The following is a 141902-nucleotide window of genomic DNA, read 5'->3' as shown; positions in this document are numbered from 1 at the left end:
AGGTTCGAGCCCAGCCCCCACCACACTAGAGGATGCTTCAGTGCTATGGTCTCCCTCTGTCTGTCTCTCTGTCTGAAAAAGCCAGCCAAAGCAGTGAAGCCCCAGTAACAGCAGCAACAACAACAACAAAAAAAAAAGCTGGCCTCCTGTTTGACTTGATACGCTGTATAGAAGACTCATTTCCCAGCTGCTGCGCGTCACAGGGGCATTGATTCTGGGAAAGAGCAGACTGCTTTTTTTTTTTTTTATATGAAATCATCTATTAAAAAAGAAGAAGAAAGAGAAAAGCACGGCAGGGGGAGGGTGCTTTCCGGCTACAGCAAAGCAAATGACCGCTTCCAGCTGACTGTCAAGCAAAGGCTTGAGTTAATGGTCACACGCAGTGTCTCCCGAAGCCTGCCGAGACTCCCGGCATGCAGGGCACGGATTGCTCCCACAGTGGGGCACAGAGCCCCAGTCTACTAATGAGCTTCCTGCTTAGGGGTGACCAGGGAGCCCACTGGCACACTGTAGAGGGATGCTGGAAGGCAGGAGTGAGGAAGCAGTGCAGGAAAGAGAAGCAAGTGGGAAGGGGGAAACTCAGGCTCAGCAGCCCCTCCAGACCCTCCCACTCCGTCTGTTTCTGGAAGGATGTTTGCCCTTCACGCCCACCGGAGCAGACTGTGCACTGGCACCCCTCTCCTGGGGACGGCAGTAGTAGCAGACGCCCTGCAGCAGGATCCATTCGTTCGTTCGTTCATTCATTCATTCATTTTGCTACCAGGGTTACTGCTGAGGGTTTGGGTGGCTGCAAGATGAATTTAACCACTCCTGGCAGCCTTTTATAAATTGTGATCGAGACAGAAATAGGGACAGAGAAGGGGAGAGAGGGAGCCTTCTCTGCTACTCATGAAGCTTCCCCACTGCAGGTAGGGTTGGGGGAGTGGCACCACAGTCCTTGCACATGGGAACTTGTTGCCTCAGTATTATTTAAAGTACTCTATTTTATGACTATCCTTTTTTTATGCCTCCAGGGCTATCACTGAGGCTCTGCGCAGGCACTACGAATCCATTGCTCTGGAGGCCGTTTTTCCCATTATTATTTTTTTATATTTATTTATTTATTTTCCCTTTTGTTGCCCTTGTTTTTTATTGTTTTTGTTATTTATGTCATTGTTAGATAGGACAGAGAGAAATGGAGAGAGGAGGGGGAGAAAAAGACAGACACCTGCAGACCTGCTTCACCGCCTGTGAATCGACCCCCCTGCAGGTGGGGAGCCAGGGGCTCGACACTTTTTCCATTTTATTGGAGAGAAATTGAGAGAGGCAGGGGAGATAGAGAGGGACACGACAGACACCTGCAGACCTGCTTCACAGCTTATGAAGTGTCCCCCCTGCTGGTAGGGACCTGGGGGCTCGAACCCGGATCTTTGCTCGGGTCCTTGTGCCACCACCTAGCTTTCATATTTGATAGAACAGAGAAAAATTGAAAAGGGGAAAGGGAGACTAAGGGGAGGGAGGGAGGGAGGCAGAGAGAGAGAGAGAGAGAGAGAGAGAGGAGAGAGAGCTGTAGCACTGCTTCACCACTTGTGGGGACCGGGTACTTAGACCCCAGTCCTTAAGCATGGCAATAAGTGCACTAAACCAAGAATGCCCCTGCCCGGCCGGCCCTTTGCCTCTGCGTTTGTTCTTAAGGCCTAGGCGGGCTGCTCGCTGCTGGTTGTCCCTTCTCTGAGTCCCTGTCTGTACTCTTGCGTGGACCGCTTCATGTTCTTTTACATCCTGACTGTCTCCAAAGGCACCTAAGCTGTGCGAGGGCTAGAGCCTTGCAGCACAGGCAAGCTTTTCTTTGGAGGTCGCTGTGGTCAGAATTCCAAATATTTGGGTGTCAGGCGGTAGCACAGCGGGTTAAGCGCACATGGCACAAAGCCCAAGGACCGGCGTGAGGATCCCGGTTCGAGCCCCCGGCTCCCCACCTGCAGGAGAGTCGCTTCACAAGCGATGAAACAGGTCTGCAGGTGTCTGTCTTTCTCCCCCCCTCTCTGTCTTCCCCTCCTCTCTCTATTTATCTCTGTTCTGCCCAACAATAATGACAACAAGGGCAACAAAATGGGAAAAATGGCCTCCAGGAGTAGCGGATTCATAGTGCAGGCACCGAACCCCAGCAGAAACCCTGGAGGCAAAAAAAAAAAAAAAAACCAAAAACCTCCAAATATTTGCATTGTGTTGTCTCTGTGACTGAGTATAAGGATCATCTTCAAAAAGATGAAAATGAGGGGCAGGCAGTGGCGCACCTAGTTAAGCACTCACACTACAGTGCGTAAACACCCAGGTTCAAGCCCCTTGTCCCCACCTGCAGGGGCAAAGCTTCATAGGTAGTAAAGCAGGGCTACAAGTGTCTCTCTGTCTCTCCCCTCTGTTTCCCCCCCTCCACTCTCAATTTCTCTGTCTCTCTGCAATAATAAATACTTAAGAGTTTTTTTTTTAAAAAAAGATGAAAATGATTACTAGCTTTTTTCTTTTTTAAAAAAATTTTTATATTCATTTCCCTTTTTGTTGTTTTATTGTTGTAGTTATTATTGTTGTTATTGGATAGGACAAAAATGAAAATATAAAAAGAAACTTTTCCCCTGCAGATGGGGGGGTTATACACCATAATCTTACAATCTTGTAACCTACTATCGATCACAAAGTCAGGCTTCTGTGAGAGGCCACCCAACTTGAGGGTTTGGGGTCTGCTGCCACTCTGAGGAGATCCTAGTAAAGGGGTTAGGCATAGATGGGGGGGGTGGATCTGGTGATCTGGTTGTGTCTGCATGCCTGTCTGGAGCTGTGAGCTGTGTGGTACTGAGTCACTTACCCTCTCTGAGCTCCCCGGGGGGGGGGAGGTTATAGCTAGGCCATGGACTATTCTAAGGATGAAAAGAATGCCGTCTAGAAAGTTGTTAGCCTAGTGCCTGGCTTAGGATGCGCTCAAGAAACTAGAGCAGTTTTTGTTGACATCGTTCATCTTTGTTTATTTGTTTTAACCAGAAGTGGCACTGTTCCGCTCTGGCTTATGGTAGTGTGGGGGATTGAACCTGGGACTCTGGAGCCTCAGGCATGAGTGTCTCTCTGCATAACCATTATGCTATCTACTCCTGCCCAACATAATCATCCTCACAGTTGTCTTTTAAGTTAAGGGGCACCTGCCAATTAGCCATTTCAAGAGAAGGACAAAGCTTCCAGAAGCCCAAATGAAGCAAAAAGCACGCCACACCTACTGACAACAGCTGACGCCTAGGTGTTTCTACATCTAAGAAGTACATCTTTCTGTTCAGACTTTCCCTCCGTGACTGTTAAGATGTGTGCAGCCTTGCTGAGCACACACAGGGCTGAAGCCCAAGACATTAGAAATCACTGTGGCTGGGACTGACATAGCTAATTATAGTTGATTGAATTGTTAAAGCCGGCATTAGGAATTCAGAGAGGTTCTCTTTCTGCCCGTTTGTATCTTTCAGAGGACTCTGCAGATTGGGAGAAAGAGCTGCAGCAAGAGCTCCAAGAATATGAAGTGGTGGGAGAATCAGAGAAGCGAGATGAAAATTGGGACAAGGAAATAGAGAAAATGCTTCAAGAGGAGAATTAACTGCTCCGTGCAAGAAAAGAATGCTCCTTAACATTCTGTGACTGACATTAACTAGATGTAGACTCTCAGTAAATCAGAGCACAGAGTACAACTTTTTGAAATTCTTGTTTCCAAGCAAAACTTGCCTCTTGTACTTTATGTATACAAAACAGTTCTTCTAACAATCAAGGGGGGTTGTTTTACATAATATTTCTTCAATCTGGTTTCGAGATGGTCTTATAGTCGATGTGGATAACTCTGCCACAGGAACCAAGTAATGTTTGAAAGTTCTGTTTTCTGTGAAGTCAGAAATATAATTTATTCTTCAATTGTGGGTTTCTAAGCATTTGTACTTACTGCATTTTGTTGATACACACGAGTTAAAGTACTTAATGGATTGATAGCGGGCAAACGCTAGAAGAAGAAGAAGAATGGATTGATAGCTATTAAAATGACCAAATTGTACCAAAGAACTTAAGAGGAAGCACTTTCAGGATGATTTTCCTGATAGGTATTTTCTAAAATTCTACCTGGAGGTCAAAAGATGCAATGATTTGGTTGATGTGAATGGGAGAAATGTCACACGACGTGACATTGCGAATTACTTTGCGAAAAGGTGTTTTCTTGCTTCTTTTTACATACAGCACATGTTACAAGCTGCTTTCTAAATCCCACTTTATGGTTTTGTACAATGCAAGAGCTTTCCGCCTTTTTGCATTAATCAACTTCAGAAGCCTTTAAAGTGTCTTTTGGCATTATTTGAATCATCGCCACATAGCAATGTTTTCACTGTTTCTTAATTAAACTGTCAGTCGTTATTATAAGATTGCGTTCTTGTGAGTGTGGCCTATAACCTCACCGACCGATCCTACTTGCGTCCTGCTATGTCCACAGGCTTGTGTTCATAGAGTAGGGTTGGGTTTTTTTTAAATATTTATTTATTGATTTCCTTTTGATGTAGTCCTTGTTGGATAGGGCAGAGAGAAATGGAAAGAGGGGGAGAGAAAGACAGACACCTGCAGACCTGCTTCACCACCTGTGAAGCCACTCCCCTGCAGGTGGGAAGCGGGGGGGGGGGGGCTCAAACCAGGATCCTTCTGCTAGTCCTTGCGCTTTGCCCTACGTGTGCTTAACCCGCTGCACTACTGCCTGACTCCCAACAGTTCTTTATAAGAGAAATACATTTTTGTCATTACCCCCCTAAAAAAATTGATCTACAGCCCTGTAGCAAAACTATAGTCAACAAGAGAACTAGATATGGGGCTAAGCAAACCCCGTTCCTAGTTTGGGATCCACAGGTGTAACTGAGGCAGACTTGCTCAGCAAGGATCCCTTCAGTTGCAGCAATACTTACATGTATTCTGTGAAATCACTAACTCCATTATCCAGATATTTACACTTGTGCCACGTTTACTGATGGCTGAATTCCAGCTTCTGGGGGTGACCCCACAGAAGAGAAACGATTTTTTATTGTATTTATTTATTTTCCCCTTTTTTGTTGCCCTTGTAGTTATTATTGTTGTTGTTCTTGATGTCGTTGTTGGATAGGACAGAGAGAAATGGAGAGAGGAGGGGGAGAGAAAGACACCTGCAGACCTGCTTCACTGCCTGTGAAGCGACTCCCCTCAGGTGGGGAGCCGAGGGCTTGAACTGGGATCCTTACCAGTCCTTGTGCTTCGCGCCACATGCGCTTAACCCACTGCACTACCTCCCGACTCCCAAGAGAAACATTTCTTTTTTATTTTTAGATGAGAGTCTGCTGGAGGAAAAGAGGTAAGTTCATTGTTTTAGGTAGCCAAAAACCATAGATGTGAGCAGATTAGAACATGGCAGTGTGAGGATGGGGATAGACAGCATAATGGTTATGCAAAGAGATTCTCGTGCCTGAGGCTCCAAAGTCCCAGGTTCAATTCCCCCTACCATCATAAGCATAGTAGTGCTCTGGTTTGAAAAAAAAAGCAACGCGCAACGACCGGCATAAGGATCCCGGTTCAAGCCCCCGGCTCCCCACCTGCAGGGGAGTCGCTTCACAAGCAGTGAAACAGGTCTGCAGGTGTCTGTCTTTCTCTCCCCTCCTCTCTCCATTTCTCTCTGTCCTATCCAACAACAACAATAATAACTACAATAAAACAACAAGGGCAACAAAAGGGAATAAATAAATACTAAAAAAGAAAAAAGACTAACATGGCAATGCTTGGCTTTTGGTATATGCACTAAAATTCACATTGAAAAATAAAGATTAAATGCAAAGAATTGAAAGTTGCAGAGAAACTAAAATCTACAATGGCAGCAGAAGTATATGGTATAGTTGCTGTCGGTTTCCTGATACTCCTGTGTTTTAAAGCAATCTAACTGTGCATTGCGCCATGTAAATTAAAGGATAAAATAAGATTTTACGTATATTTTAAAGGTACAGCTATGCTACATTTATATGATTTCATCGAGGAGTAAAATGCTCAGCTTTTGTAAATTTTTTAGTGTGTTGATTTTTTTATATTTATTTATTTTCCCTTTTGTTGCCCTTGTTTTTCATTGTTGTAGTTATTATTGTTGTTATTGATGTTGTCATTGTTAGGACAGAGAGAAAGAGAGAGAGGAGGGAAAGACAGAGGGGGAGAAAAAGACAGACCTGCAGACCTGCTTCACCGCTTATGAAGAGACTCCCCTGCATGTGGGGAGCCGGGGTCTTGAACTGGGATCCTGACACCGGTCCTTGCACTTTGTGCCACCTGTGCTTAACCCGCTGTGCTACCACTGGACTCCCTGCTTTTGTAAATTTTACCAGGAACTGAAGTGTTACTCTTTGTATTTCTTTCTTTTCTTCTTTTCCCTTTTGTCAGCTCTGGCTGACATTTTTTTAAATAGAAAGGGTCAGAGAGATGGGGTTGGGGTAGAGGTGGGAGAACCAGCAGCATCACAGTTTCCCTCAAAGTTTTGGGGACTGGCCTGTGTTATTCATTTGTTAATATTTGGGGGGAGGATAGCATAATAGCTATGGAAAAAAGAAAGGTACTCATGCCTCAGGCGCCAGGGTCCCACGTTCAGTTCCCTGCACTGCCATAAGCAAGAGCTGAGCAGTGAGTGCTCTGACAGAACAAATAAAACCACCACGTGCAGTGATGCTAGGAATTGAACACGGGACCTCGGGCTCTTAGATTCCGAATTTTAGCCCCTCTGTCACCTGGACTGCCTATGTTATTCTTCTAAAGGGCAAAATCATGTATAACCTTATTGGGTTTTTTTTTCATTTTTTTATTATCTTTATTTATTGGATAGAGACAGCCAGAAATTGAGAAGGAAGGGGGGGAGAAAGAGAGGGAGAGAGACTGTATAACCATATTTGATGAAAAACAAAACTTCTAAAATATTTACCACAGGGCCTGAGGGTTATATTACAAACTATACTGAGCATAAAACACATGATCTTAAAGTCCAGGTGGTGGTGTGGCTGGTTGAGCACACATGTTACAGTGTGCAAGGACCTGGGTTCAAGCTCCCAATTTCCACCTGAAGTGAAGCAGTACTGCAGGTGTGTCTCTTTCTCACTCCCTATCTCCACCTCCACCCATACCCTCTCAATTTCTCTGCCTTTAGCCAATAAATATCTTTAAAACACACACGGAGGCCAGGCATTAGCACAGCCGGTTAAGCGCACATGGTGCCAAGCACAAGGACCAGCGTAAGGATCACGGTTCCAGCCCCCAGCTCCCCACCTACAAGGGGGGTCCTTCACAAGCGGTGAAGCAGGTCTACAGGTGTCTGTCTTTCTCTCCCCCTCTCTGCCTTCCCCTCCTCTCTCCATTTCTGTCCTATACAACAACAAAGACAGACAACAATAACTACAACAATAAAACAAAGGCAACAAAAAAGGGAATAAATAAATGAATATAAAAAAATTCAAATCCTAGTGATAGGGAAGGTGGCTTATCAGGTAGAGTGTTGGACTTAAGTACATGAGATCCTGACTCAGATCCTCAGCACTGCAAAGGCCAGAGTCCGGAGTCAGGTGGTAGCACAGTGGGTTAAGTGCATGTGGCACGAAGCGCAAGGACGGTGTAAGGATCCCCATTCAAGCCCCCGGCTCCCCACCTGCAGGGGAGTCCCTTCACAGGCAGTAAAGCAGGTCTACAGGTGTCTTATCTTTCTTTCCCCCTCTCTGTCTTCCCTTCCTCTCTCCATTTCTCTCTGTCCTATCCAACAACGACGACACCAATAGTAATAACCACAACAATGATAAAACAAGGGGAAAAAGTGGTCTCCAGGAGCAGTGGATTCGTGGTGGAGGCACTTTCTTCTAGCGTTTGCCCTTCTTCCGTAGCCAGTCAACAGCGTCAGGTTGAAAGCTGTCAGGAGCTGCTTGTTGCTGGCTTTGAAAGTGACTGGGATCCATGTGGATTCAGTCAGCTAGGGAGGATCATCAGTTTCCCCAATAAATGGGTACTCACGGGATGCACCACGAGAAGGTCGATCCAATGCATCCCTATTGCACTGAGCCCCGGCAATAACCCTGGAGGCAAAAAAAAAAAAAAAAAAAAGGCCAGTCATGCCCTCATCTCTGGTTAAAAAAAATTAGGGGGTGGGGTCAGGCGGTAGCACACCAGGTTAAGTGCACATGGCACAAAGTGCAAGGACCAGTGTAAGGATCCCAGTTCAAACCCCTGGCTCCTCACCTGCAGGGGAGCCGCCTCGCAAGCTGTGAAGCAGGTCTGCAGGTGTCTGTCTTTCTCTCCCCCTGTATGTTTTCCCCTCCTCTCTCCATTTCTCTATGTCCTATTCAACAACAACAGCAGCAATAACAGTAGCAAGGGCAACAAAAGAGAAAAGATAGCCTTCAGGAGCAGTGGGATTTGTAGTGCAGGCATTGAGCCCCAGCAATAACCCAAAGGGCAAAAAAAAATTAGGGAGTCTTATGGTGATTCACCATGTAGAGCACACATGTTGCTATGGTCAAGGACCTGGGTTCAAGCCCCCAGCCACCACATGCAGGTACCTGCTGGGTGAAAGCTTCATGCAAGGGAGCACTGTCTCTCCTCTCTCCACCTCTGTATCTATGTCTGTCTCTAATCCTCTTATCTAGAGGAAAGAAAAATGGCTACTGGGAGCAGTGGAGCTGTATGCAAGCACCAAAACACAACCTTAACCCTGATGGCAATAAATATATTAATAAGCGTGGCCCAGGAGGTGGCGCAACAAATAAGGCATTAGACTCTCAAGCATGAGGTCCTGAGTTCAGTCCTGGACAGCACATAGTAACAGAGTGATGTCTGGTTCTTTCTCTGTCTCTGTCTCTCTCTATCTCTCCTATCTTTCTCATTAATAAATAAAGGAAGTCTTTAAAAATAAACAAATAGGGAGTAGGGCAGTAGAACAGCAGGTTAAGTGCAGGTAGCCCGCAGGCAGCCCAAAGCACAAGGACCAGCGTAAAGATCCTGGTTTGAGCCCCCGGCTCCCCAGCTGCAGGGGAGTCGCTTCACAGGCGTTGAAGCAGGTCTGCAAGTGTCTGTCTTTCTCTCCCCCTCTCTGTCTTCCCCTCCTCTCTCCATTTCTCTCTGTCCTATCCAACAATGATGACATCAATAACAACAATAATAATAATTACAAAAAAATAAATAAATAAATGCAGGTGTCAGATGGTGGCGTACCTGGTTAAGCACGGGGACCTGGTTCAAACCCCTGGTCCCCACTTGCAGAGGGGAAGCTTCATGAGTGGTAAAGCAGGGCTGCAGGTGTCTCTCTGTCTCTCTCCCTCTCTATCACCCCTTTCCCTCTTGATTTCTGGCTGTCCCTGTCAAATAAACAACGATAATAAATTTAAAATTATTTTAAAAACAAACAAAAAGACTCTCCATTTGTCATTTTTGAACGGTTATGCTAGAGAAGTTTATCTTTTAGGAGGCAAAACAGCAAGTGTGCTTAGTCTCAAGAGTTCTTTCAGATGCCCAGCTGTATCCAAGAAGGTTTTGCAAAATCAAAATAGTCTTACAAATAGGACATTGTTAAAGCTATACCCAGAGAAAACATGAAGGAGGACTGGGGGGGGGAGGCTGAGGGGCTGGGAGACTGGGTGGTGGCGCACCCAGTTAAGTGCACATAGTACTAAGCTGAAGGATCCGAGTTCGAGCCCACGACTCCCCACCTGCAGGGGAGACACCTCACAAGATGAGAAGCAAGTCTGCAGGTGTTTCTCTTTGTCCTTCTCTATCTTCTCCTCCGCTCTCAATTTCTCTGTGTCCTATCCAGTAAAATGGAAAAAATGGTCAACGGGAACAGTGGATTCGGCACGCGGTAACCCTGAAGACAAAAGAGAGAGAGAGAGACCACTTCCAACTTGCAAAATTTGCCTCCTTGATTCCTTTTAGTATGAAAACCAGGACTTTGGAGATATTATAATTTGATATGGCTGCTCTTATAATAGTGAGATGTTCTGTGAGTGTGTGTTTCGGGCATGCAACCCAGGGCCTTATACATGTGAAATGTGTTCTGCCACTGAGCTGCATACTTTAACACATCCCTCCACTTTTACTTATTTCTATTTTTTAATATTCATGTATTTATTCCCTTTTGTTGCCCTTGTTTTATTATTATAGTTACTATAGTTGTTGTTACTGATGTCGTTGTTGGATAGGGCAAAGAGAAATGGGGGCTCGAACTGGGAACTTTCCCCCGGTCCTTGCGCTTTGTGCCACCTGCACTTAACCCACTGTGCTATCACCCAACTCCCTACTTATTTATTTACTTATTTTCCTCTAGGGTTATCGCTGGAGCTCAGTGCCCGCACTCCACTGCCTGGCGGCCATCTTTTTTTCCATTTTATTGGCTAGAACAGTGAGGAATTGAGAGACGAAGGGGCGACAGAGAGGGAGAGAGACAGCGAGACACCTGCAGACTTGCTTCACCACGTGTGAGGCGACCCCCTGCAGGTGGCGAGCAGGGGCTCAAGCCTGGATTCTTGCGCTTGTTAATATGTGCATTTACCTGGGTGCTTCTCTGCCTGGCCCCCACATTCCTCCAATCTTTAAGATATAGTTTGTTATGTATAAAAAGGAATTTCAGAAGCCGGGCAGAAGCGCAGCGGGTTCAGCACACATAGTGTAAAGCACAAGGACCCGCACAAGGATCCCAGCTCGAGACCCTGGCTCCCCACCTGCAGGGGAGTCGCTTCACAAGTGGTGAAGCAGGTCTGCAGGTGTCTATCTTTCTCTCCCCCTCTGTCTTCCCCTCCTCTCTCCATTTCTTTCTGTTCTATCCAACAACAGCAATAATAACCACAAGGGCAACAAAAACTGGCATAAAAAAAGGCCTCCAGGAGCAGTGGATTCGTAGTACAGGCACCGAGCCCCAGCGATAACCCTGGAGGCAAAAAAGAAAAAGAAAAAAATATAAACATTTTTCTACTATGAAAATTTGGTTCATTGTGGGCTGGGAGGTGGCACAGCAAATAAAGCATTGGACCCTCAAGCAGGAGGTCCCAAGTTCAATCCCTAGCAGCACATACACCAGAGTGATGCCTGGTTCTCTCTCTCTCTCTCTCCTGCTATCTTTCTCATTAGTAAATAGATAAACTCTTTTTAAAAATTGGTTCATTTACTTTTAGCAAATTTATCTTTTGGATAGGGACATAGTATAATGGTTATGCAAAATGACTCATGACTGAGGCTTGAAATGCATATTCAACCCCCTGAACAACCATAAACCAAAGCTGAGCAGTGCTTGGGTGGGGGTGGGGGGACTAGAGTCCAAGAGATGGCGCAGTAGATAAAGCCTTCAACTCTCAAGCACTGAGGTCCAGAGTTCAACCCATGGCATTCTATGTGCCAGAATGGATGCTCTGATTTGTCCTCTCTCTCTCTCTCTCTCTCTCTCTCTCTCTCGAACAAATACATTTTTTAATAAACTAACCGTTAAAAATATAAGCAGTAGACATTTTAGATCATCATTTGTATTGGGAGAAGACAGGTCATTTTAATGAATTATCACATAGACTGAAAAGAAAATTACAAAATGCATGTTACAGAGCCTTAAAAAGGATGATGCTTAGATCACTAACAAGTCATGGCAGATAAATTTATATTCATGAGTTTTAGTCTGTTGTACATGTCTCAGAGATCATCAAATTGTTTATCTGATCTTCACACTAAGGGGGTTGTTTAGAGAAAGGAATTTGCAATTTCAGAGGTTCAGGCACAATTTAAATCATTTATTCAGTGCATCCTAGTTTTCTTCTGATCTGAAGAACAATATTCTATTTTGCTTTCATTTTTTAAATATTATTTATTTGCCTCCAAGGTTATTGCTGGGGCTCAGTGCCTGCACCATGAATCCACTGCACCTAGAGGCCATTTTTCCACCCTTTTGTTGCCCTTGTTGTTATAACCTTGTTGTGGTCATTATTGTTGTTGTTGATGTCGTTCATTGTTGGGTAGGACACAGAGAAATGGAGAGAGAGGGGAAAACAGAGAGGGAGAGAGAAAGATAGACACCTGCAGACCTGCTTCACCGCCTGTGAAGCGACTCCCCTGCAGGTGGGGAGCCAGGGGCTCCAACCGGGATCCTTATGCCGGTCCTTGTGCTTTGCACCACATGTACTTGACCCGCTGTGCTACCGCCCGACCCCCAAATATTATTTATATATTATTGAGTAGAAACAGAGAAAAATTAAGAGGTAGGAGAAGATAGAGAGGAAGACAGAGAGACACCTGCAGCTCTACTTCACCACTCATGAAGCTTTTCCCCGAAGGTGGAGACCAGGAGCTTGAACCCAGGTCCTTGCACACTGTGTGTGTTTAACCAGGTGCACCACTGCCTGGCCCCAGTATTCCATTTTGTTGTCAATAAATACACCTCATTTTTTTAAATGATTTTCTTTCTTTTTTAAATATTTATTTATTTTCCCTTTTGTTGCCCTGTTTTTTTATTGTTGTTGTAGTTATCATTGTTGTTGTTATTGATGTCGTTGTTGTTGGATAGGACAGAGAGAAATGGAGAGAGGAGGGGAAGACAGAGAAGGGGAGAGATAGACAGACACCTGCAGACCTGCTTCACCGCCTGTGAAGCGACTCCCCTGCAGGTGTGGAGCCGGGGGCTCGAACCAGGATCTTTATACCAGTCCTTGCGCTTTGCGCCACGTGCGCTTAACCCGCTGCGCTACAGCCCAGCTCCCTGTACACCTCATTTTTAGTGGTAACTATTTTCTTGAATGACTAAAAATGCTAGTCTGGTGAAGAGGACCTAGGGCTTTTTCAAAGTTTCCTGGTCTGTAAGTTCCTGTTAGAATGAAAGCCGCATTGACATGGCATTGAGTTTGTTGGTTTTGTTTGTTTGTTTTTCCAGAGTACTGCTCACCTCTGCTCTGGCTTAGGATGGTGCTGGGAATTGAACCCCCTTTCGTGTCTAAGGCACAAAAGTCTTTTTACACAACCATTATGTAGCACCAGGTGGTGTTGCACTTGGTAGGGTGCACATCTTACCATGTGCTAGGACCCAGGTTCAAGCCCCTGGCCCCCACATGCAGGGAGGAAGCTTCACTAGAGACGAAGAAGGTCTACAGATATCTCTTTCTCCCTCTCTTTCAATTCCTCTCTCTGCCTGTCCCTATCCAATAAATAAATAACCATTATGCTAACTCCTCAGCCCAGAACTGAGGGTTGTTTTTTTTTTTAATTTTATTTATTTATTATTGGAGGGACAGAGAGAAATTGAGATGGGGAGAGGGAGATTGAGTGAGTGAAAGAGAGCCACCTACAGACCTGCTTCACCACTCATGAAGCTTCCCTACATAGGTGGGGACCCCGGGCTTGAACCCAGATCCTTGAGCATGGTAACATGTACCAGCATGTGGTCCCAAAAACAAACTCTTTTATTTTCCTTTTTTTTTGAAATTTTTTATATTTATTTTCCCTTTTGTTGCCTCTGTTGTTTTTTTATTGTTGTTGTGGTTATTATTGTTGTTGTTACTGATATCGTTGTTGTTGGATAGGACAGAGAGATATGGAGAGAGGAGGGGAAGACAGAGAGGGGGAGAGAAAGAGAGACACCTGCAGACCTGCTTCATCGCTTGTGAGGCGATGCCCCTGCAAGTGGGGAGCCGGGGGCTCGAACCGGGGTCCTTACGCCAGTCCTTGCGCTTCATGTCACACACGCTTAACCCGCTGTGCTACCGCCCGACTCCCAGAAAGATTCTTTTTTATTTTTTAAATATTTTTGAAAATTTTTATTATCTTTATTTTGTTTAATGGAAACAGCCAGAAATCTAGAGGGAAGGGGGTGAAAGGGAGAGAGACAGAGAGACACCTGCAACACCACTTGCAAAGCTTTCCCCCTGCAGGTGGGGACTGGGGGCTTGAATCCAGGTCCATGAGCATTGTAACATGTGCACTCAGCCAGGTGAGCCACCACCCAACCCCCTTTTTACTTTTTTTTTTTGTTGTTACCAGGCTTATGGCTGGGGCTTGGTGTCGGCACTACGAATCCACCACTCCCTGGCAACCTTTTTTTTTTTTCCTTTCTATTTTGTTTGGTAGCACTGAAATTGAGAGGGGAGGGGACTGAGGAGAGGGAGAGAGAAAGAGAGCCATCTGCTGGCCTGCTTCACTGCTTATGAAGCTTCCCCCTGCAGGTGGGGAATGAGAGCTCTCGAACCTGGGTCCTTGTACATGCTAATGTGTGCACTCAACCAGGTGCATCACCACCCAGCCCCCAGCAATGATTCTCTTTATGATTATTATTTTCGCTTCCAGCCTTATCGCGGGAGGCTGGGTGCCTGCACTACAAATCCACTGCTCCTGGAGGCCATTTATTTTCATTGTTGTTGCACAGGACAGAGAGAAATGAAGAGAGGAGGGAGGGGGAGACAGAGAGGAGGAGAGAAAGACAGACACCTGCAGACCTGCTTCACCACTCATGAAGCAACGCTTCTGCAGGTGGGGAGCCGGGGGCTCGAACCGGGATCCAGACTCCTGGTCCTTGCGCTTTGTGCCACCTGCACTTAACTCGCTGCGCTACCGCCCGACTTCCAAGATTTTTTTTTTTAAGGTTTACTGACAATGCTCATTCTTCATTACAGTTTTTATTCTCCTGTTTAGAATAGGACAGAAAAATTGAGAGTTATGGGGTAGATAGCGAGGGAGAGAGAAATAAAGACAGACACCTGGGGGGGCTGGTGTGGTCAGTGGCACACCCAGGTAAGCGCACATAGTACGAAGTGTAAGGACCCACGCAGGGAGCCGGATTCGAGCCCTGCCTGCAGTGGGACGCTTCACAAGTTGTGAAGCAGGCCTGTAGGTATCTCCCTTTCTCCCTATGTCCCCCCTTCTCTCTCAATTTCTCTCTGTCCTATCTAATAAAAAGGGGGAAAATGGCAACCAGGAACTGTGGATTTGTAGTGCCGACACCGAGTCCGAACGATAACCCTGGAGGCAAAAAAATAAAAAAATAAAAAGAAAGACACCTACAGACCTGTTTCACTACTCATGACGTGTCCCCACTGCAGGTGGACTCAAACCCTGTGTGGGCTCAAACCCTGGCCTTGCACATAGTACTATGTGCGCTTAACTGGGTGCTCATTGCCCAATCCTCGGCAAAGATTCTTAAAGGTTATTCTACCCCAGTGAGTAGGCCTTGTACTCTAAAGCAGTCGTGAAAATGTTCCCCTTTCAAGCCTGAGGAGCTAGCATAATGTCTATGCAAAATTACTTTTTTTTGGGGGGGTGGCAGGCGGTGGCGCACCTGATAAGCGCACATAGCACTAAGCTCAAGCACCCACCATGTATCTCGGTTGGAGTCCCCGGCTCCCCGCCTGCAGGGGGGACACTTCACAGGCAATGAAACAGGTCTGCAGGTGTTTCTCTACCTCTCCTACTCTATCTCCCCCTCCTCTCTCGATTTCTTTCTGTCCTATGGAATAAAATAGGAAAAAATGGCCTCCAGGAGCAGTGATTTGCAATGCCGGCACCGAGCCCCAGCGATAATCCTGGAGGCAATACATACGTATGTCCGTACATAAATGGGCCAGGTGGTGGCGCACCTGATTGAGTGCACATGATAGAGGCACAAGGGCTCACGTTTGAGCCCCTGGTCCCCACCTGCAGGGGGAAAGCGGCAAAGTAGTGCTGCGGGTGTCTCCGTTTCTCGTTCTAACTCCCTCTACCCTCTCAATTTCTGACTGTATCTAATAAATAAGTAAAGGTGATTTTTTTTAAAGTTTTTTAAAGGGTGGGGGTAGATAGCATAATGGTTACGCAAACAGACTCTCATGCTTGAGGCTTCGTCAAGTTCCAGGTTTAATCCCCCACACCATCATACGCCAGAGCTGAGTAGTGCTCTGGAAAAAAAAAAAAAAAGTCTTTTAGGGAGCGAGTTTAGCGCAGCTGGCACAAAGCACAAGAACTGATGTAAGGATCCCGGTTCGAGCCCCCGGCTCCCCCCCACCTGCAGAATAGTCGCTTCACAAGCGGTGAAGCAGGTCTGCAGGTGTCTTTCTCTCCCCCTCTCTGTCTTCCCCTCCTCTCTCCATTTCTCTCTGTCCTATCCAACAACAACGATAACAACAACAGTAATAACTACAACAATAAAACAACAAGGGCAACAAAGGGAAAAATAAATTAATAAAATTTAACATACAAAAGTCACTGCATTCCTTTATGCAAACACTACGTTAAAAGGACATGAAATCCAGAAATCAATTCCTTTTACTATAGCAACAAAAATAATAAAATATCTAGGAATAAACTTAACCAAAGACGTGAAAAACTTGTATACTGAAAATTATGAGTCACTACTCAAGGAAATTGAAAAAGATACAAAGGTATTCCATGGTTGGAAGAATTAACATCATTAAAATGAATATACAACCCAGTGGCATATACAAACTTAATGCAATCGCATCAAGATCCCAACCACATTTTTTAGGAGAATAGAACAAAAGCTACAAATGTTTATCTGGAATCAGAAAAGACCTAGAATTGCCAAAACTATCTTGAGAAGAAAGAACAGAACCGGAGGCATCACACTCCCAGATCTCAAATTGAATTATAGGGCCATTGTCATCAAAACTGCTTGGTACTGGAACATGAATAGACACACTGACCAGTGGAATAGAATTGAGAGCCCAGAAGTAAGCCCCCATACCTATGGACATCTCATCTTGACAAAGGTGCCCAGACTATTAAATGGGGGAATGGGAGTCTCTTCAACAAATGGTGTTGGAAACAAATGGGTGGAAACATGCAAAAGACTGATACTGAACCACTATATTTCACCAAACACAAAAGTAAATTCTAGGGCAGGGGTAGATAGCATAATGGTTATGCAAAGAGACTCTCATGCCTGAGACTCCAAAGTCCCAGGTTCAATCCCCTGCACCACCATAAGCGAGAGCTGAGCAGTGATCTGGTAAAAAAAAAAAAAAAGTAAATTCCAGGTGGATCAAGGACTTGGATGTTAAACCAAAAACTATCACATACTTAGAGGAAAATATTGGCAGAACTCTTTTCTGCATAAATTTTTAAAATTTATTTTCCCTTTTTAGATAGACACCTGCAGACCTGCTTCATCACTTGTGAAGTGACACCCCTGAAGGTGGGGAGCAGGGGGCTGGAAGCGGGATCCTTGTGCTGGTCCTTGTGCTTTGCGCCATGTGTGCTTAACCAACTGCGCTACTGCCCAGCCCCCAAAAAAAATTAAATAAAAAATATTATAATACTTTTATTTATTTATTTTAAATATTATAATACTTTTAAAGCCAGGGGGATAAACATAACAGTCTGCAAAAGATTTTCATGCTTAAGACTCTGAGGTCCCAGTTTCAATACCTGGCACTGCCACAAACCAGAGCCGAGCAGTGCTCTCATTTAAAAAATAAATGCAAAATAAAATAAATAAATAAATGCTCCCGGGGCCAGATGCTGGCACACCTGGTTGGGCGAACATATTACAATGTGCAAGGACCTAGGTTTGAGTCCCCAGTCCCCACCTGCAGGGGGGAAGCTTTGTGAGTGGTGAAGCAGGGCTGCAGGTATCTCTTTTTTAATTTTATTTATTTATTTTCCCTTTTGTTGCCCTTGTTGTTTTTGTTGTTGTAGTTATTATTGTTGTCGTCATTGCTAGATAGGACAGAGAGAAATGGAGAGAGGAGGGGAAGACAGAGAGGGGGAGAGAAGACAGACACCTGCAGACCTGCTTCACTGCCTGTGAAGCGACTCCCCTGCAGGTGGGAAGCTGGGGGCTCGAACTGGGATTATTACTCTGGTCCTTGGGCTTTGCGCCACGTGCGCTTAACCAGCTGCGCTGCTGCCCAACTCCCTGCAGGTGTCTCTTTGTCTCTCTCCCTCTCTATCAGCCACTTCCATCTCAATTTCTGGCTGTTTCTATCTAATAAAGATAATAAGGGCAACAAAAGGGAATTAAAAAAAGATAATAAAAATATTTTAAAATAAATAAATGCTCCCCCTTCACAGTGGTGATCATTGCTACTCATCCATCTTACTCTTTCCTGATAGCCAGCGTGAGCTGTGATTAAGTTTCCTGCTTGCCAGAGCTAAAACTCAGCAAGGCTGGCCAGCTCCTGTGGCAAGGAAGCCTGTTCTCAGTGAAGCCTGCAGTCTAATAGAGATAACAGATCACTTGGTGATCACTGGAGGATTTTGTTGACGACTGCGAAAGTGCTCACATCCTAAGCACGCAGATAAGCCATTAAGCAAAATCTCAGCCATTACAGATACAGCAAAATGGCCACCTCACTCAACAACCAAAGACTCTTTCTTCATGCGGACTTACTGCAACATATAAAGACAAGAGCTGGGCCGTATCCTATGCCTCTGTCTGTGGCACAAGAATAGGACAGAAATGCTGCTGGCAAAATCAGTGTAGCATGCTCTTTGTTAATCGAATTAGCACGACTCAGACTTGTGAAATCAAGGCATGAAAAGAGACAGTATCCAAAAAGCTCCACAACACACAGAAGTAATTTCATAACAATTTCATAATTGGTCTGCGGTGTAACCCTGGGCATAGAATTCTTTTTTTCAGCTCCCTGAGTCATTCTCCTGAGCAGCCAGGATTGCAAAGCAAGGAGCCCAGGGAAAAGAGGCCTGAGGGAAAAGGCAGATTGCTTGGGCAAGATACTCAAGCAGAGGGCACTCAGCTGCTTCCTTAGAAAAACACAAGTGTGGGATTGCATATCCTTTAAGGTCCACCCCGTGTCCTGAACGCTATGCTATTTTGAGAGGCCTCTGTAAAACAGGTGCTATTTTAATTCTGTTTTCCAAGTCATCTTTTAATTTCCTGAATTGAACATGATCTTGGGCTTTCACATTTGAACAGGGCAAATTAAATATAGACATTTCTCTGCACTCCATCTACAAGCCCCACTAAGACAGTAAAGGAATCAAAAGAAAAGATACAGATTGAGGGCAGAGGAGACAGCATAATGGTTATGCAAAAAAAAAAAAAAAAAAAACTTTCATGCCTGAGGTACCAGAGGTCCCAGCTTCAACCACCCAGCACTACCATAAGCCAGAGTTGATCAGTGCTCTAGTAAAATAAATAAATAAGGGAGTCAGGTGGTAGCAGCAGCAGGTTAACCGCACATAGCAGCAAAGCTCCCCACTCCCCACCTGCAGGGGGGACACTTCACAAGCGGTGAAGCAGGTCTGCAGGTGTCTATCTTTCTCGCCTCCTCTCTGTCTCCCCTCCTCTCTCTCGATTTCTGTCTGTCCTATCCAACAACGACATCAACAACAATAACCACAACAACGGTAAAAAAAAAAAAAAAAAAAAAAAAACAAGAGCAACAAAAGGGAAAAAAGTAGCCTCCGAGAGAGCAGTGTATTCGTAGTGCTGGCATCGAGCCCCAGCAATAACCCTGGAGGCAATTAATTAATTAAATAATTAATTCAACATTTATTTCAGTAAGAAAAGCCAGCGCTCCACTTGCTGAGCCACGTCCCTGTCCTGAAAGTCCTGATTGGTTTATTTATTGCTGCTGGGACTTCATGCCTGCATGACCCCCGTCCCACTGCCCGAGATTGTTGATTTGAGCAAGTGCTGGTTCATTTGTACAATGGCACTGCTTGGCATGCACACTGATTTTATGGACTGGAAAAAGAGCTCACGTGGATTAGCGCGCCTGCGTCGCCGCCCTGTGCATGTGGAGGAAACTTCAGTGCTGCCGGGGATTGAACTCAGGACCTCATGCTTGAGAGTCCAATGCTATATCCACTCCGCCACCTCCCGGTCCTTTGTTTGTTTGTTTGTTTTGCCTTCTAAGGTTATTGCCGGGGTTCGGTGCCCGCTCTTACTAGGTGCCCGCGCTACAAATCCACTCCACTGCTCCTGGCCGCCATCCCCCCCATATTATCCGATAGGACAGAGAGAAATTAAGACAGGAGGGGGAGAGAGAGACACTGCAGACCTGCTTCCCAGCTTGTGAAGTGGCCCACCCTGCAGGTGGGGAGCCGAGCGGAGCCGAGCGGGGGAGGGGGGGTGTCGAATGAGGATCCTTGCGCAGGTCCAGAAATAAATAGGCAGAAAAAGAGTGAAAGTGAGCCATTCTACTTGACCATGTATGAGACCCAGGTTCGAGCGTGGCCTCCACTGCATTAAAGGAAACTTCAGTGCTATGGTCTCTTTCTTCCTCCCTTCCTTTCTCATAAAGGGGGGTGGAGGTGGGGCACACAGTGGTGCACCTGGTTCGGCTCACACATTTCCATGTGTAGGGAGCCAGGTTCAAGCCCCCCTCCTTCACCTGCAGTGGGGAAGCTTCACTAGCGTGAAGTAGTGTTGCAGGTGTCTGTCTTTCTCCCTCTCTGTTTCCCTCTTCCCTCTCAATTTCTCTCTGTCTTACCAAAATAAATAAATAAAAATAAATACATAAACCTTTAAAAAAAAAACTTGACACCCACCAGATGGACAAAAAAAAAATTAAGTCTGTAGGAGGCTTACCCAATAATGCACACAAATCATCACGTCCAAAGACCTGGGTGGTGCAATGGCTTAAGCGCACATAGTAGAAGCGCCAGGACCGGCGTAAGGATCCCAGTTTGAGCCCCCGGCTCCCCACCTGCAGGGGAGTCGCTTCACAAGGGGTGAAGCAGGTCTGCAGGTGTCTGTCTTTCTTTCCCCCTCTCTGTCTTCCCCTCCTCTCTCCATTTCTCTCTGTCCTATCCAAAATAAAATAAAATAAAATGGCCTCCAAGAGTAGTGGATTCATAGTGCAGGCACTGAGTCCCAGCGATAACCCTGGAGGCAAAAAAAAAAAAAGTCCAAGTAGTTGGGCGGTAGCGCAGCGGGTTAAGTGCAGGTGGTGCAAAGCACAAGGACCGGCGTAAGGATCCTGGCTCGAGCCCCCGGCTCCCCACCTGCAGGGGAGTCGCTTCACAGGCGGTGAAGCAGGTCTGCAGGTGTCTGTCTTTCTCTCCCCCTCTCTGTCTTCCCCTCCTCTCTCCATTTCCCTCTGTCCTATCCAACAACGAACGACATCAATAAATAATAACTACAACAACAATAAAGAACCAAGGGCAACAAAAGGGAAGATAAATAAATATAAAATAATGATAAACTACATGATCATCTGAAAAAATCCCTTCAATTCCAGTTGCGAACTGCTAAACAGGACGGTGAGGGCGAGTGTCTACAATCCAGCGCAGGCCTATGAATGCTAAAGCGGTGGTGAGGTTAGGTTAGGTTAGGTTAGGTCTCAAAGGTGCCCTGCAGCACGCTCTAGCACATCAGCTGTGGGCCTTTACTTGGTTTCTGAAATAGTATATATAATTTAATTTGCCTTTATAACTTAAAGTGATATAGCGAACCTTTTCTCTGGCCAACTGCACAACTCCTCTATTACTGTCTTTTTTTTTATTTTTTATTTTCCCTTTTTGTTGCCCTTGTTTTTTTTATTGTTGTTGTAGCTACTGTTGTTGGTATTGATGTCGTTTTGGATAGGACAGAGAGAAATGGAGAGAGGAGGGGAAGACAGAGGAAGAGAAAGACAGACTCCTGCAGACCCGCTTCACCGCCCGTGAAGCGACTCTCCTCCGGGTGGGGAGCCGGGGGCTCGAACCGGGATCCTTACGCCGGTCCCTGCGCTTTGCGCCATGTGTGCTTAACCCACTGCGCTTAACCCGCTTTGCTACTGCCCAACTCCTCTCTATTACTTTCTTATAGGGGCAATGAAATCTTTGATCCCAATGAAATCACCCTCAGAGCCTCAACCAATCCAACCAATGAGGTTCCGGTAACCTAGACTCCCCTACCCAACTGGCTTCCGGTTTCCCAGGAGATGGGGAGCCTCACTCTGAACCTCAGGGACCAAGATTCCATCTTATTTGCATAATCACAGTGCATAGCATCCCCCCAAATTTTCAAGTTCATAGCCCAATTTTTCCTTGAATTCTTTATTTCGCGGACTGAAGTTTGCTTGCTCAGTTGACTAAAATGATTATTTCAAGCCTTTGACTGGTGGTGAACTTCACACCATTACTGAACTAGGAGTCTTTGGTCCCTTGGTTCTCGGCTCAGGAGTGCACCATCATTGATCCTTTTTTCTCCCCTGTAACGTTTTTTCCTTACAGGCTTTCCACTGGTGAGGGAACCTTGGGTCTTATACATAATTTTTTGAGGACCTTGCCAAAGGACCTATGCAAGGTCCACTAATCTGTTGAAAAATAGAACTCGAATATAAATACTTCTATCTGCACTTTCATGTCTAATGGAGTCTAACTCCATCTTGTTAGGCCTCCATTTTGCTGCTCTTCACAATATAGTTGTGTGGGTGCATTGTGGGCCTATTTCTTATTGGTCAATAAGCTGTGCCTAGAGCTGTCTGTTGATGCAAATTGCACGTCTAACTTCTAACTTCTCACTATTTTAACCTTCAGTCTTTGCTTTTAACCCCTAGAATATTGAGTTGTACAATCTCACTAGCAACTCGACAGATCTTATTTTCTTGCCGCCAGGGTCATCTTTATCTGCGTGTTGTACCTGTTCTCAGCGGCCATTTTCTTCTCTTTTTTTTTTTTTTTCCTTTACTTTTTGATAGAGTGCGAGAGAAAGGGAGATCCGGGAACCTGGGAACCTGGGAACCTGGGAACCGGAGCCTGGGAACCGGAGCCTGGCACCACATGGGGTCGCCACAACGCATGGAAGCTCCATGTCGGTGGAGTGGTGCTGTGGTGACTCTTCTCTGCGTGGCTGTTCATCTCTTTCTATCTGAAATTATACAGTAATAATAACAACAACCACCAAGGTGGTGAGGCAGTGGGTTGAGTGCCATTCTTGCAAGCATGAGGTCCTAATTGGTTTTCCAGCATTGTTTGTGCCAGAGTAATGCTGGTTCTCTCTCTCTCTCTCTCTCTCTCCCCCCTCTCTCTTGCTCCCCCACCCCCTTCTCTCTCGTTGAAATGTGTTACTTAGGTCATTTTATTTTTAAAGATTTCATTTAGGGGGCCCAGACGGTGGCACACCTGATTAAGTGCACACATTACCAAACGCAGGGACGGGTTCAAGCTCCTGTTCCCCGCCTGCAGGGGGTCCACCTCACCAGTGGTGAAGCAGGTCTGCAGGTGTTTATCTTTCTCTCTCTGTCTTCCCCATCCTCTCACAAGTTCTCTCTGTCCTATCTAATAAAATGAAAAAGAAAGAAAGAAAGAAAGAAAGAGAAAGAAAGAAAGAGAACCGCAGCCAGGAATGGTAGATTAGTGATGTAATGCCGACATTGAGTCCCAGCCATAACTCTGGAGGGGGAAAAAAAAAAGAAGGAAAAAAATATTTAAAAGATTTTATTTAGGGGCTGAGCGCTGGCGCACATGGTTGAGTGAACATATTACCAAGCGTAAGGATCCCGGTTCGAGCCCCCGCTCCCTACCTGCAGAGGCGACACTTCTCGAGTGGTGAAGCGGGTCTGCATGTGTTTATCTCCTCTCTCCCTATTTCTTCCTCCCTTCTCAAATTCTCTCTGCCCTACCCAATAAACTAGAGGGGGAAAAAAAAGAGGAAAAGAAAAATGGCCGCCAGCAGCGATGAATTCGTAGTACTTGCACCAAGCCCCAGTGATAACTGTAGTGGAAAATTTTTAAATAATAGATAAATAAACAAATAAATAGAAACATTTAAAAAATATCTGGGGGGGGGGCCGGGCGGTAGCGCAGCGGGTTAAGCGCACTTGGCGCGAAGCGCAAGGACCGGCGTAAGGATCCTGGTTCGAGCCCCCGGCTCCCCACCTGCAGGGGAGTCGCTTCACGGGCGGTGAAGCGGGTCTGCAGGTGTCTGTCTTTCTCTCCCCCTCTCTGTCTTCCCCTCTTCTCTCCATTTCTCCATCCTATCCAACAACAACAATAAGTACAACAATAAAAAACAACAAGGGCAACAGAAGGGAATAAATAAATATTTTTAAAAATAAATTAATAAAATTTTTTAAAAAATTTAAAAAGGGCGGAGGGTAGATAGCATAATGGTTATGCAAACAGACTCTCATGCCTGAGGCTCCAAAGTCCCAGGTTCAGTCCCCTGCCCCACCATAAGCCAGAGCTGAACAGTGCTCTGGTTTAAAAAAAAAAAATAGAGGAGTCTGGCGGTAGTGCAGCAGGTTAAGTGCATGTGGTGCGAAGCGCAAGGGCTGGTTTAAGGATCCCGGTTCAAGCTTCCAGTTCCCCACCTGCAGGGGAGTTGCTTCCCAGGCAGTGAAGCAGGTCTGCAGGTGTCTATCTTTCTCACCTCCTCTCTGTCTTCCCCTCCTCTCTCCATTTCTCTCTGTGTCCTGTCTAGCAACGATGGCATCAATAACAACAACAATAATAACTACAACAACAGTAAAATAAACAACAAGGGCAACAAAAGGGAAAATAAATAAAAATAAATATAAAACATAAAAAAAGGGGAGTCGGGCTGTAGCGCAGCGGGTTAAGCGCAGGTGGCGCAAAGCACAAGGACTGGCATAAGAATCCTGGTTCGAACCCGGGCTCCCCACCTGCAGGGGAGTCGCTTCACAGGCGGTGAAGCAGGTCTGCAGGTGTCTATCTTTCTCTCCTCCTCTCTGTCTTCCCCTCCTCTCTCCATTTCTCTCTGTCCTATCCAACAACGACAACAACAATAATAACTACAACAATAAAACAACAAGGGCAACAAAAGGGAATAAATACATAAAATAAATATTAAAAAAAACAAAAAAAAAGAAACATGAGATTCCCAAGTTCAGTCCCCAGCAGCACATGTACCAGAGTGATATCTGGTTCTTTTTCTCTCCTCCTATCCCTCTCATAAATGAATGAATAAATAAATAAACAAATTAATTAATTAAAATATCTTTAAAAATAAAAAAGTGGGGGGAGCTTCATTAGTAATGCAGTGTTACTATAGTCTGTCTGTCATTCTGTGTCACTCCCTCTCCATCTGTTTCTAAAATTAAAAAAGGAAAAATGAGTTTGGTGGGAGTGGTGAAACTGTGTAGACCTTATGCCCCAGAACCAAAAATTTTTTTTCTGAAGAAAAACCTCTGATTTTCTACCCCCCAAAATCATTGTGTGTGTGTGTGTGTGTGTGTGTGTGTGTGTGTTAACAGTTTACAATACAGTTTTTAACACATGGGTATAATTTTTTACCTCATGACTGTGTCTGCAAAATACTTTCATGCCCAACTTAGGCCCTTTCCTTCCATCATGCACCAAAAAGGAATTGTGATTTTTGATGAGTCTACCCGCAGGAGGATGATGATGATTGATTAGAGACAGAGAGAAATTGAGAGGAGAAGAGGAGATAGGGGCCGGGTGGTGGTGCACCTAGTTGAGAGCATATGTTACAATGCACAAGAACCAAGGTTCGAGCTCCTAGTCCCCACCTGCAGTGGAAAGTTTCAAGGGGTGACGGAGTATTTCAAGTGTCTCTCTGTCTCTCTTCCACACTATATTTCCCATCTCTCTTGATTTCCCTCTGTCTCTATACAATAAATAAATAAATAATAATATGGGACCGGACGGCAGTGCAACAGGTTAAGTGTGCATGGTGTTAAGCTCAAGGACTAGCTCAAGGATCCTGGTTCAAGCTCCCGGCTCCCCACCTGCAGGGAGGTTGCTTCACGGGTGGTGAAGCAGGTCTGCAGTTGTCTGTCTTTCTCTCCCCCTCTCTTCCCCTCCTCTCTCCATTTCTCTCTGTCCTATCCAAGAACAACAACAGCAGCAATGGCAACAGTAACAATAACAACAACAACAGGGGAAACAAAAATGGGGAAAAATAGCCTCCAGGAGCACTGGATTGGTAGCGCAGGCACTGAGCCCCAGAGATAATCCTGGAGGCAAAAATAAATAAATAAATAAATAAATAAACAAATTATATATATATATATATATATATATAGAGAGAGAGAGAGAGAGAGAGAGAGAATGAAAGATACAGACACCTGCAACCCTGCTTTGCCCTGCATGTAGGGAACAGGGGCTTGAACTGGGGTCCTTGCACACTATAATATGTGTGCTTAACCAGGTGTGCCACCACCTGCCCCCCCTAGGATGTTTTTTTTAAGTGACTATTTAATTTTTATTTTGTTGGATAAAGCCAGAAATTGAGAGAGACCTGCAGCATTGCTTCACCATTTATGAAGTTTCTTCCGCAGGTGGGATCTGACAGCTTGAACCCAGCTCCTGACACATAGTAATATGTACACTCTACCAGGTCCGTGTTTTCAGTGCTGTCTCCCCAGTCTTCAGTCCCTCATCTCTGGCTTATTGTAGTGCCAGGGATCGAACCTGGGGCCTCACGCATGAAAAGTCTTTTGCTTAACAATAGTGATAAGACAAAATGCATGAAGACCAATCGTTTCAAATAAGCAAATACGTGTTGGGATTTTTGAGATGTATGCCTTCTCTCCCAATATTCTGTACTAGAGTCGAGACATCCTCTTCCTGCTGCAATGGTGACTGTAGCATGTGCTAACCTCATAGTACACGGCACAGCTGGCCACCAATATGCCTGTGCAGTCTCGGGCTAAAGTCCAATAGTTTTCTAGATCTTTCAGTGTCTGCCAGAAATATGGAAGTGTATGGTGAATACTGTGCTTGGCCAAACTCCTGTAAGGACTGAAATCAGTGTTCGCTCTAAGGAGAGGATTGGGCAATTGAGCACACAACAACCTCTTTGTTTTAGGAGAAGGCAAAGGTTCCTTTTCACCACCTACAGTGTCAAATAGGGTGTACCAGACGGGAAATCCCACCCTTTTGAGGAGCGAGTCCGCTTGGCAGCTCCAATGATTAGTGGGAGCTCTGCCTTCTCTGAAAATACCCCCATAGCGGTTAAATCAGACCAGCTTCTTAATTGAACTCTTGTTGCAGTGTCCTTCAATACATGATTCAGCTGCCACCTGGAACCTTCCATAGGCTCCCCCACATCCCTGCCCTGCCCCAGTAAAAACAGCCCTCCGGAGGCTCCACTGCAGTCCCTCTGTCTCTGGAATGATGTTTTTGTTGTGCATGCCACTGCCGGGCTTGACCCCTGGAGCTCCACGTCCCAGGCCCAAGATGTGAGGTGTGCTTGGCTGTGAAGAAAACGCTTGGAATGCAGTTGGTTTTCAGTAAATGTTTAATCTGTGCCTGCAAACTTGGTCTTGCCATCAAGTTGATCCCAGGGTGACTTTTAAAAACTGTTTTATAGCTGATTGCAACCTAATCAACGCGAGTGCCACCCCAGCATGCTGCACTTCAGACTGTGTCCGGAGACTTCAGGTGTGGAACGTCGACCCTTCAGCTTCATCACTCGGGTGAGACCTTTCCTTTCATAGTATTCTCTAATTCCATCCCAGGTGGTTCACTTCCTAACAAAGTCCCAAAACCTAGATATAGACCAGGTTCCAGGAGAGAGAGCATATGTTCACACGTATCCATAAACTAGGGCAAATATATACCTGAAAGCAGAAGTACACTAGAGTTTGCAGTGAGTACCCCCCAACACTTCATCTCCACTATTCCAACCTTTGGGTCCATGATTCTTCAACAATTTGTTTGGCTTTGTATGTTAACTCTCTTTTCAGCCACCAGGTTCCAGACGCCATCAGGATGCCGGCCAGGCTTCCCTGGACTGAAGACCCCACCAATGTGTCCTGGAGCTCCACTTCCCCAGAAATCCACCCCACTAGGGAAAGAGAGAGGCAGACTGGGAGTATGGACCGACCAGTCAACGCCCATGTTCAGCAGGGAAGCAATTACAGAAGCCAGACCTTCTACCTTCTGCAACCCTCAATGACCCTGGGTCCATGCTCCCAGAGGGATAGAGAATGGGAAAGCTATCAGGGGAGGGGATGGGATACGGAGATTGGGTGGTGGGAATTGTGTGGAGTTGCACACCCCCCATCCTATGATTTTGTTAATGTCTTCTTTCTTAAATAAAAAAATAAAAATAAAAACTGTTTTATAAATCTATTGGATAGAAACAGAGAGAAATCAAGAGGAACAAGGGCAACAAAGGGGGAAAAATAGCCTCCAGGAGCAGTGGATTCTTAGTGCAGGCACCCAGCCCCAGAGATAACCCTGGAGGCAAAACAAAAGATATATAGAGAGAAAGACAGACACCTGTAGTACTGCTTCACTACTTGTGAACTACACCTCCACAGGTAGGGGCTGAAGACTTGAATCCCAGTCCTTGTGCATGGTAACATGCACTCTTCCAGCTGTGCCACTACCTGGCTCTCCCATGGTGATCTTGATACCCAGGTTGCCTGTGTTGTGGACAGATGTCAGTCCCCACCCCCTCCCCCAAGAGACTTTGCAAGAGTCACGTGAAGGGGTGGGTATTACAGCTGGCTGGCGATGGAGGGTCAGGCATTGGGGCGGGGCATTTTGGGAGAAGAGGTCAGAAGACATTCTCCAGGGGTTCCTTTACAGAGTCAGAACTGTCCCTTTGCTAACATCAAGCAATGGACCATCTCACAGAGTGGAAATGTACTTCTCTCCCTCTCTCTTTTGTTTCTGTGTGTGTGTGTGTGTGTGTGTGTGTGTGTGTGCGCGCTTGCTTGCTTGCTTGCTTGCTTGCTTGCAGGCAGAACCATGGAGGGAGCCAAATTGATGGGCAGGTTGTCCGGTAAGAAATGAACACTTCTCCATGTTCAGAGGCATGGGATTAGGATGACACATCCTCTGAGCCCACACTGTGAACAGCCTTGCGAATTGGGCCATTATTTTTGAATCCCTCCCCCTCTCCCTCTCCCTCTCCCTCTCCTTTCTCCCTCCTCCTCTCCTTTCTCCCACCCTCTCTCCTCTTTCAAGCAAGCCTTTCCCTCCCAAACATTTGTTAGGATGGGCCCCAGCAGCCTCGTCTTTGCCAGCTAGCTCAGCCTTTTCTAGGTCCCCACTCTTCTGATGGACACACCACATCTTTACGTTTGTCGCTGCTTCGCGTCTCATTACAAGGCAGGCGATTTCCTTTCAGCAAACACAGCTCAGGAGCCAGCAGTGTCTGTGCAAGTGCGCATGCGTGTCAGACCTCACCCACTAGGAGGGCGGCCAGCTGCATCTGTCAGGGCTCCCAGGCTCCCTGTTCTTGCCACTACACATGCTTCTGTTAGCTATTGCTCCGCCAGCGCCAAAGACTTTGCCTAGTAGCCAAAGGAAGATTAGAAATGTTGTTGGGTTCTCTCTCTCTCTCTCATTAGTGAAAGGGCTTGTTAGTCGAGCAGAACAGGTGTCAGCAAAGGGCTCACATTAGTTGAAATCAGTGACAGCCAAGTTAGGTGTGCTATTTACAACATATGAGCCTCGTGGCTAGGGAGACAGCATAATAGTTCTGCAAAAGCCTTTACTGCCAGGAGTCGGGCGGTGGTGCAGCGGGTTAGGCGCACATGGCGCAAAGCGCAAGGACTGGCGTAAGGATCCCTGTTCGAGCCCCCTGCTCCCCACCTGCAGGGGGGGGTCCCTTCACAGGCGGTGAAGCAGGTCTGCAGGTGTCTGTCTTTCTCTCCCCCTCTCTGTCTTCCCCTCCTCTCTCCATTTCTCTCTGTCCTATCCAACGACGACTACATCAATCTTCTTCTTCTAGCGTTTGCCCTTCTTCCGTAGCCAGTCATCAGCGTCAGGTTGAGCCTGATGTAAAGTTTCGAGACCTCCTTTGAATCTGGAGAGGTGGCAGTCGTTGATAACAGCAATAAAATAACAAGGGCAACAAAGGGAATATATATATTAAAAAAGCCTTTAATGCTTGAGGCTCCGAGGCACCAGGTTCAATCCTTGGCACCACCATGAACCAGAGCTCATCAGTGTTCTGGCAGAGAGAAGGGAGAAACTTATAGTCTTCTCCTCACCTTTATATTAACAGGGTATAAGAGGGGTGGGGGAGGGGCACACCTGGTTGAGTCCACATGTTATGATGCGCAAGGACCTGGGTTCAAGCCCTCAGTCCCCACCTGTAGGGGGAAGCTTTGCAAGTGGTGAAGCAGTGCTGCAGGTGTCTCTCTGTCTCTCTTCTCTATACCCCCCTCCTCTCGATTTCTGGTTGTCGCTATCCAATAAAAGCAAATAAAGATAATTAAAAAATTTAAAAAGAGAGGTGGGGAGATAGCATAGTGGTTATACAAAAAGACTTTCATGCTTGAGGCTCCAAAGTCCCAGATTCAATCCAAGCACCACCAATAAGCCAAAGTTGAGCGGTGTTCTGATAAAAAAATAAATAAACAGTAGTCTGGGAGGTGGCGCATTGGATAAAGTGTTGGACTCTCAAGCATGTGGTCTTGAGTTCAGTCCTCGGCAGCACATGTACCAGAGTGATATCTGATTCTTTCTCTCCTCCTATTTCTCTCATACATACATACATAAATATATAAATAAATATTTGAAAAATGTGTATTTACATAAAAATAAATCTAGGAAATCTGAATGCCTCTAGATTTTTCTGTAGCTTGCTCTGAGCTCAGAGGGTTCCAGTTCCCTGGTACTAGCTAGTGCCCACTGCTTAATCTGGATGGTATCTGGTCCATCTCACAGAATGCCTTGCTTGCAAAGATGATCCTCCGACCCTGACTTCTGATAGCCTGAAAGGATGAAGAGCTGGGACACTACTAAGCTGAGTTTACTGTTGCTCAGGTCTGCCCTGTACTTTTTTGCTCATGACTATTTACTAAGTGTCAGAATGAATGGGCCCATATTCAGGTTATAGCCATAGTCCTTTGTGAGCCTAGTGGCTAGACCCCCCCCCCCACATCAGGAGGGACTTTTTTTCTTGTGACCTTCATCTTTTTTTAAATACTTATTTATTCCCTTTTGTTGCCCTTGTTCTTTTATTGTTGTAGTTATTATTGTTGTTGTTGAATAGGACAGAGAGAAATGGAGAGAGGAGGGGAAGACAGAGAGGGGGAGAGAAAGACAGACACCTGCAGACCTGTCTCACCGCTTGTGAAGCGACCCTGTAGCAAGTGGGGAGGGGGGGCTCCAACCGGGATCCTTGTGCTGGTCCTTGCGCTTTGTGCCATGTGCGCTTAACCCGCTGCTATACCGCCCGACACCCAGCCTTCATCTTTTTGGTAGGCATCTGCTAAGTGCTAATTTCTGGAGCAAATGTGAACATTATTAATGCAGATAAAACAGGGAGTGCCCCAAGACCTGGAAATAAAGGAAGGGTAACCCCAATAATGGAGGCCAGCAGAGATAAGCAAAGTGCTTTCCCCAGCCCGGGGCTAAGGTTGACAGTAACCTTTCTGAAGGTATTTCAGATAAAGATCCAAACAAATAATAGGTCTAGCAAAAAAGAGGTTAGTTTGGTCGAAGGAAGACCTGGAGAGGGAGAGCCAGGCTGAGCTGTTCTTTCCCCAGCTTTGCAAGTTCCAAGTCCTAAGTTCTTCTTCACTCCTTAGAAACCAATCAGGCTCTTGGGTGAGGGAGGTGCTGCTGAACTCCAGCTTTTGAAGGGAAGGGCATCAAAGGTTTGTGGACAGATTTTAAATCCCAGTCACTCACACTGAAGGTATGATGAGAAGGAGCCCTGTAAAATCCCTGTTTTGTGCAGGAGTGGCAATAACTAGGTCTCTCTTAAGCAACAAAAAGAACAGAATTAAAAGTTGATGTCCGGGAGTCAGGTGGTAGTGCAGCGGGTTAAGTGCAGCGCAAAAACCAGTCTAAGGATCCCGGTTCAAGCCCCGGCTTCCCACCTGTAAGATAGTCCCTTCACAGGCGGTGAAGCAGGTCTGCAGGTGTCTGTCTTTCTCTCCTCCTCTCTGTCTTCCCCTCCTCTCTCCATTACTCTCTATCCTGTACAATAACAACAACAATAATAATAACTACAACAACAATGAGAAACAAGGTCAACAAAAGGGAAAATAAATAAATATAAAAAAATTTCAAAAAAAAGTTGATGTCCAAGATATAAGGCATATTTCTATGTACCTGTGACTCCTTTTTTTTTTTTTTTTTGCCTCCAGGGTTATCGCTGGGGCTAAGTGCCTGCACGAGGAATCCACTGCTCCTGGAGGCCATTTTTTCCATTTTGTTGCGCTTGTTGTAGTTGTTATTGTTGTTATAGCTGTTGTTGGATAGGACAGAGAGAAATCGAGAGAGGAGGGGAAGACAGAGAGGAGGAGAGAAAGATAGACACCTGCAGACCTGCTTCACCGCTTGCGAAGAGACTCGCCGCCCCCCCGCAGGCTACCACCGAGTCTGTTTTTTTTAGAAGGAACTCCCCTTTAATTTTATTTCTATTAACTTAAATTTAATTTAATTTTTAAATAAACTTTAAAATATTTATTTATTCCCTTTTGTTGCCCTTGTTTTATTGTTGTAGTTATTATTATTGTTGTTATTGATGTCGTCATTGTTGAATAGGACAGAGAGAAATGGAGAGAGGAGGGGAAGACAGAGAGGGGGAGAGAAAGAGAGACACCTGCAGACCTGCTTCATTGATGGTGAAGCGACTCTCCTGCAGGTGGGGAGCCGGGGCTCGAAGCAGGATCCTTATGCTGGTTCTTGAGCTTTGCGCCACATGCACTTAACCCGATGCGCTACCGACGGACTCCCAATTTAATGTAATTTTTTTTTTTGCCTCCAGGGTTATTGCCGGGGCTTGGTGCCTGCACCATGAATCCACTACTCCTGGAGATAAGTTTCCCCCTTTTGTTGCCCTTGTTGTTTTATCATTGTAGTGGTTGTTATTATTATTGCTATTGTTGTTGCTGTCATTGGCAAGGACAGAGAGAAATCGAGAGGATGGGAAGACAGAGACGAGGAGAGAGAGACACCTGCAGACCTGCTTCACCACCTGTGTAGTGACTCTCCTGCAGTTGGGGAGCCGGGGGCTCGAACCGGAATCTTTATGTCGGTCCTTGCGCTTTGCACCACGTGAACTTAACCCGCTATGCTATTAATTTTATTTTTAAAGATTTCATTTATTCATGAAGAAGATAGGCACAGAGAGAGAGAGAGAGAGAGAGAGAGAGAGAGAGAGAGAAAGAACCAGATATCACTCTGATACATGTGGTGCCGACGATTGAACTCGACCTCATGGCTGAGAGTCCAATGCTTTATCCACTGTGCCACCTCCCAGACCACTTGATTTTTATTTCTTAGAGATACAGAACCAGGTTGGGAGGGGGGCGTGGGCTGTAGCGCAGCGGAATAAGCACACATGGCATGAAGAAGCGCAAGGACCAGCTTATGAATCCTGGTTCCAGCCGCTGGCTTCCCCTGCTCCCCACCTGAATCGGTGAGCCCACCTGGCTTCCCCACCTGAAGCAGGTCTGCAGGTGTCTAGCTTTCTCTCCCCCATCTGTCTTCCCCTCCTCTCTCGATTTCTCTTTGTCCTATCCAACAATGACATCAATGACAGCAACAATAATAAAAACAACAATGATAAACAACAAGGGCAACAAAAGGGGGGAAAATAGAAAAATAGCCTCCTGGAGACAAAAAAGAAGAAAAAGAAGGAGGAGGAGGAGGAGGAGGAGGAGGAGGAGGAGGAGGAGGAGGAGGGAAGAAGAACCAGGGCCTGGTGGTGGCGCACCGTGTTGAGCGCATATGTTACAACGTGCAAGGACCCAGGTGGGTTTGAGCTCCCTGTCCCCACCCGCAGGGGGAAAGCTTTGCAAGTAGTGAAGCATGGCTGCAGGTGTCTCTCTGTCTCTTTCCCTCTCTATCCCCCCTTCCCTCTCAATTTCTGGCTGTTTGTATCCAATAAATAAAAAAATAAAGTATATAAAAAATTAAATACATTAAAAAAAGAGATAGACCACAGCACCAAAGCTTCCTTTTATGCAGTGCGGGCTGGAGTCAAACCCAGGTTTTACACATGACAAAGCAACACATTATCCAAATGAGCTCTTTTTGCCAGACCTTTTCTTCACTTAAAAAAAAAAAAGTATGCATGGGGTCAGGCGGCGGTGCACCTGGTTAAGTGCACACATTATAACGGACAAGGACCTGGGTTCAAGCCCCTGGTCCGCACCTGCAGGGGGAAAGCTTTGTGAGTGATGAAGCAGGGCTGCAGGTGTCTCCCTATCTCTCACTCTCCCCTCTCAATCTCTGTCTCTATCCAATCATAAATAAATAAAAGACAAAAAACTAAAACAAAATTTAAAATAATTTATGTATTTATTATGAAAGAGTAGTTGAAGAGGTGGTAGAGAGTGATTTTTTGTTTCTCTCTTCTACCCGCTCTCATATATATATATATATATATATATATATATATATATATATATATAAATTTTTTTCTCCGAGAGCAACTGCTCAGCCCTGGCTAATGATGGTGCTGGGGATTGAACCTCAGACCTCGTAGCCTTAAGTATGAGAGTCTCTTTGAGTAAATGAATATTAAGAAAAAAAAGAAAGAAAGTCAGTATTCTAACAGGCTGAGCTATCACTCCAGTTCACATAATCACCAATTTAGGGGGGTAGCAACATAGCTCACATAGTTAGGGCACCTGCTTTGTAGCCGTGCATGCAATCCATTTCAAGCCTGGCCCCCACCACACTGGAGGAAGCTTCAGTGCTACAGTATCTTTTTTTTAAAAAAAAAATATTTATTTATTCATGAGAAAAATAGAAGAGAGATAACCAGACATCACTCTGGTACATGTGCTGCCGGGGATTGAACTTGGGACATCGCACTTGAGGGTCCAGTGCTTTATCAACTGTGCCACCTCCCGGACCACAGTGCATATAGTGTATTTACTGCTTTGTCTCTCTCTGAAACAGTTGGCCTGGGGTGGTGAAAACCTGACAACATCACATACACACACACACACACACACACACACACACAGATATCTACTGATTTTTGTGCTGTATAATACGTGTATTCAAACAGTAAATTATGAAATAAAAAATGCTTCCAAATATCATTTTGGTTAATATCCTTCTAAATATTTCATTAACTTTCGGATTATTGAAGGAAGGAGAGTGTGAGGGAACTGGGAAGGTCCCCTCCAACCTTCATTCTTTTTTTTTAATAATAATCTTTTTATATATATTTATTTATTTCCCCTTTTGTTGCCCTTGTTGTTTTTGTTGTGAGATAGGACAGAGAGAAATGGAGAGAGGAGAGAGGAGGGGGAGAGAAAGATAGACACCTGAATACCTGCTTTACCGCCTGTGAAGCGACTCCCCTGCAGGTGGGGAGCCGGGGGCTCAAACCGGGATCCTTGAGCTGGTCCTTGTGCTTTGTGCCACCTGCGCTTAACCCGCTGCGCTACCGCCAGCTCCAGTCCAAGCTTCATTCTGAGAGTCTTTGTACTCAACTTGGAAGAATCACAAGAGGCAGTCATATTTAGGGAATTGAGTATTTATTGAGACAGAGAAAGAACATGAGTAGAAAAGTAGAAGACACAGGCACCAGGTGGTGGCGCGGTGGGTTAAGCGCACATGGCCAGAAGGCAAGGACTGGAGTTAGGATCCGGGTTTGAGCCCCCGGCTCCCCACCTGCAGGGGTGTCTCTTCATGGGCGGTGAAGCGGGTCTGCAGGTGTCTCTCTTTCTCTCCCCCTCTCTGTCTTCCCCTCTTCTCTTGATTTTTCTCTGTCCTATCGAACAATGACATCAATAACAACAATAATACTAACAACAACAACAATAATAATAACAGCAACGATAAACAACAAGGACAACAAACGGGAAAAAATAGCCTCCAGGAGCAGTGGATTCATAATGCAGGGACCGAGCCCCAGTGATAACCCTGGAGGCAAAAAAAAAAAAAAGTAAAAAACACATTCCATATGCCAGAGGGGCATATGGACCAGAGACGGGGAGTGGAGGGAGGAGAGAGGGGTGGCTAAAGGGGTCCTGAACCTGATCTTCAGTCTTTACAGTCTTTGTCTTCAGGTACTCACTTTTGCATCTATCTGCATTTTATAGCCTTGCATCAGGCAGGCAGGAAGTACTTGGTGTAGGGGCGCCTCTGGCGTTTTTTTTTTTTGTTTGTTTGTTTGTTTTTGATTTTGTATTTTTGGCCAGCTGCAGGGTGCCGGGGAAGGGGTTGTCTTCCCTAAGCAGACCCCCTAACAAGGTGACTGTAGAATTTGAATCTGAGAGCAACCCCACAGTACTGCTCAACTCTGTAGGGGACCAAACTCGGGGTCTCTGGCACTAAAAAAAAAAAATTGGGGGAGTCAGGTAGTGGTGCACCTGGTTGAGTACACACACTACAGTGCATAATGACCCTGGTTCAAGTCCCTGGTTCCCACCTACAAAGGAGAAGTTTCATAAGTGAATCAGTGTTGCAGGTTTCATCTCTCTATCTTTCCCTTACTACTCAACGTCTGTCTCTAGCCGAAATAAATAAAAAATATTTTTAAACAAGGGTAACAAAAGGAAATAAATAAATAAATACTTAATAAATAAATAAGAAATGAAAAAAATTAAATATTATTTATTATTTATTTTCCCTTTGTTGTTTTTTTTATGGTTGTAGTCATTATTGTTGTTGTTATTGATGCTTTGTTGTTGGATAGGACAGAGAGAAATGGAGAGAGGAGGGGGAGACAGGGAGAGAGAAAGCTAGACACCTGCAGACCTGCTTCACCGCTTGTGAAGCGACTCCCCTGCAGGTGGGGAGCCGGGGGCTCGAACCGAGACCCTTATGCCGGTCCTTGCGCTTTGCGCCACCTGCGCTTAACTGCTGCGCTACCGCCCGACTCCCAAGATTTTTTTCTTTTTAAAATTTTCAAATATTTATTTCTTTATTTCCTTTTGTTGCCCTTGTTTTATTGTTGTAGTTATTACTGTTGTTATTGATGTTGTCGTTGTTGGCTAGGACAGAAAGAAATGGAGAGAGGAGGAGAAGACAGAGAGGGGGAGAGAAAGCCTCCTGCAGATCTGCTTCACCTCCTGTGAAGCGACTCCCCTGCAGGTGGGGAACCGGGAGCTGAATCCTTATGCAGGTACTTGTGCTTCGCGCCACATGCGATTAACCCACCGCGCTACTGCGGGACTCCCTTTATAAAAAGATTTATTGGGGGCCAGGCATTAGCGCAGCGGGTTAAGCGCACATGGCGCAAAGTGCAAGGACCGGCTTAAGGATCCCGGTTCCATCCCCTGGCTCCCCACGTGCAGGGGGGTCGCTTCATAAGTGGTGAAGCAGGTCTGCAGGTGTTTTTCTCTCCCTTCTCATCCTCTCTCGATTTCTCTCTGTCCTATCCAACAGCAATAACGTCAACAACAATAACAACAACAACAACGATAAACAACAAGGGTAACAAAAGGGAAAAATTAACCTCCAGGAGCAGTGGATTCGTAGTGCAGGCACCGAGCCCCAGCAATAACCCTGGAGACAAAAAAAAAAAAAATTATTGATAGCAAGGAGATGTGTGTGTGTGTGTGTGTGTGTGTGTGTGTGTGTGTGAGAGAGAGAGAGAGAGAGAGAGAGAGAGAGAATGAGAACCAGAGCATTATTCTGGCACATGCAATGCCAGGGATTGAACTCAGGATCTCATACTAGGGAGTCCAACACCTCATCCACTCTACCACCTTGAAGGCTACTGGCATTAAAAAAAATTTTTCTTATACTCTGGTTTCTCTTCAGATCGCACAAATCTTTCGCCTTTTACTAAAAAAAAAAGTTCTTCTTGTTCCCTTCACTCAAAGATTTAATACTTTGTCTTCCTTATGGTACTTCTTTTTTTTGTCTCCTTTCTGAATTATTCATATTTCTGTTATGTTATGAAAACTTAACTGCATAAAATATTATATATATTTTATTAATAGTGAAAAACGTTCTCTATGATGTGTATATTTTCAGGGTTTATTTCTTTATTGTCATCTCCAAGGCTTCACCCTCTTAGTATGACTTTTTCAGCAAGAGAGAGAGACTACAGAGAGGCAATGCAAGGTGAGGGGCCATTTGGCTTCCACACATGGCAAAGCAGTGCACTGTCCAAGTGACATATTTTGCTGGCCCTTCCGGGTCAATCTCAAACATGCTTATCCGCTTAATGGTCAACTGCATACTTGCATGTATGAAGCGTAGGTCAGAGTCCCAGCACCACAAAAAAGGTGTAGGTTGAACTGAAAGGAAAACCCATGATTATCATTTTTAGGAGCTGCAAGGTGTTGTGTTGTATCATAATATAACTAACGTGCATTTTGACCTCAGTTCCCTGTGTGAATTAGGAGAAGCCTGACCCATAGATTCACTCTGTATGTTGCTGAGACAGCGAGTGAGACACGGTGGCTGAGATCATCTGTTTTATATCGTCTGGGCGTGGGCTCACTACTGCTTTAGTTGTTTTGTTTTGACACCTGCAGACCTGCTTCACCGCCTGTGAAGTGACGCCCCTGCAGCGGGGACCCGGGGGCTCGAACCAGGGTCCTTATGCCGGTCCTTGGTCCTTGCGCTTTGCACCACATGCGCTTAACCGCTGCGCTACTGCCCAACTCCCACTGCTTTAGTTTTGAAACCTCAAGGTTGGACTGAGGTGTTCTGCCCATCCAATTAAACAATGGTACTTTCCTCCAAATCCATGTAAATAGTAAGAATTAAAAGACGGAATTTCCCCAATATTGAACATTTCTCTTCAGCATATCATTGTATTATTGCCTCCTGCCACCACTCAACTCTGAAAAGTGACAGAGGATTCACACATCATTTCATAATAAGTTATTGAAAGGAGCATGTCCTGATTTCATGATGAGCTGTGACTTCCAGAAGCTGGAGGTCCGATTTCATCAGATGGAAAATTTCCTCCCTTCACCTCGCCCTGCCCCGATCATGTCAAGGGAAAAAAAAAAAATCAATTGAGCAAAGTGACTCTGTTACATAAAAAAGAATTTTTAAGGAACCGAACGACGAGCAGAGAAAGCAAGATACATTCACCACGTATTGAGCGCCAACTTGGTGCCAAGAAGCATGCCAGGAGCCAGGGTGGTTCAGCCAAGGTGACGGGGACGCAGCCTTTCCGCCACGGGCGCTGGGGACCGGTGGACCGTGCAGGCTGGTGGAGGCGCCGCTGTCCCAGCCGGACACTTCAAATCCTGCAACACATCACAGGCACCAAGTGCTTAGCACCTTTCCCTTCCTCCCCCAAATCATCCAGACTCAAGTCAGAAGAACGGCAACACAAACACAACTACGCCAACTAGTCCTCGCTCCCTCCCCAATCCCGGAAAATCTGGTCAAGTGTTCCTGCAAGGCTAATAAAGAATACTGTCTGGTCGCGGTAGAGCGACCCCCGCCCCTTATCAAACTACAACTCCCAGAAGGCCGCAAGCGCAGCCCTGTGGGAACTTTCGGAATACCGCATCACGCTCCAATCCTGATCCGGGCCTGCCCGCCTCGGCCCCGCCACCTGCTGGGACTTGTAGTAGGCTCCGGGGTCCCCGGGCGCAGTCGGCGCAGACTCGCGCGGCCTCTGTCCGCCCTTCGGCCCTGCAGAAGCCCTTCCCAGGTTTCGGCGCTCCCCACCCCCACCCCGCTCCAGCCCCCCGGGGGCCAACCTCCTCCGGTCACGTGGGCCTGCGAGGCCGCGGTGATTGGCTGCTGGGCTTGAGGGGCGGGGCGCGAGCCCCTACGAGGTTCCGTGCCCCGAGTCGGGCCGCTTGTTTGGCTGCTGCCGTCACCTCATGGCGACGCGGGTAGAGGAGGCAGCGCGGGGAAGAGGAGGCGGAGGCGCCGAGGAGGCGACTGAGGCGGGACGGGGCGGACGGCGACGCAGCCCGCGGCAGAAGGTCGGTTGGGGAGGCGTCCACAGGGTTGCCGAGCGCGCGTGGGGATGCTCGGACTGCCTTTTTCGGGGTTCACCTCTGCGATCACCCTGGTTACCTTCAGCTCCAGGACGGACATCCGGCCTTCTTCCCTGCTGGGGGTGACGACAGCGGGGGCAGGTGGAGGGCAGGGCGGCAGGAAGGCTTAGGGAGGGAGGGGGCGGCCGTTGGGGTTGGGGGCGCGCGGTGGCGGGAGGCAGAGCCCGGCCAGGGGCGCCGCCGGGGGCGAGGGGGCCGGGGTGCGAGGCTGGGGTGCGCCAGGTGTGACAGCCACGTGCGGCTCTGCCTGTCCCCGCGCCCCTCTACCATGCGGCCGTCGGGGCAGCCGGGGGCTCCGGGCCGGCCGTCTGGGAGGCAGAGCAGGTGCGCACGGTGCCCTGCGGGGAGCGCCCGGGCGGCGCGGCTGAGGCTGTTGCGCAGTAAGATAACCGGAGGGGAGCCGGGGCTGCGGGCGCCCCCCTCTCCCCGCCTCTGCGCTGCGCGGGCGGAAGACAGCCGTGGCCCCGAGGGGCTCTCGGCACCCCCTGGGAGGCCCCGATGGGGGGAGGGGCTCTGCCCCGGGGTGCCCTGCCTCGGGCTACACGTGGGGCTGGCAGTGAAGGGGTGATGCTGGGGGGACCTGGCTTCCAGAGTCAAGAGTGGCATCTTGTGAGAGCCAGCTTTCTCTATCCAGCGCCCCCTCCTTTTGCTCTTTCTCCGCTCCCCCCTCCCCTGTTTTTCTTTTCTTTTTTCTTTCTTTTTTTTTTTTCTGGCCTTTGGTCTCTTAATCTGGGAGACAGGCTGGACAGATCCCCCTTGCCTTACCTGACTCCGTCAAGGAGTTTTCTGTGTCTCCCGGGATACAGGGAAATCAAGACCTTCGGAATGGGAGAATTCCACTTGTTCTCCAGTCAGTGGGTGGAGTTCAACCAAGATTGCACAACTGGAGGGGGTACCGAGTTTCCAGGGCCCAGGACCTGAGCACTTCTGGGAAAGAGGCTGGGAAGGTGGAAACCCTGTCTCAACTTCCTTGCGATGGAACATACTGAACCGTTCAACTTGTTGGACATCCTGCCCGGTCACTCTGAGCTATTTAATGTTACTTATTACGCCCTGGAATAGACTGAGAAATCACTCCTTACGACACCACAAAAGAACAGTTTTCTCCTGTAATCCGTGAACTTACATTAAAAAAAAAAAGTAGAACAAAGGTTCAGTTTGCGTGGGTCAGAGCAGTGTCAAGAATTAGCTCTGGGTGAGGGGAGGGCTGTTGCTAAGGTCAGGTATTTGCGTGTCTCTGCACCGGGGTTACCACTTCTCAGTTACCTCTCTTTCTCCTACTCTTTGTACTCTGAAAGGCCGACCCAGTGCTTGCAGGACTGAAAAGGAAGCTGTGGACCCAACGGACTCAGGGGATTCCACACTGTCACTTTGGACACTTCACTCAGTCCCCCAGGGTGGGGAGCCAAATCTCAGGGTTTGATTTCATAGGTCCCCCAGGGGAGGACTCTGATACAAAGCCGCTGCAGTTGAGGACATAAGTCCCCTTTTCTACTACTGGGCTAAGGACCAAAAGTCTGAATTCCAAACTGAGGTTTAAATCAGCTAGCTTTTAGAGGTGCTGACCTGCTAAGACGACTGGATATGTCTGAGTTTTGTTTACTTACCTCATGCACTCCTTTCTTTTCTTTGTTTTAAAATAAATTTTATAAATTAAAAAATTATTATCTTTATTTATTTATTTATTTATTAGATAGCAGCAGCCAGAAATTGAGAGAAATGGGATGGTAGAGGAAGAGAGAGAGAGAGAGAGAGAGAGAGAGAGACCCCTGCAGACCTGCTTCACCGCTCGCAAAGCTTACCCCCTGCAGATGGGGACTGGGGGCTTGAACCTGGGTCCTTGCACATTATAACATGTGCACTCAACCAGGTGCGCCACCACCCAAGTCCTATAAATTAGTTTTAAGTGGTCTGGGAGGTGTCGCAGTGGATAAAGCACTGGACTGTCAAGCATGAGGTCCTGAGTTCAATCCCCGGCAGCACATGTACCAGAGTGATATCTGGTTCTTGCTCTCTCTCCGATCTTTCTCATTAATAAGTAAATAAAACCTTTAAAATTATTTTTTAAATGATTTTGATAGGACAGAGAAAATGACACACACACACAGACACAGACACACACACACACACACATCCCATAATGGTTATGCAAAGAGACTGTCATGCCTGAGTTTCAAGTCCCAGGTTCAATCTCCCCACCACCATAAATCAGAGCTGATCAGTGCTGTGGTGAAAAGAGAGAGGAAGAGGGGCTGGGAAAACATCTCAATGGCAGAGCACCAGACTCTCATGCCTGAGGCTCCTGGTTCAGTTCCCCAGCACCACATCTACTAGGCTGGTGCTCTAGTTCCTCATTCTGCCTTTTTTTCTGCCTCCTGTGAAATTCTCATCAATAGAATAAATAAAAATAAATATTAAAAAAAGAGAGAGAGACACACATACACACACCAAGACCTGCAGCACTGCTTCCCCACTTGTGAAGCTTTCCCCTGAAGGTAGAGAGACTGGGGACTTGAACCTAGGGTCCATACACATGTGGTTATGTTGCCACCCAGACTTGCCTTTCTTCTTTACTCTTTTATTTATTCATTTTTATTTATGTATTTATGTATTTATTTATTTATTTATTTTTTGAACCAAAGCACTGTTCAGCTCTGGCTTATGGTGGTACGGGGGATTGAACCTGGGACCTTGGAGCCTCCGGCATGAGAGTCTGTTTGCATAACCATTATGCTATCTACCCTCTGCTCCTTTATTCTTTTTCTGTCTCCTTTTAATTTTTAATTGTCATGGAATTGAAATAGATGATTACACATTAATTTTTGAATTTTTAACTTAAATAATTTTTTGGATCTTTGAAAATCACTTTGAAGGTTGAGGAGACAGCATAATGGTTATGAAAAAAGACTTTTAGGCAGGGGTAGATAGCATGATGGTTGTGCAAAGAGCTTCTCATGCCTGAGGCTCTGAAGTCCCAGGTTCAAAACCCCCCCCCCCCATAAGCCAGAGCTGAGCAGTGTTCTGGTGAAAAGGAAAAAAAGAAAGACTTCCATGCTGCCCCAGCACCACCATAAGCTAGAGCTCTGGTCTTTCTGTGTCCTCTCTGTAACACATATACACCTCCCCCACTTCATGCATGCTAAAATAAAATATTAAAAATCACCTTTAATTATTTTGCCTTCCTTTGGCTCCCATGTTGAAAAAGAAATCCTAATTCTGACTTAACTTCTGGCCTATTTTTCAGGAAGCAGCAATTACACTTGGAAGATACTGAAGGAATTAAAAGAAAAGTGACTATTTTGTCTCTATTAGGTTATATTATAGGATTTAAAGTGAGGGACAATTGAAGATTATTTTAACCATCTTTTTAGTCACTTTTGACCTACTCAACTAATTGTGGCATTGTTTCATAACTACGTTCATTTCAATGGTCTTTTAAGGTACCTTTATTCTTCTAAAGTTAATATTATAATACCTTTTTGGTTTTTTTTTTTTTTTTTTTTTTAAAGAGAAGTATAGTCAGTAGCCACATGTGACCACTAAATGAAATTCAAAATCCCATTCTTCAAGCCTTTTAGCCACATTTGCCAGTGATTTAGAATATACCCATCTAAAGTTCTGGTGGCCAACATTGGCTTAAAAGGATGGGATATGCACTGTCAAGCATTCTAGCCATGTAACTTTTTTCCTCCAGAGAGGTGAACCTCTGGCTTCTAGTGAGAGAGGGGTTTGAATCTGAAGCCCTTCTGCCTCACAGGCTATGTGCAGAGCCACTACACTAGGTAAGCACTCTGTAAAATTTTTCTTATGTATTTAAAAGACAGAGAGAAGAGAACCAGAGCCTATCACACAAGTGATGCTGGAAATTGAACTCAGGACCTTATGTAACACTTTATCCACTGGTCAACCCCTGGGTCACACCAGGCATTTTTAGTATTTTATTTTAATGATTTATTTTTATATAATGTTTTAATTTTTTAATATTGATTTATTCCCTTTTGTTGCCCTTGTTGTTTTATTGCAGTTATTATTGTTGTTGTCGTTGTTGAATAGGACAGAGAGAAATGAGAGAGGAGGGGAAGACAGGGGGAGAGAAAGATAGACACCTGCAGACCTGCTTCACCATCCCTGAAGTGACTCCCCTGCAAGTGGGGGAGCCAAGGGCTTGCACCGGGATCCTTATGCTGGTCCTTGCGCTTTGTGCCACATGCGCTTAACCCGCTGCGCTACCGACTGACTATTTATTTATTAAAAAAATTTTTTTTACTATATTTATTAGATAGAGACAGCCAGAAATTGAGAGAGTAGGGATAGAGAGGGAGAGAGAAAGAGAGACACTTGCAGCACTGCTTCACCACTTGCAAAGCTTTCCCCCTGCAGGTGGGGACTGGGGGCTCAAAACCTGGTCCTTGTGCATTGTAACGTGTGTGCTCAACCAGGTGTGCCACCACCCGGCCCCTATTTATTTATTTTTTAATGAGACACACAGAGAGGGGAGAGAGAGACCAGAGTACTGCTCAGCTCTGCTTTAGGGTGGTGCTGGGGATTGAAGCTAGGACTTTGGAGCCTCAGGCATGACAATCTGTTTGCATAACCATTATGCTGTTTCCCCAGTACCATGCCAGGCTTTTTTTTTAAAATTTTTTTTTTTAAGCCTACAGCACCCGGTATTCCCAGGCGGTCTCCCATCCAAGTACTAACCAGGCCCGACCCTGCTTAGCTTCCGAGATCAGACGAGATCGGGCATGTTCAGGGTGGTATGGCCATAGAATTTTTTTTTAATTTTTAAAATTAAAAAATATATATATTTATTTTCTCTTTTGTTGCCCTTTTTAAAAAATTTTTGTAGTTATTGTTGTTACTGATGTTGTCGTTGTTAGATAGGACAGAGAGAAATGGAGAGAGGAGGGGAAGACAGAGAGAGGGAGAGAAAGAGAGACACCTGCAGACCTGCTTCACCGCCTGTGAAGCGACCCCCCTGCAGGTGGATATCCAGGGGTCCGAACGAGGGTCTTTATGCTGGTCCCTGCGCTTTGCACCATGTGAACTTAACCCGCTGTGCTACCGTCTGACTCCCTACACCAGGCATTTTTTATGAACACCAAGTGTTCCTAAATCCTTAGGAGAATTTGTTCAGAATGTTGGGCTTTTATTTTTTTAAGGGGGTAGTAAATTTACTAGGGCTTAGCCAAATGAGAAGTGAAATGCACAGGTCAGAGAGAAATTTTGGTCACCAGCATGGTATCAGAATCAGCAAATTTGGGACTAGAAATCAAGAATAGAGAGAAGGATCAAAAGGGATAGGTTCAAAATACCAGTCACCATCCAAAAATGGTGGCATGGCTGTAGGAGTCAGCAAGATTTATTGTATTTTTTAAAAAGATTTTATTTATTTATTTATTAATGAGAAACATAGGAGAAGAGAGAAAGCCGGGGATTGAACTCAGTACCTCGTGCTTGAGAGTCCGAGGCTTTATCCACTGTGCCACCTCCCAGACCATGATTTATTGTATTTTTAAAGAGTTATTTGTGGTTGGGGGTAGATAGCATAGTGGTTCTGCAAAGAGTCTCTCATGTCTGAGGCTCCAAAGTCCTAGGTTCAATCTCCTGCAGCACCATAATCCAGAGCTGATCAGTGCTTTGGTTTAAAAAAAAAAAAAAAAAAGAAGTTTGTGGGGCTGGGCAGTGGCACAGCCGGTTAAACACATGTGGTGTGAAGCCCAAGGACCTGCGTAAGGATCCTGGTTCCAGTCCCCAGCTCCCCACCTGCAGGGGAGTCACTTCAAGGCGGTGAAGCAGGTCTGCAGGTGTCTATCTTTCTCTCCCCCTCTCTGTCTTTCCCTCCTCTCTCCATTTCTTTCTGTCCTATCCAACGACAACATCATCAACAACAACAGTAATAACTGTAACAACAATAAAACAAGGATAATAAAAGGTAAAAAAAAAATTTAAAGTTCATTTATCTTTGTTCTAGGGTTATTGCTGGGGCTTGGTGCCGGACACTATGAATCCACTGCTCCTGATGACCATTTTTTCCATTTTTTTTGGACAGGTCAGAGAAATTGAGGGGAGGGGAAGAGAGAGAAAGACACCTGCAGACCTGCTTTGTTGCTTTTGAAACCTGCCTGCAGATGGGGAATTGGGAGCTTGAACCTGGATCCTTGTGGGGATCCTTGCGCTTAGTACTATGTGCAGTTAACCGGATGTGTCAGTGAACGACCCCCTAGAGTTATTCCTTGTTTATTTTTTAACTACTTATTTAGTTATTCCCTTTTGTTGCCCTTGTTTTATTGTTGTAGTTAGTATTGATGTCGTCGTCGTTGGATAGGACAGAGAAATGGAGAAGACAGAGGGGGAGAGAAAGACCTGCAGACCTGCGTCACCGCTTGTGAAACGATCTCCCTGCAGGTGGGGAGCCGGGGCCTCGAACCAAGATGCTTACGCTGGTCCTTGTGCTTTGCACCACATACGCTTAACCCGCTGTGCTACCACCTGACTCCCTAAAGAGTTATTTCTTACCAGAGAGAGGACCAGAGCACCGCTCAGCTTTGGTATAAGGTGGTACTAGGGATTGAACCTGGGGTCTCTGATACCCCAGGCATGCTAGTTCTGCCCTCTAACAGGTTGAGCTAAATAGACAGGTTTTTTTTTGACTCCAGGATTATTACTGAGGCTTAGTGCCACTGCTCTTGGAGGCCATTTTTTCCCTTTTGTTGCCCTTGTTGTTTATCTTTGTTGTTGTTGTTATTGTTGTTGTTGGATAGGACAGAGAGAAATGGAGAGAGGAGGGGAAGACAGAGAGGGGGAGAGAAAGACAGACACCTGCAGACCTGCTTCACCGCCTGTGAAGTGACTCCCCTGCAGGTGGGGAGCCGGGGGCTCCATCCGGGATCCTTGCGCAGGCCCTTGTGCTTTGCGCCACCTGTGCTTGACCCGCTGCGCCACCGCTTGGCCCTCTAAATAGACATTTTTAATGCTGTTGTATGTTTACAGAAAACTTAGCATAAGTGATAACATTTACGAGGCTGGGTGGTGGTGCACAGGGTAAGCACAAGTTAAAGTAGGCGTGGACCCAATTCAAGCCCCTTTCCCGACCTGCAGGGAAAAGCGTTGCCAGTGGTGAACCAGTGTTGCACTGGTCTCTCCCTCTCTGTCACCCCCTTCCCTCTTGATTTCTGGCTGTCTCTATTCAATAAATAAATGAAGATAATTAAAAAATATTTGTGAAATGATAGGAGTTCCAGTGCCTCTTTCTCTTGTTAATATCTTGTAACATCTTGCATTTGTTTCATGTGGTCAGACAGTATGGAGACAGTATTAGTTGAAATCTGTGATTTACATCAGCGTTCATTTTTGGTGCTATGCACCACAGTACTATACAGAATAGTTTAGAATAGTTTCAGTGCCATAGAAGCTACCCTTCTTATTCCCCCCTCCCTCCAAACCGCTGGTAGAATGTCTCAGGCAGGGCTTATTATTATTATTTTAATGTATTTATCTATAAAGTGGAAACACTGACAAAAACCATAGGCTAAGAGGGGTATTTCCCACCACCAGAATTTTGTATTCCCCTCCCCTGATAGCTTTCCTATTCTTTTTTTTCCCATTTATTTATTCATTCCCTTTTCTTGCTCTTGTTTTTTTGTTTTAATTATTTTATTTTTTAAATTAAATTTATTTATAAAATAAAAATAGAAAGTATCAATAAAACCATAGAATAAGAGGGGTGAAATTCCACACATTTCCCACCACCAGAGTTCCATATCCCTTCCCCTCCATTGGAAGCTTTCCTATTTTTTATCTCTCTGGGAGCGTGGGCCCAGGGTCACTATGTGGTGCAGAGGGTGGGAGGTCTGGCTTCTGTAATTGCTTCTTCAATGGACATGGGCATTGACAGGTTGATCCATACTTGTTTTTTAATTTTTTTATTGTTATTGATGATGTTGTTGGATAGGACAGAGAAATAGAGAGAGGAGGGGAAGACAGAGAGGGGGAGAGAAAGACAGACACCTGCAGACCTGCTTCACCGCTTGTGAAGCGACTCCCCTGCAGGTGGGGAGCTGGGGGCTCAAACCAGATCATCATGCCAGTCCTAGTGTTTTTCGCCACCTGCGCTTAACCCGCTGTGCTACTGCCCGACTCCCAGCTTTCCTGTTTTTTATCCCTCTGGGAGCATGGACCCAGGGTCATTATGGGGTACAGAAGGTGGAAAGTCTGGCTTCTGTCATTGCTTCCCCGCTGCACATGGGCGTTGGCAGATCGATCCATACTCCCAGCTCAGGCAGGTTGTGTGTACGAGAATGACACCAAAGCACTGTTTCACCATTTACGATGTGTTTGTTTCTTGTTTTCTCGTTCTGCAGTGCAGTGGGTGAACCCAGGGCCTCAGGTGTTGAAGGCATGTATTTTGCTGCTCAGCTACCTCTACCCCCATTTTTTTTTCTCCCTCACTAGATATTTGCTTGGGAATGTTAAAAATTGTTTAACTGCTGTTGAGCTCATATTAGGTCAATAAACCAGCTGGAAGGATTTAAAAAGTGGAAGCTTGGCTCGCTTGAACAAAACCGTACATTTACACAGTGCCCCATATTTGCAGTGTATGTTTGCACACACTTGAACTCTTCAGGCTCAGCGGGATGACACAGGAGGCCGGGCAGCTGTGCTCGCCCTCCTTTACAGAGGACAAACTGCTCGGCAAGGTCAAGTGCTTTGCCCAAGGGCTGAAGCTGAGTCTGGAGCCCGATTCCCTTTCATCTGCACTTCAGTAATAAGTAGTGTAGCAAGTGGGTAAATGCAATGGATTTTGGAGTCCAGACTCTTGGCTCTCTGCCACTTAGCAGCTGCACAACCCCATGCCCGTTTCTCAGTCTGAGACTCGGTTGCATCATCTGTGAAATGGGGCTGATGCCGACGCCGGATTCTTGTGAAGGAGGAGAGCATTGGTACCCTGTGTGTGGAGCTGGACTGGTGTTGGGAGGAGAAGGTCCATTTCTCTTGCTTTTAGACTGCTTTTACTTTTGTAAGTCCTCTTCCAACCTTAGCCATGCCGCTTCCTTTTTATTTATTTATTTTTTTGTGTTATCTTTATTTATTGGATAGCGACAGCAGAAATCAAGGGGGAAGGGCTTGGTAGAAAGGGAGACATGACACCTACAGCCTGGCTCTACCACTCACAAAGCTTTCCCCCTGCAGGTGAGGACCAGGGGCTTGAACCCAGGCCCTTGCGTGCCATTACATGTGCGCTCAACCAGGTGTGCCGTCCCCCTGGTCCCTTTAAAATTTTTTCATATTATTTTTACTGGATAGAGACAGCCAGAAATCAAGAAGGTAGAGGGAGACAGGGAGAGAGACAGACACCTGCAGCACTGCTGCACCTCTCGCAAAGCTTTGCCTGCAGGTGGGGACTGGGGCTTGAAGCCAGGTCCTTGCACATTGTAACATGTGCGCTCAACCAGGTGCGCCACACCCGGCCTCGGCCTTCCTTCCCTGTTCCTAGAACCTCTCTGTGATAGACACCCTGTGGGGTGAGGATACGGGACCAGAAGAAGCCATTGCCCCGTTTCCCTTCTCTGCAGACTTGAGTTTCCATTCTGCCAGCGCAGAAATAAAGTAGTAATAAGCAAGGTGCTCTTCTGTTTTACTTATTTATTTATCTGTCTTTTTAAATATTTTATTTATTTTCCTTTTTTTGTTGCCCTTGTTTTTATCATTGTTGTGGTTATTTTTATTGTTGTTATTGATGTTGTTGTTGCATAGGACAGAGAGAAATGGAGAGAGGAGGGGAAGACGGGGAGAGACAGACAGACACCTCGGACCGCTTCACCGCTTGTGAAGTGACACCCCTGCAGGCGGGGAGCCGGGGGCTCGAACTGGGATCCTTACGCCGGTCCTCGAGTTTTGCGCCATGTGCGCTTAAAACCCACCGCACTATAACCTGACTCCGTATTTCTTTATTTTTTATATAGAGGCAGAGGAGGGAGAGAGAGGAAAGGAGACTAGAGCAGAGAAGCTTTCTTCAGTGGTGGAGGCTGGGCTCGGGCGGTGCACATGGCAGAGCTGTGCCCTCTCCAAGTGAGCTGTTTTCGCCAGCCTGGCCATCTTCCACTTAAAACACAGTCATCTGTGTTCGCAGCCTTGGTAGACTTCAGTCCCCTGTTTGGGGCACCCAGCAGGTAAAGAAGCAGTGATGTGAGCAGACCAGATGAAGCACATTCCTGTAGTAGTACCAGGCTTTTAGATCACAACATGCCACGTTTTATTGGGCGACAGGGAGGCATTATCTGTATTTTGTGTGTCATTTGTGCGGCTCTCGACCAGAGAAGTTTCATCTAGGGGTGTGTATGTGTCTAGTCCAGATGCCGTATGTGGTTGTCTTCTTTGGAAGGACTCTTGAGGAAGACTGACTCACTGTAGCAGGCAACTTTCTACCAGATACGCTGTTCAGATTCTACGCTTTTCTCAGACAAGTACCTGTGTTTCAGATGACAGAATTTAGAGCTCACTGCTCCGCACCTGAAGCGTGTTTGTATTCTCTTGCTGCTTGTCCCCTGCAGAGTAGCTAGCATTCCAGGTGTAGAGATGAGGCCTCTGAGGCTCAGCAGAACACAAAACCAAACCTGCTTACATAACGTGTAGAGTTGGCGCCCAGCTGTGTCCCTCCCTCCTGTGTGCTGGCTGTACTCTACTGTGTGGATGGTTTCCGCTAGCCCAGTGAGCTCTCTGCGTGCCCGTCTTACTTACCCGTTTTGGTGGCCATATGCATTTGTAATTTTCAGAAGGAAACGGGTTATATGGGCAAAGCTTTCTTTCTTTTTTTTTTAATTTTTTTATTATCTTTTTTGTTTCTTTTTTAATATTTATTTAATTTATTCCCTTTTTGTTGCCTTTGTTATTTTTTATTTTTATAGTTATCGTTGTCATTGTTGTTGGATAGGACAGAGAGAAATGGAGAGAGGAGGGGAAGACAGAGGGGGGAGAGAAAGATACACACCTGCAGACCTGCTTCACCGCCTGTGAAGCGACTCCCCTGCAGGTGGGGAGCCGGGGTTCGAACCGGGATCCTTATGGCGGTCCTTGTGCTTTGCGCCACCTGCGCTTAACCCGCTGCACTACAGCCCGACTGCCAGCTTTCTTTTTTTTTTAAATTTTTTTATTATCTTTTTTGTTTCTTTTTTAATATTTATTTAATTTATTCCCTTTTTGTTGCCTTTGTTATTTTTTATTTTTATAGTTATCGTTGTCATTGTTGTTGGATAGGACAGAGAGAAATGGAGAGAGGAGGGAAAGACAGAGGGGGGAGAGAAAGACAGACACCTGCAGACCTGCTTCACTGCCTGTGAAGCGACTCCCCTGCAGGTGGGGAGCCGGGATCCTTACACTGGTCTTTGCGTTTGGTGCCACATACGCTTAACCCGCTGTGCTACTGCCTTACTCTGTTTCTTTTTTTTATTATCTTTATTTTCTTTATTTTAGATAGAGACAGCCAGAAATTGAGAGGGTAGGGGGTGATGAAGAGAGAGAGACACCTGCAGCACTGCTTCACTTGCAGAGCATTCCCCCAGCAGGGGGCTTGAACCTGGGCTCTTGTGCACCGTCACATGTGCGCTCAACCAGGTGTGCCACCACCCAGCCCCTGGACAAAGCTTTCTTTTTTTAAAATTTTTAAAAAGCTTTATTTATTGGATAGACACAGCTAGAAATTGAGAGGGAAGGGGGTGATAGGGAGAGAGAGAGAGAGACACCTGCAGTACTGCCTCATCACTCATGAAGCTTTGCCTCTGCAGGTGGGGACCGGGGACTCAAACCTGGGTCCTTGTACACTGTAACATGTGCGCTCAACCAGGTGTGCCACCACCCCGCCCCTTGGACAAAGCTTTCAATACAATGAAAAGCAGTATTATTTTGTATGTCAACAAAATAGACATTTGTACCCCAAAATGTGATGAAATTTACCATAACTATCTTTTAAAAAAGATTTTATTTATTTATGAGAAAGATAGGAGGAGAAAGAACCGGACATCACTCTGGCACATGTGCTGCTGGGGATCAAACTTGGGACTTCCTGCTTGAGAGTCCAAAGCCTTATCCACTGCGCCACCTCCCGGACCACAACCTTAACTATTAAGACTTTTCTTCGGTACCTAATTATAGACATAGGTGTGGAGATTACCATCAAAGTCCATCAACTACAGAGAGGACTTGGGTTTTATTTGGATTTTACGAGGATCTGTTTGGAGTCGTCATTTTAGCAAAGTTGCCTCCTAATCTCTACCCCTTTCTGGCTCTCTACTGAGACCTAATCAGTGTTAATCGCACTACTACCCCAAAGAAATTCCTTTGCTGGGAGTCTGGCGGTAGCACAGCAGGTTAAGTGCACGTGGTGCAAAGCACAAGGACCAGCGTAAGGATCCCGGTTCGAGCCCCCGGCTCTCCACCTGCAGGGGAGTCGCTTCACAGGCGGTGAAGCAGGTCTGCAGGTGTCTGTCTTTCTCTCCCCCTCTGTCTTCCCCATCTCTCTCCATTTCTCTCTGTCCTATCCAACAAGGACGACATCAATAGCAACTATAACAATGACGGAGTCAGACTGTAGCGCAGCGGGTTAAGCGCAGGTGGCGCAAAGCGCAGGGACCGGCATAAGGATCCCGGTTTGAGCCCCCGGCTCCCCACCTGCAGGGGAGTCGCTTCCCAGGCGGTGAAGCAGGTCTGCAGGTGTCTGTCCCTCTCTCCCCCTCCTCTGTCTTCCCCTCCTCTCTCCATTTCTCTCTGTTCTATCCAACAACAATAATAACTACAACAATAAAACAACAAGGGCAACAAAAGGGAATAAATAAATTAAATAAATATTTATAAAAAAATGAAAAACAAGTGCACCAAAAGGAAATAAATAAATAAATATTTTAAAAATTCCTTTGCTTCTTCCTCTCCCCTAACCCCCTAGTTCCTTTGTGTTTAGTGTGGTTATTAGTAACATTTAGTTAATATCAGAGATATATTATTTAAAGCATCTCTGATAGCATACAAATTTAATATTCGTCAACATTGAAAATTATATTTTTCCCACGTGAGGCATTTTTTTTTTACGGTGGTACTAGGCATTGAACCTGGGGGCTCAGAGCCTCACAGACATGAAAGTCATTTGCATAACCATTATACTGTCCCAGCCCCCAAGGGAGGCATTTATTTCTACAAGAGGATAAAAATAGGTCAGAAGTCATCCTTTAAGAGTTGAACCTTGAGAATATATTTTTGTGACTCACTTTATTTCCTAGCTGAAATTCTCTTAAGTTTTGTTACTTGAAAGAAAAGGTACATAAACGAGCAGTGCTGTCCTGTGTTATCCGAGTAAGTATTAGCATGCATTGCCCATAGCGGGTGTTGATTTGCCCTCCAAGTTACATTTCTGAAATGGCCCCTATACCACCTTCTTCTCACCACAAGTGATATTGCTAAACCACATGTTTTTTCTTTCCCTACTATTAAAAAGGTCAAGGTAAAATGATTAGGCAAAGAAGATATGCTAGTAGCTTAGAAGCATGTATTAATTTTTTTATTGCCACCAGGGTTCTCATTGTGGCTCAGTGCCAGCACTACGAATCCACTGCTCCTGGCAGTCATGTCTTTCTCTCTATTTTGTTGGATGGCACAGAAAAATTGAGAGGGAGAGAGGAAAAAAGTCACCTGCGAACATGCTTTACCATTCGTGAAGCATCCTCCCTGCAGGTGGGGAACGGGGTCTTGAACCTGGGTCCTTGGTGCATGGTAACGATTACTGTCAACCCTTGCCGCCTAGGATCCCAATCCACTCACTAGAAGTACATTTCTTCTTTTTTTTTATTTTAAACTTTATTTATTTGATTTGATAAGACAAATTTAGAGGGGAGGGGTATAGAGAATGAGTGGCAGAGACACCCGCAGCACTGCTTCTCTGTTTGTGAGGTGTCTGACCCTCCTGCAGGTGGGAGGCTGGGGGCTCGAACCTAGATCTTTGAGAGAGTCCTTGAGCTTAGTACTATGTGCGCTTAAATGGGTGCACCACCGTCAGGCCCCCAGAAGCACATTTAGGGATCTTTTGGATTGAGGGGTGGACCATATTAAATGTGAGTATATATTTTTTGCACATTTTGCAAATACATCCTCATTCAAACATTATAACAGATTTTGCATAGCAGGAATTTATATTAATCTATCTAATCTACTTAAAAGTTTGTAATTAGTGGTAGTATACATCCTTAGTTTCTTTTTTAATATTTATTTATTCCCTTTTGTGGCCCTTGTTGTTTTATTCTTGCTATTGATGTCCTCATTGTTGGATAGGACAGAGAGAAATGGAGAGAGGAGGGGAAGATAGAGGGGGAGAGAAAGATAGACACCTGCAAACCTGCTTCACCACTTTTAAAGTGACTTCCCTGCAGGTGGGGAGCCGGGGGCTCGAACCGGGATCCTTCCGCCGGTCCTTGTGCTTTGAGCCACGTGCGCTTAACCTGCTGCGCTACTGCCCGACTCCCACATCCTTGGTTTCTAAGTAAGGAGACAGGTTGACCACCCCCTGGCTATGCTGGAGAAGGCCAGTAAGAGGCATATTCAGAGGGCTCCCAGGCTGGTCCCTGTAACTCATGTGTCTTGTATTCTCTTTGCACATTTCTTGAGGATAATTGAAATGCTCTGGTTGAATGAGCAAAGTCTATAGTAGGTAAAATGTATACCAGTTGTGTGTGTGTGTGTGTTTTCCCCTAGATGAAAACAAATGGTGGAAGGTGAACTGGTGTGATTATAATGGTATCAGAAATCTATTCTAGAAAAAAAATTAAAAAAAGGAATCTATTATAGGCCTGGGGAGATAGCATAGTGGTTATGCAGAAAAAACTTCATGCCTGAGGCTCTGCAGTCCTGGGTTCAACATACCATAATCCAGAACTGAGCACTGCTCTGGTTAAAAAAAAAAACACCCTATTATAGTCCAGGGGAATTTTGAGATTTGTAGGTCTAATACCTTTTGTTTCTCTTTTAGTCTTGAGGTTGAATTTTTTTTATTATTCTTTATCTGTTGGATAGATACAGTCAGAAATTGAGAGGGAAGGGGGTGATGGTGAAGGAAAGAGACAGACAGACATCTGCAGCACTGCTTCACCACTTGTGAAGCTTTTTCCCTGCAGGTGGGGACCAGGGGCTCGAACCTGGGTCCTTGCGCACTGTGACATGTACACTCAACCAGGTGCACCACTACCTGGCCCCAGGGTTGAATTTAAAACATGCAGTTCAGGGTAGCACAGCTGGTTAAACGCAAAGACTGTAGCAGAAAGATGAACAGACTCGACGATTTTAACCCGGTGACTCCCAAGAGGGTTACTTTACAGCTTAGGAACCGGTGGCCCGCCCATACCCCTCTGGAGGCATGCTAGGTCACACCAGGTATGTTGCAGCGGCCAAGGACGTTAAAATCATCGAGTCCGTTCATCTTTCTGCTACCTCGATTGGTGTCTAGGCAAATGCTGCTATCTTTCAGATCACTTTCAAGCTAGAAGTGATTTTGCAGTTCTTCAGCTTCCACTGTCCTTTCTTTTTCTTCGTTCTTAAATTTTGGTTATAAGAAAGAGAGGAGTAGAGAGAGAGAACCAAGGGGCCAGGTGGTGGTGCACCTGGATGGGTGCACGTTAAATGCACAAGGACCGGGGTTCAAGGCCCTTCTCCCCACCTGCAGGAGGGATGTCTCACAAATGGTGAAGCAGTGCTGCAGGTGTCTTTCTCTCCCTTGTCCTCTCTATCTTCCCTTCTCTCAATTTCTTTCTGTCTCTACCCGAAAAGAAGGCAGGAAGGAACCAGAGTGTCACACTGGCACACGGGATGCCAGGGGTCAAACTCAAGGTCCCCATGCTTGCAAGTCCAACTCTGCCACTTCCTGGGCCACCATCCTTTCTTTCTCTAGCAGGGTTAGCCAGGGAAGTGACATGTGAAAGCCAGAGCCTCGCCTCGTTTCACAAAGCCCAGCTGCTTCCGGTGTGAGCGGTTGTCAGTCAGCACCTGCCCCTGGAGATAGTAGCACCTACTCACAACTTGGGAGATCGGGAGGCTGAGGCTGTGAGCTCCACCTGTGAGCTCATTCTCGGCATCTTCAGGCGCCACCTGCATGCCGCCTGGCTCTCCTTGTGCCGACTTAGGCCACCAGTGCCCCGCTGTCCTCACGCACGCTGTGACAGGTCATTGCGGCCTTTCACTGCCGGCTCCCACAACTTCTCTTGCTTCCAGTTGGTGCCCCTCCTCAGAACCCTAGCATTCTTGGACTGCGCTCACTCAGCCTTTTCTTGTTTTCTGATAGCAGTTATATTGAGCTATCACTAACGTGCCTTATAGTTCAACCACTTAAAATGTACAATTCAGTGCCTTTCAGTGTGGTCAGCGCTGTGGCCATCACAGTGGAAAGCATGAACTCTACGCCTGGCCTTCACTTGTTTGTTTATTCTCAACCTTGCCTCAGAAGAACATACTCCTTGGAATGTCGCAGAGAGTGATAAGAACTCAGTGTGCCTTTCAAGTGTGAGGTCCCTGACCCTGGACAAATTACCCAAAGTGACCTTATTCCCAAGGCTATCTGTCCCTCATACCTGCCTGGGAGATAAGCTGAGGGCTAAATGAGGAAGTCTTTCAGATAACGCTGAAGAGGCCTCTGAGTGAGCCAGTGCAGTGAAGACCACAGGAAGATGGCTTGTCCCCCCCCCCCACTAGTGTGGTCCGTACTGATCAGTCTGTACCTGTTCCTGGGGGGTGGGGGTGGTGGGTGCTACTTTGTTCAGTGAGGCTGAGGAAGAAGGAAGCTGTGTTCTTCCTGTCCAGGAAGAGCACATCTCCTCCTGTTCCCGGGGCATATCACCTAGAGATCGGGGCTGATGGGTTATGGTTGCCAAGGTGGGGATCCCTCTCAGACCATGGTTTAACCGAGTCGCCTCCTAGTCTCTGTCCTTATTCCCGCCACAATCTGCAGAACAATTCTCAAACGTTTTACTTGCACGATTAAGAAAGAAAGGTTGAGGCTCCGTCTGAGGAGATAGCATATGGTTCTGCAAAAGACTTTCATGCCTGAAAGCTCCGAAAAGCCCCAGGTTCAACCCCCAGCAACATCACTCAAGTCAGAGCTGAGCAGTGTTCTGATAAAATAAATAAGCGGATCAGTAAAATCTTTGGGCTAGCAGCGGAACGACTCAGTTGGGTAGTGTGCTGCTTTGCCTTGTTCCCGCCCCAGGTTCGAGCCCTGCCCCCACCACATTATAGAAAGCTCTGCTGCTGCGGTTCCTTTCACCCTCTGCCTGTCTGCCTTCTGGATCTACCTAAACAAATTTTGAGGCCAAGGAGGGGTCTCAGTGGCAGAGCACAGGACTTGCATGTTTGAAGCCATATCCTAGCACTGAGCAGTGCTCTGGTCTTCTCATCTCTCTGTCATACAAGAACCTTTTAAAACACCGAGACTCCCAAGGAACTTTCATTTTCTGTGAGTTGTAACTAATATTTGCCATATTAGAAATTAAGACTCGGGAGTCAGGCGGTGGTGCGGTGGGTTAAGCGCACGTGGCGCAAAGTGCAAGGACCGGTGTAAGGATCCCGGTTCGAGCCCCCGGCTCCCCACCTGCAGGGGAGTCGCTTCACAGGCGGTGAAGCAGGTCTGCAGGTGTCTGTCTTTCTCTCCCCCCTTTGTCTTCCCCTCCTCTCTCCATTTCTCTCTGTCCTATCCAACAACAACGACAGCAATAACAACAATAATAACTACAACAATAAAACAACAAGGGCAACAAAAGGGAATAAATAAATATTTATTTAAAAAAAAAAGAAATTAAGACTCAGACTTTAAAATTGATATATATTCATTCAGAACACGAGCCGGTGTTCTGCTCATCAGTTTCCCTATAACTTCATACTTGAAGCAGTTATTTACAGTCTGACCGTTGGTGTAGGTCAGGAGGCTGGGCTGGCTTAGCCGGGTCCTCTGCTGTGGGGTCCCTCGTGGGCTGCTGTCACCTGAAGGCTTGATGGGGGAGGGAGGATCGAGCTCACACTCCTGTGGCTGTTGTCAGGACCCAGTTCCTCCTGGGCTGTTGGCCTGGAGCTTTAGTTCCTCAAGGAGCTGTCGGCTGGAGGCCTCCCTTGGCTCCTCGCCACGGTGGACCTTTCTGCAGGCATCTCACAGCGTGGCTGCTGGCTTCCTCAGAACAAGCCCGAGAGAATGCCAACCTGAGAGAGAAGGCAAACTTTGCCATATAATCCCAGATAGACCACCCTCTTAGCTTCGCCAAGTTCTCTCTTCAGATCCAGCGCACTCAGGGGAGGGGTCACACATGCTTACGAAGTTCAGGAGGATCACTGGGTCATACTGGGGGCTCGAGGCGTCATGGCAGGTGCTGCCTGACGTGGACCTAAATCAGGTTTGCTTGTTTTTTCTTTCGCCTGGCTTTCACCAGCTTGGGTTGCCTTTTGCAGATAGAAACAGGAAGACAGGAAGAGAGGGGTGCCACACTAAAGCTTACTCCAGTGTGGTGGGGGCTGGGCTCAAACCCGAGGCACAAGTGTGAAGCAGACAGCCTCCCAGGTGAGCTATCCTGACGGCCCTAAGTGATTTTTTTTAAAGATTATTTATTTGTTTATTAGGTAGGAGGAGAGAAAGAGCCAGACATCACTCTGGTACAAGTGCTGCCAGGAATTGAACTCAGGACCTCATGCTTGAGAGTCCAGTGCTTTATCCGCTTGGCCACCTCCCGGACCACAATAATAATGTGGGTTTTTTTAAAATTTAATTATACTGATTTTCCACCATAAAAATGAATGAGAACTGTAGGAATTGATTTGCATTTTTTGCAGATTTCCTTAATCAGTGACTTAGTAATAGAAGGCATCAGATGTTTCATATCTGTTTCATTTAATTGAAGATAATGTTCCTTTTTTGTAATATGCTATTTTACTTGAGCTGTATAAGACAATGCGGTCTCACAGATATATGTCGTTGGGACAGAAGTATTTCTAGAGCCTCTAGTTGTGTATCTTTTTTTTTAACAGAGCACTGCTCAGCTTTGGTTTCTGTGCAGAGATGGGGCCTGAGGCCTCTGGCACCTCAAGCATAAAAGTTGATTGTGCTGGAGCCAGTTGCTGGTTCTCCCCTGTGGGTGGAGCTTCACAAGTGGTGTGAAGCAGTGCTACAAGCCTCCCTCTCTCTCCCTGGCTCCTTGTTCCCTCTCAGTTTATCTCTTTCTCTATCCAAAAAAAAAAATAAATAAATAATAAAGAGTAGTCTGGGAGGTGGCGCAGTGGATAAAGCATCGGACTCTCAAGCATAATGTCCTGAGTTCAATCCCCGGCAGCACATGCACCAGAGTGATGTCTGGCTCTGTCTCTCTTTCCTCCTATCTTATCTTTCTCATAAATAAATAAATAAATTCTAAAAAAAAAGCATAAAGAAAATCTCTTGTGCTACTAATGTCACTATCTCTCCAAATCTCCCTGGCCTGGAGATTCTTTGCTAATACACCAAAACTTGACAAGTAGCAGCTCTTGAAGGTTGGTTGAGCTTATTGACCTGGCTTCCTATCAAAATTCCCTACTGTTATATTAAAATCTATTGGCCTGTTTTTGCACTTGGACTGGGTGATTTTTCCCCCCAAAGATTTTGTTCATTAATGAGAAAGAGAAGAGAAGAGAGAGAAAAAACCAGACATCACTCTGGTATATGTGCTGTCGGGGATTGAACTTGGGACCTCCTCCTTTGAGAGCCCAGTGCTTTATCCGTTGCACCATCTCCTGGACCATGATGATTTTTTTTCCTTTGCAGAATTATCCATTAGTCATTTGGAAGCTAATTGGCTTACTGACTTTGTTGATCATCAAAATGTTGACACATTCTGTTGCGCAATATCAAAACCACTTTAGTAAAATCTAGCAGCACTGATCTCGTCAGAAAAGTCTTTTCAAGTATTGGGAAGCTGTCGAATTTCTTGGTGGCAGTTTTTCAGAATTCTAAATTTTGCTTGAAAACTCACATCGCTTCATTGGCAACAAGCACTGTAGGTTGTGTGCCTTGAAGTGACAAGGCTCACTGTGTATTTTGGAGAAAATGTCTGCCACATGTTGAGCCTGAATCAACAACTGTAGTTCATCTTAAAATGGAGGTGGGGAGGGGGAAGGTGAGCCGAGCAAAAGACTGTTAGCTGGGGCTGGGCACCGGCATGCCTGCCAGAGCGCACATAATGATCTAGGGCCAGGCTCAAGCCCCTCGTCCCCACCTGCAGGGGGGAAGCTTCACAGGTGTTGAAGTAGTGTTGCAGGGTGTCTCTCTTTTCCCTGTGTTTATTTACTTACTCCCTTTTGTTGCCCTTGTTTTATTGTTGTAGTTATTATTGTTGTTGTTATTGATGTCATTGTTGGATAGGGCAGAGAGAAATCGAGAGAAGTGGGGGAGAGAAAGAGAGACACCTGCAGACCTGCTTTACCACCTGTGAAGTGCCCCCACCCCCCGCAGATGGGGAGCCAGGGGCTCGAACTTGGATCCTTATGCCGTTCCTTGCGCTTTGCACCACGTGCACTTAACCCACTGTGCTACTGCCTGGCTCCCTCTCTTTCTCTCTTTATCTCCCCCCTCCCCTATTGATTTCTCTCTGTCTCTATCCAATAAATAAACAAAATATTTTTAAAAAGTAAAAAGCTGGGGAGTCAGGCGGTAGCGCAGCGGGTTAAGTATACATGGAGCAAAGCGCAAGGACCGGCATAAGGATCCTGGTTGGAGCCCCCTGCCTCCCCACCTGCAGGGGAGTCACTTCACAAGCAATGAAGCAGGTCTGCAGGTGTCTCTCTCTCCCTCTCTCTGTCTCCCCTCCTCCCTCGATCTCTCTCTGTCCTATCCAACAACATCAGTGGCAACACTAACAATAACAACAACAGCAAGGGCAACAAAAAAGGGGGAAAAATGGCCTCCGGGAGCAGTGGATTCCGAGCCCAGCAATAACCCTGGAGGCAAAAAAATCAAAGAAGTAGAAAGCTGGAGGCAGGGACTCCTCCTTCGAACAGCTCCGTAGCTGCTTTTCCTCCAGCCCGCTGTCATGCTTCGCTGTGCACGACTGCTTTTGTGGACTTGGCGCATCTCCCCACACGGTTAAAAAGATGTGTATTCAAGGATTGTCATTTAATGACATTCATAACTTTTATTACTCTCTCAAGGGCATTCTAAATTAAAAACAAATTTTTTCCTCCCCCTGTGAGGACATGGCAGTGAAGAAAACCATGACTCATGCTTAGGTGACACTGTCTTGATTTGTGCTGAGGCCCCGTCGGTATTGCTTGTCACTGCTTTTGTACAAGTGTTGACACTAAAAAGGACAGATGGCTTCTCAGCGTTACTGTGAACACTGTTGTTGGCCTTGCAGACTATCTGGAAGAGTCCCCTGGTCTCATCAGATTTGGGGTCTACTTTTCTAAAACCGTCCAGTCGGAAAAGAGCAGACTTATTTCCCAGGGGCCTCTTCTAAGATGTGGCATCCCAGTTACTATCGACTCAACTGCCTGTCTAGCTGGTAGAGCAATTCAGTAATCTTAGCAACTAAGCAACTAGAATATTTTTACGTCTAGTTCCTGTGACCAGTGTAAAGTTGGGTTTTATTTGCTGATGGCTTGAAGAACATTCCAACCCCAAATATATGCATTATAGTGTGTGTGTATGTGTGTAATAAAGCATGCATTTTAAATATCCTAGTTGTTTGTAGGCACACAGTTGGATGGCATTAAAAACATTAACAGTGGGAGTCGGGCTAGTGCAGCGGGTTAAGCTCAGGATCCTGGTTCAAGCCCCCGGCTCCCCACCTATGGGGGAGTCGCTTCACAGGTAGTGAAGCAGGTCTGCAGGTGTCTTTCTCTCCCCGTCTCTGTCTTCCCTTCCTCTCTCCATTTCTCTCTGTCCTATCCAACAACAGCAGCATTAACAACAACAACAACAATAATAACAAGAGCAACAAGGGCAACAAAAATGGGGGGAAAATAGCCTCCAGGGGCAGTGGATTCACAGTGCCGGCACCGAGTCCTAGCAATAACCCTGGAGGCAAAAAAAAAAAAAAAATATATATATATATACATTAAAAGAACATTAACAGTGGGACCTGGGAGGTGGCACAGTGGCTGAGGCTTTAGACTCTTGATCTGTGAGGTCAGGAGTTTGATCCCCGGCATCCCCTGTCCAGGAGTGATACTCCGGTTCTCTTTCTCATTAATAAATAAATCTTTTATAAAAGAACATTGACAGTGCAAGGAACACCATCCATCTCCAGAACTCTTTCGGCTTCTCAGCGGAAACTGCATCCCATTCCCTCCTCCCCCAACTCCTGTCAACCACCTTTTTTTTTCTTTATGAACTTGACTATTATAGGCATTTCATAGAACTGTAGTGTTTAAGATTCATCCATGTTGTATATAGAAATTTTCTTTTTTTTTTTATTGCTGTAGTTATTGATGTCATTATTGTTGGATAGGACAGAGAGAAATGGAGAGAGGAGGGGAAGACAGAGAGGGGGAGAGAAAGACAGACACCTGCAGACCTGCTTCACCGCCTGTGAAGTGACTCCCCTGCAGGTGGGGAGCCGGGGGCTCGAGCTGGGATCCTTATGCTGGTCCTTGTACTTTGCGCCATGTGCGCTTAACCCGCTGAGCTACAGCCTGACTTCCCAGAAATTTTCATTTTAGGGGCCGGTGGTGGCGCACCTGGCTGAGCGCACATGTTACAGTGCACAAGGACCCAAGTTCAAGCCCCTGGTCCCCACCTGCATGGAGAAAGTTTAACAAGTGGTGAAGCAGGGCTGCAAGTGTCTCTCTGTGTCTCTCCTCTCTGTCTCCCCCTTCCCTCTTGATTTCTGGCTGTCTCCTTCCAATAAACAAATAAACAGTTTTTTTTTTTTCTTTTCTCACCCCACCTCACCCCTTGACGTCTCTGGTTCTGCAGTCTGAGGGCAATGGCTTCTCGTCTTTGATTTTGCTTATTCCCTTGCTTAGTTGCTTTCTTCTCTCCATGTCAGAGGTAGCATCTGTCTTTTTCTTTTTGTGTAAGTCCCTTTACAATTTTTTTTAAAGATACTGTTTATTTATTTTAATAAGACAGACACAGATAGAGAGACCAAAACCCTGCTTAGCTCTGGTTTATGGAAGTAGTGCTGGAGATTGAACCTGGACCGTCGTAGCCTCAGGCATGAAAGTTAAACATAAAAATTAAAAAAAAAATTTAAAAATTTTCATTTTAAGAATGAATAATATTCCACTGTATGGATCTACCTCAATTTCTTTATTTTCACTAGAGAATTGCTCAGTTCTGGCTCATGGAGGTTTTGGGGATTGAACATGGGACCTTAGAGACATCGGCCTTTCTGCATAACCATTATTCTATCTCTGCAGGTCTGTTTACATTCTTTCATTGATGGACATTGTGATTCTCTAGGTCATCATACCAAGCTCACTAAATGCAGTTCTCAAATGATGACTTTATGATTCTTATTATTTTAAATTTATTACTTCTATTACTTTTTTTTACCAGAGTACTACTCAGCTCTGGCTTCTGGTGGAGCTGGGGATTGAACCTGGGACTGTGGAGCCTCAGGTATAAGTGTCACTCTGCGTAACTATTATGCTGTCTCCCCAGCCCGTCAAATAATGACTTTTTAAAAGCCTGGCACATAGCAGTTAGTACATGTGAAGTTTCCTCCTCCACCCCCAACTTTGTTTGGTTTGGTGTCATGGATGGAAGCCCACGCCTCAGACCAGACGTGTGGAGTATATGTGCTGTTACTGCGACCCGTCCCTGCCTCTCACTCACTTCACTCTGAGCTGAGTCTTAGATCTGCAGTGTAAACTCACCACTCTCCAGGTACAGTGTATATTTCAGCAGTAGGCATAGATACTGACTGTCTGTCCACTTGGGGATAGTCAGCGATCCACAGCTGAACCTTTTTTTAGCCGGTGAAGTCATTTAGCAGCTGTTCTAAGCAAAGTTAGAGATTGAGGTGAAGTTTAAATGGGTTATTTGAGTTACCATAATAGCTGGAAGAAGTAAATAAATGAAAACCACTTGAGGCGGCCAAGGATCTGACTCGGGCAGAGCACATGCTCCAAGTGTACGAGCCTCTTGAGTGTCACCCCGAGCACCAGAAACAGCGTGGCATTAGGGGGTCATAGTGGGGAACAAAGCAGGTCTGCAGAGCCAGGTGAGGCCGGGCGTGGGCTGCTGGTAGAGTACTGTGCTGTCAGCCACGTGAGCTGGATTAAAACTAAATCTCCATCAGTATGTATGCACGTATTTTTTTAAAGGTTTTATTTATTCATTCATGAGAAGATAGGAGGAGAGAGAAAGAACCAGACATCACTCTGGCACATGTGCTGCCGGGGATCAAACTCAGGACCTCATGCTTGAGAGTCCAAAGCCTTATCTCTGCGCCATTTCCCGGACCACAGTATGTATTTGTTTTTGCCACCTCTTGGAGCTCACTGCTCCGTGCCGGTTTTAGGGCGAGGACGGTGAGAGAAACCAGAGTACAGAAATTTCCTCCAGTGTGATGGGAGCCGGGCTTGAACCTGGGATATCCTTAGACACTCTCCCATCTGCTGACTTGGATATGGATGTTTTAAAAGTTGTACTGGTGCGTTCACCCTCCAAGCAAATATTTGTCATTCTCCCTGTTTGATTATGCCTTTGCAGTCTCTCCGCATTAATGCAGGTCTTCTTTTGAGTAGTGGCATCGTCTCACCTTGCCTCGATAACCATTGTTCATTTAAAGTCACGTTTGGGTAGACACATACTGAGGTTCCTTTGCATGGTGACATGCAGCGGTGTGGTCAAAAGCCTTTTGACTGCGTGAGTGTGACGGTCGGGGAGAAACTAACTGTGAAGTCTGAGTGAAAGTGGATGTGCAGGCAGACATTGATGATCACGGCTAAACACTCCTGCAAACAACAACAACAACAACAAAAACAAACCAAGACTAGTCACCTAGACGCCCTGGGTCTGTGCCACGGGCTTGCTTGTCCGCACTGAGGCTTTTCTACTGTCTGTTTATTTTGTTTTTAGATATCTAATATTTGAGGCTGAGGAGACAGCGTAAAGGTTATGCAAAAAGACTTGTGTCTGAGGTGTGCTCTCCCTCCCTCCTTCTCTCTCTTTATCTCTCTCTCTCTCTGTCAAAAATATAAACGAGGGCTGGGAGGTAGCACCATGGCTATGCACAAAGGCTCTCAGGCCGGAGGCAACAAAGGTCCCAGCTTCAAGCACCACCGTAAACCAGAGCTGAGCAGTGCTCTGGTAAAAAAAAAATAATAATAATTAAAATAAACCGTGGAACAAAGATCCAAGGCCTGGGAGGTGGCTATAGCACTGGACTTACAAGCCTGAAGTCCAGAGTTCGAGCCCTGGTATCAGAATTCTTTTTCTCCTCCCTCTCTCTATCATAAATATATATTTGAGAAGTTGAGAGGAGGGAGAGATAGAAAGGGAAAGAGAGGGGGCCTGGTGTTAGTGCAGCGGGTTAAGTGCAGGTGGCGCAAAGCACAAGGACCGGCATAAGGATCCCGGTTCGAGCCCCCGGCTCCCCACCTGCAGGGGAGTCGCTTCACAAGCGGTGAAGCAGGTCTGCAGGTGTCTATCTTTCTCTCCCCATCTCCGTCTTCCCCTCCTCTCTCCGTTTCTCTCTGTCCTGTCAGAGAACAACAATAGCAGTAATAACAATGATAAACAACAAGGGCAACAAATGGGGAAAAAAAAGCCTCCGGGAGCAGTGGATTCTTAGTGTAGGCACCTAGCCCCAGTGAGAACCCTGGAGACAAAGAAAAGAAAAGAAAGGAAAGGGAAAGATATGCCTGCCGCAGCACACCTCTGCCGCGTGTGACGCTTCCTCCCTGCAGGCGAGGACTAAGGGCTTGAACCCAGATGCTTGTTTGTGCGTCGTGGCAGTGTGTGTTCTTAACTAGGTGTGCTACTGCCTGCCCCTTCTTTTCTTTTTGTTTCTTTACCCCCCCCCCCCTTATTTTATTTTTCAACCAAAGCAGTGCTCAGCTCTGGTTTATGGTGGTGCTTGGGATTGAAACTGGGACTTCCGAATCTCAGGCATCATAGTTTTCGTTTTTGCATAAGCACTGTGCTGTCTCCCAAACCCTTAATCATCTTTTTAAATCTGCTAGGTAATAAATGGTGTCTTTGATTTCTGTTTTTCTTTCTTTTATTGTGAATTAGCTAGAATGTGTTTTTGTATATTGAACATTTTAAATCCTTTTTTTTTTTTTTAAGATGCTGTTTACCCAGTGTCACTAACTCTTTTTATTTTATTTATTTTACCAGAGCACTGATGAGCTCTGGCTTATGGTGGTGCGGGGATTGAACCTGGGACCTGGGAGCCTCAGGCAGGAAAGTCTCTTTGTATAACCACTATGCTGTCTACCCTCACCCCATTTTAAACCCTTTAACTGCATTGTTCATAGTCTCTTGAAAATTACATCTCTGACTCATTTGAGGCCCTTATAGCTATGACCTTTGACTACTGTGAACTTTTCAATGATTATTTAATAAATTGATCTCTCTCTCTTAAAAGGTAAAATAGGGGCCAGGTGGTGGCGCACCGCACCTGGTTGAGCGCACATGTTACAGTATGCAAGGACCCAGGTTCGAGCCCCCAGCCCCCACCTGCAAGAGGAAAACCGCACAAGCGGTGAAGCAGGGCTGCAGGTGTCTCTCTGACTTTCGCTCTCTATCCCCCGCTTCCTTCCCTCTCAATTTCTGGCTGTCTCTAGCTAATAAATAAAGATGATACAAAAATTAAAAAGAAAAGATAAAGTAGCTTCTGAGGTTTTTGTTTCCTCCTTAGGAAATGTTGAGGTCGTGAAAACTGTTTTACTTACACTTTCTTCTGGTGCCTTGTGGTCTTCATACTTCGCCCTTGGCGTATCTGGGGATATGAGAGGTAGCATAGCCCCCGCACATAGCCCCCGCACCCCTTTTGGCTTGGGCGTTATCTCAAATTATTTTTCCCCTGTACTCATTGGAAATGACATGATTTTAAATAAGTTTCCATATATGGGTCTGCACGGTCTTGTTTTTTTGAAGATAGTACTGTGTACAAGTATGACACACCTGAAATAAGATCTCTCTTTTCTTTGGGAGTTTATATTTTGCGATATTAAGAATTTATTGTCTTGAGTATAGGCATTTTGTAGAGACGTGTACACCAGAATCTAATTATATGCTGGTGCGCAGTAATATATCATTTTATCTGTTAAAAATAAAACCCTTTCATTTCTTTGTTCTAACAGTAAAACTGACTACTATTTAAGGAGGCATCGAGTTATGTAATACATATTTTAAAAACTTTGATCCAAAATAGTTAAAATGATTTGGAGATGATTGATACAGTGTTAGCTATGCAGAAAACGTTGCTATCCAGAATAATTATTTGAAAGATTAAAATAGCCTTAGTACATAAACTATTTTAAAAGGAAATATAAAGTTCATTTTCTAAGTTTAAAAAAAAAAACGATTGAAAATGTAACCTCGCTTGTCAAGTTTGTAGTTGGAAATGTAAAATCCCCTCGAAATGCTGAAGCCACTTGGGAGGGAGGCTCCTATTTCAGACACCAAGTAAAGGCCCACAGGTGATATGCTAGGGCAGGCCGCAGGGCACCTTTTTTTAAAATAGATATTTTTAATTTTTAAAAAAATATTGATTTATTTATTCCCTTTGTTGCCCTTGTTGTTTTATTGTAGTTATTGATGCTGTTGTTGGATAGGACAGAGAGAAATGGAGAGAAGAGGGGAAGACAGAGAGGGGGAAAGAAAGATAGACACCTGCAGACCTGCTTCACCACCTGTGAAGCGACTCCCCTGCAGGTGGGGAGCCGGGGGCTCGAACCGGGATCCTTACGCCGGTCCATGGTCACGTGCTACTGCCCGACTCCTCACAGGGCACCTTTGAGACCTATCAGTACTTCCCCACCAGTCCATGGTCACGTGCTACTGCCCGACTCCTCACAGGGCACCTTTGAGACCTATCAGTACTTCCCCACCAGTCGGCATTCATAGGCCCAATGGCCCATGCTGGATTGCAGATACACTCGCCTTCACCGTCCTGCTTGGCAGTTAGCAACTGGGATTGAAGGGATTTTTAGAGATGATCATGTAGTTTATCTTATAGTTTATCTTATTTTTTATATAAAATTTAAAATTATTTATTCCCTTTTGTTGCCCTTGTTTTTTATTGTTGCTGTAGTTATTGTTGTTATTGATGTCGTTGTTGTTGGATAGGACAGAGAGAAATGGAGAGAGGAGGGGAAGGCAGAGGCGGGGAGAGAAAGACAGACACCTGCAGACCTGCTTCACCGCCTGTGAAGTGACTCCCCCTGCAGGTGGGGAGCCAGGGGATCGAACCTGGATCCTTAAGCTGGTCCTTGTGCTTTGCGCCACGTGTGCTCAACCCGGTGTGCTACTACTGCCCAACTCCCTCATCTTTTTTTTTTTTTCCCTCCAGGGTGATTGCTGGGCTCGGGGCCTGCACCATGAATCCACCGCTCCTGGAGGACATTTCCCCCCCTTTTTGTTGCCCTAGTTGTTGCAGCCTCGTTGCGGTTATTATTGACATTGTTGACGTTGCTTTGTTGTTGGATAGGACAGAGAGAAATGGAGAGAGGAGGGGAAGACAGAGAGAGGGGGAGAGAAAGATAAACACCTGCAGACCTGCTTCACCGCCTGTGAAGCGACTCCCCTGCAGGTGGGGAGCCGGGGGCTCGAACCGGGATCCTTACGCTGGTCCCTGCGCTTTGCGCCACATGTGCTTAACCCACTGCGCCACCGCCCAACCCCCACTCCCTCATCTTTTTAAAGATTTTCTTTATTAATGAGTAAGCTAGGAGGAGAGAGAAAGAACCAGACATCACTCAGTACGTGTGCTGCCGTGGACTGAACTCAGGACCTCCTGCTTGAGAGTTCAGTACTTTATCCATTGTGCCACTTCCCGGACCACAAGTGTCTGTCTTTCTCTTTCCATGTAGGTGCCTTAAATAATCAATTTAGTTTCTTCCTGGTCTTCTCCTTCATTTTTTTTTTTTTTCCTCCAGGGTTATCGCTGGGGCTCTGTGCCTGCACTGGGAATCTGCTACTCCTGGAGGTCATCTTTCTTCCATTGATGTTATTGTCATTGCTGTTGTTGTTGGATAGGACAGAGAGAAATGGAGAGAGGAAGGGAAGACAGAGAGAAGGAGAGAAAGACAGACACCTGCAGACCTGCTTCACCGCTTGCCAACTAACCCGCCTGCAGGGGAGGATCCTCATTGGGGGTCCTTGTGCTTCACAGTATGTGTACAACCAACAGGGTGTAAAACCCCTGTTTTGTTAAAGAAAGTGAAAGAGGCTACAATACCAAAGATTCCTTCTGGGCTGTGGGGGATGGGCTTGCTATAAAATTATTCAAAGATATCCCCACCTCAGTTTAGTCTTTTCTCACTTCCCCCATCCCAGAGTTATAGTCACTGCTAAAAATTCTTCAGACCTCCTCCAATGTTTTCCTAAATTCATATGGCTCTATCTAGCATGCTAATAACTATCTTTAGACATTTAATTTTTTTTTGCTTTATTTTGAAACTACTGCAGATCTGTTTGGCTTTGAACTTTTCCTTTTCCAAGGCTGATGTGTAAAATGAGGGGAATGTTGTAATAGAACCTTGGCTCTTGATTTTGATGGATTTGGTTACAATTTTTGCTGGCGCCTTTTCCTTGTATATTTGTCTGTCTGTTTGTCTGTCTTTTTTTTTTCCCTACCAGGGCTTGGTACCTGCATGATAACCCCCCATTTCCAGTGGCCATTCTGTACTCAGTTTTATGGTTTTTTAAAAACTATGTCTATTTCTTTATAATTGGATAGAGACAGGAAGAAATTGAGGGAGGGGGAGAGACACCTGCAGCCCTGATCCATGACTCAGGCAACTTTCTCCTTACAGGTGGGGACCAGGGGTTTGAACCTGGGTCCTTGCTCACTATAATATGTGTGGTTAATCAGGTGTGCCACTGATTGGCCTCTTTGCTTCCTTTCTTTGTTTTTTAATATTTATTTCCTTTTTGTTGCCCTTGTTTTTGTAGTTATTATTGATGTCATCATTGTTAGGACAGAGAGAAATGGAGAGAGGAGGGGAAGACAGAGGGGGGAGAGAAAGAGAGACACCTGCAGACCTGCTTCACCGCCTGTGAAGCGACTCCCCTGCAGGTGGGGAGCTGGAGGATCGAACTGTGATCCTTACGCCGGTCCTTGTGCTTTGCGCCATGTGCACTTAACCCGCTGCGCTATGGCCGGACTCCCTCTTTCTTTCTTTCTTTCTTTCTTTCTTTCTTTCTTTCTTTCTTTCTTTCTCTCTCTCTCTCTCTCTCTCTCTCTTCCTTCCTTCCTTCCTTTTTTTTTTTTTTTGCCTTCAGGGTTGTTGCTGGGGCTCGGTGGCTTCACTCCAAATCCACTGCTCCTGGAGGCTATTTTTTCCCTTTTGTTGCTCTTGTTGTGTATCGTTGCTGTCTTTGTTTTTCTTATTGTTGTTGTTGGATAGGATGGAGAGAAATGGGGAGAGAAGGGGAAGGCAGAGAAAGAGAGACACCTGCAGACCTGCTTTACCGCCTGTGAAGCGACTCCCCTGCAGGTGGGGAGCCGGGGGCTCGAACCGGGATCCTTGAGCCGGTCCTTGTGCTTTGCGCCTTGTGTGCTTAACATGCTACGCTACTACCTGACCCTCCTTTTCTTCTCTTTTCTTGCCTGCTGGGGCTTCATGCCTGCTCAATTCCACCTCTTCAAACAGATGTTTTATTTATTTGCTTACTTACTTAATTAATTAGGTAATTTTTTATTGCTACGAGGGTTATTGCTGGGGCTCAGTGCTGGTACTTTGAATCCATTGTTCCCAGCAGCCATTTTTTTCCTTTTTCCTTTCTATTTTATTTGTTGGGACAGAGAGGTATTCTTCCATCCCTTGTGAAGGGTCCCCTGCAGGCGGGGACCTAGGGCTCGAACCAGGATCCTTGTGCATAGTAATGTATGTGCTCAACTGGCATGCCACCCCCTGGTGACTCCTCAATGACTCCTCAAGCAGTCATTTTCCATGTCAGGTATGAGGGCCAGGTGGTAGCTCATCAGCTGAGTGCACATGTTCAAGTCCCCAGTCCCCAGCTGCAGGGGAGAAACTTCATGAGAGGTGAAACAGCGCTGCAGGTATCCCCCCCCAAATGCACTCAACCAGGTACAATGCCGCCTGGTCCCTACTTGGAAAGTTTCCAGACTCTCTGAAAGCCTGAGGGCAGTTAAGGATCTTTTTCTCTAGGAAAAGGCATGACCGGACATAGTCGATACATTTCTGCCACTATAAATTACAGGGAATAGTTTTATACTAGCTATTTTAATCTTTCACTTGCTGGGGAGACAGCATAATGGTTACTCAAATTGCATTTCATGGCTGAGGCTCCCAAGTCCCAGGTTCAATTCCCAGCACCACCATAAATCAGAGCGAAACCATGCTCTAGTAAAGAAAACAAAACTAACAAAACACCTTTCAGACAGCCTCTGGCTAGCACAGGCCCCCTTGCTGCTCTCTGGAGGGGCCCTCTTTGCCCTAATGGCAAGGATTAAGTGCTTTCTGCTCTCAGCAAATGTCTGGCGCCGAGAAGGCATCCCAACTCATTCAAGCAGATGGTAGTCGAAATAATTAGGAAGTGAATGTGGGTGTTGACTTTTATTTATTTATTTTTATTTAGGCCAGTCTAAATAAGAGAAAAACTATTAGTAAAAATATTTAATCTCTAAGCAAAACAAGCCAAGGAAATACAGTTCTTTCTATAGCTACAACTATATTCGATCTTTTGATCTTTTTTTTTTTTTTTCCTTTCCTCCAGGGTTATTGCTGGGGCTCAGTGACTGCACTAAGAGTCCACTGCTCCTGGAGGCTATTTTTTCCCTTTTGTTGCCTTTGTTGTTTATCATTGTTGTTGTTATTATTACTGGCAAATGAAGGAAACAATCCCATTTTAAATTGAGTCCCAAAAGATAAAATACCTTGGGGTGAATCTAACAAAGCAAGTGAAGGACTTTTACAATGAAAACTCTAGGATATCATTAAAAGACATAGGAAGTGACACAAGAAGTGGAAGAACATCCCTTGTTCATGAGTTGGAAGGATGAAACATTATCAAAATGGCCAGCTACCAAAAGCAACATATAAGTTCAGTGTCATGCCTTTCAAAATCCCACCGTTTTTGAGGTAATTGAACAACTTAAACACACACACACACAAATATATATATATATATATATATATATATATATATATATATATATATATATGTAATAACCAAAGCACTCCTGACCTTAACATCAAAAATGCATTTGGAGACCCATCCTCATGGACAAATGAATCTAGGACTATACCAAATTGAAAAACATAAACATCAAAAGAAAACTTCACAAGGATAAAAAGGCCACTGAGCAATAGAGAAGATTTTGCACATCACACTTCTGATGAGATTGATAGCAAACATAAATAACTTATGACTCAAGCAACAACAAAAAGACAAGTAACCCAATTAAAACGTGGGTGAAAGATCTAAACAGATAGTTTTATAAAGAAGATAGTGGCCCAGGAGGTGGCAGAGTGGACAAAGTGTTTGATTCTCAAGCAAAAGTCTTGAGTTTAATTCTTGGCATTGTACGTTACTAGAGTGATGTTCTGGTTCCTCTCCCTCTTTTTTTTTTTTTTCTTCTTCTTTGCCTCCAGGGTTATCTCTGGGGCTGGGTGCCTGCACCACTGGGTGCCTGTGAATCCACTGCTCCTGGAGGCTATTTTTCCCTTTGTTGCCCTTGTTGTTTATCATTATTGTGGTTATTATTGTTGTTGCTATTACTGTCATTGGATAGGACAGAGAGAAATGGAGAGAGGAGGGGAAGATGGGGGAGAGAAAGATAAGATACCTGCAGACCTGCTTCACCACTTGTGAAGCAACCTGTCTCCCTGCAGGTGAGGAGCTGGGGGCTTGAACCAGGATCCTTACGCCGTTCCTTGTGCTTTGCAGCATGTGCGTTTAACCTGCTCTGCTACTGCCTGACCCCCCCTCTTTAAAAAAAATATTTATTTATTTATTCCCTTTTGTTGCCCTTGTTGTAGTTATTATTGTTGTTGTTGTTGATGTTGTCCTTGTTGTATAGGACAGAGAGGAATGGAGAGAGGAGGGGAAGACAGGGAGGGGGAGAGAAAGACAGACACCTGCAGACCTGCTTCACCGCCTGTGAAGCGACTCCCCTGCAGGTGGGGAGCCGGGGGCTTGAACTGGGATCCTTCCGCCGGTCCTTGCGCTTTGTGGCATGTATGTTTAACCTGCTGTGCTACTGCCCGACCCTCTCTCTCTCTCTCTCTCTCTCTCTCTCTCTCTCTTTAAATTTTTATTTATTTGTTCATGAAAAAGATAGGAGGAGAGAGAGAGAGAGAGAACCAGACATCACTCTGGTACATATGCTGCCGGGGATTGAACTCAGGACCTCATACTTGAGAGTTTAGTGCTTTATCAACGGTGTCACCTCCCAGACCACCCTCTTTCTAATAAGAAATGAATATTTTTTTAAAAATATTTTATTTATTTATTAATGAGAAAGACAGGAAGAGAGAGAAATAACCAGACATAACTTTGGTACATGTGCTACCGGGGATTGAACTCAGAACCTCATGCTTGAGAGTTCAATGCTTTATCCACTGCGCCACCTCCTGGACCACACAAGAAATGAATATTTTTTAAAAAATAAAAAATAGACAAATGGCCCAGAAACATAAAAAGATATTCCACTTATCATTAGAGAAATGCAAATTAGGGGGCTAGATGGTGGGGCACCGGGCTAAGGGTTAAGCACACATGGCACTAAGTGCTAGGACCGACGTAAGGATCCCAGTTCAAGCCCCTGGCAACCCACTTGCAGGGGGATTGCTTTATAAGGGGTGAAGCAGGTCTGCAGGTGTCTTTCTCTCTCCCTATCTTCCCTATGTCTCTCAGTTTCTCTCTGTTCTATCCAAAACAATCTTTAAAAGAATAGAGAAAAGCGCAGGGACCGGCGTAAGGATCCCAGTTCGAGCCCCCGGCTCCCCACCTGCAGGGGAGTCGCTTCACGGGCGGTGAAGCAGGTCTGCAGGTGTCTGTCTTTCTCTCCCCTCTCTCTGTCTTCCCCTCCTCTCTCCATTTCTCTCTGTCCTATCCAACAACAAAGCAACGTCAACAATGGCAATAATAACCACAACGAGGCTGCAACCACTAGGGCAACAAAAAGGGGGAAAAATGGCCTCCAGGAGCGGTGGATTCATGGTGCAGGCACTGAGCCCAGCACTAACCCTGGAGGAAAAAAAAAAAAAGAATGGAGAAATGCAAATTAAAACCACAGTGAGATACCAGCTCACATCAGTGTCAAAGGCCTACATCAACAAAACAGGAAATGACAGGTGTTTGCAAGGTTGCAGAGAAAAAGGGACTCTTACCCTGCTGGTGGGAGTGCAGACTGCTGCAAGCAGTTTGGAAAACAGTATGGAGTATCCTTAAATAAAAATGGAAAGGCCTTCTGATCCTGCCATGCCACCCCTAGCCATGTCTCCAGACGACATGCAAACACTAATTCAAAGGGACACAGTACCCCCATATTCATAGGGCTGCTTTATTCACAATTGCCAAGGGGGGAAAATGTCTGCCAGGGGTGCTGGAGCTGTGCAGGCACTGATCCCAGTGGTAACCCTAATGGTAAAAATAAATAAATAAGTAAATAAATAGGGAGATAGCACAATGGCTGTGCAGAAGGACTTTTATGCCTGAGACACCAAACATCCCAAGTTCAATTCCCAGTACCATCATAAACCAGAGCTGAGCAGTGCTCTGGTTAAAAATAATAATAATGATAATAAATTAATAAAATCAATCAACTCACAGGAGAGTTGTTACCAACATAAATAAATATAACCATTAGTTATAGCTGGACATGTATCTTCCCAATGCTTTCTCAGCGAGTGAGTGTGTGTGTATAAATACATGGGCGACATGCTGTTCTATAGTTGATTTTTCTGTGTGGTATTTCAGGCTCAACATTCCCCATTATTAAGTAGCCTTTTCTATATGATGGCTGGGCCAGGATAAGTATGTTTTTTACAGCAGAGGTCAGTTCTTTAGCAGTATATCCTTGCAGTAAACAGCGTGGTCTTGGAAGCTATCAGTAGACTGTCAGGGTTCAAATCTTTGTCCTACAACTTACTATGATCTTGGGCATGATACTCTGGCAAGATTGCTCATTTGCAAAGTGGAGACAGTAGCATTATTATTTATTTTTTTCCTCCAGGGTTATTGCTGGGTTCGGTGCCTGCACCATGAATCCACTGCTCCTGGAGGCCATTTTTCCCCCTTTTTGTTGCCCTAGTTGTTGCAGCCTCGTTGCGGTTATTATTGCCATTGTTGACGTTGCTTTGTTGTTGGATAGGACAGAGAGAAATGGAGAGAGGAGGGGAAGACAGAGAGAGAGGGGGGGAGAGAAAGATAAACACCTGCAGACCTGCTTCACCGCCTGTGAAGCGACTCCCCTGCAGGTGGGGAGCCGGGGGCTTGAACCGGGATCCTTACGCTGGTCCCTGCGCTTTGCGCCACGTGTGCTTAACCCACTGCTCCACCGCCCGACCCCCGACAGTAGCATTATTTATGCTGTGACATTATCGTGAGGATTTAGTTAATATTTACAGTGCTGTTTGAATGTAGTATTTGTGATGTGTTAGTTGGTGCTGCTGTTTGTAGGGAAGATGGTGTAAAAAAAGGACATCTAGAATGAGTATCTGAGAGGGCAGAATAGGGAGCTGGATTGCCTGTATGATATAGAATTCTCTGCGTGTGGAGATGAGGGCCGAGAACTAATTTACAATTTAAATAAGCCTGCTGGCCTGAGAATCTGCTTCAGATCAAATAACCAAGTGCAGAGCCTCAAGTGTGTTCTTGAACAAATAGTCTTTGCAGTAGAGAAATTGAGGCCTGCTATGTCAAGAGTATTTGTAGGCTAGACTGGGACTTGAATCAAACCCAGCTGGACATGGTCTTACTCATAAACAAAGAGATTTTGTAGAGCCCGGGTAAGTCTTTCATTAGCGGATGTGAAATACACCCAAATGCGATACATCAAAATTCAATTCACAGGAGAAGAAGGGAAAACACGACCCTAGCTTGCTTCTGATGATAAAGCAACAGTAGTGCCGTTTTTCTTGTCTGTTGTGCCCCGTGGTAGGTGCTCGGCAGCCCTTTTGCCCAGTCCCGTGTATCTTCATCAGCCAGCATTTGGGTCCTTTTTGTGCATGAGCTAGTGCCATCTAGGAGAATGTGCATGCCAGGTTTGCAGCTGTCGCGCGTGTGTGTCAGGAGTTTAGACATGAAAGACCCTCCAGGAAGTGTTAGCTAAACCCAGAACTGTGTAGAAGGACAGCGGAACTGTGATGGTTGTGGTCTCCTCAGATTCACTTCCTGTCCTCAGAGATGCTCAGTGCCATTGGCTACTTTTGAACTGAGTGCATGTTTTGGCCTTTCTAGAGCTTCTAACATTTACCCCCTTTTGTATATGGTAATTGTAATTATCTTGGAGTTAAGTGGCTTCTCTCTCTCTCTCTCTCTCTCTCTCCCCCCCCCTCTCTCCCCCTCCACCTTTCCTTCTCCCCCTCTTTTACCAGAGCACTGCTCAGCTGGGTTATGGTGGTGTGGGGATTGAACCTGGGGCCTGGGCTCCTCAGGCTTGAAAGTTTGTATGCATAACCATGATGCTACCCTTCTAGTTCCTGTAATTGTGTTTTTGTTTGTTCTGTTTTGGTTTTTGCTGCCACCAGGGTTATCACTGGGGACATGGTGCCCGCATGACAAATTCATTGCCCCTGATGGCCATTTCCCCCCTCCTTCTGTTTTCTTTTTACTTGGTAGGACAGAGAAGTCAAGCACAGTGGGAGAAATAGCGGAAGAGAAAGAGACACTTCCAGCCCTGCTTCTCCACTCATGAAGCTTCCCCTCTGCAAGTGGGTACTGGGGGGTTTGAACTCAGGTCCTTACACATGGTAATGTGGGTGCTCTACCAGGTGTACCACCATCCAGTCCTCCTCTAATTGCCTTTTTATATTCTTATTTATTGGTCAGAGACAGAGAAATCAAGAGGGAAGGTGGAGCTAGAGAAGGAGAAACACTCAGAGCACTACTTCAACACCTATGAAGCTTCCACCGTGTAGATGGGGACCAAGGGCTTGAATATTGTGCATTGTAATATGTGCACTCAACCAGGCGCACCACAGTCTGGCCCCATTGTAATTGCCTTTAATCTGAAGGAAGAACAGCTCTTAATTTTCTGACATTTTGAGTTTAGTAATATATTATAAATGATGTATCTGGTAAGGGAGTTGTATCTGGAATGTATAAAGAATGCTACCGTGACGCCAATCTGACCTACCTGGGCAGACGACCCCATCAGTGTGTCCTGGAGCCCCGCTTCCCCAGAGTCCCGCTCCACTAGGGAAAGAGAGAGACGGGCTGGGAATATGGATGGACCTGTCAACGCCCATGTTCAGCGGGGAAGCAATGACAGAAGCCAGACCTTTCACCTTCTGCAACCCACAGTGATCCTGGGTCCATGCTCCCAGAGGGATAGAGAATGGGAAAGCTATCAGGGGAGGGGGTGGGATACGGAGTTCTGGTGGTGGGAATCGTGTGGAGTTGTACCCCTCTTATCCTATGGTTTTGTCAGTGTTTCCTTTTTATAAATAAAAATAAAAAAAACTTTTGTAACTCAGTAATGAAAAAGAAAAGTAACTCAGCGATCCAGAGAAGATCAGCATGGCGCCTGCACAAGGATGACACACAGATTCGTGAGGCATCCTATAAAACCATTCTCCAAAAGGAGTACACCTCTGCCAGGGGTGGGGGTGGGTTGGCACAGTGGTTTGCCCACAGGAGGTGTACACGTAGCCACTAAGCACTCAAGAAGATGCACTGTGGACCCATGATGCAGCAGCCTGAGGCAGTGCAGCTCCCATGTTCAATCCCCAGCTCCGTCATAAGCCAGAGAGCTGAGCAGTGCTCTGTTAAGGGGGTGAGGTGGGGCGGGGTGGGGGGGTTAAGAACTCATCGTCAATCAGGAGATGAAGTCACTTCATGCCCACTCGGGTGGCTGTATTCAAAAGGACAGGCAATAACAGGTGTTGGAGAGAACACGGAGAAATTGGCGCTCTCACACCCTGCTGTGGGGATGTGAAACTGTCGCACTCCTGGCTGCTCCCCAGCGCTCAGGAAAGAGTTAGCCTGCCACCCCCCCCCCCCATGGACAGACACACACCATCCACACGAAGACTTGCTCGGACACTGGTGTTCCTAACAAGGCTATTCATGATAGCCCAAATTGGGAAGCAATCTGAACGCCCATGAACTGCTAAAAACTTACAGCTATATAGCGAAGTAGTAATTCAGTCATAAGTTAATGCTGGCAGTCTGGGAGCTGGCATAGTGGGTAAAGTGTGAGGTCCTGAGTTTGATTCCTACCAATGTACCAGTGTGATGTTTGATTCTCTTTCTCTTGCCCTGTTTCTCATTAATAAATAAAAACAGATTTTTTATTTTTTAAAGATTTTATTTATTTATTTATTTATTTATTTATTAGTAAGAAAGATAGGAGGAGAGAGAGAAAGAACCAGACATCACTCTGGTACATGTGCTGCCGGGGATTGAACTGGGGACTTCATACTTGAAAGTCCGGTGCTTTATCTACTGTGCCATCTCCCGACCACTAAAAACAGATTTTTAAATAGAAGTTAATACTGATCTGTGCTAGAGTATGAGTGTACCTTGAAGTCATTCAGTGAAAGAAGCCAGTCGCCTCAGACCACATGCTTTATGGTCTTGTACAGATAAAGGGTCCAGAATAACTTTGTAGAGACGGAAGATGCACATTGCCTAGAGATGGCGGTAACGAGAGGAGTGAGCACTGACAGAAATTACACAGTTTCTTCTTCTCCGTCATCATCGTCGTCTTCTCCTATTTCTTCTCTCTCTCTCTCTCTCTTTCTTTTTTAGTGGAGCAAGATACTTTTGTGAAAGTGAGGGAGAATACAGATCCAAGAAGGATGACAGAGGACCTAGTGGGGGTTGTATTGTTATATGGAACACTGGGGAATGTTATGCATGTGCAAACTATGGTATTTACTGTCGAGTGTAAAACATTCATTCCCCAATAAAGAAATTAAAAAAAAAAAAAAGAAGTTGTGCTCGCTTTGGGAGCCCATAAAAAAAAAGAAAGAAAGAAAGAAAGAAAGAAAGAAAGAAAGTGGAAGTCCAAGGCAGTAAAATGCGAGAAACTCACTTTGCAGAGATCAGAGTGGGTTGTCCCAAGGTGGGAAGTGGCCACAGGCTTCTTTTATTTATTTATTTTGCTTCCTTCACCTTTCATTCTATTTGATAGGTCAGAGAAGTATCAACACCTTACAGCACCTCTTTACTAACCATTAGGCTCCCCCCTTCCAGGTGGGAACCAGGGGCTTGAACCGGATTCCTTGTGATCCACCGCCTGGCACCCCAAGGCTTCTTTTAAAGTAATAAAGTGTTCTGAACTTGACGGTGGGGACGTTTACACAGTCTGAAGACACTAAAAAAACCGGTCAACCGTACACTCTGAGTCAGTGAATTCTGTGGTATATGAATTATATTTCGATAAATGTATTCACAGAACAGTCACTAGAAATCAACTAAATCTACTCCTTAGGTAGATTTCGTCTCAAAATTGATCCAAAGAGAGACCTCAGGCTTTCCTTGGTGAAAACAATTGATACTCTTCCTTTTTCCAACAAATATGGTTCGTTATCATTTTGATAAGACTTGGCACTGTGTTTTCTGGGGTTATATGGGGTTTGTGGTTAATCTGTTATGTGTTACAGATACACAATCTTCCATTTTTTTAAAATAAGAATTTATTTATTTTCTCATGAGAAAGATAGAGAAAGAACCAGACATCACTCTGGTACATGTGCTGCTGTGGATCGAACTCAGGACCTCATGGTTGAGAATCCAATGTTTTACCCAGTGTGCCACCTCCTGGACCACTCATGATCTTCCATTTTAATGACCTTTTAACAGACGTTTTTCAATATCCAGAGCCAAATTGTGGTTTTGTAGCCTAGTGGTTGTCGAGGAATAAGTTTGAAAATTATTCGTAGACGTGGGGCCGAGTGGTGACACGCCTAGTTGAGTGCAAGTTACCATGCGCAGGGACCTAGGTTCAAGGCCCTGCTTCTCATCTGCGGGACACACAGACACACATGCTTGGTGAGTAGTGAAGCAGGTTACAGGTGTCCCTCTTTCTTCCTTTCTGTCTCCCCTCTTCTCATCTCTCTGTCTGGTCAAATAAAATAGAAAGGGGAAAGGAAGGAAGGAAGAAATGGCTGCAGGGAAAGCGGATGCACAGTGCTGGCACAGAGCCCCAGCCAGAAGACTGTTGGCAGTTCAAAAACAAACAAAGTGTCGTCTGGGAGGTGGCGCAGTGGATAAAGCATCGGACTCTCAGGCATGAGGTCCTGAGTTCGATCCCTGGCAGCACATGTATCAGAGTGATGTCTGGCTCTTTCTCTCTCTTCCTATGTGTCTCATTAATACGTAAATTAAAAAAAAAAAAGTCCAGTAGCATGGTTTTTGGGGATATTACTCTGATTTTGAGAAGTTAATTCATTAATGAACTTTAACAAAACTTTTTTTTTTTTTCTGTCTCCAGGGTTATTGCTGGGCTCAGTGCCTGCACCATGAATCCACTGCTCCTGGAGGCCGTTTTTTTCCCCCTTTGTTGCCAATGTTGTTGTAGCCTTTTTGTGGTTATCGTTGTTGTTGATGTCGTTCCTTGTTGGATAGGACAGAGAGAAATGGAGAGAGGAGGGGAAGACAGAGGGGGAGAGAAAGATAAGACACCCGCAGACCTGCTTCACCACCTGTGAAGGGACCCCCCTGCAGGTGGGGAGCCAGGGGCTCGAACTGGGGTCCTTATACCGGTCCTTGCGCATAACCTGCTGCACTACCGCCCGACCCCTCAAAACATATTTTCTGAAACATCATCATGAATTCTTATTTCTTAAACCCTTTTTAAAGATTTTATTTTATGTTTAATATTTATTTTAATGAGAGACAGAGAGAGAGAGAGAGAGAGAGAGAGACCAGAGCCCTCCTCAGCTGATGACTGATGGGAGTGCTGGCTATTGAACATGGGGCCTCAGAGCCTCAGGCATCAAAGTCTTTTGTATAACCGTCATGCTTTCTCCCCAGCCCTCTTTATTTTATTTTATTTATTTTTATTTAAAAAAAATTTTTTTAAATATTTTATTTATTTTTTCCCTTTTGTTGCCCTTGTTGTTTTATTGTTGTAGTTATTATTGTTGTTGTCGTTGTTGGATAGGACAGAGAGAAATGGAGAGAGGAGGGGAAGACAGAGAGGGGGAGAGAAAGATAGACACCCGCAGACCTGCTTCACCGCCTGTGAAGCGACTCCCCTGCAGGTGGGGAGCCGGGGTTCGAACCGGGATCCTTATGCCTGTCTTTGTGCTTTGCACCACCTGTGCTTAGCCCTCTGCACTACAGCCCGACTCCCTATTTTATTTATTTTTAAACCATAGTGCTGCCTAGCTGTAGCTTTGTGTGGTACTCGAGACTGAATTTGAGACACTGGAAGCTCAAGCATGGAAGTCTTTTTTTGAATTTTTATTCCCTTTTGTTGCCCTTGTTGCTTTATTACTGTAGTTATTATTGTTGTTATTGATGTCATTGTTGGATAGGACAGAGAGAAATGGAGAGAGGAGGGGAAGACAGAGAAGGGGAGACCCGCTTCACCACCTGTGAAGGGATTCCCCTGCAGGTGGGGAGCCGGGGCTCGAACCGGGATCCTTACGCCGGTCCTTGCACTTTGTGCTACATGTGCTTAACCCACTGCGTTACAGTCCGACTCCCAGAAGTGTTTTTTTTTTTTTGTTTGTTTTTTTTTGCAGAACCACTATGCTATCGCCCCAACCTACCACCATGAATTCTTTGTATGCTTCATACCTATGGATTACACTCCTCGGTGGCATATGCTACACGTGGGAGTGAATTTTTAGAATCTGTTGAAGGAATTTGAGTCTTTTAAGTATTTGTATGTTTTGGAAAGTATGTATTAGGTTTACAGTGTGGCATCAAACCACTGTTGTGAATGTAGATAATTCCCTTGGTGCATCAGTTTTTTTCAGAAATGCAGGTATTGCATGCATATTATTTAAAAAATATCATGAAAAGCAACACACATCTCTAATCTCCCCGGAGGGAAATACTTCTGTTTTGGTTCTTCATGACTCTTGAATAATGTATAAACCTTGGCTTTAAAAACAAACCTTATTGAAGTAAAACATACATTCAGAAAAGTATACAAATCATAAATGTTTGGTTTAATGAATTTTCACAAGTGAACATCTGCATTACCCCATCGAGGTCAAGAAACAGAATATTACCAAATGCCACAGGAGGCCCTACCCCCAACAGTGACCGCTATCTGGACGTCCAGCACCATGGATTAGTTCGCCTGATTTTCAACTTTTTTCCATAAATGGTTTCCTTCAGTATGTACTCTTGGCTCCTTTCAGCCAAGCATTCTGTATTGCTCGTCTGTATTGCTTCTAGCAGTAGTTCATTCTTGTTGCTGGGTAGTATGAATATACTACAGTGTGGCCATTCTTCTGTTAGTAAGAATTTGGGTTGACTCCATTCGAGGGCAGTAGTGCTGGCTTACACAATCTTGGCTTGCATGTCTGTACACACTTGGCTAAAATCCAAGGAACTGAACCAACTGGGTTAGAGGGTATTCATATTGTCAAACTATTTTTCAAAGGGAATGTACCAATTTGTTTTTCTGAAAGTACAGCACTTGATTTATCAAGCACTGTCTATAAAAGATAAGGATTTGGTCTCCTGGGGGTTGGAGAAGTGGCACATCTGGTTAAGTGTACATAGTACTAAGCTCAAGGATCTGGATTCAAGCCCCTGGGCCCCCACCTGCAGGGAAGATGCTTCACAGAGGGTGAAGCAGGTCTGCAGGTATCTTTCTCTCCCATCTCTCTCCCTCTCCCCTCTCTGTCTCCCATTCCTCTCTGTTCTATCCATGAAAATGAAAAAAAAAATGCCACCAGGAGCAGTGGATTTGTAGTGCTGGCACTGAGCACCAGTGATAACTCTGGAGGCAAAAAAAAAAAAAATCTATTTGGTTCCCTTAACCTCGTCATCTCCTGCTATTCCCATATTTTAAATCCATTTCAGTTCTTCAACTGGATGCAATTATACCTTGAAATAGTAAATCTCTGATGTCCTATTAAATTTTGGAAGAAGCTTTTGTCCACTTGTGGTAAGAGAAAAATACTAGATGACTACCTCTTCAATTCTACTATTCAAAATGAAAAAGGTTGTGGGCCCAGAGATGGTGTACCTGGTTATGAGAACACATCACTATGTACACGGACCCCGGTTCGAGCCCCAAGTCCCCACCTGCAGGGGGGAAACTTCACAAGAAGAGGAGGGAAGGAAAGGAAGAAAAAAAAAGGCCTCTTTCTTTTTTTATTTATTGGCTAGAGACTGATCTTGAGGGAAAGGGGAGGGAGAGAGAGAGAGACACCTGCAGCTCTTCTGTTGTTGTTGTTATTGATGTCGATGTTTTATTGTTGTTATTGATGTTGTTGTCGGATAGGACAAAAAGAAATGGAGAGAGGAGGAGAAGACAGAGAGGGGCAGAGATAGACACTTGCAGACCTGCTTCACCACTTGTGAAGTGACTCCCCTGCAGGTGGGAAGCCAGGGGCTCGAACCGGGATCCCTGCACGGGTCCTTGCGTCATGTGCGCTTAACCCACTGTGCTACCGCCTGACTCCCAGTAGTCTTTTTTTTTTTAATATATATTTTTTTAATTTGCTTTTTTCCCCTTTTGTTGTCCTTGTTGTAGTTATTATTGTTGTTGTTATTGATGTCGTTGTTGGATAGGACAGAGAGAAATTGAGAGAGGAGGGAAAGACAGCACCTGCAGTCCTGCTTCACTGCCTGTGAAGCGACTCCCCTGCAGGTGGGGGGGCTCGAACCGGGATTCTTAGGCCAGTCCTTGTGCTTCGCACCAAATGCACTTAACCTGACTCCCCGTGACTGAATAGTCTTAACAAGGGGAGAAGTCAGATGAATGGCGTTTACAGCGTGATCAAAAAAGAGGAAGGTAGAGTTACCAAGTGGAGAGCAAAATATCATGAAAAAAGCCACCTTTATACATGCCTGTCACCTGAATGCCAGGGAAAGGCTAGCTGCTGCATCTCAAATTGTCTGTGACTCAGCACAAGAGAAGTTCATCCTCTTGCCCATCTCGTAGTCCAATGTGATGTCCTCGCTAAGGAGGTCGGCTTTCCTTGAATGTTCACGGGATGTGCAGTTTGAGCTGCGTTCTACCTCAGTGGAGTAGAGAGGAGGAGCTGGGGAAGAGAACTCCCTTCCACAAATTAAAATCTTGTTGCGTAAGGACCAAGCCACCCCCTCTGCTCACACTGCATAGATAGGGGTTTCGCGAGACTTGACCCACCTGGCTGCCGAGGCACTGGGGAATTGAGCCCCTCCGGCCCCAGGGGAGCTGGGAGAAGCGTGGGTTTCTGTGGGCCGTTATTCCTGCTGCAGAAGTCCAGAACCCTTCGGTCTGGTGCTCGGGATAGTTGCATTCCAGCTGAGGTCTCTGTGATTTTGAGGGGTGAAAAGATTTTATAAGTGACTTTTGTTTCTTTCTGCTGTTTTTGTTCCCACTGAAGTCATGTGGTTTGTTTAAGCTTTAATCTCCTGTACTTCACAGTGAGAAACTACCAGGTTTACATCGAGTTTAGAAGCCATTCAGAAGAAAAAAGCTGCAGCCACCGGCCACATTTGATTTACCCCTGTTCCACCTTTTGTCTCCTTTTCCTTCTCTCTAGTTTGTGATTGGCACGACGGAAGAAGCTGGAATCTGTGGGCTCGGAGTGAAAGCAGATATGTTACGTAACTCTCCGTCAGAAGCTGCTCTTCAGCATCCAGACTCAAACTGTGGAGGCACGACTAACAAGCATCCACTGGAAGAACATGAAGGCGGGGACTTTGTAGCAAAGAACAGGAGTCTGGTGAGCTCGGCTTTCCGCAGGCAGGAGTCACGAGAGGCGATTTCTGGGCGAGAAGCTCGAACAGACCCCCCGGACGGTCAGCAGGATTCTCAGTGCAACAGGAGCAAAGAGAAAACCTTAGGTAACGATCTCAAGGCATGGCGGTCGCGCATTTTCTTGCAGCCCTTCCATGTCCAGCAGTCTGGGCGCTCGCTCGTGAACATGACCAGTGTTGAGCCCATCTGCTGCCCCTGGTGGGCTCCACCTGCCCGGTGCCCGCATTTATGTGCAGTAGGTGACTATAACAGCAGGAAGTTTACCTGGGTTTCTATAAGGAATCACCAATCAGAGCCTTGGCACAATTAGTACTTGGCTTTCTTGCTTTGTATCTTTAATACAGGCTGACCAAAATTTAAGAACAGTGTATTTACTTCAGCACCTTATTTCAGAGTTAGGCACCAAACATTGTTATCTGCAGCTCAGAAAGTGGATTAAGACTGGCTTGCAAAAGGGTATTTCTTTTCCTCCTGCTGTGTTTTGAGTTTTAGTTCTAAGAATGTGATATGTTAAATCTCATTATGAAATCTGAAATCCCCTTTTATTTTAGCCTTACTGGTTGCCTCTAGGTTTTTATACTTAATATACCTAAGCTTAGCAGTGTTCAATTTGAGTAGCTTTGTATATGCTAAGTTAGATTATCCTTATTAAACCCATTTTCTGTTAAGTTGGAGAACTAAAGATTTATAGATATGTGAAAAATAATTTTAACTCCGTACAAACACGACTGATTTCTTCAAAATCAGCAACATGCAAAGGCAAATGAAATCTAGGAAGGATGCATATAGCTGTGCCCTGCAAGCTAGCAGTTCTCTGGCTATGCATGTACGTATCTACGAAGAGTAAAAACCAAGCCACCCAAAATATCATGTACGTGAGCATTCAAAGACAACACACTTATCCACTAGCTGATGACTCGATAAATAAACCGTGGTCAGAGTCGCACAACAGAATATTGGATGGCCACAAAAAAAGAATGAAATGATGACATACATGTCCTGCGTGGGCCAAGGAAGCCAGGCACAAAGGCCCAAGTGATGCGATCCATTTTCTTTTTTTTTTTTTTTAATTTTTTTTCCTTATTATTATCTTCATTGGGTAGAGACAGCCAGAAATCGAGAGGGAAGGGGGAGATAGAGAAACAGAGAGACACCTGCGACACTGCTTCACCACTTGTGAAGCTTTCCCCCTGCAGGTGGGGACGGGGGGGGGGGGGCTTGAACCCGGGTCCTTGCGCACTGTAACGTGCACTCAACCAGGTGTGCCACCGCCCAGCCCTGTGATCCATTTTCCATGAAATGGCCAGAGTTGGCAGTTCTCTGGAGACAGAATTAGAGTGGCCATTGCCAGCAGCCTGGAGGAAGGAGGGAGGGAGCCACGGGGAGTGACTGCTAACGGCTACGGGGTTCATTTGAGTGGATCCAAATGTTCTAGAAGCAGAGGGTGGTGATGGGAGTACAGCTTTGTGCACACACTCAGGTGGATGCTAGACGTGGATGCTGGAATGCTACCTCAAACCCAGATGCAGTGCGATTGTAAAAATCTTCATCGAAACTAGGCTGCATCATGGTTATTTTAGTCTTGACCAATAATCATGCTTCATCATCTTGAACAGATCCTGAGTGGCCTTGGGCTACGTGAGAAAATGGTATTTTATATGGATAAGAAAGTATTCTATTTTGAAGTCAACTTGTTTTTTTCCATATACCAAAAGCATTTTAATATGTATATAGATTTAGTGAAATGTCCTTAAAAACAAGAGTGACCGTTTTGAGAATGTAGTGGTACCTACCACCCAGCTTAGGAAACAAAACATCATCACCTACCACCCAGCTTAGGAAACAAAGCATCATCACCTATTTTGAAGCACCATGTGTTCCTTTCTGTCTCGGCCAAACGCTTCTCTGCCAGTCTTTAAAATACTGCCTGTAATCTCGTTTCCCAAAGGAAGAGGGTGTCTTGATGTCCTTTTGTTTACACTTAACTTGGTCAGCATGGAAGTTGCTTACTAAATCGTCAGCAGTTATTTAAAGTGCTCATAGGAGAAGATACGTGTCACAAGTGATTACGCGCCTCTTAGTACCAGCTGAAATTGCCTTTGAACTAGCTTCTATATTTGTACTTGGTTAAGAGGAAGCTTATAAAACTATTCCGCCCTGTGTAACTTGCCCTTTGTCTTCACTTGGACACCAGTGGTTGAGCAGGGAACTTTAAAGCCTTTCAGCCAGAGTTGTTCTTGCAAATAGCTAGCAGGGTTAGTAAGTGAAGAAAGTTGGGGGTGGGGAGGGAGGAGTGCCTACTAACCCAGGCTTGAAAAATAGCATTCTTAATTTACCTGATAAAGCTCTCATTTCTTGTTAGCAATGTCAATTATTTCACTCTAGATGCCAGAACGTTGGACATGTTATACAGCATTTACAGGTTAGATCTGATCTCATTCTTCTGGGACTTACTTCTTATTTTGTTAATTAGGAAAAGAAGTTTTATTATTGATGCAAGCCCTAAACACCCTTTCAACTCCAGAAGAGAAGCTGGCAGCTCTCTGTAAGAAATATGCTGATCTCGTGAGTATTAAGTCAAGGGAGTGAGGGCCATATAAAATACAGGAAAAATGTGTGTGTGTGCTTTTGATAAGCTTCTTCAAGTATGACTTGCTATAGTTGTCAATGGAAAAATCACCTTTTACTACACATTTAAAGAAGATGGTATTTCTCGGGGCCCCTTGTTATGACTTTCCTTTGCAGGATGGCACATTCAAGGCAAATATGATGCCAGGGTGCAACACGGATTTTCTAAATCTCAGTCTCAAGAGTATTTTTCTTGCCTTTTTCGTTTTGCCATCGCAGGGGCTTCGCCACTCTGGACTGTGTTGTTTCAGACAGAAAGAGAGAGAGAGAGACACCATCATACCAAAGCTTGCTTAGTACAGTGGGGGCTGGGCTCAAACCTGGGCCACAGCACGGCAGGCCAGGCACCTTCCTAAGTGAGCTTTCTTGCCGGCCCACAAGAGTAACTCTAAGTCAGCCTTTTTAGGCCTGTTGTGGTGGTGCCTTAGAGTCCAGGCAGTTGGGGTGTAGTGGTTCCTGTATTTAACTTTTCCCAAGGGAATTCCGGAGATAAAGGCTGTAACCATTGTGATTGAAACCTAGTTCAATGAAGTAGTCTACTGAAACAATACCGTGCTTCAGGAAATACCGACTTAGCAGCTACGGTCTGCCAGGCAATCCTTTTCCCACTCTGCAGAGAAACCAAGACTCAGTTTGTTCTGGGTCTGTGTCATTTCAAGCGGCATCAGCTGTCTTTTGAAAAGTATGGCGGCAGTCTCAAAGTAGAAACACTTCTGTTGAAAACTGGGAAAGTCATAGAGCCCTTCGAAGGGAAGCGTAATGGGAAATTTGTAGAATGAATGGTTCTAATTTAAATACTGACATTAATGCCTTAAGTGAATTATCATTGAGAATTTCATGCTTTTTCATCTGTTCTTAAGGATGTTAAATTACTGTTCCAAGTTGTCCATGTCTTTAGCATTACTTTTTGTTAGTGACCGACTCTACAAATGAATCCAGTTTCTTTAGTATGTAAGGAATTAACAGTAACTTCCCCTTGGTTGTTTATAAAGGGATATCCATGTGGACCCCATGTAGCTGGCATTCAGCAGTCTGGCACCTTCTATTCTGAGCAGCAGGAAACCCTGTGCATCAGTGAGAATGGCGCAGAACAGTCACACACACAAAGATGGCAGAAAGCACAGTGTGGGTCAGAAAACCGCGGGGGCCAGGTGATGGTGCACCCGGTTAAGCGCACACGCCGCCGTGTGCAAGGACCCGGGCTCGAGCTCACACTCCCCACCTTCAGGGGGACACTTCATCAGCAGTAAAGCAGATCTATAGGTCTCTCCCTCTCTCTCTCTCTCTCTCTCTCCCTCTTTATTTCCCTTCTGCTCTCAGTTTCCCTCTGTCCTGTCAGAAAAACAGAAAGAATAAAGGGGGGCGGTGGATTTGTAGTGCCAGCACTGAGCCCCCGCAATAACCCTGGTGGCAGTGACAAAGAATAAAAGGAAAGTGCCACTGGTTGCGGGTAACAGCCCTTGCAGTGCCATCCACATGAAGAGGTGTATGTGAGAAGTGGTGGGAAAAGGAAAGAACAGAAAGGGAAGCTGTACGACTGGAAGAAAGAATGAAAGAAAAGGCGTTGTCGAGACTAATTCCCTGACCTGTGTCATGATGAAACAGCTCTGGTGAGACCAGGAGAAGGAAAAGCAAATAGTCCCCTTGGACAGCCCTCAGGCACAAGCAGATCATATGAATGTTCATTAGAAGGCACAGTGTTGGGAGTCAGGCGGTAGCGCAGCAGGTTAAGCGCACGTTACGCAAAGCGCAAGGACCGGCGTAAGGATCCGGTTCGAGCCCCCAGCTCCCCACCTGCAGGGAAGTCGCTTCATAGGCAGTGAAGCAGGTCTGCAGGTGTCTGTCTTTCTCTCCCCCCTCTGTCTTCCCCTCCTCTCTTCATTTCTTTCTGTCCTATCCAACAACGACAACAATAACAACAATAAAACAAAGAGGGCAACAAAAGGAAATAACTATTAAAAAATATTTTTTTAAAAAAGAAGGCGCAGTGTTCCTCACTGGGTCTGGACTGGGGCATATAACACGCCCCCTGGTCATGGTGGTGATGACCTTGCTAGCCCTTGAATCATGCCTTCAGTAGCAAGGGTCTTTGGCTTTTTGTCTGTGGCTCTGGGTGTGTGTGTGTGTGTGTGTGTGTGTGTGTGTGTGTGTGTGTGTGTGTGTGTGTGTGTGTGTGTGTGTGTACCAGGAATACTTGCCATGTTCCTGTTCGGCTGTGATTCGTTGCAGACTTGCCTGTCTCATGGCTGTTCACTGATCTTGGTTTGTGCTGAACAGTTGGAAGGTAGAACTGTTTTTGGAATGCCCTAAAGCATTCTCCCTCGAAACGGCACTCGTCTCCTTGGAGAGGTAGAACAGGGTCACTACAGCGAGGCCGTCGAGGGAGTACTCATTCACCAGGTCTGCTGAGAGAATTTTAGCTTCACTGTCCTCTCCCCACTTTGTGGGAGACAGACACCCCATCTGACCTCACTGGTGCTTGTGCTGTGTCCATAGGCGAGTCCTGTGAGCAGGTGGAATGGGGCCCTGTGCATGAAGGCCTGGTGGGGAGATTATCACAGCTCACTCGCTGCCCTCGCACATGGGCCTTGGTGCTCTTGCCTGTTCTCCAGTCAGCTTGAGTGGATTGTCAGGTCGTAATGCTAAGCCTCACTACCTGGTTGGGCAGGTATGTCCTTATGACTCTTTTTACCAGGAGTATCTTGACTCTCCTTTTTAAAAAAAAATTATTTATTGGATAGAGACAGCCAGAAATCGAGAAGGAAGGGGGTGATAGACAGGGAGACAGAGAGAAACCTGCAGCCCTGCTTCACCTCTCATGAAGCTTTCCCCCTCCAGGTGGGAACCAGGGGCTTGAACCCAGGTCCTTGTGCACTGTAATGTGTGCGCTTAACCAGGTGCACCACCACCTGGATCCAATGGCCCTCCTTTAATATATATATATGCTTTTTAATATTTATTTATTTGTTCCCTTTTGTTGCCCTTGTTGTTTATCATCGTTGTCATTGTTGTTATTATTGTTGTTGTTGTTGTCCTTGTTGTTGGATAGGACAGAGAGAAATGGAGAGAGGAGGGGAAGACAGAGAGGGGAGAGAAAGATAGACACCTGCAGACCTGCTTCACCACCTGTGAAGTGACTCCCCTGCAGGTGGGGAGGCAGGGGCCCGAACCGAGATTCTTACGCCGGTCCTTGTGCTTTGCACCATGTGCGCTTAACCTGCTGCACCACCGCCTGACCCCCTAAAAAATATTTTTATATATTTATTATTGGATAGAAACTGAGAAAATAAGAGGGGAGGGGAAGAGAGACAGGGCGACGTCTGCAGCACTGCGTTACCACTCATGCAGGTGGGGACTGAAGGCTTGACCCCGAGTCCTTGTGTGCTCTAATGCATGTGCTCAGCCAGGTGCGCCCTCACCTGGCATCTTGGCCCTTTACTCTCCAAAGCTTCACATCCTTTCCCGGGGTGGAGGGGTTGGCACTACTTGGGATTTTGAAGACCTTTTCTGGGTCATAGAGATGCATGTGGGGGAGAATCAAGAAGTGCCAGCCTCACGAAGTGACGAGAACTTTAAAGAATGATTTATATCCCCATGCATTGTGCTTAATGATCAGTTCTAAGTGGATTAAGGACTGGCATGTCAAAATTAAGCTTTACGAATCTTGTATATTTATTCAATTGGGTGTAAAAGATGAGGTTTTTTTTTTCCCCCGAGTTTGGATTATATCTGGAAAAAAATTTATTATAATTTATTGAAAGTGAGAAAAGAAGAGTTTCACCATCCACGGGGTTCCGCTGGTTTTGTCTTTGTTGCCCTCAGTGCCAGGAACCAAACCCAGGGCCTCAGAACTGAGCCACCTCTCAGCCTCAAGGGAAGGATTTCTTATTTATTTATTTAGTTATTTATTCCCTTTTGTTGCCCTTGTTGTACTCATTGTTGGATAGGACAGAGAGAAATGGAGAGAGGAGGGGAGACAGAGAGGGGGAGAGAAAGATAGACACCTGCAGACCTGCTTCACCACCTGTGAAGCGACTCCCCTGCAGGTGGAGAGCTGGGGGCTTAAACCAGGATCCTTATGCCGGTCCTTGTGCTTTGCGCCACCTGCGCTTAACCCACTGCTCTACAGCCTGAGTCCCGGGAAGGATTTCTTAAAAACACAACAGGGCACTATTAAGAAAGATTGTGGTTTTGAAATTAAGACCTCTTTTTCATTAAGAGATACTTTTAGGGGGCTGGGTGGTAGCGCAGCGGGTTAAGTGCACATGGCATGAAGCCGATCCCAGTTCGAGCCCCTGGCTCCCCAACTGCATGGGGTGGGGTATCGCTTCACAAGTGGTGAAGCGGGTCTGCAGGTGTGTGTCTGTCTCTCCCCGGCTTTGTCTTCCCCTTCTCCCTCAGTTTCTCTCTGTCATATCCTTCATAACAATAATAATAACAACACCTAGAAGGGCAAAAAAATGAGGAAAATGGCCTCCAGGAGCAGTGGATTCATAGTGCAGGCACTGAGCCCCCCCCCTGAAATAACCCTGGAGGCAAAAAAAAAAAAAAAAAGGATTTTTCCTCAAAGAAAAGGAGAAGACAGGCTACAGGCTTGGGACTATCTATCTCCCAAAATATGGAAGACTTGTTATCAAGAATACCTGAGAAGCGCAAGGGAACAATGTAGAAAGCAACCCAGTGGGAAGCCGGCATTTGGGAGAAGTGGAGAAACAAGGATGCAAAGGCATCGCGGTGGCTCCCTGTGAAGGCACACTGCACAGAAAAAGACCTCTGGCCTTAGTGGTGATCAGGGACACGCAGATCTGCGCCAGAGAGCTGTGCCATTTCATGCCCATCGTAGTGGCGTGAAGGAAGGATTAGGGAGAAAGCGTGCGTCCTCTACAGCAGTGGGGACAGGATCCATTTGCCAGCTGTTCTGGGGAATAGTTGACACTGTCCTGTAAAGGGAGTATTTAGAAGCCACTGCCTAGAGCAGTCTCCTCAAGCTTGACATACATTCAAGAGCAATGGTTGTGCATGTATACAGCGGGTCTCAGAACAGCGGCTTTATTCCCACGCTTGATTTGATTTGATTTTCTGCCGCCGAGCTTTTGCTGGGACTTCATGCCTACGTGATTGCACTGGTCTTGGTGGCGGACTCTTCTTTCAGAGAGGGTGAGGGAAGGAGAGACACCAGCCCAGGGTTCTGTGCTCGGCTTGTTGGGACCATCTCCTGGCCCTCTAACATTGTTCTGTTAGAACACTGATGAGAGAATCTTGGCCAACGAAGGGAAGTTGTAAATCAAGGACAAGCTTTTGTCATATGTTTAGCTGAAGTCTGTGAAAAGGAACTTATCAAGGATAACTTTATGTGGGGACAGAATTGCACTAGGAACTATATGCGAATGTTCATATCACTGTGAGTCATAAAAACCCAACACAGTCCAGATGCCTCTGTCAGGAGTGAGGGTCATAGTGTGTTTGTTGTGTGTGATACCTAAATGCAGTATTGGGTAGTCTGAGCCCGATCTGCCAAGGTCTGTTTTTGTCCTGCCCACAAAGTCAGAATGGTTTTACTTTTTCTTTTGCCTGTAATTGACAATATTTATTTCTGGAGGGAAGCCAAGCAGAGCATCACTCAGGCACATGCAGTGCCCGGCTCATGCCACATGGTCCGAATGCCTCGCCCACTGCTCCACCTGCTGGCAGCTGTCTGTTCTGTTCGGCTCTGGCTTGTGGTGCTTCTGGGGATTGAACGTAGGACCTCAGAGCCTCAGGCAGAAAAGCCGTGTTTGCAGAACCACTGTGCTGTCTGCCCAGCCCTGCTGTTCTCTTTCTTTCTTTTAATATTTATTTATTTTCCCTTTTGTTGCCCTTTTTTTGTTGTAGTTATTGTTGTTATTGATGTTGTTGTTAGGACAGAGAGAAATGGAGAGAGGAGGGGAAGACAGAGAGGGGGAGAGAAAGATAGACACCTGCAGACCTGCTTCACCGCCTGTGAAGCGACACCCCTGCAGGTGGGGAGCCGGGGGCTCAAACCGGGATCCTTGTGCCGGTCCCTGCGCTTTGAGCCACGTGCGCTTAACCCACTGCGCCACCGCCCGACTCCCCTGCTAGAGTTTTCTAAAGTGTCAGGAACCAAACCCAGGACTTCATACCTGCAAGACAGAGACTGAGAAATATAGAAGGAAGAGGGAGACAGAGAGGAGAGACACTTTTTTTAAAAAAGAATTTATTATTATTTTTTAAAATAATTTATTCCCTTTTGTTGCCCTTGTTTTTTTATTGTTGTAGTTATTGATGTTGTTGTTGTTGAGTAGGACAGAGAGATAGAGGAGGGGAAGACAGGGGAGAGAGAAAGATAGACACCTGCAGACCTGCTTCACCGCCTGTGAAGGACTCCCCTGCAGGTGGGGAGCCGGGGGCTCGAACCTGGAGCCTTCTGCCAATTCTTGCGCTTTGTGTCACGTGTGCTTAACCTGCTGTGCTACCGCCGGACTCCCTATTTATTTATTAATGAGAAAGCTAGGAGGAGAGAGAGAGAGAACCAGACATCACTCTGGTACATGTATGGCCGGTCATTGAACTCAGGACCTCATGCTTGAGAGTCCAATGCTTTATCCATTGCGCCACCTCCCGGACCATAAGAGACACTTTAAAAAAATTATTTATAAAAAGGAAACATTGACAAAAACTACAGGATAAGAGGGGTACAACTCCACACAATTCCCACCACCAGAGCTCCATATCCCATCCCCTCCCCTGATAGCTTTCCCATTCTCTATCCCTCTGGGAGCATGGACCCAGGGTCATTGTGGGTGCAGAAGGTGGAAGGTCTGGCTTCTGTCATTGCTTCCCCGCTGAACATGGGCGTTGGAAGTTCGATCCATACTCCCAGTGTGGGAGAGACACTTTTAGCACTGCTTCACTGTCCATGAAGCTTCCCCCCAGCCCGTAAGCTGGGGACCAGAAGCTTTTATTTGGATAAGATACACAGAAATTGAGAGCGGAAAGGGAGACAGAGACACAGAGACCCCTGCGGTACTTGCTCCACCACTCGTGAAGCTCTCCCACTGCGGGTGGGGAGCAGGGGCTACCACTTGGGTCTCTGTGTTTGCTAACGTATGCGTTTCATCAGGCGCACCACCACCCCGCTCCCCCACATTTTCTTCTTTCTTCCTCTTTTTTTTTTTTTTTTTTGTTTGCCTCCAAGTTTATTGCTTGGGCTTGGTGCCTGCACTACAAATCCACTGCTCCTGGAGGCTATTCTTTTCTCTTTTGTTGCCCTAGTTTTATCATTGTTGTGGTTATTACTATTGCTATTGTTGATGTTGTCATTGTTGGATAGGACAGAGAAATGGAGAGAGGAGGGGAGACAAAAAGGGGGAGAGAAAGAGAGACACCTGCAGACCTGCTTCACTGCTTGTGAAACGACCTCCCTACAGGAGGGGAGCCGGGGGGGCTCGAACCGGGATCCTTACGTCGGTCCTTGCGCTTTGCACCATGTGCATTTAACCCGCTGCGCTACTGCCCAGCCCCACATTTTATTTCTCTATGCAAGAGTGGAAGAGAGACAGACTATGTATGGAGTTCTACTTGGATCTTTGTTGCTGTAGTACGATGCCAGGGATTGAACCCAGGCATGCGGGGTGTGTGTGTGTGCGCGTGTGCGTGTGCGTGTGCGTGCTCTGCCACTGAGGTACCTTCCTGCCCCTGACACCTTTATTTTATGTTTTGTATCTGTCTTGGTTTCATGGAGCCTGCCATATTTGCATTGCAGAAGAAGTGCTTGCAAACAGTGTGGCTTCGAGTGTAGCCTGCAGCTGTGTCCTCGGAAACACCAGGCAGCGGCCACACGCAGCTTTTCAGGTTTCACTAATTTAAATGAAAGGACATGGCAAATTCATATCCCATGTTGCATTAGCCACAGTACAGTCAAAAGGATTTCTGGTAGGACCACACACAGATGAGAACAATAATAAAGACAGTGAGCCGGAAGGGCGGGGGGGGGGGTGCCAGGCCGCAATGCATCACGGCCTGCATGGCACCACTGGCAGCCTGTGAGCTGCTTCCCCTTGTCCAGATGCAGGTCTTATGTAAAACCCAGTTGTTTCGCAGGCAGAAGTTTCCCCACCACAGCACTGCTCAGCTCTGGTTTCTGGTGGTGCTGGAGATTGAATCTGGCCAGCCTGACTTATGGTAGTTTTTTTTTTAGATTTATTATGAGATAGAACGAGAGAAACCAGAGCCCTGCTCAACTCTGGTTTAAGGTCGTGCTGGGGACTGAATCTGTGACCTTGGGGGCCTCTGGCGTGAAAGTCAGCTAGCTTCCCAGCCTGACCAAGGTGGTCGGTCGGTGACTAGAGGGAGACACAAAGAAATGGGAAAATCGGCCTGGCTCATGGACTGGGAATATAAATGCTATTGGGATGGCCTTCCTTCTGAAAGCCGTCTGTCAGTTCAGTGCAATCCCTATCAAATCCCAATGACAAGGATGTTTTTAATACAAGCACAGTGTCTGAAAAGATGTGTGATATATTCTGAAAGGCCACAAGGTGTCACTCTTGCTCTTGAGATAGTGACTCAGCATCATTTCCTCCTTCAGGAAGAGGCCAGTGAGGGCTGCCATCTTCTTTGTTAGTGTTGATGTAACCTTGGGGGGCGGAGGGAGAGAACAACAACAACAAAAAACCCTCATTAGCTCCAAACCCCAAATCGCAGCCATTTCACCTCACACTCTCAGGGGATCTGGAGTGCATTAAAATAGGCGTTTGTGTGTATGTGTCTCAGAAAATTGAAACTGTGTGTGTGTGTGTGTGTTTAATATGAAACTAATGAAATTGAGGCTGCCCCCCACACCCGTCTCAAGTATTTGCTTAGTTTCCCACCACAGCTGGAAAAGAGAAGGTGGCAGAGTGGCGTGGCGTGGCGTGGCGTGGCGTGACTCAGCAGAAGTAAAATATTACGCTGTCCTCTGGACTTCGACAGTGTGTCCTGTAGCTCTTACTGTATTTCTCCCAGTCCCAACTCAAAGGTGTTCACTGTGCTTCCTAAATATAAAGTGCTTGTTGGTTTCAGCTGGAGGAGAGCAGGAATGTTCAGAAGCAGATGAAGATTCTGCAGAAGAAGCGAGCCCAGATCGTGAAAGAGAAAGTTCACTTGCAGAGTGAGCACAGCAAGGCTATCTTGGCAAGAAGCAAGCTAGAGTCTCTCTGCAGGGAGCTCCAGCGCCACAATAAGACGTTAAAGGTTAGTTGGTTCACACCTCCCAGTAGTCCCGGATGCTCTTGGCCCGAAACAGAAAACAGAGTGGCATTCAGGGTGGGCTCTTCATCTGGACAGGGAGCCCCTGATCCTTCTTTGCCTTTGAATCCTTGCATCTAGACATCAACGAAAACAGATCACATTTTCCCCATAGAAGTTATTTGTATTTGGTTTGGACCCACGGCACCTTTTACCATTTTGTAATAGTGTTTCACAGAGTTGTAAGATAACGAGTATAATTCCTTTTCTTAAGGAATTTTTTTGTTATCTCTATTTATTAGGTAGAGACAGCCAGAAATCAAGAGGGGAGGGGAGATGGAGAGGGAGAGAGACAGAGAAGACACCTGTAGCCCTGCTTCACCACTTGTAAAGCTTTCCCCCTGCAGGCGGGGGCTGAAGGCTTGAACCTGGGTCCTTGTGCGTTGTAATGTGCACTTAACCAGGTGTGCCACCACCCAGCCCCAGCAGGGTTATAATCCCACACCTTTCCTTCCCATCACCAGAGTCCTGTGTGCCCTCTCCCTCCATGGGACACTGCACTAGTTCTCCCAGGATCACAGATACGGGTTGACTGTTATTTCTAGAACTGTATTTATTTTCTATGGCCTCGCCTTCTCTTCCTTTCTGAGTCACACCTGTGGCCTTCCTTGCCTCCCTCTTCTCTCTCTCCGTGGACCCACAGCCCTGTAGCCATGTGAAGGTCTTATAGTACTCATCTCCTCCTAAGAGTTGAGTCTCGTCGCCCCCAGGGCTTCACTATAGCGGGGCGACCTTTTCACAGCCTGAGATGGAGCGGCAGAGAGAGTAAGAAGCTACAGCATACCATCGAAGTCTCCTTGCATGCGGTGGCAGCGAGGCTACATTCTGGGCCATGCACACAGCTCAGTGAGCTATTTTGTCAACCTGAGAGTTGATTTTGAAAAAGATTTGAATTGTTTTGTTTTTCTTTTCTTTGTTATTTATTGGAAAGAGACAGAGAGATCAGAAGGGAGGGGTGCATGAGGGGAAGAGACAGAGAGGCGCCTGCAGCACTGCCTCACTGTTTGTGAGCTTTTTCCTTGCAGGTGGGGACCGGGGGCTTGAACCTAGGCCCTTGCGCACTATACCAGGTACACTCAACCACGTGCATCACCACCTGGCCCCAGAGTTGATTTTTAAAGACACGGGGTCCTCTGCCCCTGTCCTGCAGGGAGGAGGGGGCCAGAGGGAAGCTGCCCGCGGGGCGCTTTGAGCAGACACTCAGCCTGTCAGCGAGGCGAAAAGGGCATTTGGGCCGGTGATGTCGAGGGCGCCGGCTGCATTACCTTTTGGTAGAATGGTTTCAGGTGGCCACATGACACTGATTATTTTTATATCTAGTTATTTATTCCCTTTTGTTGCCCTTGTTTTTATTATTGTAGTTGTCATTGTTGTTTTTATTATTGTTGCTGTTGCTGGATAGGACAGAGAGGAGGGGAAGACGGAGAGGGGCAGAGAACGATAGACACCTGCAGACCTGCTTCACCGCCTGTGAAGTGCCCCCCCCCCCCCCGCAGGTGGGGAGCCGGGGGCTCGCACCGGGATCCTTATGCCGGTCCTTGCGCTTTGCGCCACGTGCGCTTAACCCGCTGCACTACCGCCTGACTCCTGACACTGATTTTATAAAAGAGGGCAGTTTGTGTCACTGCTTGCTTGGTCAGCTTGGGGAACCTTCTTCCTTGGAAAGAAGGATTTCTGGTCATGAGTGAAGGAGAGGGATTCCACTTCCTAAGGAAGCATAGGGCCGGGGTAGCCACGAGCCATTTGCAAGCAGCTGGTCTGAGGCGTGTACCACTAACAGCAATTGTTTTTTGGGTAACCAGGAGGAAAACCTGCAGCAGGCACGGGAGGAGGAGGAGAGGCGGAAAGAGGCCACCGCACACTTCCAGGTCACTTTGAATGAGATCCAGGCGCAGCTGGAGCAGCACGACGTGCACAACGCCAAACTCCGCCAGGAGAACGTCGAGCTGGGCGAGAAGCTGAAGAAGCTCATCGAGCAGTACGCCCTGCGGGAGGAGGTGAGGCCGCACCCGGAGAGGAAGGCTTCTCGGGCATCCCCACTCCGTGGCCCACGAGGCCGTGGCCATGTGGAGATATGTCCGGGATGATTGTTCTCCGGGGCAGTGGGAAATGGCAAGTTGAGGCATGAGTTCTTGCTCCATACCCACTGTTAGGGGCGTGGCGTTAGACCCCAGCCACCCGCATCTCAGACCCCTCTCATCTCCTGTGCAGTGTATAGCAGATGTCTGTTTCAGTTTCTCTCTTTTTTAAATTTTAAATATTTATTTATTCCCTTTTGTTGCCCTTGTTTTATTGTTGTAGTTGTTGATGTTGTTGTTGGATAGGACAGAGAGAAATGGAGAGAGGAGGGGAAGACAGAGAGCGGGAGAGAAAGACAGACACCTGCAGACCTGCTTCACCGCCTGTGAAGCGACTTCTCTGCAGGTGGGGAGCCGGGGGCTCAAACTTAAGCCGGTCCTTGCGTTTTGTGCCACCTGCGCTTAACCCGCTGTGCTGCCGCCTGACTCCCCTCTTTTTTTTTAATAGTTTTTTTGGGGGAGGGAAAACAAACCTCCTTTAAACAGCACAACCCCCCCACACACACACCAGTTTACGGGGCAGAAGCTGTGGCCACAAAACTCGGTTCCAAGGCTCTAGCTAGGACTTTGGCAAGATAGCCTGGAAGTTCGGAATACTGACTCACCTGCTAGAGGGCACTGACAAGCTTGCGTGAGGACCTGGGTTCAATCCTGACGCCCACCTGTAGGAGGGAAGCTTCCTGAGCGGTGGAGCAGTGCTGCAGGTCTCGCTTCCTCTTTCTGGAGTCCTGCGGGTACAAAGTCCCAGAGATGATGCTGGTGGGAAGGAAGGAAGGAAAAAGTCATCAATAATCTGTTTTTTGTTTTTTGATAACTCTTAGCGGTCGCATACTAGGTTGGAGGATTTCAGAGGTCACATGTGCTACATTAAAAGAGTAGGGCTTTTGGGGTAGGGGAGACAGCATAATGGTTATGCAAACAGGCTCTCATGCCTGAGGCTCCAAAGTCCCAGGTTCAGTCCCCCGCACCACCGTAAGCCAGAGCTGAGCAGTGCTCTGGTTAAAAAGAAAAAAAAAAAAAAGAGTAGGGTTTTTGTGATGATGTCCCCCACCTTTGAAGTTAGAAAATACTGTGCTTTCGTGTGGCGTCTCCTTATATAAACAGAAACTTTAAATGTGCCTTTTCTCTGAGCTACTTGATCCAATGCTCACTGCAAACTTGACGTGAGAGTTTACATACTGCTTTTCAAAACCTTAGTTTTTGAAAGGTTTATTTATTTCCAGGTAGAGAGAAAAACTGAGAGGGAACGAGGAGATGGCAAGGGAGGGTTGGTAGTGCAGCGGGTTAAAGCACAAGCACCAGAGTCAGGATACCAATTCAAGCCCCTGGCTCCCCACCTGTGGCATGGGTGTTATCTTTCTCTCCCTCTCTTCTCTCGGTTTCTCTCTGTCCTATCCAACGACAATAGCTGCAATAACAACAGCAAGGGCGACAAAAATGGGAAAAATGGCCTCCGGGAGCAGTGGATTCATAGTGTAGGCACCGAGCCCCAGCACTAACCCTGGAGGCAAGCAAAGAGAAAGGGGGGGAGATTCCTGCGGCACTCCTTCATCTCTTGTAAAACATTTCCCTTGCAGGTGGGGACTAAGAACTTGAACTTGGGTCCCTGCATTGTAACATGTATTTTTTTTTTAAGATTTTATTTATTTTATTAATGAGAAAGATAGGAGAAGAGAGAGAAAGAGCCAGACATCACTCTGGTACATGTGCTGCCGGGGATTGAACTCAGGACCTTATGCTTGGGAGTCTAGTTCCTAGCCACTGCGCCACCTCCCGGACCACCGTAACAAGTATGTTCTAATGAGTGCCACCACCCAACCCCTTGAAAGACAGTTTTTGGGGGGACACAGAGCTCTGGTGATGGGAATGGTGTGAAATTATTTCCCTGTTATCTTGTAATTTTTAAGGATTTTTTAAAAAAATTATTTATTACTGAGAAAGATAGGAGAGAGAACCAGACATCACTCTGGTGCATGTGCTGCCAGGGATCGAACTTGGCACCTTATGCTTGAGAGTCTAACGCTTTATCTGTTGTACCATCTCCCGGACCACTGCTATCTTGTAATATTGTAAACCAATATTAAGTCACTGAAAAAAAAAAAAAGACTTGTTTTTTTTCTTTATTGGAGGACCAATGGCTTAGAGGAAAGACATTTTTCTATTTATTTATTTATTTTACCAGAGCACGTTCAGCTCTGGTTTATTGTGGTGCGGGGGACTGAATCTGGGACTTCAAAGCCTCAGGCCCGAGAGTCTGTTGGCATAACCATTATGCTATCTACCCTCCACCCTGGAAAGACATTTTTTTTTTTTTATATTTTTTAATATTTTTATTGCATATCTTTTAAAAAAATTTTATATTTATTTATTCCCTTTTGTTGCCCTTGTTTTTTTATTATTGTAATTATTATTGATGTTGTTGTTGTTGTATAGGACAGAGAGAAATGGAGAGAGGAGGGGAAGACAGAGAGGGGGAGAGAAAGATAGACACCTGCAGCCCTGCTTAACCGCTTGTGAAGTGACTCCCCTGCAGGTGGGGAGCCGGGGCCTCAAACCGGGATCCTTAGCCGGTCCTTGCGCTTTGCGCCACCTGCGCTTAACCCGCTGCGCTACCGCCCGACTCCCAGACATTTTTCTTATTGCCACCAGGATTATCACTGGGGCTTGGTGCCTACATGATGAGCCCACCACTTCTGGCAGCCATTTTCCTCACCTCCCCCTTCTTTTTTATTAGATAGGACAGAGAGAAATTAGAGAGGAGTAGGAGACGGAGAGAGACAGACAAACACCTTCAGATGGGGAGAGGGGGCTTGAACCCAGGTCCTTGTACATGGAAATGTGTGTGTCACTGTCCAGACCCTGGCAAGACTTTGTCAATGGAGCTGGTGAAGCAACCATGCTGGTGTATCTCTCTCTGTCTCATTCCCCTCTCAGTTTTCCCCTGTCCTAGCAAATGAACTCCAAAAACCACTTTCTTGTGATTTTACTTTTATTATAGAAAATTGGACACTTAAGAAAAATTAGAAAGCTACTGAGCCAATACTCCCATCTACATCTTTATCACATTTCTAAGTTAATTTGAAGTGAATTCATTGACTTAAAATTCTGAATTTCTGTGGTCTGGGAGAAGGCTCAGTGGATAAAGCACTGAACTCTCAAGCATGAGGTCCTGAGTTCAGGCCCCAGCAGCACATGTATGAGGGTGATATCTGGTTCTTTCCCTCTCCTCCTATCTTTCTCATTAATTAACAAAATCTTTAAAAAAAAAAAGTCTGCATTTCTTTAAAATTACCAATTTAGTTATTTTTTAAATCATTTATTTTAATGATTATTGTTTTTAATTTGATAAGACAAATTGAGAGGGAAGGGGAGATAGGTAGAGAGACAGGCATCCAGCACTACTTCGCCACTTGTGACGCGACGCGCCCCCCCCCCCCCCCCCCCGCAGGTGGGGACCAGGGTCTCAGGTTCTTGTGCGTGGTAACGTGAGCTCAGTCAGGTGCGTCACTGCCTGGCCCCCATTTAGTTATTAAATGGATTAATGTCTTATCAAAGAGATTGGAAATTTGAAAATCATGTGTGTTCAAGTCCTAGTACGTTTGGGTCTTGTTTATTTTGATATTGTCTAGTGTTCTGGGCTAGGCTATGCGGGGCAGATAAAGGTGGGTCATCTCTGTGCTCTCCTCAAGTTTAGACTATCAATCTGCTTACCAAGTAGCGTCTTCCTTTCACATGGGGTATTTACTGTATTTGGGAGAGGTAACTCCCGCATATGAGAAGGAACACTGACATTTTGTTGTATATAAAATACCATCTAACAATGTCATGTGGAAACATGACTTTTTAAAAAAATGTGAGGGGGGTAATGGTTTACAGTCTGGTCTTATTATTCCCTTTTGTTGCCCTTGTTGTTTAATTGTTGTAGTTATTATTTTTGTTGTCGTTGTTGGATAGGACAGAGAGAAATGGAGAGAGGAGGAGAAGACAGAGAGGAAGACAGACACCTGCAGACCTGCTTCACCGCCTGTGAAGCAACTCCCCTGCAGGTGGGGAGCCGGGGTTCGAACCGGGATCCTTATGCCAGTCCTTGTGCTTTGCGCCACCTGCGCTTAACCCGCTGCGCTACAGCCCGACTCCCTCTGTTTTTAATTTTTAAGAAAAGTAAAAACCCTTCACCCTTTCCCACTGCATAGCCCAGTTCAGGAGACCCCATTGTCCCTCTGTCCTGTCCCTTCCCCAGAGTTCTGTGCTTTGGTTCAATACACCACACCCACCCAAGTTTCACCTTGTGTCCTCCCTACTGTTCTTTGTTCTTAAGTTTCACCTATAAGTGAGATCATTCAGTATTGGGCTTTCTCTTTGCTGGCTTGTCTCACTCCACAGAAACAGGACCTTTTACCAAATGTCTGCTATGCACCTGGCACCGAGCCCCTTACTTGGTACAGCCTCTGCCCAGGCTCTTAACCCTCTGCGGTGAGGGTGTGCAGGACCACACAGCAGCCAGGCTTGGGCCTGGGCCCCTGAGATGGCATGCCGCCCCCAGCTGAGAAGTCTGGCAACATTGTGTGCCTGATGTCCGGGTTTAACATTTGAGCTCGTTGCCCAGCATTGTCTAGGTAGTTTGAGCCTTCAGTACACAGGAGGGCAGAAGTAGGAAGTTCACACTTACAGCTGTGAGTTGTTTGATGTGTGTGTGGGGGGTCACAACTGGGCATTGCTGATGCAGAAGGTACGCCAGCCACATAAAGTTTGTGCTTGTGTGAGCACAGGTACAGAACAACCCAATGCTATTGGCTGTTGTGCTCTTGGCAGGCAAAGCGGGGGGGTGGGGGGTGGGGTGGGGTGGGGGGTGTAACGAGGGACTGTCACTTGTGTTCCTGTGTGGCCTCTTCGTCAAGTGATGGGCGAACTTTGCCTTTGCCTGCAGCATATCGATAAGGTGTTCAAACACAAGGAACTGCAGCAGCAGCTCGTGGACGCCAAACTCCAGCAGACGACACAGCTGATCAAAGAAGCTGATGAGAAGCATCAGAGAGAGAGAGAGTTTGTAAGTTCTGTTCCTTAAAAAGAGCCTATTACCAACATCATAACCGAAGACATTGTTTAATATTTATTTATTCCCTCTTCTTGCCCTTGTTTTTGTTGTTATAGTTATTATTGTTGTCTTTGTTGGATAGGAAAGAGAGAGATGGAGAGAGGAGGGGAACACAGAGAAAGGCAGACACCTGCAGACCTGCTTCACCGCCTGTGAAGCGACTCCCCTGCAGGTGGGAGAGCCGGGGGCTCGAACTGGGATCCTTATGCCAGTCCTTGTGCTTTGAACCACCTGCGCTTAACCTGCTGCGCTACCGCCCGACTCCCAACCGAAGACATTTTAACTTAATGTCTGGCTCTTGCTGCTTGGGTCGTGCTCTAGATTGGGAAGGGCACATGTCTGTTAGCTTCTGGATAGAGTGGTGAGGTGAGAGCAAGTTAGTGGATGGCCTGTCCCCGCTTGCCTTTACCTCACTGATTTCATCTTAGAGGGACTTGTTACCAGGTTCAAGACCTGTTCCAGAATTTAGCTTTCAGCTTGCCAAATCAGTTCAATACTGAGCTTACCAGACGCAGGACACAGGTAACTAGAAACTACTAAAGTCCAGTGCGCTGTTCTGGTAAGATTTTAATCTTCTTGGAAATCCATATATCTAAATTAAAGTTTCCGCCGCTGCCCCCCCTTTAATTAAAGTGACCAGAAACCAGGTTTCAGATTTCATTGCTTTACTCCACACCCTCTTGCCCTTCATTGAGTGGAGAGGCTTTCTGAAGCCCCACGTCACGTGGACAGCCTTAGCCACACACACACAGTACCAGACTTCTGGTTCATTCTACCCAGGAGACGTCAATTGAACCCCGAGTTTCAGAAGCCCATTGTTAAGTCTCTAGGATAGTTTTTCTAAGTAGTAAAAGGCTTCCTACATTCATAAAGCTCTAGGTAGTGGGCAATTGATGGAACCAAACGTTTCATCTAGCACGTGATTCTTGCTAAAATGTTATGAGTAGAAGGGTTGACTAACTATCTGGTCATTCGCCGTTTGACTGCACTTATATCTCTTATTTCTACTAGTATTTTGCCAGAATGTTTCTGTTTTCTAGTTGTTAAAAGAAGCAACAGAATCGAGGCACAAATATGAGCAAATGAAGCAGCAAGAGGTGCAGCTAAAACAGCAGGTAACTTGATACCGGGGAGTGGAATCTGTAAGAAGAAGGCTCTTGCTTGTATTTGATGGAGCTGGAGCACTGCTTTTTCATTGCGGGGAGGGATGAGGGGTTGCAAAAAGGACCTGAGAGCTTCCTCTGGTAACATGGTACCTCCCACATACTGCCAGACTCGAACCCGGGCCACATGATTGGCAGGGCATGCATCCATCACACCGAGCTATTTCTCTGACCTCCCACGGCTCGTTTTATATAAAGTCGGAATTTGCTCTCAGATGTATTTGCTTGCTCCTACTAGAGCCAGCCAGACCGCGTAGATCAAATAGGCTTCTTGAAATGTTCCTCCTCTTTGACAGTGATCAGCTCATCCTGCCTTGCCCAGGACTTTCCTGATTGTAGCACTCAAAGCATCTGCAGTGTCCTCTTTCAGCATCCCAGCGATCGCTTCCCACATGTCCACTCACTTTCAGCTGACACAGACCGGACATCACCTCAGATCCCCACTCTTTCGTATTCAATCCAACCATATGAAATTGCTAATACTTGACTTCCTCCCCATGGTAACGGCAATCTCGTATCTCTCTAGATTGGTGTGTTCCGAGCTTGTGACCCATTTAAAGGCCGCCTGTGCCCATGTATCTCCGCCGCCCTCCCCACTCTCATCTCCGCCTGCGTCTCAGCGTGCAGTCAGCACAGTGCTGGCTGTGGTCACCACGCCGTCCATTCGCTTCCCTGAAACTGACTATCTTGAGCGCTCGTCTGTACCTCTTGACCAGCATCTGCTCATTCTCCCAACTCCTGGCAGCCACTGTTCTGTTCTCTGAGTTGAATAGCATACAGTATTTGTCTTTCTCTGCCTTGTTTTACTGAGCACGGTGCCTCAGGGCTTGGCTTTGTTATCGTGGATAAATACATTCCTGTTTGTCCGAGAAGCACTCCTTCCAGCTTGAGTTCTGTCCTAGTCGGGTAGAATATGCTTGGTTGGAGGCCATTTCCACACAGCACTTTGAACATTCCGTACTGTTCCCTTCTGGTAGCTAGAGTTTCTGTTGAAACATTGACCCACAGCCTTCTGGGGCCTCCTTTGTATATACCTCTTGGCTTTTCTTTTGTTGCTCTCTGGTTTCTGTCTCTGACCGATGATGCCTTGGGTGTGCCCCTGGTGTATGTGGGGCGGGGGGACTCCCAGGAGCATGCTGGCTGTAAGGGTACAGGCTTGTTTGTTGAAGTCAGGTGTGGGCTTGTCTGCCAGGAGTCAGCTCTCCTGATAAAGGTCTCTCAACCCCCAGCTAGGGGCAACTCTCCTGAAATTGGCCCCCAGGGTCTGTCGCTGTGACGTGGGAGTTCCGATATGGCGTTGGCCTGGCCTGCACTGCCCTCAGCGTTAGGATGCTGCTTGTGGGTGACTCCCACCCGATGAGAGTCTATACTCTCTCGTCCCCCCGTCCACTGCTGCATGCCCGGGATTCTAATCCAGCTGGGGTGTTAGGAGTTGAGCACAAGCCTCTTCCCAGATGCAGCTTGTCTAACAATGGGTTTCTTCCTTGGTGGGGCCTCGCTCCTTCTTCGTGTGGGGTTCGGGTCTCTCTGTGTGTGCATTGGTCTGTATATTGCTGCGGCTGTGCTGTCATGGTGGGAGGACATGGACAGTCTCTCTACTCGGCCATGGCAACCGCGTACATAGTTTTTCTTTAACTACTTGGTGGAATTGACCTGGGCCTGCACTTTTCTTTGTTGTCTTTCTGTACTCTTCACCTCAGCCCCTTCGTCCCCCCACCCCCACAGCCTCACTGTCATAGCTCTGTAGAACAGAGGCAGCAGCTGCTAACTTCTCCAACTATATTGGGCTGCAGAGATGACATAATGGTTCCAAGGTCCCCAGTTCAATCCCCGGCACCACCAGAGGCCAGAGCTGAGCAGGGCTCTGCCCATGTTCTCTCTGCCCACACCCCGACTCCCGCTTTCTCACCGAGTAAAGAAAATCTAGAAAAATTATGATTTTCCTTAAGGCTTCTGAATCACTAAATCGTAATTGTTTATTTTAGTAGAACACTGCTCAGCCGTGGCTTATGGTGGAGCTGGGGACTGAATCTAGAACCTCAGAGCCTCAGGCATGTGAATCTTGCTGCACTGCCACTATGCTATCTCCCTGACCCTTCTAAATTAGTTCTAAAGTACGTTGATAGATTGAGACTGGCCCAAGTGTTGATGAGCTTTTGGACTTGTCACCATAAGTTAGGGCTGTTTCAGAATACTTCTAGTAGTGCGAGCCCCTTGTTAGCCTCGGCGTTCAGTTGTTCATCACTTGGATAAGAGAAGCAGTGCGGAGAAGGTATAAGAGTCTGTGTTTGACTGGAAGCTGGTCCTTAACTTGGGCAGCATTGCTAACTCTGCTGAGCGAGTCACCAGAGGGTCCTGGGATCAGACTCCCAGGGAGCCCTGGTCTTAGTGTCACCAATGCACCTCCTGTGCCAGTGAAACTTGTCACTCACTCTGAGGCGCGCTCTCTGATCACTGGTTTGTTTCCTGTCCTCTCCACCTCTTTGCTCGCTCCCTGACTGTGGCTGGCCTGCCCCGGAGTTGATGTCATTCTCTGCTCTCCCCATGATGCCACACTGACTGGCACGTCTTGACCCACTATCCTTGCGTCACCTGAGTCTAGGTAGGATGGTGTTCATTCACACCTCTGTCCCCAACGTGGGCCTGCGCCAGACTCTGAGGGGAGGGGACACTGCCAGAATGTCCCATCTTCACTAATAACAGACCATGTTCAAACTCTGTGAACGTCTCATTTCCCTCAAGTGCCGGAACTGCTCCTCTATTCTGAGCAGCACCGTTTCCAGCTCGGGCCAACGGCTTCAGCAGAGCACACCCTGCAGGCTCCTCTGTGCAGGCCCTCTGTGCTCTCTCTCTGCTTGGCCATCCATTTCTGCTCACCCTTGTCCTCACCCTCACCCTCACCCCCACTCCCTCCCTTTGCAGGCGTGTTTCGGCTCCCAGTGCCATCCACCCGGCCTGTTGTCACAGGCAACGTTGCTCAGTATGCCATCTGGTTCTCCTTCCTGCAGACGGAATCTGATTCTAGGTGCTTCCTGTACGGCCCATTTCATCTGCTCACTGGGTGGGCTGCTTCTCTCTGCCATCTCTCCTTTGCTTCTAATATCCCTAACTCAGCAGTGCTCGGAGTAACTCAGACTTTCTCAGCCTCAAGAGATAAGAAGCATGAATTCTACCACTGAGCTGCACCCCCAGCTCCAATAGTATTTCCCATTTTTCTTGTACTTTGAGGTTTTATCCTCTGGGCCTGTCTTGAAGATATGTCATTAGGTGGGCTTTGTTTACTTATTTACCAGAGCACTTCTAAGCCCTGGCTTATGGTGGTGCTGGGCATTGAACTGAGGACCTTTGGTGCCTCAGGCATGGATCTTTTGCAGAACTGCTATGCTGCCTCCCTAGCCCTAGGTGGACTTGAAAGGCTGGTCGAAAATGAAAGAAGTCAGCTATACATGGCCTCAACCCACACGAAGCTTTCCCTAGCTGCTCTGATCCCTACCGGACCCCACCCCACTTCTCTGAACCCCTTTCTTGCAGGAGAGATAGGTGACTCTACTTTCTATATTCTGCTTAGCATTCTCTTCTCAGCTGTTGGCAGAATAGACATTCCTTGAGGAGACGAAGTAAAAGAGGTTCTTCTGCCTCTTGTCGCGGCCCCTCACATGTCGCTCTCTCCTGACCTCCTCTCTCACCGTCCCGCCTGCGCCAGCGAAAAAAGTACTCTGGATGTGAAACCAGGAACTGTGCAGACCGGCTTCTAAAAGGCTGCTCTTTTTTTTTTTTTTAATTCCAGTGTTGTTTTATTTTTTTAATAAAATGGAAACACTGACAAGACCACAGGATAAGAGGGGTACAATTCCACCACCAGAACTTCGTATCCCATCCCCCCTCCCTGATAGCTTTCCTATTCTTTTTTTAAAAATCATATTTATTTATTTATTGGATAGAGACAGCCAGAAATCAAGAGGGAAGGGTGATAGAAAGGGAGAGAGACACCTATAGCGCTGTTTCACCACTTGCAAAGCTTTCTTCCTGTAGGTGGGGACTGGGGGCTTGAACCTGGGTCTTTGCACATGTGCGCTCAACCAAGTGCGCCACCACCTGGCCCCTGGCTTTCATACTCGTTAACCCTCTGGGAGTATGGACCCAGGGTCTTTTTTTTTTTTTTTTAATGTAAGGATGGGGTGTATAAGCTAGACCACGTCCTTCAGTCTTTGTTACAATTTGTAGTATGGAGCTAGTAAATATTTGTACAATTTAAACACCTCCAAAGATGGTTTTATCAACAAAATGCCCTGTTGCGGTGCGTTTCAGTGGGATGCGGGAACTCCAGCCATCTGGTGCCTGTGGGTTGGGTGTGCATTTGCTTTTATTTCTGTCACTTAGGACAGGTAGTGAGTGTTTATCCCTCTAGTGATCTTTTTTGTATGTCTTTTGGGTTTCCAAAGAGTTTACCTGAAACTCCAAATATCTCTTGCTTTCTCCCCCTGTAGCTTTCTCTTTATATGGATAAGTTTGAAGAATTCCAGACCACCATGGCGAAAAGCAATGAACTGTTTACAACCTTCCGCCAGGAAATGGAAAAGGTATTTGCATATGTTAGTAGAATATTGCCTGCAAGGGACTTGATAAGAGAAGCTATTTTAAGCACACGATCCTCGATCCTCGCTCGCATGAGCGCAGTTGTTATGGTACCCTCCTCTTCATTTCATCTCTTCGGATCCTCTGTGCAGGGGTGGGGAACTTGTTTTTCTGCCAAAGGCTATTTGGATCTTAACATCATTCACCAAATGATTATAGCTCCAGGGCTAAGGGGGTCCCCCCCACTCCTGCTTGAGTGGTTCCCCTTTGCTTTCAGTTTAGCCCACACAGCTAATGATCTCCCTGCTGTTACAATTTGGCCTCTGTTAAATAGTTTGCTGTTGGAGTTGGGTTTTTGGTGTCTTTTGTTGGAAACACTGCAGGCGACCCTTTGCCCATGCCCCCCTCCCACCCACACAGCTGTGCCCTTGGAGGTGCGGTTACTGACCAGCAACTATGTGCGCTGTCTGTCTAGATAATTGTTTTTAGTTTTTATTTCCAACCCTTTTGTTGCCCTTGTTGTTTATCATTGTTGTTGTTGCTATTATTGTTGTTATTGCTGTCGTCGTTGTTGGATAGGACAGAGAGAAAGCGAGAGCGGAGGGGAAGACAGAGGGGGAGAGAAAGACAGACACCTGCAGACCTGCTTCACCACCTGTGAAGTGACTCCCCTGCAGGTGGGGAGCTGGGGGCTCGAACCGGGATCTTTATGCCGGTCCTTGCACTTCGCACCATGTGCGCTTAATCCGCTGCGCTACTGCCTGACTCCCTGTTTTTTATAGCTCCCCGATAATTTTCTCTTAACTAAGCTCCCATTGAATTTTTTAAAAATGCATTTATTTGTTAGTGATAGGAGAGAGAGCCAGACTGCCACTCTGGCACACGTAATGCCAGGGATCAGACCCAGACCTCGTGCTTCAGAGTCTAGCACTCTGGCTGCTGGGCCACCGAACCCTTTATTTGTGGTGCCTTGTACATGTGGGGTCCCTCCACTCCTGGGCTACTTTCTTTCTTTACTTCAGATAGAGGGAGAGTGACTATGACATGGTTGGTTCCACCATCTGGGAATCCCCCCTCTTCATGCTGTGGTGCTACTATTTGGTGCCAGGGCTCGAACCTAGGGCTTTGTGCATGGTGAGGCATGCACCTTACTGGATGAGCTACCTCCAGACCCCAACCTCATTTTATAAGCGTTCCTAACAAGGGAGAGAGCCAGAGCATCACTCTAGCACACACAGTGCTGGGAGACTTGGCTCTTCTGCTATGCGGCCTTCTCCAGCTACACACACCCTTGCTTTTGAGACAGTGCTGGGCTGTGCGGGGCGCTCAGTTGCCCACCCCCTGGGCACTTGTGAAAGCCTGTTTTCTCATCTCAGCTGAGGAGTCAGGGAGCCTGCCTGGCAGCCCTCCATCCAGGGGCACTCAGGTGCGGTGAGCACTGGGCGGGCGGGCGGGCTGCCAGCCTGCCATCCCTGGGCTGGGCACACTCTACCAGCTCACCCTCAGCCTTCCCTTCACAGCACTGGGGCACTGCCCTTGGTGCATAAAGAAACCTAAAAAAGTGGGGCTCGTGAAGTGAAAAGAGTGCCCCCCTCGGATCTTTCGGAATACCTCCCCCCTTTAAATTTTTTTTTTCTTACACCAAAGCTCTGGCTTATGGTGGTGTTGGGACTTGACCCTGGGACCTTTGGTGCCTCAGACATGAGTCTTTGCATAACCAAATGCTGTGTCCCCAGCCCGTGGACCCATTTTTGTCTTAAGGACACCAGAATCCATGCAGCCCTCTGAGCAGGGGCTGACCAAAGCCAAGAGAGAGAACGCGCAAAGCCCTCTGGGTTTTGGTGCCTGCAGTCTCACATACATGGTGCCACCTCCAGTTTCAAGACTGGTGTGGTCTGAGAGGTGGTGGGGTGCTGAAAGCCTGGTCTTTCCAAGGACTTGATGAACTGGCCTCAGGTACAGACAGCTCAGCACAGCGCGCTCGCCTGTGGGGGTTAGGGGGGTGGATGTCCTCTGCTGCCGCCCCCATGTAATGAGGCCAGAGTGCTGCCCGTCTGCCCGCCCGCCCGTGAAATGGAGATTAGATTGTTTTTCTCCAATCTGCACCCCGCCCCGGGTGCCTGCCCCGAGGAGCCTGAGATAAGCTCAGCCACCAGCACCCAGCCCCAGCGCAGCTGCTAGCCCGGGGGCGGAGGGGGCGACGGTGTGGAGAGAACCTGAGTGTAGGACTCACATTTCTAATCGTGTTGATCCACAGATGACAAAGAAAATTAAAAAACTGGAGAAAGAAACACTAATATGGCGTACCAAGTGGGAGAACAATAACAAAGCACTTCTGCAAATGGCCGAAGAGGTGAGGTGGTTCCCCAGGACTCAGGCAGCTCACAGGGCAGGGGACACGGGTATTGCCAGCAGAGAAGATGGGAGGCCCTTCCCGGGTGGCCCGGGGTGAGGCGGTGAGACCTTGTCCTCCCGGCGCAGACACTACATTGCTCGGTTTATACTTTCTTCTTACCTGAATACCCGTAGCCCGTAGCAGAAAGAAAAAAAAAAATCCCGAAGAAATTGGATGACTCTGGGGCAGGGGGCGGGTGTGTGTGTGTGTGTGTGTGTGTGTGCGTGTGCGTGTGCGTGTGCGTGTGCGTGTGCGTGTATAGGGTAATAGTTACGTAAATAGACTGCCATGCCTGAGGCTCTGAAGTCACAGGTTCAAAATCCTCCGCAGCACCATAAACCAGAGCTGATCAGTGCTCTGGTAAAAAAAAATAAAAAATAAAAAAAATGGATTACTCTGCCTTGAGTCAGTTCACCGAGTTAGGTGTCTACTAGTCTTTGTAACAGTGCCTTCAATTACCTTATTTCCACCAGCACCAGAGTGTTTTTCAGTAGAGTTTTGGTTCTATTTTAAAGGCCTGACAAAGAGGGTGCTAAGTCTTGTTACCGTAAAGCCACACCAGTGTAAACCCCGTTGGGACGTGACGTTAGTGCATGTTCTCGAGCTGACCAGCTCAACAACTGGCCATGTGGCTTGCGTTTGGGGTGCTTGAGGATTCTGTACACAGCAACCAAATTCAGATTTGAGGGGTTAACGAAACCATGGTTTCTCTTCCTTACAGAAAACAGTCCGTGATAAGGAATACAAGGCCTTTCAGATCAAACTGGACCGGTTAGAGAAGCTCTGCAGGGCCCTTCAGACAGAAAGAAATGAGCTCAGCGAGAAGGTGGAGGTGCTGAAGGAGCGGGATGCAGGGAAAGCGGCCGGCACAGGGCGCTGCCCCCTGGGCTCTCGAGCCCAGCCGAACACTCCTGCCTCTGCCGGCGCCCTGGCGGCCCTGGAGGCGACGCCCCCCACCCCAGCCACTGGCACCGGCACTGGCCCGGGCATTGAGTCGGTTGACTGAAATGAAGTGTGATCACTGTGTGGAGAGCTCTATTTTGTGTATAACTTTCTCTGTTGGTAGTTAACTATTGGTTTTGTGGTGAAAATTTTCTTACTTTTTCTACCATATCTGTATTTTCTTAGAACTACTGGGCTTCTGTGGTACAGGAGGCTGCTTAGCAGTTTGGAATAGTTTGACTCTCCGTTTCCCTCAGCTGTGTCGCACATCTGCGTCTCCCTTCATTGGAATGCATGTGGTCAAGGCCTCGCCCCTCCTCCCCGGCTCTTTGCACAGAACAATCCTAATTAAAATTTCACTCGAGACAGGGCCGACCACTAGAAGGGAACTTTGTCCTGATTGTCTCCTTGATGTGAGAACAGTATCCCTTTAAACATCCTGGGCCCCTATCACGGTCACTCAAAAACAAAACCGACAAGTTTAGCCCACCTGACCATTTAAATGCCAAGTCAAAGCTAAAGCCTTACTGTTGGGTCACAAGCAAGCATATGTGGCTGAAATTAGCTTCTGGGTACTTTGCATGACAAGCTTCAAATTCCTTCGAGTTACAGCTGTGTTCAGAAACATGTCTCACGTCCAAAAAGCAGTACCTACAGGCAACTCATTAGACAGAACGGACTCCAGGCTTACGGTGATGTGTCACTATTGCTTCACAACCACCTGGACGCTGTCTCTTGGCGTCCCGGGGTGTTCACTGTCCACATGCTCCACTTCCTTCAGAAAGTGCTCACAGATAGTCCTCTGGCAGCTTAAGACCGTGTGACACAAGCTCACACCTCCCCTTCTCTAAGCAGCCCAGCCGTCTACATAAATTTACGTTGGTGTCCACCTGTCACGAATCCCACCAGCAACAGCTTGTGGCTTTTCTAAGAGGGAGATTTGATTATCAGCTGTGCTAACTGAATCTGAGTTCATCTCCCCACCAGAAGGACTAGAACCTTGGGAAAGCTTGGCATAGTGTTTATGTCAGGATCTCTTACCTAGCCTACGCCTTCAGTCTGTGTCTCGCCCTCTTCTCAGTTACTGTCATTTTATTTAAAGAGAAAAACCAGTATTATCAAGGTCTCTACACTTGGAAAAGGGGAGCTTTCCAAATTAAGCACATTACCTTAGAATGGGTTCTTTTTCTTCTGTTCTTTACAATGTCAAGTGTAGTTAAGTTATACAAATGATCGGTCAGGTTCCACAGATCAAAGTTGTGACTTTGACCCTGCTATAATTTGAATTGAAATACTTTATGAAAATAATAAAACGGTTCTCTATTAAGAACTGGCCACACAGTCTGCTGAACACAACTACCAAACTGACACCCCTTCTTACATTGCTTACTGGACTGAATAAACCATTTTGTCCAGTCAAAAGGATTTTCTCGGTTAAAACTGTGATTGTTGTCACATTCATGTTCTAACTGGGTTGAAAGAATTGATGGGCCAGATGACAAACAGCATCTGGAGGACGACACCTGTGCTTCCGCCATCCGGCACGTTGAGCTGGGGGCCAGATGGCAGAAAACCCACAAAGTAGGGGATCTGTTCTTCCTGTCAGATAACATGGAAGCACAAGTAACCCCCCTCCCCCAACAGCCTCTTATAAATAACACCCACCTCCAGCTACTAAGTGAAATATTGGACTCATTTTCCAAAGAGGAAATGAAAGTATATATGAGAAATATAATAATCTACTTTAAAATTAGTACTAATGATCACATTTCATCAGAACTCTTAATGCTTTATTCAGCCATTTGTGTAGCCCACCACGGTTATTTGTGGTGCTTGTCCTGTGTGAAAGACTGTATATCTCAGACCCGTTGCATATTTCAAGGGCTTCCTAAAGCGATGTGATTAACAGTACTCCTTGGCCTGCTGCTTTTGGCTTACTCTGTATTTTTAGCTAGATGCTGTCATGGTGTTTAAAGAATACGGATTCTGTCTGTGATGCATTGGTGTCCTTTCAGAATCTCTCCTCTCATTACCCTGTGAATACAAACCAGCGCAGCCAACCCTCTGAGGACACTCTCCTAAGTGATCACCTCACCAGCCCAGTGTTGTGGCTTTGTAGCACGCCCTGATCTACCATGTTCTAGAACACTGTAATGCTACTAGGATGGCCCAGAAAAGATGATAAATGTCAAACTCATTGAAGTTGCATTGTTGCACCATCTTGGAATATTGATATGTGTTTATAGTGGTGGTAGAACTCTCAAGGACTAGAGAAAAACTCGGGTCCTGGATAATGGACCATTTCATCCTCAAGAGTTGTAGGAATACATTTCTTGGTCTCGAGACCAGTGGTTTTTAGTTATGTATGCAACTGCCTTTACTACACCTGGTCATCACAATTCAATTCTCAGGTGTTGCAGAAAAATCTACCTCTTTCAGACTGTAGATGGAAATAACTGTGAAAAAATGATGCAGAGATCTAGTTTGTGCTAAACACACTGCTTTATTTTTACAGCCCACGTCTTTCATGAGGATGCGAATTGTTAAGAGGCAGTCTTGTTTTGCTTTTCAAAGACATTTTGTAGAGATTTTTCACTAATGTGAATCTGATTTTATCTACTCGATTCTGTATAGATAAAAAGTAAATATGTATGATAAATCTAAAAGTTTCTGTATTTTCCTTGTGTCAGCTGCAGGCAGCTGGTTTATTGGGCTTAGCAAGCAGCCAGCTATCCTAGGCTAGGTGAGGAGGGATGGGGTGCCACCACTGCCGTGAAATATAGACTAGAAAAGCACCCGCAGTGCTGCTATAGTGAGCCCCTTCCTGAGCAGCAGCAGGTGTGCACAGGCACAAGGAAGCTACCTCCTCACTCACAAACAAAAGGCCTTTAAGAGCCCTCAGCAAACATTTGGTCAGAGTTAACGTAGGTTTCTTTGTTTCTGTCATACGCTCTGCCCAAAGAAATCTCGTTGAAAAAGTAGACGAAAACTACTAACTGTGAGGGGACCTCGCAGGCCCAATTGCCCCCCTCGCTGACCTCTGTCACACTGAGCAAGCAAATCTTTAGTTTTTTGGAGAGAAATCTAGGGTTTTCACAACTGCCAAGAACTGAAGACATTAGGAGACAGCTCAAATGGCACAGCTATTAGGCGTACAAGAAGTCTGTCAGGTGGACACCTAACTTCTCACTTAAAAAAAAAAATTTTTAAATACTTATTCCCTTGTTTTTTTTATTGTTGATGTCATCATTGTTGGATAGGACAGAGAGAAATGGAGAGGGGGGGAGAGAAAGACACCTGCAGACCTGCTTCACTGCTTGTGAAGCGACTCCCCTGCAGGTGGGGACCTGGGGGCTTGAACTGGGATCCTTATGCTGGTCCATGAGCTTTGCGCCACGTGCATCCAACTCCCTACCTTCTCACTCTTGGGTTAATAGTCAGGGTGCAGTCCTACACTCTGATGGAGACTTGAGTCGCAAGTTTCCAGTGCATATAGTTCCTCACTCCCGAAACTGATCAGATGAGAAACTGTCCTGCTCAAGGATCTGGATTTAAGCCCTGGCACCACACATGAGAGAAGCTTCATGAGCCCTGCCAGAAAAACAGCCCAGAGAGGTAGAAATTGTGCAGGTACAAAAAGCTTTAGGGTGTGTGTGTGTGTGTGTGAGTTGGGGGCGGGCGGGGATCTGGGGGTGCACACACATTCACACATTCACACTCCTTCCCGAGTGCTTGAAGAAGAAAACCATTCTTATTTTAAAACTTTATTTCTGCAAAGCCAATCAAGAAGTGTTGGAGGGGGAAAAGTGTAAAAGTTATTCTTGCGTATCTGGGAACAGCAAGCACTGTTTGAGAAAACAAGGACATAAAGTAGTTGAAACAAAGGCAGTACCCTGCTAACTTGAGTTTTCAAACGCCAGCGATGCCCCTTCTTCGGCAATATCCTTTCTTGTCTAAAGCTACAGTATGATACAGTACGCAATAGCTCACTGGAAAGTGCTAGAATCAGAAGGTAAAGAACGCCATATGCCACCCCACTTACGTTTCCTACTATACAACGCCTTTCTGGCGCTTGAGAAACCAAGCATTCTCGTAGCATTACATTCAACAGAAACACTTCTTGTACTTTGGGTTTTTAAGATCCTTGCCCCTCCAGTTCCGATGTTGTCACATCTGACTCTTCATCATTGTAAATATTTTCAGCCTGGAGATGACAACCAACGAAATTCATAGGTTACACCTCTTGTGGTTTCTACAGTCATTTAAAAAATAACACTTGACAAAATTCTCTGTCCGTATTTTAGGATTCCCTTGTCAGATCTGCGGTGTTGGGAACTAAATGTAGACACACTTTTAGAGTGAGTTACTTAACTTAGAGGTTTCCTTTGGGTTTTCCCCTCAATGACTCAGTTTGAGAAAACATAAGTCAAAGGGGCTGGGCGGTGGCACACCTGGTTAAGCGCTCACATTATAGTACGCAAGGATGCGGGGTTCGAGCCCCTGGTCCCCACCTGCAGGGAGAAACCTCTTGAGTGGTGAAGCAGGTTGCAGGTGTCTCTCCCTCTCTATCACCTCCTATCCTCTCAATTTCTGGCTGTCTCTAATTAATGATTAAAAAATTTAAAAAAAAAACACCAGGTCAGTGCCCTCCAATATTATTTGCCAGTGATTAACTATGCTACTATTCATAAAAGGTATTTTCCTATAGCATTTCAGGCATGGTTTAAGAGCAATCCACATGCCTGGAAAAATTATAAACTGGTCAACATCTCAGAAATGCCGAGTGTAGGACTGCACGACAACAGGTGCGCCCGAGTTCGGCGCAGAGGGCGGAGGTCCCGTGCCTCCACCTGAGGTCTCCACAGACACGAAGCCTCCCACTGTCCTTCTATGGCTACTCGGTATGGCGTGCACCTCGGTGTGGGGAATGTTTCCACCATAGGACTTCGTAAATCCCCCTTCACACAACAGACAGTAAGGAAAAACCTTTCAGCTCACCATCTGCCATATCTGCATGATGTTATCCTCTGACACTGAGCAAATGACCCAAGGCTCATTGGGGTTCCAGCTAAAGTCGGATATCTTGGCAGTGTGTCCTCCATGAATGAACTGTTAGGAACCAAGCAAAAGCCTTACTAAAGCAATACAGACCAGTCTGCCCGGACACTGCGCCTTCCACAAGAGAACCAACACATACCAGCAGTTCTGGAGGCCCGTCTTCGGCATCTTCTGCAGATTGCTCTTCTCCAATTTTGCTACAGAGACAGAAGAAGAAAATGCATTCCTTAAGGAAGCCTGGTGGCTACATGTATCAAACACCAGTGTCGGCCCAGAGAGTTACCTTGATGCAAGCACACTCCGAAACCAACACAGACTATACTGGCTGCTGAGGATTGTTTATGGAAGGTCTGAGGCTGGCGACCATTTTTCTTCTCTTTTCTACATGTGATTTTATTAGTGATCTAACCATGGTTTACAAGATTCTAAGATTACAAGGGTGGAGTTCCCCACTGCATCCACTGCAGGGTTTTAATTGTATGGTGAGAAAGGAGAAGATTTCTGTTTTGGAAATTGGTAAGAGGTGTTCAGCACCGAGACTGTGGAACAGTAATCATCGGTAACTGTGCGATTTGCATGTATTGTAGTCTAACTGCGTAATACAGAAATACTTCGAGTTCTAGTGTCTGAGCAATCATGTCAAGAAGGCTGAAGCTGACCAGTTTACCTGAGGTGCTGCCTCACTCAGAATTCCAAGGCAGAAAGTATCTACAGTATCTGCCGAAGAGTGACACCCAGCCCCCATGCCTTCCTGCTACAATAGTCTAAAGGCACTGTAGCAAGGCAACTTGATGGGTAAGCCAAGGACAAGTTCTCAAGTTTGTTTGTTTCCTTCTCCTAAATGCCATCAAATCTGTAGCATGTTGGTAGTTCTGACGTGAAACACATCACTATTAGTCCTGATATCAAAGGCAGGCTCTCTCTGTGAGCAGTAACTGCTGAAAAAAAAAAGTCAAAAATACGTAACGTCACAAATCAATACTTTCCAATCCCTCCCATTAAACATGTAGCCTACTACTTTTGTTTTTTATTCTTGTTGTAGTTATTATTGTTGTTGTTATTGATGTCATCCTTGTTAGAGAGGACAGCGAGAAATGGAGAGGAAGGGAAGCCAGAGAGGAGGAGAAAGACAAGACACCTGCAGACCTGCTTCACCGCTTGTGAGGCGACTCCTGGGCAGGTGGGGAGCCGGGGGCTTGAGTCAGGATCCTTACGCCGGTCCCTGCGCTTTGCGCCATGTGCATTTAACCCGCTGTGCTATCACCCAACTCCACAGTGCCTACAAATTCATTATTGACACCTTTGAGGGTCAATTCAGAAGTCGCCCTTATTCCAAACCTTACTGCACTAATACACTGAAAAGGTGTTGGACTCTCAGTCATGAGGTCCCGAGTTCAATTCCCATCATTGCCTATGGCAAAGTGATGCTATAGTTCTCTATCAAAAATAAAGAATCTTATTAATACACAAAAACACTCGATCCACTTAAGCAATACATTCAGTATGTGACCAAATGCTCAAGACAAAGAGTTTAAAGGAGTCAAATCCTTAGAATAGCAATTCTGAAGTCAAGGTGTTTCAAGGAGCGAGAGACAGGAAACAGAGTCCCTAGAAGGACACTGGCTGCAGTGTCTACCTCCTGCGGTCAAAGAAGCCCCAGCTGTGGGGCTGTGCGCAACGACCAACGGGAGCACAGGGCTCGGGAAGGCTGGTCCTGGAGGTGGATGTAGCAAGGGCCACCGGGGCAGAAGGCACGGCCCACCCCTTCCTATAGCCGGAGGGTTTCCACCTGAACGGTGGGGCTGTCAGAAACACTCCTCCTCGGTGCCCGAAGAGTAACAGGAAAAGAAAACTCACAGAACAGCGATTCTCTTGTAGCCCCTTCGCTGTCTCACTACTTTATAGGAGCAAAGGCTCTTCGGGAAGGTACTGAAAACTGGCTTAACACCTGTGCCGTTTCTTGCCACCAGATTCTGAGTTACCTTAAGTCCCACACATTCAGGCGGCGATCGGTACCACTTGAAGCCAGAATCGTTTCGTTATGTGGAGACCAGTGGACCTAGCAATACAGATTTTGAGAAGGTATGAAGAGCCCTACAGTACTCGGCGTGTGGCTGTTGTTCTAACTGCTGACGTCTCCCTGCCTCATGCTCTGTCTCCACTCTCTAGCCTGCCTCATCAAGTGCTCCTTGAACAGCCCTTCGCCCTCCCCCACGTTCCCAGGGACTCAACTAGAGGGGCTCAGTAGGCAGCATTCAGCCCCATAAACACTCCAGAGGCTCTGCAGGTTGCAATGGAGTATTGATCTTAAGCAACAGTAGTTTCTGATTCACACAACACAGCGACACCTTAATGAAATAATCCTTAGGTCTCTTATTTTAGAAAGTCTCTAAGAAGGCCCACTGTTGCTACCCACTAGCTCATGTGTAATGGTGGCAGAGGAATGCCCACCATATCACAAATAAAAACCCACCACCCCGCCTAGCAGGCAGTCACCAGAGCTGGGGAAGGCTCACATACCTGGAAAATTTCATCTTTATGAGACTCGAAGGTATGGAGCTTTAGCTTTAAGTTTCGCAGATCCCACAAAGCCACAGTCTGAAGTCAACGAACAAACAAACAAAAGGCAATCATTTTTTGCACTTCCTGGAATTCTGAAGTGTCTGATTATGGTATAAGGCAACTGGGTTTGTCAACAGCAAATATGCAAAAGTCAGAAACCTTATCCGCAGAGCCAGTGGCCAGAATGAACTCGCTGTAGGGATTGAATGACAGGCAATTGACCTCAGCGGTGTGCGCGTCCACCAGGTGGCTCGGCTTGGAGGTGGTGTTGGACCTGGTGTCCCATCTGCAACACAAAGGCATGAGCACACAGCAGATAGGACCCTCATCCGCCTCTCCGCCACTCAGTCTCCTCTGCCCTACCGGCCCCTTCACAAGTTCGGAGTCCCACCCGAGTGAGGCATTTGGACCCTACAGAGTACACACTGGAGCTACTGGGTTGTTGGAAAAGTGTTTTATCTTTTCTTTCATTTTTTTTTTTTTTTGGTCCACCAGAGCACCGTTCAGCTCCGGGTTATGGTGGGGCTGGGGGTTGAACCTGGGACCTCGAGCCTCGGGTTTGCAAATCTTTTTGCATAACCATGATGCCGTCTCCCCAACTCAGTCACGTGCTTCGCTACGCAGAAATGCGTCATGACTTTTCCGACAACCCAGTATTTCTGGTCTCTTCCTCACTTGGTCGTCTTAACTGTCCACCGCTTGGAGCATGCCAAGCGCACCGTGGCCTTGTCACATCTCAGCACCCCCCTGATGTGCCTCAAATACTAGTTTTCTCAGGAGACACAGATGTTACAGCTGGTGTGATCATTCCAGGCCCGTGTCTTCCACTGAAGCCGCCCAGATTCCCGCTTTATTTCCACCACCATCAGGCATTTTTTGTAAGTTTACAGGCCTGTTTGCTCGAAGACAAAAGACTCTTCATGTAGCAAGGTCACTCTCAGGAGGAAGAAACCTCCTCTGTGTGATGTTTTTGTCAGTAACACAGTAACACCTCACTGTGAGAAACAAAACCCGGCCCCCACAGCCCCACCGCAGCGCTTCAAGCCACCCGCCCCATACATCATCAGCTTCTGGTCGTCAGCAACAGATCCAAACAGTGACTCGTGCAGCAGGTGCCAGGCCACATCCTCCACGACGGCGGAGTGGCCAGTAAAGATGGCCTTAGCATCCACGATCTTGCCCTCCTTTGGTCCTGCATTTATATCCCACAGACAGACGGTCTGAAGGAGAAAAAACAAAACCAGAGGCTGGAGATTAATGCGACTGTAATATAAACTTCATAAAATCAAAGCTAGTTCCTCTCAAGTCCTTGTTTTCTGTAGCATATGTGCCCCTAATCTCTGGCCACTTCACCCCTCGGGCACATCATTTTCCGGCGCCCTCTTGCCCCTGCCCCTCCCCTCCCCTCTCCTCTGGAGGATCCTGGGAAGACCATGGGAAGACCAGCAGGCTGCCTGGCACATGCAGAGCCCCTGAGGTGGTCAGGTATGTCTCTGCTGAACAGTTGCCAGCCCGCTGTCTTCAGATAGCACTAGCAAAGTAACTGCCTTCCTGTCTAAAGCAGTCAGTTTGGATCACGTGCAACTAAAGAACCTTGGCTGGGGGCAATTATCTACTTTCCTTATTTTAAAAAACTTTCAGACCAAATGGTTCTGGCTTACAGAATGAGATCTATCTCATGGTATACAAAAAATAATTCAAACTGAAGCAAAGACCTAAATCTAAGAGCTAAAATTATGCAGTTCTTAAAAAGAAAACAGAGGTGTAAATCTTTGTAATTTGCAATTATACAATGGCTTCTTAGACACAAAGTCAAAAGTACAAATACGCAAACAAAGGGAGTGGTCCAAAAGGTAGCACAGTGGATAAAGTGTTAGACTCCCAAGCATAAGGCCTGGAGTTCAATCCCTGGCAGCACATGTGCCAGTGATATCTGGTGTCTTCTCTCTCTCTTTTTTCCTACCATTCTTCACGAATAAATAATTTTTTTTTTTTGCCTCCAGGGTTATTGTTGGGGCTCGGTGCCGGCACTACGAATCCACTGCTCTTGGAGGTCCTCTTTCAAAATTATTGTTGTTGTTGGATAGGACAGAGAAAAATGGAGAGAGGAGGGGAAGACAGAGAGGGGGAGAGAAAGATAAGACACCTGCAGACCTGCTTCAAGTGGGGAGGGAGCTGGGGACTCGGACTGGGATCCTTATGCTGTTTTTTTTTAAATATTAATTTATTTCCCATTTGTTGCCCTTGTTTTTATTGTTGTTGTAGATGGCGGATAGGATAGAGAGAAATGGAGAGAGGAGGGGAAGACAGAGAGGGGGAGAGAAAGATAAACACCTGCAGACCTGCTTCACAGACTGCAAGTGGGGAGGGAGCTGGGGACTCGGACTGGGATCCTTATGCTGTTTTTTTTTAAATATTAGTTTATTTCCCATTTGTTGCCCTTGTTTTTATTGTTGTTGTAGATGGCGGATAGGATAGAGAGAAACGGAGAGAGGAGGGAAGATAGAGAGGGGGAGAGAAAGATAAGACACCTGCAGACCTGCTTCACCGCCTGTGAAGCGACTCCCCTACAGGTGGGGAGCGCGCGCGGGGGGGGGGGGGGTTTGTTTCCGAACTGGGATCCTCATGTAGGTCCTGGCACTTTGTGCCACTAGCACTTAACCCACTGCGCTACCACCCGACTCCCCTTACGCTGCTTCTTGTGCTTCGCACTATGCACGCTTACCTGTGCCACTGCCCAGCCCCCAATAGATAGAATCTTGAAAAAAAAAAAAAAAAAGATTGAGAAACAAAGGGATCGTTTTGGTTTCTTTTTGGTAAGTAATCTTTGTTCAGTGAAGACAACCCACACAATAGGTGACAATTTTGGAAATTAAACGATAAAGGACTTGTGTGTCTAGACACGGCCACCTAAGCACATGAAGACATGCTCAACATGGTGAGTCCCCAGGAAAGCAGAAATCAAAGCCAGGCCTCAGCTCCTAGCACGGCTATATATAACGAGAGAGACAGACAACTAGAGCTGGTGAGGACATGCAGAGGCTGGAACCTTGGTCGGTTGCTGCTGGGAGTGTAAACTGGAGAAGCTGCTTTGGAAAGCAGTTTGGCATCACTTCCAAAAGCTAAACATAGTCCCGTTATGACCCAGTAGTTCCCCTGCAGAGTGATCAATCACCCACGAGAAAGGAACGCATGTGTCTGCGTCTACGTAAGAACATGTCTGGGAACCTTCACAGCAACACGATTCGAAACAGTCCCCAAATAAAACCCCAATGTTCGTCACCCAATAAATGGAAAAGCTGTGGTGTTTTCATACTAGAAAATTATTCAGGGGGCCAGGCAGTGGCGTGCGGGGTTAAGCTCTCACATTACAGTGCAGAAGGACCTGGGTGCAAGCCCCTGGTCCCCACCTGCAGGGGAAAGCTTCACGAGTGGTGAAGCAGGGCTTCTGGTCTCTTTCTCTCTCCCCGCTCTCAATTTTTTTTAAATATTTATTTATTCCCTTTTGTTGCCCTTGTTTTTTATTGTTGTTGTTGTTATTGATGTCGTCCTTGTTGGATAGGACAGAGAGATATGGAGAGAGGAGGGGAAGACAGAGAGGGGGAGAGAAAGATAGACACCTGCAGACCTACTTCACCGCCTGTGAAGCAACTCCCCGGCAGGTGGGGAGCCGGGGGCTCGAACCAGGGATCCTTATGCCGGTCCTTATGCTTTGCACCACCTGCCCTTAAACCGCTGTGCTACTGCCGACTCCCTCCCCTCTCAATTTCTGTCTCTATTCAAAAATAATATAAAAAGAGAAAATTATTCAGTCACAAAAAAAGAGCGAAGCCCCAACATCCTTCGACATGAATGAGCCTTGTAAACATCACTGCTAACTGAAGACAGAGGTCCCTTACTGCATCACACCAAGAGACCAATTCATAGAGCTTGGAAGTACATGCGAGCTTTGTAGGGCCTAGGGGAAAGAGGAAGCGGGAGGTGACTGCTTAAAGGATATAGAGCTTCTTTGGAGCACATGAAACCCGAGTTTTAGAACGAGACAGTGGTGACAGCTACCTAACTTGGTGACTATACTAAGACCCACCAGACTATACACTTAAAAAGGCGTTACACTTTCAAGAGGAGGTCCTCTTAAACAGTGGGGCAGGTCTTACCCACCTCCCTCCCCTCTGTTCTTTTAAGATTTCTTTCATGAGACATCAACAGATGACAACGTGTGTGTGTGTGTGTGTGTGTGTGTGTGTGTGTGTGTGTGTGTGTGTGTACCAGAGGAACACTCTGGCATAGGTGGTGCTGGGGGTTCAAAGTTGGCCTCAGGTCTGGAAGTTGAAACTCTTAGCACTGCACCACTTCCCAGGCCTTTCACAACCATCATGCTCTCTCCCCACCCCCCACCCCTTTCCTCCATTCCGTGGCTGCTTCAAGGGAGCTTTGTGGAAGCTGAAAAAAGGTAGTTTGGTAATCAGCACTCAGGAATAAATCGAGGGCCCTGCACATGCCTGATACCAACACTGGGCAGTCTTCTAGGCCCTGAGCTTCCTCCATTCTTTAGATGGGAGGGAAAGGAAGGAAGGGAGGAAGGAAGGAAGGGAGGGAGGGAGGGAGGGAGGGAGGGAGGGAGGGAGGAAGGGGCAGCACAACACTACTTCATGAAGACATGGCACCAGGACTCAAGCCCAGGACACCCCGCCCCCAGGCATGCACAGACTTCTCGGAGTGCACGATCTCTTGGCCCAGCAGCAGCATGTAGTGAGAAGACCTTTCCCCCGTGCAGTGCTCCCGACCACACAGCCCTCCGCAGCACTCTTGAAACTCTCAGCACACAAGCACACTAGGAGGAGCAGTTTTCTCACATGGTCGTCTGATGCACTTAGGAGATGTCCACTCAAGTTAGAATTCCAGGAGAGACCATAGCCTTCCTTTTGGTGACCTCTTAATCTAAGATCAGGATTACATTCTCCACTTGGGTCTAAAAAAGAAAAGAATATGTGAACTACTAAGTGACCACCTGTTTTCTGTCTGTTTTTTGCCTCTAGGGTTATCGCTGGGGCTCAGTCCCTGAGTGCCTGCACTATAAATCCACCCTTTGTTGCTCTTGTTGGATAGGACAAAGAGAGATCAATCAAGAGAGGAGTGGAAGACAGGGGGAGAGAAAGACACCTGCAGACCTGCTTCACTGCCTGTGAAGTGCCCTCTGCAGGTGGGGAGCCGGGGGCTCGAACCAGGATCCTTGCATTGTGTGCCATGTGCACTTAACCAGCTGCGCTACCACCCAGCCCCCGTGACTGCCTGTTTATCACAATTGTGCTCAGAGAATTGTAACCCTTCTGACGAGGCTCAGCAGAGTGCTGTACTTGAGAGGAAAGGAGGGCTTCACCTGACCCGTGGCTGCCTGAAAAGCTCCTCTCTGTGCTTCATTTCAAACACTCAGTGAAGAGCAGGCTTTCTGGCCATAAAGTGGCTGCTTCCTTTACAAAACTGAGTTCTAGCTCCAACACAAGATCCTGAAAAGTACTGTTACCTCATCAACTCGCTGGGCGGCGACCCATCCCCAGATGTCAGACTAGAAATAAACACTGTGTATGCCTCGTCTGCCCCCTGGCCACCCAGGAACATGACACTCACACAACGCTGCTGTCACTGAAGAATGAAGCTGTGTATGCACGGAGCAGTGGGGCACGCTACAGTACAGGGACTTGCCAAGACCTGCAGGACTGTTTAGCAAGATCCAGGAGGTGTGTGGCTTCAGTGGTGTGCTACGGGGTTTGCCACACCACAGTTCCCACCAAACAAGGCCAGTCTACGTGGCCAGACTTCTATACAATCCCCAGGCCCCAGAACTCACACACACCTCCTTGGGCTGAGGTACTTGGCAGTGGGTGGCTGCTAGACAGGAAGTGAGCTCTGCATGGTCCCAGCAGAAAAATACTCAGAAGCCTGTCCCCAGCCTCTGTGTAGTTTTTGCTTTCAGAACCCTCAACCAGAAGTAGTACCTGCTATGACGTTCTCCTGTTAAATGGTTGAACTCAACTGACAAAGAACTGATGAAAACATCCCCCGCCCCCCGGGCAACTTTTAAAAACTACAGAGCATACTGCTGGGTTGTCAGAAGAGTCATTTTTCTGCATAGAAGAAATAGAGAGAAGGCCAGGCAGTGGCACATCCGGTTACCATGCACAAGGCCTCAGGTTCAAACCCCCACTCCCCACCAGCAGGGGAGTGGCTTCACAAGTCGTGAAGCAGGTTCTGCAGGTGTGCTTCTTTCTTTTTAAAAATTATCTTTATTTATTGAATAGAGACAGAAACTGAAAGGAGATGGGGAGAGACAGAGACACCTGCAGCCCTGCTTCATCACTTGCAAAGCTTTGCCCCTGCTGGTGGGGACCAGGGGCTGGAACAAGGGTCCTTATGCATTGTAACACGTGTGTTCAACCAGGGGCGCCACCACCCGGCTCCCAGGTGTCTATTTCTTTCCCTCTCAACCACACTCTGCCCTATCAAATAAAAACAAACAAACAAACAAACAAAAAAGGCAAGCAATGGCCTCTCCCACTACATACCTGGTTTAGCAGGGTGCTTTGTATAGTCAAAAACCAGCACATCAGAAGATGGTGTCTTTGTTGCAATGATGTGAGGATTCTGTGGCATGTAACGAGCACGGTTCACTTCTCCCTCGTGGTTAATTTTAATTTCACATTCAATTTTTCCTGTTACAGAACCAAAGCCACCAAATTCTAATGTGAGAAGAAAGAATAGACACATACACTTAGGATTAAAATCCACAAATCACTGAAGTCTTATCAACCCAACAGACTTAGGCCGAGAGAATACAAAGTAAATTGACGAGATGGAATAATAATAAAAACCAGCTCCTATTAACTTCCAATTAATTTGTTCCCAAGGCCCATTTGCATTAGGAAATACTCACAGCTAGATAGATTATGCCAAGTTTGTTCAGTTCCACCATAGATTTACAACAATCAGCCTCTTGGGGGCCAATATGAGCACCCTATCCAGCACACGTGTCACCAAAAACAAGGATCAGGGTTTAACTCCTGCCCACTCCCTGCAAGGACGACACTCCCCACTCCCATCTTCTCCTCTCTCAATCCCCCCTTTGCCTCCAGGGTTACTACCGGGGCTTGATGCATGCACTATGAATCCACTGCTCTTGGAGACCACCTTATTGTTGTCCTTGCTGTCGTTGTTGGATAGGACAGAGAGAAATGGAGAGAGGAGGAGAGAAAGATAGACATTTGCAGACCTGCTTTACCGCTTGTAAAGCGACCCACCCACCCACCCTGCAGGTGGGGAGCCGGGGGCTCGAACCGGGATCCTTACGCCTGTCCTTGCGCTTTGTGCCACGTGCGCTTAACCCGCTGCGCTACCGCCTGGCCCAATTTCTCTCTTTATCTAATAAAAACTAGAAAGAGGAAAAAATGGCCACCAAGAGCGGTGGAGTTGTAGGGCCGGCACTGAGTCCCAGTGACAACCTTGGTAGTAAGTAAATAATCAGCCTCTTTCAGTTGTGAAAATGTTGTATTTACTAAAAAGTTTCAAATAGCCACACATCAGTCTTTTAATTCAAGCACAGCTCAGTTCGAAGTGCTGCTGTGAGCTAGCATCTTAGTTTAGGCTTCATTAACGGGAGTTTTCACTCACAGAAATCGCAGCTGTCTTTAGAGTCAGTACTATCTTGATATTTCAGATATTAAGTTTTTTTTTTCCCCCATTTGGTAGGCCCGAGACATGTGCACTCTATCTGGTATGTCACTGCACAGCCCCTAAAACTTTTGACTTTGAGACAAAGTTTTGCATTCACAGTAGATCTTACATGGAAATACATTTTCTTTGTTTTTAAAGTAAGAGTGGTTCTGGTCCAGGTGACTTTAACTAAAGGAACTGGGAACAGGCTCTTTTGTACCAAGATGTCAGAAAACCCCAAATTTAATGTTGACAGTGAGTCCAGAGTCTTCACATTATAGCCATTTTACTTCTTCCTGACCTCAACTGCTGTTTTTCTTGTACATTCCTTCTTAGCTCACTGAGTATCGGGTCAGGGAGCACGAACTCAAGCGTCTAGTGGAGCCAGTCAGGTAACAAGCACCACAGAGCGGCTGGGCCCTGGCAGACCAACACTGGTGTGGGGAGCCGCTTCCCGGGTCTCCACGGCTCTTGCTTAGGAGCGAGAACCACTGCACGCTTTCCCAGTCAGCCTCAGCCCCAAGCCATCTAACTCCTGTGATGAACAAACAACCAGCCTCCTGACACTCTTGTCATCTTTCCACTGTGTCCGTGGAGGAAAATGTCGTCTTCCCAACACGCTCCTCCTGAGATCCTGCTCTGCACTTGCACCTGCCACTTCTTTTCAGAAGATTTAATCGTGGGGGGTGGGGGAGGGGGTAGATAGCATAATGGTTATACAAAGAGGCTTTCCTGCCCGAGGCTGCCAAGTCCCAGGTGCAATTTCCCTCGCACCACCATCAGCCAGAGCTGAGTAGTGCTCTGGCTAAAAATAGATAAAAAACAAAGGAAAAGACTGAATTATCAATGAGAGGGAAAGTGAGTGAGCAGAGAGCCAGAGCTCATTCTGGCAAGTGCTATCTCGGGGATCGAACTCGGAACATCATGCTTGAGAGTCCAATGCTCTAGCCACTGCGCCACTTCCCAGGCGCCACAAGCCTGCATTGATTTTCAAATATCCCCTCACTACAGACTCCAGGAGTTTGAGCTCTTCTACAAAGGAGTTCTCCCCAGACCCTTTATTAGTTTGAAAACTGCCTGAACAACTCAAAAGTTTGAAAAACTACTACTGTTATGATCAAAACAACACACTGCAAACTACCATCACAGGGCTGTGGAGACAGCGGAATGATTATGCACTTTCAGGCCTGAGGCTTTAAGGTACCAGGTTCAATCTCCAGTACCACCAGAAGCCAGAGCTGAACAGTGTCTGCTTAATATAGAAAAATATCACAGGTGAAAAGAATTCAAAAGGTGTCAAAACATTGGATGTGTCATCTTAGTAGGTGAATCCACCCATAGGGTGTGCACACTCAGCCAGTAGCCTAGCCAGTGAATAGTGCTAAAACATCAAAGGTCCTGAGGAAGACAGGAGGGGCAGAAACCAAAGCTACAGGGGAAGTAATGACATGGAATTGTGGCAGTGATTAACTGTTAGGTACGTCGTTATGAAATTTTTTATTTTACACTGCCAGTGGGCATTGCACAAGTAGCAATTCTCTCTCTGAATGAGGAGACATGGTAGGGATGTTAACTGTTCATAAGATAAAAAAAAAAAAAAGTACAATCCACACTATCCCTTGGCAGAAAAATAAACTAACTAAGGCTTTATCAAAATGGAGTATTACAGGGCCGGGTGGTGACGCACCTGGTTGAGCGCACATGTTATAGTGCGCAAGGACCCGGGTTCAAGCCCCCGGTCCCCACCTGCAGGGGGAAAGCTTCACAAGGGGTGAAACAGGGCTGCAGGTGTCTCTCTGACTTTCGCTCTCTGCCTCCCCTTCCTTCCCTCTCAATTTCTGGCTGTCTCTATCAAATAAATAAAGATAAGAAATGGAATATTATGCAATAATAATACAAAGAGGTAAGACCTGGTATACCCACACACACATATTAAGGAAAGGAAGTGTTGGGCTGCCAGTGGATGAAGCACTGGGTTCTCAAGCACAAGCTCCCCCGTCTGATTCCTGGCACCACATATGCCAGAAGGACACTCTTCTCTCTCACAGAGATCCCAGGAGGAAAGCCGGGAGGAGTAAGGGCAGGGGTGGTAGGACTTCAACTACAACACACTATTTCAGTATTAAAAGCAACCTAAAGCAGACACTGGAGAGCTAGCATGGTTCTGAGGGACACGGAGCCTCAGAACGTTGATGTGGCTGACGGACTGATCGTCTGATGGGCACATGAGGCAACGGACCATGTCGTGCCAGGCTGTCAGGACCGCTGTGCTCAACTGTTCAGATTAATGATACGCACCTGCCTTCGTTATTGGGGTGCTCTGTCCCGGCAGTCAGGGCTGACTGCCAGCAGGGCATATGCCTGTGAAACTAAACCCCAAGCAAAGTCTGACCTGAAACTTGCCCGAGTTTCCCTGGACAGAGCTGTTCCGCACATGTCACTGCCACTCCTGGCCAGAGAAAAGCACATCTTGTGCAGCCTCCAGCAACCTCTCCCTGAGCTCCCCCACACTCAGCTTCTTCCTGGCCCTTTTGTTTTGTAGCCTTTACTGTAACAAAATGTTGCCATGAGGAGAAATTTGCTGTCTCCTGAGTTCTTCCAGAAAAATCAGCAAACTTTGGGTGGCTTTGGGAAGAGCAATGTAGGGGAATGCGTCTGATTGGAGGAGATTAACAACTTCTAATAAGGAAAGGGAAGGCTACTAACTGGTCTTGCCTCCTGATTTTTCTCCTATGCACACGCCAACAAAGGTTACTTAATCCATCTGTCTCGGACACCTTTCCACACTGGCACAAAGAAATGTATCCCATGCTTTGGTGTGTGTCATTCTTAGTCAGGCCTGCGCGGGATTTCAAACATACTAGTGCATTTAACCAATTTCCCAGAACTTCCTATCTGGGTTGCTGTGAGAATTCTAATTGTAAAATCCGGTAAATACTGCTACTGTGACATCCTGGTGGAGAAGCTGGGTTGGGTGAGTAGCCCCGTCGGCTCAAGCTCTGGAAGTTAAGCCGCTGAGCCAAAACATCAGCATCAAGTTTGGATTACAGAGTCGTGGTGACATTTTCCCTCCCCCTCCGAGAGCAATGCTGGGAGACAGCGGATACCTACCACCCTTCTCACTGTCACAGTGCGAAGCATCGAACTGAGCATCGTCATTCGGAATGTGGACGCGAGCCACCACAAGATGGTTCTGCTCATCCGATGTATGAGTCCCCAACACTAGCCAGTGCAGGGCATAGTCCTTTCCTTCAGGTCTGTTTGGAGAAAGAAAACACGTCACACCGAGCCTTCAAGCAGGCAGCCCCCACCCCTTCTTTAGTAAACATACACAGCAGGCCACTGCGCGCCATGGGGGTCTGCACCGGCCTGTGTTCACTTCGATGTGGGTGGTCAAAACGAGAGGTCTGAGGGTCACTCTGGCTCTGGGATTTCAGAGTGTGAGAGAGACAGCTGCCCGGCTTAGGAAGAGGCGTGGATCTGAATCAGGGTACAGTCCACGGGCCCGTGGTAAGCCCATCCATTTCATCTGAGCTGGCTTCTGGCAAGGAGCAAGGCAATGCACACGAGCACTAATCTGATGGTTTGCTTTTTAACTAAGAAAATTAATAAAATTAAAAAAAAAACCCGCACAAACAGCCGTAGGCTCCCTCCTCACTGAAGGCAGCTTTGGTGCTGTGCTGTCTTCTCTCAACTGTCACATTCTCGCTGGAAAAGTCAGCCTAGGGGGAAGCCTAGGGAGATTCTTTGTTTTTTTTCCTTTGCTCTCCCAACCTGATCAGCATGTGCGGACGGATCTTGCTCTCAGTGCGACTCCCTTCTCCTCCACCGTGAAAACACAAGGCTGCTTTCCTGAACTAGTTCGTGTTCCTCCCTTCCCTCCAGTGCTGCACGCACACCCATGGCCACTAATGCCAAAAGACCGTCCAGTTCCAGAGTCAGAATCCTTTGACCACTTTGATGTCATTTGTATGAAATTCAGGGGCAGGGGCAGGGCCAGGCGGTGGCGCACCTGGATAAGCACTCGCATTACAGTGCACAAGGACCCAGGTTCAAGCCCCTGGTCCCCCACCTGCAGGGGGAAGCTTCATAAGTGGTGAAGCAGGGATGCAGGTCTCTCTCTCTGCCTATATCCCCCCCCCCAATTTCTGTCTCCAATAATAAGTAAAAAATATTGGGCAGGAAAGATAGCATAATGGTCATGTAAACAGACTCTCATACCTGAGGCTCCCAGGTCCCAGGTTCAATCCCCTGCACCACCATAAGGCAGAGCCGAGCAGTGCTCTGGTACACACACACACACACACATATCACCCCATAGCTGCAGATTACAAACTTATTCTCAGCAGCAGGAACAAAACAAACAAACAAACCCACCTGTAAAGCACATAAATAGGCATCAGTGAGGAAATGGCAAAGCCAGCAGGATAGCTCACCTGGACAGTGCGCTTGTTTCACCACGCACATGACCCAGGTTCAAGACCAGCCTGCGTGCTACAATCTCCGTGCCGTGGTGCTGTCTCAACAATTCACCCTAGAGCAGTGAAGCCCAGTGGTGACAGCAAAGATAAATAAGGGGGCAGATGCTGGTGCCCAGTGGAGTGCACCTTAGCATATACAAGGACCTGGGTTCAAGCCCGTGGCCTCTCCCTACGGCAGGGGAGCTTCACGAGTGGCGGAGCAGTGTGGCAGGTGTCTGTCCTCCTTTCTGTCTTACATTGTTAACAAAAAATGAATAAAGCAGAAATTTAATAAATAAAGAGGGGCCAAGGTGGTGGCACACCTGGTTGTGCAGATATATTATGATATACAATGACCCAGGTTTGAGTCCCTGGTCCCCATCTGCGGGGGGGGGGGCGCAGGATTTCATGAGTGGTGAAGTAATGCTATAGCTGTCTCTCTCCCCCTCCCCTCCTCTCAGTATCTCTTTCTGTCCTACCAAACAGAAAGAATGAAAAAAAGAAAAGAGTGGATTTACCATGAAGTCAACCAAGCCCCAGCAATAACCCCAGTGGGTATTAAAAAAATAATAAAAATCTTCATAAATGAATTTTTAAAAAATACTTGTGGATAGAGACAGAGAAATTGAAAGGGGAAGGGGAGATAGGGAGAGAGACAGGGAGACACCTGCAGCTTGAACCAGGGTCCTTGCGCACTGTAATGTGAGCACTAAACCAGGTGCACCACCACCTGGACCCTACATGAATTCTATATAGTCCTCAAAACGAACAAGCTCACCTAAGCATATTGGTAGAAAAAGTCTACAATACAAACCCTTAATTTCTAAGTCAAGTGAACAACTGGCTGCCAGACTTACTATTCTGACAGAAAGAGAAAACTGAAAATACTATATGGGGGGAGATGGCCTAATGGTTCTGCAAAGAAACCCTCATGCCTGAGGCTCCAGAGTCCCAGGCTCAATTCCCCCACACCACCCTAAGCCAGAGCTGAGCAGTGCTCCGGTGAAAAACAAAAACCAAACAGCAAAACCCCCACAAAACTGAAAATACTGTTCCAGCAAACAGCATAGAATACACATGTCAAGCGCTTTCTGTGACGCTCCCAAGTATGGACAGAAAAACAATTTCCCTGCGTTGAGAACACGCACAGCTGTTATCTCTACAGACTTTAAGAGTAAGCAGCTTTCACGGGAAGGCAAATGGAAAGGTTTCTCTCCCCTAACAAATGGTTTCTGAACAGGAAGTGCTAGAGACTGCTCCAGTCACCCCTTACTATGGACTCACGTCAGTGCGTGGCTTCCTTCGCTCCTGCAGTCTAGGCAGCCGGCACTATGGGCAGGCAGCTTAAGCTAGCGAGTGACCCTTACCCAACTCACAATGCCACTAGGCAGGGAGAGGGATTCAAGCCAGGCCTCCAGTTTTAAAACCTGTCCTTCACGTTAAAGAGTAGGTCAAAAGACATCAGAGAGGGGCAGCGGGGAGGGCTGGCCGGCAGCCCAAGGACCGGGGCAAGGATCCTGGTCGTAGCCCCCGGCTCCCCACCTGCAGGGGGGAGGGTGCCGCGTCACAACCGGTGAAGCAGGTCTGCAGGCATCTCTCTCCCTACTCAATCTCTCTCTCTGTCCTATCCAATAAAAGTGAAAAACGGCTTCCAGGAGCAGTGGATTCGTAGTGCCAACATCGAGCCTCAGCGATAACCCTGGAGGCAGAGAGAGAGGGGGGGGGCTGGGCAGTGGTGCACCCAGTTAAGCACATACACTCCCAAATGTGAGGAAACTGGTTCAGGGCCCCAGTCCCCACCTACCGGGGAGAAGCTTCACGAATGGTGAAGCAGAGCTGTGTGTCTCTCTTTCTCTTCTCATTTCTCTGTCCAATCAAATAAAAACAAAATCTAAAAGTATTTTTAAAAAAGACATTAGAGAATGTGAATTAAGTTGATGTTTTAAACCTGCTTAACAAAAGATGGAATCAAATGTTGTTTGCTTTTAACCAGAACCTGAATAACCTTCTATTTGATGCTCAGAAATGTCACGTCAAAGCTTTAAAAAGTCACCTTTTGGTGGCACATGTGCCGGAGCACACGTTACCTTGCTCATGGGCTCTGTGTTCGAAGCCCCAGTCCTTATCCGCAGGGGGAAAGCTTCATGAGCTTTGCAGCAGTGCTGCCGGTGTCCCTGATTCTCCCCAACCACCCCTTAATTTTTCTGTCCTATAAAATTAAAAATAAGCTCTAAAGTTCTTAGCTACTCCTCTCACCTCTGTATATTTACATAGATTTCAAGGAAGCTCCTTTCTGTATGAAATCAGTTCCACACATAGAGAATCGAGTTGTTATATGGAAAATTTATAAGTGAACTTATTCTCTTCAAAATTCATCACAAAATTCTCTCTAGATTAGAATTTAGTCACCATTAAGTTACATACTCATAACACCCAAATTTTAAATTTAAACATGGCTAAATTCCTGTTGGAAAAAGAGCGCATTTGTCAGCAGAGTACTCTACTGCAAGATCACCTCCACTCAGCTCAGAGACCTTTCAGTTTGGGCTGAAATGTCCCTCCCCACCATGTATTAACTGTGAGATCAGACATGCTAAAGTCTCAATCCCACCTTGCACATTAGTTTAAAAAAAAAGATGAAAACGCAATCACAGTATTATTGTGAGAATCACACCAAATAACAAAACTTCAAATATGTACATTCTAAGGGCTCAATAAATATCAGCAACTACCACTAGATAGTTTTTAAGAAATAGCTGAACAGAGCAATCTTTAGATAACAGCAATCTCAGAATATTCCACAATATAATTGCATTTCCCCCCAGTTCTTCTCCCCTTTGTCAATAAAACTGAGCACACTGGATGTGCTCTCTTCCTAAAAATTCAAGTCACCTATTTGTACATTTTGCTACATATTTTTTACCAATGTTCTAAAGAAGCCCGAGAAAATTCAAATGTACCTACGTTTTTCCTTACAAATGGCAATCTCAAAACAGAATCCTTCCCCTTTAAAGGTACATGTATACGTCAGGAACCACCCCATAAATCACCTAAGTTGTGGAGGAAAAAAAACAAACCAAACCAAACAACACCCCCCACCCCCGCCGCCTCATCCAGGGCTAAATTGATTGCATGCTCATTTACTCCATTTAAAATGCTCCAAACGAGGACATTCAGGACCACGGATACGTTTCTATCAAAAAAAGAGAAGCCAGAAACCCTTACTTAGTCACTTCAGGGAGCCACTGAACGGTAAGACTCGGCCACTGAAGAGCGTGGGTCATAACCAGGTCATACAGAAACGGCGTGTTCTTCTTCCAGATTTTATATTCTTCATTGATGACACGCTCCTCCACAGTATCTTCAAACACTGAAATTTGGAGAAAGCCCACACGATTAAGTGGCTAAGGGGGGTTGGCAGTCAGAATCCGGACCCAGACACTGGAGGTGACCTCGAGATGGCCACACCTAATGTACTCTTTCCCTTTACCTCGAATTTGGACGGGGACACACACACACACACACACACACACACACACACGACTAACTGCTCCTCCAAAAGATGGAGCAAATACGAAGAGCGGGGGGGGGGATCATGATGAGTTATCAATTATTCTCGATTAATATGTCTAGCACTGTGAAATCAATGCTGCCTGCACGCCGAGAAAGGGCCGCATTCATTACACGCGTATGGAAATCGTTTGGCCCGCTCCAGCTGGTCGCACCTGTTCTAAGATGACGACCCGCATGCAGACGGGCTCCACGACCCGCCCGGGGGGCCGGATCCACGTGCAGCAGGCGCCCATCGGGCCGCTCCCTCCACCCCCCGCCAGGAGAGGCCTCCGCCGCGTCCATCCAGCTCGCTGCGGCGGCCATGGGCCAGCGTCTTCCAGAATCCCCCAGACAAGGGCCGCGACCCCGAGGCGGCGGTCGACGCGCGCGCGTGGAAGCAGCCGCCGCCGCCGCGCCCGCCTTCCGGCCGCGGGGGCCGCCTCCGCCCGAGTCCGCGGGAGGGAGCGCCGCAGCCGCAGCCGCAGCCGCAGCCGCAGCCGCAGCCGCAGCGGCCGGAGGGGCCTCAGGAGGGGCGCGCGCGGCTCCGGAAGTGCTGGAACTCCCCGCCGCGGCCCGGCCCACCGTAGGCCCTCGAGGCGCGCGCCCAGCCTCGCGCCCGGCCCCGCCCCCTGCTCCACACGCCAATTCGCGCCTTTCGCCGGCGCGTGCCATGGCCTCGCGCGCCCGCCGCCCCCCGCGTCCCCGGCGCGCGCCTCCCCGCGGGGCCTCTTACTCTCTTTACTCGCCATCTTGCGTCGGGTCGTTCGGCCCTCGCCGCAGCTGCCACCGCTTCGGACTCCCCCTCTCCAGTCACGAGCAGCCCAGCCGGAGGCACTCCTGCCTTTCCCAGGCACGTCCCCGACTTCTAATCCTCGAAGCCTGAGCTCCGTCTCACGGCCGGGGGCCTCCCCAGACGCCGCGTCCTTCCGCCCTGCCTCCTCCCCGCTGGCGGGTACCGAGGTCTGAGGCGCTCTTCTCTCTCTCTCCAAACTTGGAACGAGACTTTTCAACCCGCGCCTCCCAGCCCGCCCAGGCAGCCGAGCGCAGGCGCATCCGCCCTGGGAAAAGCGAGAGGGGGTGGATGGGAGGGGCCTGGGAGGCAACGGCTCCGGCGCTTCGGCCAATCGCGCGCCGCGGGTAAGTTTCACGCGGCGTTTGGAGGCGGGCTTCTGGGGGTGGGCGGAGCGGCCCGCGGCAGGAAGTTGGCGAGGCGCAGGCGCGAGGGCTCGCCCGGCGCTCCCAGGGCCGGCCGCGGGGGCGGATGGGGGCGCGCGGGGGTGGGGCGGAGGGGGCGCGCGGGGGTGGGGCGCGGGGGCGGCGAGCGCCGGGGCGGCGGGGCCCGGGGCGGCGGGGCGTGGTTACTTGCCGCGGCCGTGGCGGTGTCTGGAGGGGGGCTGGTGGGAGTGGGGGTAGGGAGGCTGTCGCCGCTTCGCCGAGCCAAGTCTCAGCGAGAGAGGAAAATGGTTTCTAGTCTCGAGAGATTTCAGTGGCCGCAAAGTCTCCCCGGTCATCACAGGCATGCGGCTCTCTGCACCCGGAAAGGTGTCCCTCCAGCCGGCTCGCTTTGCCTGGGGCCCGGTCGAGCCGAGGTGGAGTCAGATGTAAGAGAGGCCTTGCTGAGAGTTCTCTGACTGCAGAAGCGGCCAGGCCTCCCAGTCGGTCTCAGCCCGCGGCCTGCGCTGGCACAGGCAGCCAAGGGCCCAAACTACCTTGACTTACATTTCGTTTGTGCGCATATTTGGGGCCTGGAAGTGATCGTCTGCGGCCTCTCGGACCGCAGGGAATTCTGACCCTACACTAAAGTTCTTGTCTCAACCCTAAGCCCTGCTGAGTCATTCTGGTCACCTACTGGGGGGTGGGGAGGGTCCCAGGACCACCCCATCCTAAGCAAAGCTAGGGAGAGCTGTACTCATTGAACCACTTTGCTTGTGCTTCCTGTGTTCACCAGTTACTTAGTAGCCGCCTAGGAGTGCAGGGTCGGGGGAGGGGCAGAAGAAAGGCTGCAAAGCCAAAAAAGAAAGCAATCAGAGCCAGGAGCTGAGGGGACGGAGAGGGGGAGGTGTCCGCAGCCCCTAAACGCTATGGGCCGCGGCCTACATCCAGACTGAAAGCTGCTCCTCCCTGCTGCAAAGGCGGTCCTGGTAAACTTGCTGGCACTGCTAGTGGCTCGCAAAGCGATCCGTGCAGATTCTGCAGGGACGGCCACTTTTCTGATCAGGAAGCAACCCCAGACGTTGTGGCTAGAAATTTCCAATACCATACAACTCACTATTTTAATGCACCTTCGTCCAGGACCCAGGAATCTTAGTGGTGAAGGCGGCGCCTGGGGGTAGAAAGGAAAGATAGGGAAGGGGAGTCGGAAGAGTGTTTAAACAATACAGCCCTCAGTTCTTGAGCACTGGTTAGCAAACTTTATTCTAAAAGGAACCCGGTAGTTATTAGTCTAGGCTTTCGCTTTTTAGAGAGAAAGCAGCCCTAGACAAGATGAATGAGCCTGACTATACTCTTATAAAACGTTACAGACACCAAAGTTTGAGTTTAAAATAATGCTCACGTGCCACAAAATGATATTCGGATTCTTTTCAACCACTTGAAAGATGGGGAGTGGGCGAGGGGGGGGACCTTTAGCTCGTGGACCCTACAAAACCAGGCAACCGGGTAGGCTTAGCCACGAGACTGTACTTTGTCCACCTTTGTTGTAGAATAATTGTGTCTCATGGTTCTGCTTGAGTGGGCACAGCGAGAAAGGCTTGGCAGACGATTCCCAGTCTCCCTTTAATATATTTTACTTATTCCTAATAGGCAGGCATGAGACGTTGAAAAAAGAGTCTTTCCAGGTGGTATGGCTTTAAAAACTTGACACTGGCCATCTCACAGAGGGCCAAAAGAATATGAAGCAGCTATGTGGAGACTTAGTTCTGGATTTTTGTTGTTGTGGTGGTTTCTTAGATTGAGTCTGTTTCTCCAGTTTGGGTTTTGGTCTTTTCTGGTGGTCAGATTCTTTTTTCTTTTTTCTTTCTTTCTTTCTTTTTTTTTTTTTTTTGCATCAAAAATGTAGTAACAACTTTCTATTCCGAATTCAATTTCAGTTTGGTCTTTTGTCTCAGCTTCTTAGCTCTACTCCCAACGTGTGTGTGTGTGTGTGTGTGTGTGTGTGTGTGTGTGTGTGTGTGTGTGTGTATGGTTAGGTGTATTTTTTGTCTACTAGTCCAGCAGGCAACGCATGAGATGTGGACACACACCATGCGGACTGTCTTAACCAAGTGAGGTCAGTTGCCTCAAAGCTGCTCTCCAGTGCTAACCACCCCACTTTGCCCATGCTCACAATGCTCTACAAACTAGTCCACTTGTTATAAAGGGAAACAACGTCGCCCCAAGCACCGCTGACCTTTTAATTTGTGTGCTGCGCCTGCTGTTGTATTTCAAAATATTTTTTAATGTGCAGATTCTCTACATTGATTTCGTGATTGCCCTTGGTCACAACTTGAAATCTTAAAAGCACAGTCACTGGGATATTTTTGAAATCTTTAATCAGAATCTCACTACTTTTTAGAAAATAGCAGCACTGGGGGTAGACAGGTGAGCACACACATTTCTCAAGGATGTGGGTTGGAGCCCTTGCTCCCCATATGCGGGGGGGGGGGGGACGGGGTACGGGGACACACACACACACACACACACACACACACACACACGCTTCACAAACACTGAAACAGATCTGCAGGAGTCTGTCTTTCTCCCTCTCTATCTCCCCCCCTTTCCTGTCCTTTCAAATAAAATATAAAAAATTCTCATTGTCTTGTCAAATAAAATATATTAAAAAGACAAGGAAAAAAAAAAAAGAAAAAATGGCCATTGGGAACAGTGGATCCATAATGCTGGCACCAAGTTCTAGTTCCTAGTGATAACCCTGGCGGAGATACAAAAAAATAAATACGGAAAAAGGAAAATAGCGTCACTGTCTCCTCAAACAGACACACACAAGCACACACATGCACAAGTGATCATATTCTGTTCTCTTTGCTCTGTTTTCTGAATTCTTTTCTCTCTCTCTCTCTCTGTCTCTCTCTGCCAGAGCCCTGCTCAGCTCTGGTTTATGGTGGTGCAGGGCGTTGAACCTGAGATCTGGGAGCCTTTGGCATGAAATCTGTTTGCTTAACCATGATGCTATCTGCTCCACACTGTTTTCTTTTTCTTATAGCAGTTATCACAGCCCGACAAACGTTAGCCTGAAGGCTTTTTCTGTTATTCTGAAAGGTAGATGACGAGTGAGATTTTTGTTTGGTCAGCACCCAGGTGAGGGTATGCCAGTTCATGAAGCTGAAGGCAGAATGTGGGGAGGTTTCTTGCCAAGGTCCCGGAGCTAGTGACTGTTGAAGTTGGAATTTCGATTCAGTGGTCCTTTCATCAGGGCAGCAAAACTGATTACATGTGATAAAAAACAAACTGTTGAGCGGGAGAGAGGGATGTAATACTCAACATCACTGTGAGGTGATTCTGTGTTCATTAACAACTCTGGCCCCCACCCTCCCATTTGGGACAGAAATTATAACCATTGGGGGAAAAAAAAAAAAAAAGGAAGCTGAGGGTCTACCTACAGTGCACCGGAGCCGCGCTCTGAGAACTGGAGCTACGGGAGTGAACGAGACACAACACACAGGGTTCCGCTGCCTTGCACATTTCTTTCTTGTTGGTTTCTTTTCCAACTAACAAGCAAGGCTTTTTACAGAAGATCACATGGAGACAGAATGATCATAAAGAGTGCCACTTGAGGGCCGACTTCTCTCACCAAGTAGGGGTGAGCCTTCTTGCACAGGCTGCCTCGTCCGTCCGAGCCCCGGCTCACACACGAGCTCCATGATAGCACAGCGGGTGGCGGCACGATGTCTCTCCCTCTTCCTCTGCCTCTCTCTGTCTCCACTGAATAAAAATAGCTGGCCTGGGAGCCCAGGGGATGGCATAGTGGATAAAGTGTTGGACTGCCAGGTATGAGGTTCTGAGTTTGATCTCTGGCATTACAGATGCTGCAGTGATGCCCTGCTTCTCTCTCTCTCATCAATCAATAAATAAAATCTTACAAAGAAGTCAGCCTGGAAATCATTAACACACACACAACACACAACACACATACACACAAAACACACACACACAAAATACACACACAGAATTCCAATCGTAGTGGTCCGGGAGGTGGTGCAAGCACTGAGTGGATAAAGCACTGATCTCTCAAGCATGAGGTCCTGAGTTTGATCCCTGGCAGCACATGTACCAGAGTGATGTCTGATTATTTCTCTCTCTCCTCCTATCTTTCTCATTAATAAATAAATAAATAAAATCTTTAAAAAAAAAGAATTCCAGGGAGTCGGTCGGTAGCGCAGCGGGTAAGCACACATAGTGCA

The 141902-nt window shown here is 46.8% G+C and overlaps 3 protein-coding genes and 2 non-coding genes across 11 annotated transcripts in view; 3 read left to right on the top strand and 2 right to left on the bottom strand.

Moving 5' to 3' along the window:
* The window catches only part of SYAP1 (synapse associated protein 1), a 26665-nt gene extending 22255 nt beyond the window's left edge, over window positions 1-4410 (top strand). Inside the window, exons 9-10 of the mRNA XM_060182688.1 lie at window positions 3480-3971; window positions 4011-4410. Of these exons, the coding sequence (XP_060038671.1) occupies window positions 3480-3607 (128 nt within the window). The 3' untranslated portion in view covers window positions 3608-3971; window positions 4011-4410. The remainder of the gene's footprint in view (window positions 1-3479; window positions 3972-4010) is intronic.
* Window positions 4411-39518: 35108 nt separating this feature from the next.
* Window positions 39519-115830, top strand: TXLNG (taxilin gamma). 5 transcript variants are annotated; one of them, XM_007539116.3, is made up of 10 exons: window positions 39519-39692; window positions 84786-85089; window positions 87477-87568; window positions 96692-96862; window positions 98719-98913; window positions 103922-104041; window positions 105130-105204; window positions 109740-109832; window positions 112085-112180; window positions 112944-115830. In XM_007539116.3, the coding sequence occupies exons 1-10, from the start codon at window positions 39588-39590 to the stop codon at window positions 113226-113228; spliced, it is 1536 nt and encodes a 511-aa protein (XP_007539178.1). In that variant the 5' UTR covers window positions 39519-39587; the 3' UTR covers window positions 113229-115830. The 5 variants fall into 5 exon arrangements, with proteins under 5 accessions (XP_007539178.1, XP_060038979.1, XP_060038977.1 ...); XM_060182996.1 differs by lacking the exon at window positions 39519-39692 and adding an exon at window positions 48768-48786; XM_060182994.1 differs by lacking the exon at window positions 39519-39692 and adding an exon at window positions 50074-50183.
* On the bottom strand, window positions 44420-44538 carry LOC132535948 (5S ribosomal RNA). Its single transcript, XR_009547671.1, has one exon. It is a non-coding gene; the product is annotated as a 5S ribosomal RNA (ribosomal RNA).
* Window positions 77582-77689, top strand: LOC132536031 (U6 spliceosomal RNA). The gene has a single exon (XR_009547728.1). It is a non-coding gene; the product is annotated as a U6 spliceosomal RNA (small nuclear RNA).
* Window positions 115831-116912: 1082 nt separating the features above from the next.
* RBBP7 (RB binding protein 7, chromatin remodeling factor) lies at window positions 116913-137556 on the bottom strand. Of its 3 annotated transcripts, none has more exons than XM_007538691.3 (12): window positions 137237-137556; window positions 136177-136321; window positions 131603-131748; window positions 127348-127521; window positions 125641-125756; window positions 121844-122004; window positions 120944-121070; window positions 120743-120820; window positions 120205-120281; window positions 118362-118419; window positions 118163-118273; window positions 116913-117368 (listed from the first exon to the last, which is right to left on the bottom strand). In XM_007538691.3, the coding sequence occupies exons 1-12, from the start codon at window positions 137250-137252 to the stop codon at window positions 117300-117302; spliced, it is 1278 nt and encodes a 425-aa protein (XP_007538753.1). In that variant the 5' UTR covers window positions 137253-137556; the 3' UTR covers window positions 116913-117299. The 3 variants fall into 3 exon arrangements, with proteins under 3 accessions (XP_007538753.1, XP_016050604.1, XP_007538744.1); XM_016195118.2 differs by lacking the exon at window positions 137237-137556 and adding an exon at window positions 136677-136936 and having other exon boundaries at window positions 127348-127494; XM_007538682.3 differs by lacking the exon at window positions 137237-137556 and adding an exon at window positions 136677-136932.
* Window positions 137557-141902: the final 4346 nt, after the last annotated feature.

This window comes from Erinaceus europaeus, chromosome X, assembly GCF_950295315.1.
Source record: "Erinaceus europaeus chromosome X, mEriEur2.1, whole genome shotgun sequence".
NCBI classification, from domain to species: Eukaryota; Metazoa; Chordata; class Mammalia; order Eulipotyphla; family Erinaceidae; genus Erinaceus; species Erinaceus europaeus.
This window is presented reverse-complemented; position numbering and strand designations above follow the sequence as displayed.

What these genes read in the sequence shown, in the direction of transcription:
- TXLNG (XM_007539116.3), top strand. Translation starts at nt 39,588, where the DNA reads ATGGCGACGCGGGTAGAGGAGGCAGCGCGGGGAAGAGGAGGCGGAGGC. An exon ending in GACGCAGCCCGCGGCAGAAG is followed by an intron (nt 39,693 to 84,785) that starts GTCGGTTGGGGA and finishes CCTTCTCTCTAG; the next exon opens with TTTGTGATTGGCACGACGGA. An exon ending in ATCAGAGAGAGAGAGAGTTT is followed by an intron (nt 104,042 to 105,129) that starts GTAAGTTCTGTT and finishes TCTGTTTTCTAG; the next exon opens with TTGTTAAAAGAAGCAACAGA.
- RBBP7 (XM_007538682.3), bottom strand. Translation starts at nt 136,827, where the DNA reads ATGGCCGCCGCAGCGAGCTGGATGGACGCGGCGGAGGCCTCTCCTGGC. An exon ending in AAAGCACCCTGCTAAACCAG is followed by an intron (nt 125,757 to 127,347) that starts GTATGTAGTGGG and finishes TTTCTTTTTTAG; the next exon opens with ACCCAAGTGGAGAATGTAAT. An exon ending in CTGAATGTGTGGGACTTAAG is followed by an intron (nt 118,420 to 120,204) that starts GTAACTCAGAAT and finishes CTGTCTCTGTAG; the next exon opens with CAAAATTGGAGAAGAGCAAT.